Source organism: Hippoglossus hippoglossus, chromosome 9 (assembly GCF_009819705.1).
Source record: "Hippoglossus hippoglossus isolate fHipHip1 chromosome 9, fHipHip1.pri, whole genome shotgun sequence".
NCBI lineage: Eukaryota > Metazoa > Chordata > Actinopteri > Pleuronectiformes > Pleuronectidae > Hippoglossus > Hippoglossus hippoglossus.
Genome location: NC_047159.1, coordinates 21760636 through 21882531, shown reverse-complemented (window position 1 = coordinate 21882531; position 121896 = coordinate 21760636). Strand labels below are relative to the sequence as shown.

The 121896-nt window shown below is 41.2% G+C and overlaps 1 protein-coding gene across 1 annotated transcript; it reads left to right on the top strand.

Annotated features, from left to right (window-relative positions):
* Window positions 1-289: 289 nt before the first annotated feature.
* On the top strand, window positions 290-96542 carry galnt9 (polypeptide N-acetylgalactosaminyltransferase 9). Its single transcript, XM_034596332.1, has 11 exons — window positions 290-1436; window positions 14205-14385; window positions 30047-30213; window positions 37982-38156; window positions 49957-50154; window positions 59269-59386; window positions 80490-80675; window positions 84931-85068; window positions 86726-86821; window positions 95169-95336; window positions 95542-96542. The coding sequence occupies exons 1-11, from the start codon at window positions 1196-1198 to the stop codon at window positions 95686-95688; spliced, it is 1815 nt and encodes a 604-aa protein (XP_034452223.1). The 5' UTR covers window positions 290-1195; the 3' UTR covers window positions 95689-96542.
* Window positions 96543-121896: the final 25354 nt, after the last annotated feature.

Below are 121896 nucleotides of genomic sequence, written 5' to 3'. Positions count from 1 at the left end.
TTAAGTTGCCCCCGGCCGCGGCATCAGAGGTGAGGTGGAAACTGATCACCTACATGCGTTACGGATCAGATAGCAAAAAAAAAAATACATGTGGGGACACATCTCCGCTCACATTTTTCACAGTTCACTGACTGATACGGGGAGACGGCTGCTCGGGTTGAAGTATTTGCTGCCTCGCACAGTCTGCGCTGTATATCTTATCCAAGCGAGCCCAAATACGGCTCCTGAATATTCATGGTTTGTGCCTCTGAACGTCAGGACGCAGCGGCGGCTCTTCCTCCCTCGCAGAGCGCGCACAGGGGCTGGGGAGGAGGAGGAGGAGGAGGAGGAGGAGGAGGAGAGACAGCATGCCAGAGCCCGGCCACATCTTTCCCAGCGCCACCGAGCATCGGCATCGTCTGACAGCGTCCGAGGGCAAATCTGCTCTCGGCAACTCGTCCTGCTCCTCGGCGCCACCGACCAGGGCAGAGACCATGGACTGACGGAGCGCAAACAGAGAGAGACAGAGGGAGAGAAACGCCGCCTTGTTTTTGGAGCATGCACATATTTTGTGGACATACGCTCCTCTGGATCATATGTGCAAGCGCGCCATGCACGGATCGAGTGACCACAACGCCTCCGAGAAAAGGGATCCCACAGCAGAGCAGTGATAGCAGCAGGATGCTTCGGTTGTTGCAGTGCATCTCCTGTAAGATGAACGAGGCATTCTGGGGCTGATAGGATCTGGCGACTTATCACGTTGCAGAGGGGGGGGGGGGGAGGGGGGGGGGGGGGGAGAGAGATGTTTGTGCAACTGCCATAGGCTGTTCAAAGAGGATGCATGCCTCCCGTGGCGTCGTGTCTCGCTTGTAACATGTAGCTGGAGGGACGGCGGAGAGTGCGCAGCTGTTTCTCGGCCACTGAAGCCCCAGCAGACGCGTCCGCAGAGCGCATTGTGCCGCCAGCAACCTTTTCCCCACCTTGAACTTTCCTGCTCCGGAGCGTGATGCGGGAGCGCAGCCTCCTGAGCTGTCCGCGGTGCTGAACGCTTTCCCTCCACCTGCACCGGGTCTCCGCGAGTTGACCTTCCCTTCCACCGAGCCGGGGAAATCAGCCTCCTGCACCATCACGCAGCGAGGTGCCAGAAAGCAGGCCACCCCGCACATGGACAGCTGCTGGGCTTGACTGAGTCAGCCACGTCCGCCGAGTCTCTTTCATGGCTGTGGCACGCAAAATCAAAACTTTGCTGACCGTCAACATCCTGGTGTTCGTGGGGATTATCCTGTTCTCGGTGTACTGCAGGATCCAGGACCGATCCGACGAGCTCATCCAGCTGGGGCGCATCTCTGACCAGAGGCTGCGAGCCAGGAGTGGCAAAGTTTCCAACTTGGTGGACAGGCAGTCTATTCTGCAGAGGCTGGAGAGGCTGGAGGATGTGGTCTACAACCAGTTAAACGGTAGGATATGACTTGAAACAAACTATAACCTGCTGGTGATGAAGTCAGCAAATAAGTATCATAAACCCCTTACAGACACTTTGTGATAGCTTGAGAAATCCAAAAGGTGCGTACATTCAGTCAGGTCAGTTTCCCATAGACCAGTAGTATATGACTGGTTTTCTATGAACATTTATGTTTTTAAACTCTGCTTCTCTTTGCACATGGAGCACTGTGCCTCTGAAGCTCGAACCTGTCTTGTTAAGGAGCAAATGAAGCAGGGTGATGGATAACAGTGCAATACTTATATGTGCCTCGACCCTTTGTATTGATAGACTTTACTGGGCTGTTACTTTAACAGCCTATCAGACTGTGTCACCCTTAACCCATAATTGACCTGTTGTAAACTTCACATAAACTTTAAGCTTTAAGTATTGATGCGTGTGAGTTCTGCATAGGATCCCACAGAGCAAGTCTCTCTCTCTCCGTGTCCGTGTCCGTTCCTGTCATTTCTTTGAAGGCGCTGCTCCTGAAACATATCAGATTTAACAAGCCGTCTGAGTTTTGAAGGAGAGCCTAATGTAATGGCTCCATAACGGAATGACAGACTTGTATTTCATTACATGGCCATTAGTCTGTGAGGCAGATTTTTTTTTCTGTTCTCCTCAGCAGAGCAGCAATCTTTAAAATCAAGTTACATCCAGTAGGACTCCGTCTTGCTGCACGGTGGTATTCTCCTGGGGGAAATCCAACTGTCAAAGATGCAAACTGGTGTTTGTTTGGCATTGACTCAAACAGAAATACCCAATGTTTATTCACTATTAGGAATATAAAGACATTAATTCAATCAATGTCTAATTACATCAGTGATGTAAACGAACCTTTTACATCCCTAAGAATTGTAAGAATCACATCAAGCATCATTCTACCATGCATTACAATAATATTTACTGTTTACACAATACAACCATCATATCAGTGGTGACTCGAGGCTTTAAGCCATTGTTTGAATGAGAGACATTTAGGGGTGCGTGTAACGTAGGATTATTCGATTATCAATAATTCTGTTCCAGTTAGAAAGATTACCATCACCTAAATTGGAAATAAAAGCCCAAGAGGTGGTTTTCATTTCATGCTATTGGACACCAATACTCCAAAACCTAAACACATACTGTTTTTTTTAATAATATTTGAATCCTTACGTCAATGAATCAGCAAATGGTAAAGCTTATTTGTTTGAAAAAAGACCATTACTGAAAATGTCTTTTTTACATTTCGGTAGATCAACTGAATAATTATTTTTCCGTCTTGTATGTATATAAAACATTTTTAAAACAGGTCTTTACCACGTACCACTGCCTTCTACCACTACTTCATTTATGCTTATTGATGTAAGTTTAAAGGGCAAATAACATGCAACTTAAAATACTAATCTACTGTATAGCTGACAGAAGAGAACATGGAGAAGCTCTCTCTTACTCCTGCTGAGGTCATTGTTTTTATCAAAGAGGCCTTTTCTAAATTGGTCGTAGTTTGTGGACTGCACAAGAGCTGCCAGGATATTGAGGCTAAGTGGCATCATTTTCTCATACTGTCGTGACCGGCTGCTTTGGTGACAAGCTTCAAGACAATGTCAGCGGTGTTGTATGAGAATACCAGAGAAAGGCTTTACTACGTTACAGCACAAACACATCCTAATGGAGTCAAACTCCTCACCCACTGGCATTTCAATTCCAAATGGCCAACCCCTCACATCCTTCAGTTAGAGCCATAACGTCTTCTCCTCCAGCCAAATAACGAGGACTCAGCTTTGTTGCTCCGTTGTGCTCCGTGGTGAAATGTTGCCGCTTTGCAAAGTGTTGCTGATTGATTTTTAATCTATCAGTAAAGTTGGTTTCTATTTACCAGCTCACCGTTCTCTCCTGGGAAATAGTGACTTTGTCATTTGGTGTAAATTGCAGGCTTCACTAGCTCAGGATGAAGGGGGACTGTGAGGGATGGGGCAGTGGAAGAGGAGGCCATTTCTTCTGGTGTGCTGGAATTGTATGCTGGTCCTCAGTAAAGGTCTTGATCCACAGTTTAACCTCCACGCCCCAAAAAGCAGCTCCAACTTAAAAAATCACTTTAAAATCATTTTTTTTCCCAGTTGAAGCGACAGTATCTTGCTCTGACTGAGTGTAATGTGAGAAGCAAGATGATCGACAGTCCATTTGACTCTTTTCCCAGCCTTCAGTGGTGAAGGACGTTTCACAGCTTCATGGACCAAAAACTGTGCGGCTGCAGATTTCAATTTTTTCCGCCCTGCGTGCTCTTGATATTATGCCCGAGCTTCAGCAGCTATTGAGGGTCACTCTGTCACTTTGAGTTATGCTTGGCATCTGGCATCCACCCAGCAGGCATTTCCTCTCAAAAAGCACAATTCATCCTTTCAGTCACTTTTCTTTATATAGAGACAATTCAATAGAGTCAGTCAAGCCCATACAGTGGTTCTGCTGTGGGACAGAAACAGTGTGTGCGTTTGTGCAGGCTTCATATAGGAATGAAAGTACAAAGAAAGTTATTAACATGTACTTGTGAGAGCGGAAATGTCTTTGAGTTCCATCAGTTTGTCTCACGCAATGTTTGAGTGGCTGCACTTTAAAACATGCATTTGCGGAATTGTGTTGGCTAAAGTGTAACTCCTATTTGAAATGTTCCCCCTGTGTGTTGGCTGGAAGGCATGCATCTCTTTGAGGGCTAGAACAAGTCAGAACTTATTGTGTCTGTGTGTTTTTAATGATTATTAGTTTAGTCACATTGGTTATGTAAAATTGACCTGGAAAAGTGAAGAAAGAAAAAAAAATGTAAACCCTTAAAGATAAAAAATGTTGAGAAACAACATAAAGACATGTACATACACATCGATACAAAGACAAAACAAACAAATGTACATTCATATGCCCACATGTATACAAAAAACACAGGGTTCTATCAAATGTTTAGAAGTTAGACAACCAGAGATCTAACAAAATATATCTCTCGAGTATAGATGCATATCAGATCATTATTTGATATGTAATAATTAAAGGTTATTTTATGTGCTGGAAAGCCAGAAGTGCCCAAACTATAAGCGTGGTACAGCCCCCATTCCAAGTCACAGTCCTTCACCTTATCACAGAAGCTATAAGATAATCGTTCTGTAAGGCAGACGGAGAAAGTCTGCAGAAAGTCGGGAGGCTCTCACTCGACTCCTGAAGTTCAGTCCAAGTCTGCAAGCAGCTAGCAGCTTATGAGGAGAGTTTGCAAGTGGTAGACTTAAGTTAAATAATTCAGAGGGGTCACCCAAAATAAATAGACTGGAGGAGAAAGAGATATTTGTTGTTATACTGAAAACTTTATAAGTCCATGTTGCTGGGACACTACCTGGCCCCATCTCCTGCCTTCCAGTCAACACATGTGTACAAGACAACAGAAGCTTGTGGAGGAATATATCATGACAGATGTTACATTCAGTGTCATTCACAAACAGAGAATTGATATCCACCATTTACAAACAATAACCACAGGTACAAGTCTCCTTCTGTGTAATTTCGGTTACATCATTTCCTTGACTGTGGCAATGAGTGTCCAGAAGTGCACACACACACACACAGGCTGGAAACATTCGCTGGCTGTTGCAATCCCTCCATGATTTGTCTTGAGCTCTTTAATGGGATCCTTAATCATATCCTCATATCCCAGGTCACTGCCCCCTTTTTCGAAATCGCGCACGGACCACAAATTGTGTTCTATGGCCACTGGGGACAGCAATGGCGAGTGGAGGACTTGCTGCGCCAATAACTATTACCATGTCCGGCAGTGATATGAAGTAATTGCCCATTCCCTTTGTTGTTTATTGCCGACCAATGGCGAGCAACGGGAGCTAAAGTAAGGTCCAATTAGATCTGAATAACATAAAGAAGTGGGAGAATTCGTCTTTCACGGTGGTGTGATGGATGGTGACTGGGCTCCCATTGAGAAAACAACAGTGAAGCTTTATCAGTTACTCATTCGACGAAGAAATAGGCAACATGAAGGTTATCAGTGGCGCCGCTTTGCCGGGGACGCCATTGTCTCTGGGTAATCAGATGAGGGGGTTTTAAGCTTGTTAACAAGCTTATGAAGCAGCGTTTGGACCCTAAGCACTGCGTTAGATAGCAAATACCTCCTCACCTGTGCCTCACCTGCTGGAGCTTCATGAGTGACCTGCCGAAATGAACAGTCTTGCACAAATAAGATCCGCTTCCATTATCCAGGGAGAGATAGAAATGCATTTTTTTCAACATTAGAGCTTGACTCATTGGGATTTTGTAGGTCAATGCTGATATGTTCATTTTGAAATCCAACAAAATGTACTGATGTTCAGTCGGTGCAGAGAAAACACGATAAGAGAATTAGTTCACTGCCTGCTAAATCTCGACACCCTCCGTTACTGTTGCTACGTCTCTCAGGCTTTCTCTTTATGCACAGCGCAGTAATAACAGTGGCAGACTTCCCACTCGAAATTCTCAGTCATTATTGAAACAGTGGGTCCTTGATTTCAGACAGGTAGACATGAGCAGGCTTATTATTTCAGGCTGACAACCCTCGATTTTGCCGGCAGAAATGAAACCTGTCGCCCCCGGGCTTCCTTGGCACAATCAGGACTGCTCCTAAAATAATGGTCTTAAAAACAGGTATTGCTATTAGCGAGAGGATGTGCCGCTCTTCGGTTTACACCCCTCTGACCGCTGCTGGATGTGTCATTGTCGGAGATCCGCCGCTGTCCCACAGCTCACGGTCAGACCGAGGCGCTTGTCATCAGCCATGCATGTCACTCCCGGCCGTTTCCCAGTGCGTAGGTGCTGATGGGATGGCAGCCTCACAGGCCCAGCTGCGGTGCCAGATATGCTTCTTATCTGTAATGCCCAATTATGGCAAAGAATCCAACGCTGTTTATATGCTAAGCCTGCTGGGGCAGAGACTCGATGAGAAATGTCACACTCCCTCCCTCTCTCTCCTCCACAGACACTTGATGCTTAGACTGTATCTTTTAATGATACACATCGGCATGTGACTATATGCTGTTGTGCAGTGTGTAATTACGCCGGCTGCAGGGACGCCGCACCGCAGGACGGCGAGGCCTGATGAAATGAAATATATTCCGATAATGATATGCAGATGAGGCTGTTGTCCACAGACGAGTTTCAGAAAGGGATAAGAATCAATTCTGCTCAGCCTTTAGGAATGATGATAATGAATTCAGCAGCTCACCTGACAATCAGCAGTCAGCCACAGATGGAGCGAGCGCCCATCTTATTCACACCACCGGCCTGGAGTCATGCAGTGATTACAATGCCATCATTAAATGATGACATCCGATGAAGGAGGGCGTAGAGGTCAGCTTCTCAGGCTCAACCATTAATGATGTAAATGTGTTTTTTATTTTGTCTCTGGCAGTGATTGTTTATCCATATTGATTTTTACATGTTTGCAAACTGGGATATATAAGCAGATACAAACACATTGTTAAGAAATGAGCAGATGATGTACTTTTAACAGATGTAAATGGCGTTTGATATTATACAGTCAGGTTTAATCAGTTAGTCGGATCGACATAAGAAACAGAAAACAAGATCTTCCTCATTAACAGAGTTATCAGTTTCAGACTTCTGTGATATTACAGTTACAGTGAAAGAGGAACTAGTAACAGTCAATGCTGCCTAAAATTCCATGGTGCTGATGTAAATGTAAATAAATATTGGGAAATAAGTTTGTTATCTACACCTCCAATCTCCTTCACTTGAACAGTGAAGTCTGGCCCAGTATAAGTGGCTGTATCAACGCTGGAGAATGATGCATAACTTTGCATGAATGTAAAAGAACCAGCTGCAGCCACTTTAAAAGTGTATGTCAATGACTAATGCATCGCCTCAGCTGTTGTGAACAGTTTCACTAATAGTAGCAGTAGGATTTCATCTCAGTAATTTCAATCCAACTTAAGGCTACATCCACGTTTTTGTTTGATAATGGATCAACTCTGATACAGGTACACCTGGCGTCCACACATACTCATTTTTCTTGAAACCTCAAGACCGTTTTGTCTGGACGGGCAGAAAGACGTTTGGAAATGAGGATATACACTCACAACCACTTGCTGATGGGGTCTTTTCATTCATGCAAGGCCTTCACTGATACGTCAGCCTCCTATCACATGATCCCCCCTCCAGTACAAGTTTTTACACATGGGGGAGAAAAACTACTTGTCATGGCAATTCCTGTGTACACCAGCATGCGATGTGTGTTTTCAGGCGTGTTAGTATGAACAGGGATTGACACTGATTTGGAGCCAAAACACTGGTGTGGACGCAAATCTTTTGAGTTTGATATCACAGTTTTCGATGTAGCCTAAGTTTGTCCTGGCCTCTTCTATTTCCATGGATAACCTCTTTTTTAAGCTAAGCCATATGAGCAAAGAATATGAATGAAATGTGGCACATTAATTGTCAATAGCATATGACTGTTTGCTTAATTAAGGTGTGTTATTAGACTATGATGTTATATTGTGTGAACAGCTAAACATATGAAGAGTTTAAAGTGCAGTTGAAAACAGGAGGACATAGCAAAGGTGTTGATGATTCTTAATATTTGATTGCACAGATTGAATGTAGGCATGTTTTTTATTAAATTATCAAACGGAGTGAGTAGCACCCTTTGTAATTACACATATTAGACCTTAGATGCTTTCCATTCAACAATAACATTATAGACTAACCACATGCTAATGTGATTTTAATGTGGCCCTCCAGTAATGCAGTATTTAGTTAAAGAGATGAGGCTGAGTCCGGTTTCAGGAAGAAACAACAGCATGAAAAGTGTTTAGCTGTGAATCCTGAAACGTGTTAAACAGAGCTCCTTGAAAAGTCTTACTGAGACACAACAGGCTAGTTAATGTGTAAAAAAACTAAAGAATAACACTTGATAACTGGTAATAGATGAATGTCCTGCCTCTGCTCTTTTTGCACTCTGTATCTACGATGCTGTTCTTGCATTTTCAAGCAAGCTTCGACCTGTGACCTCAATTTTTCAGAAGGACAGAATCCCGGTGTTTACAGATAATTAAGGAGTCTTGTGCAACCAATTTCCAAATCAGAGCTGTTATCCTCCTGACATGCCTGCTGCCGCTCCGAGTGGTGCTCCTGGCTTTAATGCAGCTCTTCCAGCAGCTCCCCGTATTTCATAGATTTGTTTTAGCCTTTGAAGGTTCGAAGCCTCTCTAGAACGAGTAATTTTTCTCGTCTGGAACAGATCTCTCAATCCCCCAGTACTCCTCTCACCATCAATATTTAGAGCTGCGCTGCATCACTTTGGACACACATAAATCCACTCCTGCTCTTAAATCATTCATTCAAATGAGGGGAGGGGGGGGGGGTGGGGGGTGTAGGGGGTCATCTTTGAATTTGATGCTCTATCTTATAAAGGCCAAATCGGACACATTCTGAAGGTTACTGTATAATGCAGAGATGTTGCGACTTAAATGTGTCATGTCCGGGGGATTTGGACAAATGGATTGCGAGGACAGATGTATCCCTGGACACAATGAGATTTAAATTGTCGCCTGACGGTTTGAGGCTTTGCAGGGGAATGCAGCCTGAGTGGATGAAGCAGATGTTGGGCTGTAATTGCTTTGCAGTGGGATCATGTTACGGTGGTGTTCAGACGGCGAGCTCGCATCGGAAATAGCGCACGGAAGAACACTTCGCAGGGAACTCACGGAAGTTTTAAAGTTGTGTCGACAAATACAAAAGCAATGTGGGCTTTTAGTCATTGCCATCCTTCTTCTTTTTACTAGCACATAACAGCCCGTTTACTGGATGCTTTTAAACAAAGTGCCTCTCAGGATCATGTGTGCATACATTTTTAACTCACGCAGTTATAGGAACTGAGCTCTTTGTTCTTATAGAGTAATGCTCTATGCTCAGATGTACACGGTCCAATTATTCCTCTCAAGAAATGTAGTAAAAGCTTCTATTTTTGTTTGTTTGTAAAAAAGAAGCTGCTGTGTAAAAAAGCATTTGCAGATTAATTCATGCATATTCATTTTTTGGAAGTGGAAAAACATAAAATATCCGACAGAATAATTAAACCACTCAAAAGATCGACCAGGTATTGTCAAAAACAGGATTTAACAAGACCTACGTTATAATAGATCTCTGCCAAAGATCCCTAAGACGTTACATTTCAAGTGACAAACAGCATCAATGTTCTGCAGAACTGTTTTAACTCCTCAGCATTAAATCAGCTTTTTAGAATCTTTTAATGTACAAACAGCTGATTCATGACCAACTTTCAATCTTTATTCTGTGAGTGTCCTTCGTTGCTCATCCCATAATGGAATTTCAATCAGGCAGAGGAAGTGGCAGCCAGTGGTAAGCAAAAATAACAGTGACCATAACACAAAGCTGACAGCCATTGTCCTGCTTCCAAGATTCATGCAGCGACAGAGAGGCCCTCCAGACTCGAGTCTCCGGCTCTGGAGGGGGTGTGTGTGTGTGTGTGTGTGTGTGTGTGTGTGTGTGTGTGTGTGTGTGTGTGTGTGTGTGTGTGTGTGTGTGTGTGTGTGTGTGTGTGTGTGTGAGACATGGGCTGCTATGCCAGATGGTGCATCAGTGACGTGAACCCCACCCATACTTGTCAAAATGCCACCACACGGGCTGGTGTGGGCCACGGCAAATCCCACTCGCAGGAAGAAGCCAGTTTGCCACCGTTCAGCTCCAATTACAAATCTTCCGTGGCACCCGAAGATTTGAGGCCATCCAAATATGGTGATTACTCCGCAGTTCCTGGAGGGGCTGAAGCTGAGCCCTTCATCGGTGTACGCTGCTTACTTACTGTCTGTGTGTCCATCTGTTGATGCGGTGAACAGACGCAGCTTGACTCTTCTGTGCGGGCCACACTGGATGCTTGGCTCAAACGGCAATTATCTGACGTTATCCTGCAGTTTTGTGGAAGTTTAGATAGTCAAACAATAATCTAGGCTAACAGAGTCAGAGAGGGTCATTCATGTTAAATATTATATTATATTTGCTTAAGGAAGGGTCTTTAATTTAATGCTCCAATTTATATTCTATTCATTCGTTTTATTGTTAGATTTTCTGCAAAAAAAGCATCAGTAGTTTGGTTTGTTTAATGACAAAGACTTGGCTTCTGTATGGATCATTGTCTTTTTGTCAGGGCTTCCTATAGTAGCTAAAGTTAGCCGACTAATGTCTCAATAGTTTGCAGGAATTCAACATTATTCTCCCTTTTTTTAGCCAACAGTTGCCTTTTCTTCTACTCTGCATCACCACAGTAAAACCACTATACGGTTAAATGTACACTTTCATACAGATTTAACCTGTAATGTTATATAATAAGCATTTTCAGTACAACCTTACCTGTTCTACTTATTAGAAAGGCTCCCATCAGCCAAAAAGCTGCAGCCATTCTTTTATTTATTAACAGCGGTTTAAAAAAAACAGCTAAATATTTATGTAGTAGCTCTCGGTTCCAAAATAAACTGAGCTCGATAAACAAACCGCACCATTTGCTTTTAATGTGTGATTAATGATGTGTATTTTATATTTCTTGTTATTTGCTTTTAATTGCTCTTTTCTGTTGCTCTTATGTTAAGTGTCTTTTGGCATTGTTAAAACCACTATATTAATAAAATGTCCAATTGTCCAATTGGGCAATTGGACAATTGGACATTGTGCTTTTGCTAAAATTATAGTTTTACTAACATATAAAGTTTTCAATCAGGCATGGTGTGAGAAACTATTCAAATGTTTGTGTTTTTAAAGTCAAACATGAACTTATGACGTTTTCCTTTTTGACACTGCGACCCGTCTTTCTCCTTTTCTTTTTGAAGCTGGTCTCTGCCACAGACGCAAAGTGACGGACTGTGAGTCACAGTTGTGAGACTCTTTGATGAGAGCAGTGTCGTACTTTAAGTCTGACACATTACATCCTGTGTTGAATGATGAAACATGACGGGGCTGACCGGGGACCAGCTCCCATTCACCAGCAAGAACCCACATATGTGTTGACGCTGCTCTGTATAGATTCTTCATGGATTGAAGCAACCTTCATGGAACACACACTGTATGAATATCCTCTTCAGGGTCGCAGTGGTGCCACTCACTGCTTGTATGATGCCTCTATAATTAGACTTACAGAGCCCTGAGGAGCTCAGTGGGACACCTGCTGGATCCTTGATGGACTAAATGTGTCTGTAAGCATCAGTGATTCGTAAAACGACTAAATCAAATTAACTTAACTTATATGGCAGTGATGCTTTAAAGCATCTGTGACTCTCTGTCATATAAAGCTGCCAGGTCAGATTTTTTTTTTTATGCTGGAGTAGGTCAATGATAATGTTTGTTTTGTTTCTGTATTTTTTTATGAAAAATTTCAGGTAGTCTTTATTAATTTAGTTAATTTCCCTTTTTTCAGTTATTTTATTATTGTTCCACCTCTTATAAATATTTGTGTTATTATCCCAGTTAATGATAAGTAAGAAATTTGTATGGATCAGGTGTATTTATTATGGACCAGATTATAACTGTCCCAAGCATCACCTTGGTTATATCGTACAAGATAATTCTATATTTAAACAAGTAAAATATAATTGTACATGTTATTATAACTCACTCAGAATTATACGACAGATTTTATAGCTGTTTCACATAACATTACTTTAATGTGCAGTTCTGGGAAACAGTAGCTGCCATTACGTTAGTGCCTGCTGGAGCACAGTGTGGTGTGAGCTCTTCTCACACTGTTAACGACATCTTGACAGCACCATATGAAAATATAGTGCGTCAGCCTGTAAGAAAACCACAGGCTTATGGGATGTAATTCACTCATCGGCAGTGTCTATCAATGACAATATCCCACTGTCGAGGCTGAACACTGCATTTGAACATTGGTGTTCTAAACTGGTGAAACAAAATACTATTTCAAATGAGTTACCACAGGAGACCATCGAGAAAGCTCATGCTGCTAACTGTATATGTTGAAGGTGACACCTTGGGAGGAAAAGACTTGTAACAATATAACAAACACCTCCGGCACCTTGAGGTGTTTGCACCCGTAGAACCCTGTCTGTGCCTCCCCCCTCTATGATTGCAATGAAATGAATCTACTTTTTAAACCTACTGAGATCTGCTTGCTAGTTAACAACATTGTAGTTATGAGTAAAGTGTTGTCGTATCTAAGTAGTTTAGTAGATAAGTAGCATAATGTATAAAGTTAAACTCTTATATTTTCAGGATTTTTTTTGACGATGAAAGACATAATTTGATTGTTACTCCCAATAAACTCTGTAAAATTATCATAATCTACCTATTAACACCTCCATTCACAGTATAATGCATCATTAAAGGGATAGTTCACCCGAAAATGAAAATTCACTCATAAGCTACTCACCACTATGCCGATGGAGACGTGAGTGAAGTGTTTGAGTCCACAAAACACTTCAGGAGTCTCAGGGGTAGACAGTGTTGCAGCCAACTCCAATACAATTGAAGTAAATGGAACCACGTCTTCAGACGTAAAATACAACAGAAAAAAAACAACATGCCTCCATACGGCTCCTGTGGTGTGTCCAAGTGTGTGTGTGTTTGTGTGAAGAGTTGTGTAACTGTATCTGGATTCATGTGTGCATATTCAGATTTGTAAACGTGTAAAAGAAACTGAAAATGGTGCTGAGATTTGCTGATGCGTGCAGGAATCTACAAATGTGTTTTCAGTCACAACTCAGTCAGGCCTTTTGATTGGCTCTTTTTTTCTTTTATGAATTTTTTTCTTAAACTTGAGAAGATAAAAGTTTCACTGAGAGGCTCAGGGAAGAAATCTTTTCATACATGGGCGCCTTTCATAACCAGTTGTAATGATTTATTCCATTTGCCCTGTGAATAATATCAGTATGTATCTGTCTTCACATGTATGTTTGTTTCCCATTTTTGGTTTTGCCTTCTTCGAACCTGTTGGGTCTGTTTGTATGTGTTGTGCATTATCACACGCCGGCCACAGGCAGGCCTGCTGGGGGCTTTGAGGGGCTTATAACATGTGCAGGTTTCCTATTTTGTTCTAGTTAGTTTTTATTCATTAAATATAGTCATCTTACTGCATATTTGTACTCAAAAACCCAATTTTGGTTATTCATGTTACTATCGTTATCACATTTTTTGTAACGAATACACTTTTGATATCTGCAAAGTTGTTACGATTACTTTTTAAAATATATATATTATAACATTAATAAATAGGAAAAGCTAAATGCATTCAAACTCCAGGTATGATCACAATCCTAATCCACTCACAGTGGATTTTGGAGATTGTGTTTCACATCTGATCACCCACTGACTGTTTTTCAGGCCTGCTCTGCTGGACGTGACTTACAGCTGTGCACTATAAATTATCTCTGGTCTCCATTGTTGGTCTGTGTGCCACTGAGCCTCCCAGCTTCTGCTCTGCCCTGCTTATCTGTGTGACGTCTGTGTCCATGTGGGTGTTTTGCAGCGTTTCCATTGACAGACAGTGTAATGATGCCCCGTGGATGAGCCCCGCCGGCTCTCTAAGCTGCCATACACCAGTCTCCTCACACCACTTCAGAATGTCAATCAGCCTCCCCTCTGCACGACCTCTCTCCTCACCTGTCTGCCTGTTCTCTGTGTCGGCGTGTCTGCCTCCACTTATGGCCGCGTACATCTGCGTGACTTTCTCTCTCTTGTGTTATTTTCACGGCAGGTTTGGCAAAGCCCATGGGGCTGGTGGAGGGGCCCGGGGGCCTCGGCCAGGGGGGAGCTGCCGCCACTCTGGGAGAGGACAGCCACGACGCAGAGGGGAAGTACGAGGAGTACGGCTACAACGCTCAGCTCAGTGACCGCATCTCCCTGGACAGAAGCATCCCAGACTACAGGCCTAAAAAGTATGCCCACCTCCTCTTTCTCCTTCCATCTTCTCATGCACTTCTAGCTACAGCTCTGCACCTGTGTCCCCCTCTGGCAGGGTTGTATAATGTTAGACAGACTTGCTACTGCAAGGTTTGCCAGTTTAATCCCTGCAGCAGTTGATGCGCTTCATTTACATGATGGCACAAATTGTGTGGGAGGATATTTTGCCAGGAAATTGGCATTTTCATCATTTTCTTTATCCTCATCATTGTCTTCTCTTGGTTTTTACTGGCGTTTTGGTGACTCTCCAGAACGTTTTCTTTGCACAAACCAGAAGCATAGTTGTGGTGCAAGGTGTGTCACAGATGATAAGATGAGCTCTTGTTGAGGATTAGTGGAATGTACTAAAACAAATCTGCACTCAATTCAGGCCAAACATGCAGGGCGAGTTGTGCTTTTAAAGGCTTTTGCCAAACCATGAAGTCACCACCCTGTCTTAGGTTCAATGCCGTTTGACAACACAGATTTCGGAGTCTGAGCCCTGTTATGGAAGTTTTCTAGAAGCTGGTGAAAGGAGAACTCAGGCAGCAGCTGATGTCTTATGCAGTAGAGTTTAATGGAGATTGGATGCATCAAGGAGACCAGAAGGTGGAACAATATGCAAATGCCAACAGAGTAACATGAGTAATTGTCCCCCCCAAGTGTGAAGATGTCTCCCACAGCCGTCCCACAGCCGTCCCATATATCTTCCTCTACTTGCATCACCCATTCCAACAGCACAGCCATGAAAGGCAAGAATTGCTGTCACTCTCTATGTTACATGCAGGTGTTTGCTTCCTATTGGATCGTTAAGCCTAAAGCATGCATTCCTAAATCATTTTGGACAATTGTGTCCTAACGTCTTGCCACTAATGTAATACGAAACGAAGAATTAGAGTTGGTGCCTCTCTGTCTAGGGAATCTGAGTTAGATATGAATGTCCCTGAACGTAGACACTACAATGTACTGCCAGTTGGCCCTTTATCTATAACCTGACCTTGGGCATTGTGAAAGAGAAGGGGGTATCTGTGGAATTAGACAGCCACTATTCTACTAATGGTGTACAGATGTAATGTGTGGGAAATTCCTCAACAAGCCCTCTACTGAGATAGTTGCTCTGCTTACAGCAACATAAACATCGTCACACGTGTCTACTGGTTAACTTACACTTAACTGTGGTAGTAACACACTCTCTACATGGCTCTGGCAGCACGTAAGGTTAGCCTACACTTAACTAGTGTGGCTGTATTTAATGCGGAATTTTTTCCGACAGCAAATGTTTGAAAATAATTGAATGTAAAGGGAGAAACATGTCAAACTCAATGGAGCACCTGGCGACACACAGATACGTACATTTGAAAGCAGAGGGATGTTCAGTGTTTTACTGGTTGTGTGACCTCATGTCAACAGACAGGTAATGGTTAGTTTGGAGCTGAAGTATTTTGCTTTGTTAAGCACTATTACTAAGTGTTAAATTACTGTAGGTTTTATTTATAATGTGATTTTGTTATGCAAGTTTATTAAGAGTTTAACACTTTTTTACAAATGTTTATTTAAGTATATACTTTAAACTGTTAACAGTTAACATGTTACATTTCAACATCCGATTAGCAATTGCAATAAAAAAGCTGCTCTTATCGTCAACTGTTGTGTCTTTAAAGAAGAGGTATCTGTTCTGCCACCCAAATGACACCCAGCCCTAGCAGCAGTGTTGTAAATGGTTGGACATAAAAAGAGTATGGTATAGGTATGCTCCTAATGAGACGTGTTCTACAGATCTGTAGGTCTAGGTTGTCGCTGGATCTTTTAAGTACAATGCTTTCCTCATTCATTTTAATTGAAGTTGCTGCATATTTTATATGGCTTCATTTTTATTCAAGACTTCTTATGCTAAACATTGAAGCCAGTACCCAGATGATGGGACGTACAGTGTAGAACGTCACATGGATCAAACACTGCCTGACACTGGTTTCCATATGGAACACCAAAATGCAAATGTCACCCTTGTAAATTTAATGGCTGCCAGTGGTGCACATTCCTGAACACCTGGAGCTTTATGACATTCAATTTGCAGCGGCTGCCCTCAGTTTCCCAGCGGAGAGAAGTGCACGGTGAATACCTTTTGTGTCCTGCTTAATAACACATTTTAAATTAGTGCATTCATGTCATGTTTGACATTATTTTGCAATGGTTTGCTTAATTATGTAAACATTAACATTTTCAGTGACTGTGGTGGAATCTGTTTGTGACCCCACTGGTGTTCAGCGGAGCGGCTCTTGTAACCCAGCATCCCTGATGAAATGTGCATATGTGAAATATGCAAATTCGTCAATATTTTTCTGTTTCTCAGATATTGCTCCACCTCTGCGCCTCCTCATTAGGGAGACTCTCAGGGGGCCGCGAAGACCTGCGGGTAGTCGATCACGTGACCTGTGAGAAATGTTATGTTAAATTAAATGGGAAATGTTATAAATAATCCAATAGATATACTTTCGGAATTAATCATTTGATTTGGTGTTTTTATCCTTTTACTACTATCACACTAAGCCGCCCTCTTTGTTATCTCATACGTCTCCAGTTAGGAAATTCTGTAACTGTCGGCGTATCGAATATTGAGGGCATCCTTACTGTGGTTTTAAAAAATTATCAATAACTTGTTAAGGTGTGTGAAACCCTTATTTCTTGGTGGGTAGTTTTCTGTAGATACTTTGTTTTGTGGCTACTAAGGAGTTTATAGTTTGTTTTCAAATAGTCAGTTAGTGCACATAGCAGACTCCATTAAACCTGTTGTATACGTTACTTTCCAACTGCACCAATTTACACTCACAACTACCCCCTGTAACACAATGGCAGGTAAAAAAAATGTAGGTATTTTTTTGGTGATAAGTATAAAAGGGGGAGAGAGATGACATCCAGGTCAGAACCCGACCAGCGCTGCAGGAATCAATCTCAACTTAGTTTATGACACTGAGAATCATCCATCTTGTCCATCTCTGTCTCCCATGATAAAACACTATGAAAAGGAAAGAAGGCTCCACCACATCATTCAGGGGTTGCAACTCTACCACGCCCCCTCTGGTCATATTTGAGGGTGTCGGTGGGGATGTTTGAGTTGCATCTTGGGAAGAAGAGGATGATACTAAGATACTATTTACCCAAAGCAGTATCTAGTAAACAAAACTAAACAAATAACATGGCCTTACTCTTCCAGTGTGTTAAATTTGCCCTCTGTGTAGAAGTAGTGTTATGATGGTTCCCTCAACAGTCGCATCCTCACAAACATGCCCTTGTACATCCTGCTTGATACTCTTCATCTTCTTCGTCAGTCTTACAGCCTAACTCCACTTAATCCTTTCTCCTCTCCTCTGTCAACGGCCAAGAGAGGTTCCTGAAGGCTTTAGCTGGGATAACAATTCATTTCACGCAATCTGCTTTGTTCCGATGCTCCTTTTCACGCCCAGAAAAATTTGACATGATTCGGAAGGAGGAAGGCATCTTGAAAGGAGCTTGGTAATTGATAAAGTCAGTGGAGAGAGCGCCTCTGGAATGGAAGGGTTTCAGGAAATTCATTTTTTTAATAGAACACAGTCAATAAAAAATGGGACGCCAGACAAGGGAAGTGAGACTGTTTCTGGTTATTAATAGTGCCGACTATATGTTATGTTACTTACAGTGACACAGGTTGGGACTAGATACTGCCGACTACATATGTCAAACAGAGGGATTCAGCTCCTTCTTGTTGATCTGTGTCTGTGTTTGGGCATTAATCTATCCTGGGTCAATCTCTGAAAAACACAATGTTTTCTGTGTCCATACAAACAAGCACAAACATTGAGTACAAACAAAACATGTTGTGTCAAACAAGGTAAAGCTTGAATCCATGACAGATATCCAATAGGTACACAATGTGATAAAGACCATTTGTTGTGTTGCTCAATGGAAATCAATACAATGCAAAGCGCAAACATGGTTTTCTTTGCTTTCTTTCTGTTTACAGCAGCGAAGCAGCATTTTTAAGAACAGGAAAGGCATTAAAGCGCTGCTTTTAGCAAAGAGAATTGTCCACAGATAATGGATGTGTTTTACAACCAGCAGAAAGTATTTTTGTGGCACTGGTGGGGGGTTATAGGTTCTTTCAAAAACGTTGTTAGGCTCGTACGGACCCTGCTGCATTTGCCCAGTGTGCTTGTGTGGAAGCTGTTAATCAGACTCTAGCACTGACAGAAAAACTGGACCGAGAATATCCTTGTAAAAGTGTGTTTCCTTCAAAGTGAACCCCTGTGCAATCAGAACGGTTTTATGATAATAGACATGTGAATTTAGCATGTATTGAAAATGCTATATATCTATATTAAATCTGATCATCAACTGTCAAAGAAGGAATCCCATAAGCAGTCTGTATAAGCAACGTATATGTATAATAATAACATATCTATGAAAAACAACTCAGTAGCTGAGGCAACATATATGTGTCAGTGTGTGAGTGCAGGGATATGACCTGATCATGTCAGTTCCCCTTCAAAGTCTACCAAAGAACATTGTTAACCAATGCCCTCATAATATAAACTCAGTAATGACTAACAAGAGTACAAACTTCCTTTTTATCCTGTCTCTTCCTGCTCATTGTTATTCATAAACAAAGGTTTGAGTTACACTGTCTCACAATCAGTTATTTAACATAAATCAACACATACTGAATGGTGCAGTGAAGTCTGGCATCACAGTTACCAACACGATAACAGCTGTTGGATACTTTGTAAAACTCGAAGCAGATCAGAATGTCTGAATATGAAACCAAAATTAACTCTAATAAAATGAATAACAAAGACAAACTATATATAAAACTTGAAGGGCGCTCTGAGGGCACATACTGCCACCAAGGCTAATGCCCTATCTCCCTGTCAAAGCAGCCTTGACTGTGTCGTCCTGCCATATTCTAATCTTATCCTTTCACAGTTTCATAATAACCTCAACAATTGGTACTTTCGTCATTGTAACTTGGTGTTTTGCTCGGCTGCAGCATTGCAAAGCTGCGTGCAGATCTATTCGCAGCATGCTCACTAGGGCTATGGTCCATAACGTTGTTACAGTCCATGCAGACAGTCAGACCTCAGTTTCAGCTGTACTTGTCGTCTGACCGACAGGTGGCAAACAATGCAGTGATCTCTCACATGAGAATTTGTCTTTCACTCTTTAGTTTGTGTACCTGTCACTCACAACCTGTTGTGCATGAGTTTTTGTGTGTGTATGTGCACCCCCTGCTATCACCATAGCTTGAATTCATTCTGTGGGAAACGCTGGATTCATAGCAAAAGTCCTTCCACCAAGTTTCATGGTGATCTGTCCAGTCAGTATTTGGTAATCCTGCTAAGAGATAAAACGAAAACATAACCTCCTCGGTGAAGGTTAGATTATTTACCCCATCATCACCACCGCCCTGATCTTTATTGCCATATTTTGTCAGAAATGTATAAATGTAAGTAGTAAATGCAAAGTTCTCTCACTCCCTCATCATCAGGGTCTTTCTGCAGGCCTCTGTTCAGCTCTCAGGTTGATATTTGCTCACAAACCGAGTGGAGCAGGCAGCCTTACGAGGCACTTTCCAGGGTGTTGACTATGCTAATGTTGAAATCTCATGAACGTGCTCCTCCTCATGAACAGGCTGAAACAAGCCCTTTACATACGTCTGTGCGGCAAAGAGAGTTTTGTGAATCCGACTTGGACACACACGGGATAGAGGTTAAAGGATACGAAAATATTCTTGCATGAGGCCCAGTGGCAAGTGTCTATCTGCTGTGATCGGCCTCACACAGTATAAAAGACACTTACATTAATGATTTCTAATCCTGATCCTGTAATTGTGTCCTGTGGGAAAGAGGTGTGTGCAGAACTGCTGGAGTGAGGGTAAATGTAAGAAGCAGACACCTCCTGTCCAGTGGCCTTTCCACTGAGCAGGAGTCACTGAGCAGAGAGGACGCTGATGACTACAGGGCAGCAATGTCCACATAGTCTCTACTGAGCCATCAAGTCTGTCCCCTTTCTGCTGCAAAACCAATTCATAATAATCACAGCTGCAATTGTCTCTCACACAAAAAAACCTGTAATCCCCGTTCACCGCTGGCGAGTCTCTTTTTTTCCTGCCCTTCACTTCTGCAAACGACATTCTAAGCTAAGATACCGACGGACGTAAGTAGGCTCTGCAATACATTACGGTGACTCTGAGGCTGCCATCGCTGTCCTTGGGCGCCTCAGGTGCGATAACAGTTCATTGGGCTGTGGAGAGAAAAAAAACAGTAAAGGCGGACAAGCTGGTGAGATTACGGCTGCCCACAAAACAAACAGAAAAAGATTTTAAAATGCAACGGGTGTCATAAATAGAAAAAAAATGCAATTCAAGGCATCAAACCGGCTTCTTCACTCTCCACTTCTCCTCCGGCGAGGAGGATTCTTATTCAATTACCGCTAATCTCACCTCCATCACCATTGTCACTTTGCGGGAGATTTGATTTATATTTTGTCAAAATAGTTGTTAAACCCAAAACTATATTGAACGCTGTGCTTCCCGGAGGACCCTTGGTCTTGTGTTTGTCTGCCTGTGGGAGGGTGATAACCAGAGAGGGAGGCTGAAGAAACAGGCTTAGCTCATCTCCTGAGCGTCTGATATAGCAGAATGGGATCGTAAGGTCTCCGCGGTCCAGGAGCTCCTGCTGCAAATTGTTGCTCTTTTCCAGCGCTGGAGTTTATCTCCTGGACGGTCGGAGAAATGACAAGGCAAACAATTATCTTTTCTGAGAGGAGTGTGCTTGCCGACTGGAAATTTGCTTTGGTGTTGCCTGGCCTGCGCGGGTCACGTGAGGTTAATGTGAAATTTCACAGCGAGTAAGACTGGCAAGCGGGGAAAGGGGGGGAAAAGAAGTCAGAGGGAGCAACCGGGCAGCAGACTGGTGGAGGAGGGAAAAGGGGGAGGAGTGGTCGAAATATATCTTAATCTGCCGCTCTGTTTCTGTCAAAGCTTGTTCCGGGTCAAATTATGAGCACTGGCCAGTGAGCTCAGTCCCATTACAAACAGATGAGTCGATCGCTCATCCTGTTACAGCTTTACAAGGCTTCCCCGCCATGGCAGACAGGTACAAATTTAAGGTTGAGCGATGCCCTAAATTGGATCCAGTAACTAGGGCAATGGAACTACAATTCCACTTTACGATCTCGACACTGAAATCCAGACTCCCACCACATCTCAACTAGAAGTGATGAAGCTGCCTTGCCCCCTCGGACATTTTCAAGATATTACTCAGGTAGTATTCATTAAATACAGCCTCTTCACTAGTCGTATAACCCAACAAGACTGAAATATACGTTGCTTTGTTTTGCCGAGTTGCCATTTTGTGGCTGTGTCTCCTGCAAAGGAGCACAAAAAAATTCCCCTCTCAAACTCACTGCCAGATTTGTATTTATAGACCTGGCAGGGCTGATTGAGAGAGGCAATAGAGAAAGCTGTGAGAGGAAACAAAGGAGCTGCTGAGGGAGAGCATAAATGCACAAGGAAGGACCGGAATGATACAGGAGGGGTTATCAATCAAAACACTTGTGCATTTACTCTTCAGAAGAGAGTGCAGGCTTAGAGTACACTGTAGACAGATGTATGCATCTCTCTCTCTCTCTCTCTCTCTCTCTCTCTCTCTCTCTCTCTCTCTCTCTCTCTCTCTCTCTCTCTCTCTCTCTCTCTATGGTTTAGTTTGCCTTTCGTTGTCTCTGCCGTCAAATGCATGTGGGCTGTGCTAATGGAAGTGATTGATAACTGTGCATGGTATTAAGCCTCACCAGTCTAGAAGAGCAAGTACTGTCATACATGATAGTGCAACATTAAGCAGCAGAACGTCCCTCCTTTGCATGAATAGTTGCCACTATATAGTTTTAGTGCCATGTAAAAAAATGATATAAATAAAGTTGAATGCTTCTCAGTATGTTACCCGCACCTACAGTGTAGCTGCCACTTTATAATCCAGAGCTGTGTCATCACCCGAGGCTGAACTGTGTGTGCTTATTTGCGTGATGTCCACAAAGCAGAGATTCAGGAAAATCTTAAGTTTGCTGATGAAATTTTAAAAGTGAGGATGTGTAGACCTGGATCTCTAAAGACAACTGAATATTTAGACTAAATTTCTATTATTATTATTTGATATCAGCATTGACTTAAAGGAGTCTCATTATAACATAATAAATTGAGGTGGAGGCTAATTGTGGCAATCATTCATATTTTCATACTTATGATGGATCACATGACATTACTGTGATGAACCCACAGATAATCACCCTTGCATTGATTTACGTTTCCCTCTTATCCGCCAGAGCTCCTATATAGCTCCTTTCAGCTCATTGTTTTGGGCCCTAGGTTTGCAGCTGCACTGGTTCACTCTCACTGCTCTCACAGTCTCTGGCTACAGCAGGCAGCTGTGTTCAGTGAACAAAGTGCGTAAAACCCACTGGACACTGTCTGTGCAGCACCGAAAGGAAGACAGACGCAGTTAGTGACAAGCTGGTGAACATAGTGACGCATTAAGCAGCTACAGATCCCACACTCAGGACGTGGTGGAGACCAAAGACAGAGGTAGAAGGAGAGTGAATATTAGACTTACATTCCTCAGGTGGACAAGAACTCAATACCAACAATCTGAAACTGGCCCATTGTTCACTCTTTCATTTCTCAATATATAATAGATGTTTATTAATATGAATAATAATCACATTTCTCAACAGTTGAGGCTCTGGACGCTTAAGGAACGTCATCATGTTTGCCTCACCACTGCAGGTGTAATCTCACAGTGATCAGTTTCTCATTTGTAAGATGTGTAACATTGCACTGAGGGAATGTTTCCAGTTGCCATGGAATCTATTGCAGGCACTGCGTCATGCTTAATTTTTTTTACCCACCCAGAGTTAGGACACTTCAATAAAAAGGGAGAAAGTAAATATGCTGCTTGTTAAAGTTGGAGTTGCTGCAGACACAGTCCAGCTGAATGCTAGTCTCGCTCCGTGTCTGATATGCAACAAACTCTGAATACAATGAGGAAGTAAATCATGATGTGATTTTACATCATCACTGCTATTTCAACATCAACTAGATAGTAGCATGTATTAATTTACTATAGCTCTCTACTGTAGCATGAACAATTAATTTGTGTTGGTTTACTATAGGTATGGGCCCACTCCTCCACACAATAGGTTATGAATAGGACAGAGAGAGAATAGTATCGTACAGTGTGTTAAGTTTTAAATCATATTATGGCAATTTTCATTGAGCAAATAAACAATTAGCATTTTACATTTTTTTTCAATTGGTCAAGAATCCCAGCAGATTTATCAACAAGGTTCAATATACTCTGCTAACAATTCGTCATTTAGTTGTTTCTACATCAACTACGTAGTTGCACATTTTTTTATATTTTCTATTGTGTTTTACCTCGACTCTATATTTATCAACACTGGATCTTAAAGCTGTAACAACATACATTGTTTTTTTATTGACCTTATTAATTGTAAACAACCTATTTCCTCTCAGTCACACATCATATCTTTTTTCATTATCATTCTCAGATAAAGCAATTACATTAGGTTTATTATTGTCACTATAACTGGCTAACTAACCTTCTGTGAAGACATTTCAAATAAATACACTGAATATTATTGAATAATTATACTACCAATACATTTAAAAGTGAGCTAAACTGAGATTTTAGTCTGTAGAAAACAAGATCATTTTAAAATAGAAAAGTTAATTTAAACATATACAATACTTTAATTCATACAAAATAATCACAATCTAAATTACACTCTTTTTTAAAGTCAGACACATTTTAACAGTCTGGAATTAAACAGTATACGGTATTAGAAAACTTTAAAAAGAAAACTAACTAAAACTAACCAGCTCAAATTGCAAGGGATTATTTAATTCATATATTTGTTCATGTAATTGTAGTGCATGAGATGAATATGCAAAGTATAAAATAAATGGAAGGTAAAGTCTATATTTGAAAGCAGAAATCATTTTTCAACTCAAAGGTCTGCTCATGTTGTTGTGATGGGCAACGCACATAATGTATAAAGTGAAGTAAATAAGATGCCATCTGTTGTGGCGTCCAACATAATTGCTCGTCACTCTCTTGCCAATTCTCATTGTTGAAAGGTGAGAACCTGCAAACACATGCCCACTGCGCGTGCACACACACACACACACACACACACACACACACACACACACACACACACACACACACACACACACACACACACACACACACACACACACACACACACACACACACACACACACACACACACACACACACACACCAGTGGCAGTATGAGTATCAGGCGGGTTTCCAATGGGTGAAGAGAGGATGATGTAACTTTAGCACCACGCTGGGATCCATCTGCTGTGTGGCCGTCCCCCCGCGCCCTGACCCCATAGATGTTGATGACTCAAGCTGACATGGCAGTTCGCAGGGGTATCGGAGCATCAAGCACCAGTAGAGTTCAGATGGCTCACAGCAAGGGTGGGAGAGCAGCTAACATGCTGTCATTAAACTAAACATGTTGAAGGTAGCACTTGCAGACAAGCCTTTTGACTTTGATAAAAACACTGCTTATTCCTACGTCTGAAAACATGACTTTGCAGTGATGAATAAATGTAGTGATAAATCAGCTGTTTCATACCAAGCCTTTGATTTGTGAAAAGCTAAAGTTATCATTTTCTTTGCTTCGACATGCAGGCACAACACATTATGATATTAGATTCTACATTCGGTCTCTACCTCCCGTGGGCAGTGGGTGTATGCGATGCCACATTTTCATTTGGAAATGTTGGCTGCGATCTGTCAAAATAATGTCCTTTACTCACCACTATTCCTTGCTCCCCGATGGGAAATGTCATGAGGTCAAGGAAAGATGAAGTGATGGAGAATCTGTAAGGAGTTAGGAAAGGAGAACCGCGTTGCAGAGAAAATCCACCTCCACTTTGTCAACTTTATTTATAACAGACAGTACGGTACAGAGACAAACTCTGATCTATGACTACAACTCAAAAAGACTCTCACACTACCACACCTCCTAATAAAGGATGTTTTCAGATTGTACAGAGGGAACATTTGACCATTAGTAACTCATAGGGAATAAACAAAACAAAAAATATTCAAAATAAAAACAAAACAAAAATTGAGAAAAAAAACTGAAAAGTGGAAAAAGTATTATTGGGGGAATTACTTTGCATTTAGCTCTGATGATATTTATGTTTGTATTTAGTTCTGATGATGATATTGTGGACTAAAACGTTCAATGTGCTTGTTGTTCACTGGACAGATGTGACAGAGAATAAAAAAAGAGCTCATGGGAGGATTTACATCAGTTCTGGATCGTGTCATTAGAACAAAACAGCTGTTCTCTTTTTTTTATATTTGCGTTGGTCTGTCCAGGTGCAACTCCAAGGTTTTGTGGCTTTAAATTTCACTGCCATAATGAATTGTGGGACAGCATTCTCCCCAAATTATGGTCCAGTTGTTCCTATTCGAAAGGAGATTAGATAGGAACCATGGAAGCTCCTTTCTATATCTTTTAAAGAATTCAAACAGCTCTTATTAAGACAGCCACTGAAATACTTCTGGGTCATTTCACTCAGCTCGGAGCCTTCTGAAGCAAAATGGACTATTAACCTGTAGTTTTCTTCATTTTGTTGAATAGGTAAGTTTGAGGTCTTTTCTGTATCAGCCGTTATTTGTTATTCAAATTATTCTTGAATCGGATTTTCTAGACTGAATATAAGCTTCACTTGTTGACTCTGTCATGTCTAATAATCTGTGATGGCATGTGAGACTCATACATTGTGACAAATACATATATTCTCCCATCAATTAGCTCTATATCGTGAACGATATTTCCCCCAAATGCAATATGTAATTTCAGCGTCTTTACCTCCGCTCTGCCTCGATGTTCAGCAGACGTCTATAAGAGGTTCACATGATTCAGTGAAGTGAAAATTTGTTTACACTATCGCTGATTTATGTTGATTTGATATGCTAATACAGAATGAGATTACAAGTATTTCATCACAGTCAAAATCTCTTGTAAATAATTCAGCCACAACAGTTATCCTAACCACCTCATTATCCACACACATTTGACTCAGCACTGCTGAATAAGAGATGTGAAAACACGGGGAAACAAAGGCAGGAGCGAGTGAAATGTGTTTGTCAGCTGTTGCGTTCGGCTCCTAATTGGAGCAGCGTGGAAAGATTCATAAGATGCTGGATGTGTGTGTTAATGTGTGTGTGTGTGTGTGTGTGTGTGCGCTTGCAGTTGCCATAGGAATCAGCTAAGTGCGTCTGTCCAGTCGGTGCCTATTTCTCACTTAAGATGCAGAGTTCTACTGGAAGGGACAGGGTGTGAGACGATCAGCGGCAGAGATTGAGTCAAGTCGTGTGAGTGAGAATCTGCGGATGCACACAAGCGAATTTTCATTTGCATGGTGTTGATCACAGTCCACTGTAATAATTGGGTCAGTGTAAGTGGGGGAACATGAAGGAGGATTCCAGTCACAGACGTGCAAGATGGGGGTTACCATGGAGTCCATGTGTGAGGGCGAGAGAGGGAGGCAGAGACTGAGAAAGGAGGTGAGAGAGTGAACAGGTGGAAGAGATGGAGAAGGAGATGCGCGTGTGTCCTCATGTTTACATGGAACCAAGAGCAGGGGGGTTGTTCATATCCCTGTATATGATTCTAATAATAGCCAGTGTCGGTTCCTGTGTCGGTGCAGGCCTGACAGACAGACACACTGTCACACTCCTCTCCGCTCTGACTGAGGATGAACCCAGTTTGACTTGTGGCTGCCTTCTGTGTTTTACTGCTCTGCCTCCACCTGAGCATCTGTAATGGAATGAAGGGTATAACAGAACACATGCGTGACACTTGGCTTCAGTCTGTCCTCTGCAATACTGGAGTCAAGACCCTTTTCCTTTCAGCTTACTTCGATAGCTATATAACTGCAGCTGTGCATTTAACAGTCAGAGATCAGAGACCTTACAGGCCACACAATCCAGGTTCCTGCTAGAGTACAACAGCTATATACTCAGCTTTCTCACTGTTATTTTCTCTTTTAAGTATTGTTATTTTTGTTGATGTGCTCAGTCCCTCACAACATCTACCGTGCTTCTGTCCGTCCTGGGAGAGGGATCCCTAACTTGTGACTCTCCCTGAGGTTTCACAGTTTTTTCACCTCTTTAAAGGGATTTTTTTTTGGTACTCTTTTCCTCACCAGCATCAAGGGGTTAAGTACAGAGGATGTTGCACCTTGTAGAGATCGTTAAGCCCTATGAGGCCAATTGTGATTATGGGATCAACAAATCAAATTTGGTTGATTGATTGAATACCAGGATAACACTTATCTAGGTTTTTAAATGTTCCCATTTAAAGACAGCGATACTTCAGAGACTTGATTCCTGCAGGACGAGACAGGAAAGGAGGTAAAAAAGAGGGTCATACATGCTCATGAGACAGATGTGTTACAGTGTGGCTGCTTTCAGACATGTACTGATCCCCCGACACCCTTTTCCAGAGGGGCTATATGTGAGAACGCAAATATACGGATGATTTTTTACCAGGATGTTGGTCACTGGTGATCTGTTTATTTTCTGATGAGAAGATTCTCATAATTCAGGTTAAAAAAACAAATTTTTTGGCAACAGACACCGTATTAAATTGAGCAGCTGTGGCTCAGGTGGAAGAGTGGGTTGTCCAGGAAACAGAAGGTGGATTGATGCCCGGCTCATCCAGTCTGTATTCCAAAGTGTCCTTGGGCAAAATACTGATCCCCAAATTGTGAATGAAAGATGGGTGATATAAAAAGCTCTGCATGTAGAAGCACTGTATGACTGTGTGCGTGAATGGGTGAATGTAACTGTAAAGCACTTAAAGTAGTGGATAAGAATATATAAATACAGCCGCGTACAATTTATAATGTTAAGGTTATTAAATAATCTTGGTTTTGGTTATTGAAAGAGTCAGTGTATCACCACTGAATTATATAAGATGATGACAAAATACACAATAGATGCGACTGGGGGTGACTCAGTCATTAACCTGTCAAACTCCACATTCCCCCCCTGACTCTTGGAGGAATGTGCTTTTTGCTCAACAAATGGTTTCAGTAGTGCAGCTTCCCAGCAGCAGCACTGACACCAGTCACAGTTTGGTACAGAACATCCTCGTCTGAGAGCCGCTGCTTCACCATCAAATGGAACTGAACTGAAAAGAAATCTAGAAGAGTGCTATTTTTTGCCATACTGGCTTGATATGCTGAGGGGGAAAAAAAAAATCGAGGGATACGTATCTTTGTTTCATGAAAATACACTGGAAACAACACGCAGTTTTTAACAGGTAAAAGCATCTTAAACTCCACACATCCATCTGATAATCTTTTCTATGTGAATATTCAGGGTTTTTCAAAAAGGTGTAACCAATCCCTGTGATTAGCTCTGCATCCAGTTTACCGAGCCAGTCTCAGAGCTCTGCTACTGCACATGCTCAGTGGTACGCTTTAATGCGGACGGAGCCGTCGTTAATGTTATTAGCTACGCTTGTGTTTTTCCTGCGAAGATGAGTCAAAATGTCTGCAGGGAGAAAAGTTTATGCTGTTGCTGTCAAAAGTGGGTTGAGGGTGACGCAGAGGTACGTGTGGAGATATCAAAGTGCTGTTATTGAAGGGTGTCCTGGGGTCTGTTAAGGGGGTTTCAATAAATGGTGTCAGGGAGCACTGCAGCAACACTGTGAATATCTTTATTTGACTATGTTTTCAAATCTTCAGGTCTCACATCTGTCAGGGGCTCTCTTTGGCTCTACATGTTGGAAAATAGCATTATATGCTCCTTGTTGAGAGTTAGATATGAGGATCAATACAATTGTCCTTTCTGTGAGACAAGAGGGAAGCTACAGTGGTTTAGGCTATGTCGTTGTTTTACAAATTTCTTTTTTCCCCTGCTCATTAATTGTTGTTTGTATGTTTAATCATTTATGTGCTTTTACTTGATACACCTGTGTCTTCAGACTCTTTTCATTCTATTCATTTGTACTTTTGTGCCGTACATGTGCTATGTGTTTTCACATGTCCTACAATATTGTCATTGGTTTATTAATTATGTACGCATCAGTAAGTGTCAGCTCTTATCACCAAAAACTGTCTTTTCACCTTTGGGGGCTCCCTATATATGTTAAGCATCGCTTTTTCATCCTGAGTTATTTGTTTTATTTCTCATTTTTCATTTTTGTGTCTGCCATATGTTAAAAACGTCATCAACCACTGACTAAATCTGGCATATTTACATGTTGGACTTAAGCATGCCTGTTAATGCATGTAGATATAAACAGCCAAGAGAAGAGAGTAAGGCTCAGTGTTTCCTGTGGTTTCCAGTATTGTTGCAAAGCTAAGCTACTGTCTCATGACTCTACCGACAGACATGAAGGGGGTCAGAAGCAAACAGCCTTATCTAATATGTGTCAGGTATTGATCAAATGATCAAACTGTTTCTGTGTTTTCCTCATGGGATGATATGCTAATGACGAAGTCCTGGTATATTTCTGCACTGTCTGATAATCGTGCATGTATCTTGACAGGTGCAAGCAGCTGACATACGCAGAGGACCTTCCTCAGATCTCTGTAGTCTTCATCTTCGTGAACGAGGCGCTGTCGGTGATCCTGCGATCTGTCCACAGCGTGGTCAACCACACACCAGCACACATGCTCAAGGAGATCATCCTGGTGGACGACAACAGCGACAGTGGTAAGACATTTTACAGCCTTTTCATTTGAATCGGGTGAAAAATAAGAGACTCACCACTCAACCACTCTCTAACCCCTGGTCTCTTGCTGTATATGCTCTGCTGGACATGACTTTATAGTGGTGAGTAGGATCTTTCACGCCTCTGTGGAGGTTTGACCCAGTATCTGATCTCATCCTATTTCTCCCACGTTTAATTGTTTCTCTTCCCTCAGAGTAAATCTCCAAGCGAGCCTGCAGGTTATCATTGTCTAATGCTCAAAGTTTGCTTAAACAGCTCAGACAGTCTCTCCATTTATCATGTTTTCCCTCCCTGGTGGAACCTGAATGAAGGCGTCATGCATAGATGAGCGAGTGTGATGTTTTTGGACTCCTGCCACAGTCGTCCGTCTTTTTATATTATAGTTTTTGCATATTTTGTGTGTGTGTGTGTGTGTGTGCGCGCGCGCGCGCGCGTGTGTGTGTGTGTGTGTGTGTGTGTGTGTGTGTGTGTGTGTGTGTGTGTGTGTGTGTGTGTGTGTGTGTGTGTGTGTGTGTGTGCGTAGGTGTGTGTGTTTGGCTTGTGAGTAACAGCTGAAGGGATTGAGAACCCCTGAGGGTGGACTCTTGAAGACCAGGTTTTAAAATAGCTTTAACAAAGGAGGGATGAGAAGGGAGGGGATTTGTCTCATCCCTTTCTAAAACTGCTGTGTACTACGGTCTCCATGGCGATGTGGGCACACGCTTAACTTGCCTGCACACCGCGACGCCCACAGCAGCTGAAGGTGCCCGGCTCCGCATCCCAAAAGCTCCCCTGTTCGGAGAGGGAGGGACAGTGAACTAGATTTCAGACGACACTTGGCCCTCCTTTACTTGGCACTGAATAATGGGCCTGCCTCCCTCAGGCTGGCAGAGGAAGAGGGTGCATAAATAACATACTGAGAGAAGGCCGGGAAGGACTCACCACTGGCACACATTCCCTGCTGAGGCTCTAACTGCCGACCATTAGACAGGGACCTGTTAAAAGCCCGTGAGCATGCAAAAAATGAAAGACAACCCCTCCTCTCATTATGTCATTAAGTCAGTCTGCCACACACGTTTTTACTAGGGTTGTCCCTCAATAGATTTGTTAAGGGCAACCCTACTTACTATAAAGGCTGCAGTATTTTCTGAGAGTATTGTTTTAATACTTTACACCATCTTTCCCATAAAATATTATTGCGAGGATGTTTAAGCCTCTGAAACAGCGTTTAGACTGTGAGTACTTGCAACAGCTCTGAGTAAAAGTAGGTTTTAAATTTTTTTTTTTATTAACAAATAAACAGATAAGAGGTTCCTCTTCGTTAGATTTACCATCTGACTCTGCAGCTCCCCTCAGCTCTGTTGAATATTTTAGCATCTTTCAGTTTTGGTTGAGCCTGCAACTTTACAGCACTCATCAGACTTGTTGCTGTGCCATTTGAATACTGCGCTCAGAATTTGGTGGAGACCAAAACAGAGATAAAAGGAAGATGAATATTTAGCTATTTTCAGACATGCACTTAAGTCTGGATATTTTCCTGGAATGTTCCAGAAGGGCTGTATGTGAGAACGCAAAACACAGATGATTTCTGAAATTGAATTTAATACATGATGTCCTGACTCTTGACATTTTCCTGTTGTTGATCCAGACAATTTCCCGCTGTGTTATTCATATGTGAAAGGAAAAATCTGTCGGGACCCACACATATTCCGGAGCTCATTTCGTAAAACGTTTTACGATTTCCATTGATGTCGAAACACAATAAAAACTAATGTGTCTCTGTGTCTGCCAGATCAGTACATAGGCAACTGTCTTTTACCACATTCATCATATCAACTTCCAAAAGGGGATAAGGCGTCGCTGTTGTGTTTACTGTTTGAATATGTTGCCTCCAGCAGGTTACCAAAAAAGAAAAGCATAAAAAATAAATAAACTGTTCTAGAAATGTTCAGATAGTTTTGACAATGAGAAACCATCTTTATCAACCCACGACTGTCTGATATCCTGAGATTTAAATCACATACCTGGCAACCCATTCCCACTAATTAAGCCCTGGAGGTTCAGCCAATTTTTCCATAATAACACTTGAGGCGTAGAAACTCATCGTCATCAGAGTTGTTAAATCGAATAAAGTTGCCTCAGTGCAGAAAAGGCGACAAATTGAACGTGATGCAGAGGACGGGTCATGAACATAAAGCTGAACTCATGTTACAGCTCTTGGCACTTCGCTGTAAAGCGTGGCAGACCGGCAGTGAACATTAATGTGCTGGGTGCAGCTCGCTGACATCCCGGTACATGACAACTAGGTGTTGATGTTGTGTGTCCACTCGCCTTGTGCGTCTTTAATGAAAGGTCAGTTTCAGGTCACGATCTGCAGAGACACATCCGTCAGCAGCTCTTACTCCGTGTTTACCCGCAGTGATGATGATTTGTGCAGATGTGTGAGCTGTGTCTCGGCTCTGACATTAGACAATTAACATGCAGGCTGGACAGCTTGACCTTTTCTGGATGGCACATTCTGTCCCGCCTCATTTGAACAAGGCTCAGTGAGATGAGTGCAGGTACAGCCACACTCACTCCTGGCATAATGAATAACTCACAGGAAGCATGTTTGCTCTGTCACTGCCACACATTTCCTTCACCGGGACAGCTGCTGACATTTATTGGTGGCTGTGAGGTTTATTCACAGCACTGGTTCCAGAAGTCTGAACTAAATTCCCATTCCCAGCAATGAGCTTTAGATGTGCGACGACTCCGGCTCACTGTTGTTCACCATGTAAGCAGCACGGAAAAAGGTTTAATGAGCCCTACAGGATTCAATTCCAGCAAATACCGCCACCAAATTGATAACTTAATGATTCATATAATGAAAACAGGATATAAACTGAGGACCAGCTGAGTGGAGCTTGTAATATTAATTTCAAGTGGAGCTGAATCTCTTTAAACATCGCATACATTAAATCTGATTAAAGAGGGTGTGCTCAGCAGAACGGTGCAGGAAATGGGCCTGACTCACTGTGACACTTTAGCTTTATTTGTCTTCAGTTTAGCTCCGTTTTGTTGGACTTTATATTCAATCAAATGAGCTTCGTCTAGAAAATTAGGGACTTACTGTTCGATTACAAAAAACAAAAGGTAAGTACGAGTTTGTCTTAGTTACAGTACAGTTGAGACAGTCACACGTTCCCCTATAAAACTTCACACTCAGCATTCAGTCCCTGCCTGTGGCAATGGACCTTGCCACGGGGCTCTCCCACATACAGCCATAGACGGAAGTGTTCCTTCTTACCATTCTTTATTTAATCAATAAACATAAATTCAAACTACAAACATAAAGCGGACTGGCTTTGCAGCTCAGTCCTCCACTCAGTGTCTGGGAGTCTCTGGAGCCTCAGTCTTTCTGAGCTCCTTCCTGAGTTCTGAGTCCTGAGGCAGCGCCGACGCTGCCTTTTAAGCATGAGGACCAATCAGCTAACAGCTCTCACCTGCGCTGATTGATCCTCTATAGCAGGTGAGGGTGCTCTCCCAGCCCCCTCACCTCCACACTGCCGTAGACTTTTCTGGAGACATCCATGGTTTTAACATGAGTCATAACGCCACCTAGTGTTTCACAACATCAATACTTACACAGACTCAACCGTTTGGGATACATCATGACATTAACACTCTCTAATCAAAGAATCTAATTAAAGCCAAACTTACCAGAAAATGAGCACTTGAATGAACATCCGTGTGATAAGAACTATCTAAAATGACCGAAACCATCTTTGAGAAATATTTATTTGATGTGTGCTTTGACATTTTTAGTTTGGTCCATGTCCCACCCATTAACATGGAGTAGGTAAGGTTTATGACCTATACTGCAGCCAGCCACCAGACGATCAAGGCGCTTTGGCTTCACTTATTAATATCACTAAATAAGGTAATGAAATCACAGTCTATTAGAATGAATATATTAAAAGCAGTGAAGATGGGCCATGAATAGATTTTAATTCAGGTTAGAGAGTGTATCCCTGATGCTTGTTTTCATAATGTATCTTTCAGTGATTCAGAGAAAAAAGCCCGCGTGTGATGCCAGAGCAGAATTTGAAATGGAGTGGATGTAACAGTGTTAAGAGTGGGTTAAGGGTTGAGGAGCCAGAAAAACATGAACCAATTTACCATCGGGCTGTTTCCAATAAATGTGTGAGAGGTGGGTAACCCTACATATTGCCGACATGCCGCTGCACAGATTATTTCTGCAGTGCTCAGGTCCACTGCCAAACCAATGGCTTGTTATTTCTGAGAAACTGTTTTGCCAGTACGGGGGAGTATCATTTTGCATTTGGCGACAGTTTTTCTCAATATTTAATGAACATCACATTACTCATGGTGAGCCACTTTACCCGTTAGGTAACTCCTCTAGTCTGCTTGTGATTGATCAGAGCGATCAATTTCAGATCTGTTCCCGTATCAGTGTCGGAGACAGGTCTATAAATCCACTTCTAGAAGAATGCAGCCTGTGGTTTGTGAAGCAGAAGTAAAACATGTTTTCTTCCTCCAAGACAGAACAAAACACAGCTGACAGGTATTGTGATGCTGATCATCCTGACAATCCTGCAGGTTATTTTGAATACGAATATATATCCTGACAGTTGAGCTTTGTAGGTGAATTCCAAGCTTTATCAAGGTTTAAATAATTAAACCATCTGACCTTAACACAGCAAAACGTATACTCTTCCACGTCACCAGAGGAATTCATGGTGCTCGTCATATGCAGTTCACTCTGTATCCATTTTAAATTCATGGCAGTTATTTATCCTCTGCTATGTTGCACTGCCACACTTTAAATTGTATTCCCTGCTCCATAACTCTCCTCCCATGGATTAAGTCCTACATTTTATTTGCTGGGATTAGAGAGAGGCCCCTCACATTTCTACTTCCTAGCAAAGCCTAGTAATTATTACATTCTAATAGCTTTTATCATATTGTCGCTGCAGGGGAGGCTGATGATGAAGGAGTCCCAGCACACTGGTTTCAAACCTTCAACTGTGCAAATAGAACCGAGGTGCAAAGGTCTTTGGTCCCTCAAAGAAGCTCAATGCCGCTTCTAACAGTGACTGAACCAAACAGGGATTTGGTAAAAACAAACAAAAAAAACAACAACATGAACCTTGATATGTATTAATTATTTTACGTGACATTAGTGCTAAATGCTAACAGCATGCTCATTTGTACCCACTGCTCTGAAATGCTTTTAACCAAAGGGATGAAAGAGAAAAGGTCCAGCTTTGATGAGTTCAGCTCTCTGTGGACGAATAACTAACTAGCCTTTTATTAGACATTCAGTATTTTAAACTTTTTTGTTTAAGCTGTGTTAATATTTTTCTTTTGATTTGTAACTTCTTGTGGGTGGCAGAGGACACCCAACACCAGAGGTGTAAGATGAAATGCTCAGAATCATCACTTTGTATGTATAATATATACATATATATATACTCTGATAAATTCCAAATTCCAAGTGGCTTTTTATGGGGGTCCGGTCAGATCCAGAGGGTCATAAGATTAAGATGAGGTCCATGAAATTATTAATGTGGCAGGAGTGAAGAAGAAAAAAAAACATATTGGATAACTGAACCTCGCTGAAGCCGTTTGGTCTCATCCATGTGGGAAATAACTCTGTGGTGGATCTGCTAAATGATATTTGAAACACGACAACTAGGCACTGCCTTTTTATAAGACAAGATCAAATTGCAAATGTAAGCTTATTTGTTTTACAGATTTCCAGAAAAGTCATGGAATGGATTTATAGAAGTTAAAACAGAAATACAAGTACAAGTAGCATACCTAAACAAATGTACTTATCTAAGTAAAGTACCTTAGTAAATGTTCTTTCCACCATTAAAATGAACCACAGCGTGCCTTTGAAGAAGAGGAGGAAAATCACACAGGCAAGAGCAGAACATGCAAAGTGCACACAGAAATAATGTATCCAGCTGGAAAGTACATTTAAATACATGTAGTTTTAAACTTTAATTGGAAAAAACAAGTCTACAGATAGAAAAAGACTAAATCCAGGCTTCCATTCTTTAGTTAGTGTCAAAGGCTGACGTCCATTTGGATTGGGGGTCGCTGCTTCCACATGTAGCCACTTTCTCTGCAGCTTCCACCGCTGTATGTTGAGACCTGAAACAATCCTGACAATCCCTCCACTCACCGAGTCCCCTCTGTCACGTCAACGGGGGGATTCGATTGCCTTTTTTTTTTTTCACTTTCACTTCCTGATTTATGTTGCGAGCCAAAGTCAGATGTGGATGCTGTTCAATGTGCCGCAAGCATCCTTATAATTTCTCCCTCAGAAAGTGGAACGCTCAGCAGAAACCCAGAGGAGAAGCTCAAGCAGCCATCTATCCTCCAATGAAACGCACACAGCCATTTGTGCAACTAGCTGTTACAACTTTTTTTCCAGTGGTGACGAATGACATCATATGTGACAGCAGAGGAGCGATGTTACAGCTGCAATGAACACATCAGCAGAGGAGTGCATATACTCAGATGGTGACACTGCGCAGCAACCAGCTGTGCTTTAACCCTTAACTTTATCACTTCCTCGCCATACCACTTTGCAAGGAACAGTAATGTGTTGCTAATGGATGTTATAAGACCCATTTGCTTTACAGTTTGTGGGCCAGCTTGTTGGGTGTCATATGGGAGATTTGTTGGCTGGCTGACATCAGTTTGCTTCAGACTGGTCTGATATTCGTGCTTTGGCACCAAATGCACAAGTTCTACATCGCACAGGGCGAGGATATTATTAATAATGGGACTATAAGGATCCTTGGGGAGGGCATTCCTCCACCGAGGAGAATGTCCTATCCATGTCAAAGCAGAGTTTCCCATTAATTATCTAGACTTTGGTGGACTGCCATATTCTAATTTGTCCTGCCACTGTTTCATACATTTTTTACACTTCTTAGAACAACATACGGGATCGCTAACTCGTTGTATTGCTCTATTGCTGCCGTAACATTTTTAGTCTGTGTACCTGTCACTCAGAATCTGTGGTGATAGAGAGTCACCTTTGTGTGCCTTCACCCTTGCTATCGCCACAAAGTGAATTCATTCTGTGTGAAACACTGCATAGAAAGGAAAAAAGAGTCCTGGATTCGCCCTTTTATTCAGATCTGCACCTAAATTGAATGGGTTCTTCCTTCAGCCATGTCCCATTTCCCCACAACATTTCTTACAAATTAGTTCAGCAGTTTTTTCATAATCCTGCTAATAAACAAACAAACAAAATAACTTGTTGTCTCATGTAGCAGGATTGCTAACGAACTAATACAATTCAATATATTCAAAATTGTAGAGTGTGTAAACTCTGCAGCTTCAATGGGAGGAAGATACTATAGTGGACCTACTGTTGAACCAATTTTTAAGGTGGTTGCTTGTTTAATATATATTTAAATGTTCTCTATGATGTATTTAATGATTTTTTGCTTTTGCTGTTTTTATATGAAAAGCAATGAGATATTTATTATATGGCCAACACTGGTTCCCCTTTAGTCTGCAATGCTTGAATATAAAATGTGAAAGTAATCAAACAACATCAAAATGAACATTTGTTTTCATGACGATCCTGAATCACAAACTGCAAGGCCAAAACCACTCAGCACGAGCCCGGGGTTATCTTGGAAACACTCTATCATTTACTACAGCTGCCTGGTTAATGATCTCGCACAGACATTTGGAAGTTATTTAAAAGAGGGTTCTCTCTTATCTGTCCCCTTTCAGTGGAGCTGAAATTCAACTTGGACCAGTATGTGAACAAACGCTACCCGGGCCTGGTGAAGATTGTGAGGAACAGCAAGCGGGAGGGCCTGATCCGAGCCAGAATACACGGCTGGAACGCCGCCACGGCTCCTGTGGTCGGCTTCTTTGATGCCCATGTCGAGTTCAACACTGGCTGGTAAGAGAAGGTCATGCTTAACAGGGGAAGGTCTCCGCTGTTTCCCTGTCCTCTCTCCCCTTTGCCTTTGTGGTTTGCTTTTTATGTTTTCAGTACAGAGGGATGTCATGTATTATTATTATCGTGGAGATATGAAGTGTAGTCTGCCCTGAGCATTTTGATATACTGCCAGGCCAATTCTAACTACACAGCACTTCTCAGCAGTCTGACCCTCATTATTAGTCAGGCTTTGTCCTTAATAAGCTTTTTTTTTCCCCTCCTGCATTTCATTTTAAACAGTGAGTAATGAGCTTTGGTTCGAGCTGAATAAAACTAAATCCCAATTTAAATGATACTACCTGCCCAACACACACACACACTTATGACGAGAGAGAGAGAGAGAGTCAGACACTGAAAGGCAAGAGTGTAATTAAAAAAGGAGCTGAAATGTTGAGCATTTGAACATTATTTACTTGTGGGCTCAGGGCTTATTTTGCGATACGAAATTACTTGTGGGGGTCTCAGTCAAATGTCTGAGCCTGCTGTTCAAGTTTTACCAGTAAACAAGTCATTCAAATAGATGTAATTGGCACATAATTCAAGCCTTTTTCTTGCTGTCGGTGTTTGAGGATGAAGTGTATCTTTTGTTTCCTGGGCGGCGACTGAGAAGACAGGAGGGAGAGCAAGGAGGGATGAAGCAAACAGAGGAGGGATGGAGGAGAAGAGAGGAGAGAAACGTTTTGGTTTCAGATTGTTTACAGCTTCCTAGGATGCAGTTCAGCATTTATTTTGGCCCACTAGAGACTATAGGGATGTGAACAAAAATATTCTAATAATTTAGACCACATGTCTTACAAAATACTTGTACTGTGGTCGAGGGGTGGATCCAGGAGCTTGGGCATGGGCATCTTTTTTAAATTTTTTTAAATGAACTAGTCACTTACTAACAAGAAATATGACAATTTGTCAAGAGTTTTTAAAGTAAACAATGTCCTTGAACAACTGTTAGCTTTGCTCTAAGCTATAAAGCTAACAGTAAACTTAACTTAAATGTGCACCCTTCTGAATCAGGAAAGGTGCACATTTAAGTTAAGTTAAAGTTAAACCCCTCTGTTTAAATTGTGGCCCCTTAGAAAATTTGAAAAATCTCGAATCTCCCTCTGTTATGGTCGTAACTCTAGCCAATGATGTATACTTGCCAGTCTGTGTGTGTGTCATCCTTCTTAGAATGTAAAAATCATAAACACTCTCTCGTAGATGAGTCAGCGACCACACACTGTGACTTTGGCAAAGAGGTCATTGCATGTACCTTGATTGTTGCCTCCTGCCAAACAGTTTTAGAGTGTGAACAGGAACTGGAGCCTCTCCTCATGTTTCACTGCATGCTGTAAAAATAGATGCACATTTCTAAGTCACACATCCACCTCGATGCTCTGAGTCACTTCTCGTTTTAGCCCCTCACTATTGCTCCCGCTGTACCAGTCGAGGTCTTGCTGACAAATTTCCTTTTCGTTAGTTCACCTTCTGCCATTGTGCAAATTTCACACCTCTCCCTCTACTGTTCCCTCCCCCTACACATACCCGCATAAAACCTCACCCACATCCCTGCTTCCATCTCCCTCCGATAACCTGCTACCTTCGTAGATTTACTTTCGCACACGCTTTATTTCCACGAGGCAATGAGAAGAGGAGCAGAGTCCCTGTGATTCCTCCCCAAGTAGAAGCTGGGGGATACAGCGATAGAGAAGATGACAGGCACCTTCAAGAAGCTTGTTTGTCTTGCTTGGATTTCTTTGTGTGTGTGAAACAGTGCATGCATTCATTATCTACTGTAGGTGTGCAAACATTCGGAGCTGCACCTTTATTCAGATAAATTCACTTTTGGTATCTACAGTATCTATTCGTTAGAGTAGAAGCAGCTCCCCATCTATCATAATATGATTATTCAGCGTGCCACATACAGTGATAAGTGAGATGGATGCTTCCTGTAGATGTTGTGGTGAGTCTCCCTCACTGACCTTGTACACACCGCCTGCCTGTGCATACTGAAGCAGAGACAATGCTGCCAGCCGTCAGCTGCAGAGCGGCCCTGTTTCACTGTCATGGCGCCCCCCCAGGGGCCCTGTACATTTGCAGCTGAAACGTATTGCTGGTTCGCATTACTGTTAAAGCATAGATAATTGTATCGTACTGTACAGTGCACCTGACAGCTATCCCCCCCTCCCTTCACACCATGTTGGCTTACGAGGAGTTAAGAAGCGAGCGGTTTCCACCGGAGGAGTAGCGGAATCTGATTTCCACAGCTTAGCTTTTCTTTAATATGAGTATATGAAATTGTTGCCTATCATTAATGTGGTATTGCATCAGCCAAATGTGAGCAATCCATCTCCTCTAAGGCTTTATATCCATCCATCCATCCCTGAGACAGAGGATGTCCATTCAGCCCGGACCCGTTTCCGTCTACATGCTCCGTAAATAAACAGGATTAATGGCAGGAACTGGGAGCGTGTTGTAATTAGGACCCGCTCTACGCCTGGCTTCAGCCACGCGGCTGCAGAAGGGAGGCGCTGGGAAATTGATATTTATTTGTTTTTTGAAGCCCCTACACAGTTGCAATCTCAGGTTCTAATAACGATTAATGATTAGCCGTGTAGCGGCCGCTCCCTGCTGAGTGTGTGCAGGAGATAAGATTGTCATTGCTGGGAGGCTGTAATGAAATGCATGCCTCCGAAAGCAACACTCTGATATGTTGAACGCAATGTGACCTGGTGAGTTAATCTCCGAATAAGACAAACTGTGGGAATTATACAAGTTATAAACAGATAAAACCAACCTCCGCCCCCTGTCATAATGAAATATGCAATATTTGTCACATTTATATTTGATATCAGTTCCTTGGTTAATATCACGGAGCTCTCTCTGCTCGTTACGCCTCGCAGGTGCAGTGGTTTTATATTGCATTCACTTTTAGCGTTATTGAAGCTGGAGGAGATATTTTCCTTCAACAAAAGTAAATGTTGTCTTGTAATGTTGCTCACTGTGTCTGGCTGTGGTTTTGGCTGCAGCCACACTGACGGTTTCACAGTGCACAGTTCAGGCAGATCCCTGAAACCACAGAGAGAAGACAGAGATTAATGCAGCCTCTACATTTGCAGCACATCAACCAAGTCCTGAGCAGTGCATGTAGAAATAGTGTTAGATCTATCATTTTCCAGTTCATGCCTCTGCATCACTTTCTACTTAAAAAAAAAAGAAGCCCTGACACCATAATGAATATTCAACATTAATATGTCCACACACACGCACACACACACATGTTGGAGCTGCTCTGCTGAGCAGCCAGGCAGGAGGACTGTGGACGACCTCACAGTCAGAGATTTAATCTGCTTAATGGTTGGAGGCAGTGCCGGCTTAGATTCTGCTTCATGCACACAGAGCAAACACAAATTAACACTATCACAGTTCATTGTAACACTTTGCTGTCTAAATGGATTAAAACCCACAGTGTTATTTGAGCTCTTTTGGAAACATTGTTATTGAATTAACACTTTATGAGGCTGAACTATTGACTTCTCTGTGTGGTAAAAGCTCAACACTAACCAGTAAAAGCTGTTCTCACCACAAGAATGCATTGTTATAAGTTCCCTTACTGTATCACCCCCACGGACACAAGTAAAGGGTCTCTTGAAAGGCGCAATATAAATTCAGCTATTATTATTATTGATATTATTATATAATCACTATTATTACTATTATCTATACATATGCAACCCCCATATCAAGACTGAATACTGTCAATATGATCACTTACACATATCTGAAAAAATCACATCCACTACAACAATCTATACTTTTTGCTTGACAAGACATTTTATTAAAACATAAACCACAAAAAATAAAACATGTAACATTGGTTATCATGGTTACATCTGTACTGGCTTCATAACCCCCCATTCATACCTTATTTAACTTTAATAGTCACTATCGTGAGTAACATTCATTGTTACACAGAAGTATCAGACATTGTAATGCAGTAGAAAACAGCCACAGAAAAAAAGAATAATGAAACAGGTAATCAAGATGTTTTCTTAGCCTAAAGTCAAACCTCTTGTTTCTACTGAAGTTCTGAAGAAGCCTAAGAGAGTCCAGAGTGTTAAGTGAGCCTTCATATTTTATGGTAACTCATTCAAAAGATTTATAGATGAACTTGTGCTGTCATATTACCAAATGTAGAGTTAAGAAATATCCAGTTTTACAGAGTTAGAGGAGGAACTGTATGAAAGGACAGCAGATGCTAGCTTTAAATGGCTCCAAGCAAGATTTGCAATAATGGTTGAAAGAAAAATGAAACATAAAGACAGATTTTTAATCTTTAGTTAAACAATTAAAAGGGAACCTGTTAACAGGTCTTGGGAGTGCTGCAGAATGTGTGTACAGCCATTTAAGCTACAAAAGACTGTGTCAAGTGATGTCTCGAGTCAGCTTCTGTTGGGTCTGAAGACTGGGGATGTTGCATTAGATGTGAGTTTATCCGACCATTGCTGCTTGAGGCGAGGAGCTCAAGGATATATTCATGGATTCTATCCTAACACACCTAACTCTGGGGGAAACGCAGGCCCCATGTTTTTACATGGAAGAAAAATGAAAAGATGATATCTCTGATTCTGCTCATTTCATTCCACCAAAAATGTTGCTCTACCCAATGTGCTTCTCTGTGCCTTTGTTTTTCTCACATTTTACATGTAAATCATTGGTGAATGCCACAGTACCAGATTTACATTTTGTCCCTCGCACGTTCTGCTGCTTTAAGTCTAATGCAGAATTAAAGCAGGTCTTATTTTTGGCGCCGAGGGCCCTGATGCCCTTGGGGCATAACTCTGAGTGCCATTAAATCCCATTATCTGATATTTCTCTGCTTCAGAATCATTCACAATTCTAGATCCATTAATCTGGGATTTTTAAATACAAAAAATGTAATCTCAAAGAAGAGAGCTGCAGGGTTTTATATCTACGTGTGAAACGTTGCTATGTTGTGAAGTTGATATAAACTGAGATAGTACAGTGATTCTTATCCTGGATTGTGGTAGCCTTTTCTTTTTATATAATTCTGTGAAATGTGCTCACAGGCTAATATGAAACTAGACAAAGGTGCTCGATGTTATAAAAGACAGTGAATAAATCAAACGAGCACCTGCTTCAGTTTGAGACGCTACAAGAAATGAGGCAGTGGAGCCAACAGCAATTGAGGTTGTCAACATGTATTCACAATATTGGATGAGTCATCACTGGAAAGGGGAAAAATCCTATTGTAGTATGGAACCGAGTATGATTTGGATTGATGTGGATGAATAACCCTCTCAGTGTTATGCAGATGAAGTGGTAGGTATATGAAGAGGAATGACACAGAGAGACAGTCGAGACCAGATGTGTCCTAATTTCCAGAGCGTCTCTGTCATATCAGCCTCATGAATCCCTGAGGTGCCGGAGCTGCTGGCTGGCTCAGGGGTGTCACTGGGATCCCAAGGGTGCAGGGAAATGGATGGAGGATGTGCAGGGGTGGAGGCAGAGAAACCTTCTCAAGGTTAGCTATAGTGCAGAGGGAGATTCAGAGACAGCACAACCTCAGCTAACCACGTCGAACTAACCATGCTGGGAACACCGCTACAATAACAACCATGTGGAAGGTTAAAGCAAAGTCTTTATTCCAGCACAGAGAGTATGGATGATTTGATTTTTACAGTCACACATCTCCCACTCCAAACAGATGAAGGTACTCAGTGAATGTGGAAGTTATCCACTCTCATAACCGTAGTGTGGAATTTGTCACAGGCTTTCGGTAAAGGAGGGATGTGAAAGAGCTGTGTAAACACAGATGTATTAGCAGAGCTGCATAAAGCCCCACCATTCGGGCCGTATACTCTATTGGTCACTCATTGTACTGCAGCAAAAAAAGTGTACGTAAAGATGGATGACTCATCTCCACTTCTTTGAACCCAGGATATAAACGCTGCCATCTTGCACATTTTTAGCCAGAGTTTGCACCGGAGCGTTCTGGAGATAAGACCCTTTCCATTAATACACTCGGCAAATCATTGGTCGGTCTCAACTGTCAATCAAGACATTTCACCCATGTTTTTCTGGAAAATAACCAGCAACATTCATTGTTATTTATTGTTCCTTGTCCCACCCGTTTACATGGAGGAAGCAGGTTTTACCTATACTATAGACAGCCACATGGGGGTGATCAAGACGCTTTAATTTCACTTTTGGGGAGCTGTAAGGTTTTAAACAGTAAGACGCAGTAGCCACACAGGTGCTAAGCTAACCAGGAAGTGGAAACACTTTTAGGCCTATGCACTCTGCAAGCACTATTGATTGAAATGAAAGGGTGCATATTTTGATATCAGACTCTTGTAATATTTTAGTTGGTGTCCAAGTCTCTTTCAAGGCTCTTCACAGAATAAGGTTGAGACCTGACAATTTTATCAAGAACCCAACTTCGACAATGAGCAAACACTTATCCACAGCAGAGGGAAACATCTTTTGTCTCACAGGAAGAAACCTCCTGAATTGGAGTCAGGTTGGGCGGGCGTCTGTTGTTATAGGCTGGGTTTAAAGGAGAATAGGGGAGAGAAGAGAGACACTTTTATAACCGTTGTAGTTGAGCACAGTTTTAATGACAGACCCATAGGTGTAATAACAGCAGCATGATAACAGCACCAATTATTAATACTAGTAATAATAATCCTACGCAGAATGAGGACAGAGAGGAAAAGTACAGGAGGGAAAGGACACAAAGTTTGATAGAGGACCTGTAGTGTGATATAAATACACAGAGAACGAGAGACAGAAGAGCATCATCACTAGGAAGCCTGCATTCTGAGAGTGAAGTGATGTTTACAGGAGAGACCTATATGTTACCATGGAGCTCGGCCTTTAAGAGCTTTATATACGTAAGGAGCGGGATTTTGCAGGATCTCATCGGCGCAGAAGAGTTAATGTGGTAGAAATATAAACTCTTTTTCTAGTTCCTGTCACTACTGGCGCTGTAGTATTTTGGGTATTTGGGACATACTGACAATAAAGAATTACAGCAGTCCAGACTAGAGGTAACAAATGCATGGACTCGATTTTTAGCTTCCCTTTGAGACAGGATGTTTCTAATTCTTATAATATTGCACAGGTGGCCTGTATGGAAAACTTTGTTGTGGTGGTTGCTTTCAACATGAATATGAATGTTCACCAGCTATAAAGACTTTTCCCGTGTGACCGTATAGGCATCATTACTCACCAGCTTATGATTATAAACTACCACGTTTGCTTTTCAGGTTTTTTTCCCAGCGCAATTAAGTAATTTAATTAAAATCTTAAACACATAATTAATTCAGGAACATGCAGTGGGAACCAAACACAGCCAGCATGAGACCAGATGCACACTTCAAGCTGCTTTTTCATCTGTAGTGATCCCTGGTTGTTTCAATTTTGCAGGTGAAGACATTTAGCCAATACCAATGGAAATTTGATTATTATACACTCAGTGGTGACTTTATTAGGTACAGCTCCACACTCTAAGGCAATCCTATATATATGTTCTACCATAAAGTCTAGTTTTATGACATTTGCAATATGGTGTTCAAGGTTAACACAGTTACAGACAGTATTTCAAACATATTTTACTTCAATCAATCGATCAATCAATTCAGCTTTATTTACATATCAGCCTTCAAACAAATCAATTGAAGGTACTTCACAGGTGATTAGCAAAGAATAGGACATTGAAAATGTATTGAAAATGAAAATAAAAGACAACAATGAAAGAAAGTAAGGATAATAAAATATGTGTAATCAACACTTAAAGTTTAGTGAAACAAATTAAGATAAGATGAATAACAATGCCAGTGGTGTTGCACTGAACTGTATTATATTCAAAAGTCTTTCTAATATTCTTCAATCATGTATGTAGATAGGAAACATAATGATACAAAAACCTTCTTATTATAATATAGTCCAACATTAACCTCAACAATTTTCAAAACCTATACATATATATGTATAGAGAGAGAGAGAGAGAGAGAGAGAGAGAGAGAGAGAGAGAGAGAGAGAGAGAGAGAGAGAGAGACAGAGAGGTGGCTGGCTGGCATAAATCCCACCTCACTTATATTAGTGGATGGGACATGGACCAAACTAAAAAGTTAAAGAACACAACATCTTTGTTCAAGTGCTCATATTCCAGTAAGTTTGGTTTTAATTAGTTATTTGATGCTAAAATCGAGGTGAAACGTCATGATTGACAGCTGAGACTGACCGACAATTGCTCGAGCATGTGTATGGGTGGGACCTCACTGCTGTGGCTCCACCCCCTGAGACTCTATCTCCAAATGTTCAAGATGGCACCGCTTGTACCCGGGAAATTTAGCTTAATTTCTGGAAAGTGGGAGGAGTGGAAACATGTTGGCCATCTTTATTTATATGATATGAGGTGTTTGCATGGTTTTAACTGGAGGTTATATTTACCCACTTTTTTCATCCACAGCTTCCATCAACAATGTCACAAATTAAAGAAGAAAACGCTCAAAATAGTTTCTTCAACAGTAACTATGGCTTTGGAGTAAAGAGGGAAAGCACTCGCTGCCTGCGTCTCAGAATTGCAGCTTTAGTTCTTTATAGTACTTTAAGCAGCCACTCTCATGTTATAAATTATGCCTTTTTTAGGTACTACCTCATATTTTAGTGACATCATCCCATATAGTTCCATTTGTATCAGTTTCCTCTATACTCTCTGTTCCCCACCTTCATGTGATAAGTAGTAATTTTGCTTTTGGAAGATAAATGGGTTCACTTCATCACGAGAAGTAGATGGGGAGGAAAGAGGGGGAGGGAGAACGAGGAAGGAATCAGGCGTGAGCGAGAAAGTCAGTGGGTCGGGCGATAGAGAGAAAGTTGTGAGAGTGTGGGAGTATTCTGCAGAGATACATTTATCATTTTATAATTGCAGCCTCCTTTTTAAATTTAGAAGTATATCATGTGAAGAATTGAACACGTTGAGGTTCGCTTTGAAGATATGTTGGAGATCATCTCTCAGCATGATGAAGTTTATACAAATGTAGCCAGAGCCTGCAGTGCTTCAGCTCTGTGCTCTACCATATGGACCGTAGCACCATGTCTCCAAGGCTTCGAATAGCAGAGGGAGCTCCCAGTATGTGGCATCGCCAGGGAACCACTCCAGTAACAAAAAGACACTAGAACCAAAAACCTGGAGTGTTTAATCTTATCAGTAATACGATGCTCCTTGGCGCTGTAGCGTGTGCCTCTTCCGACATAGTAAGAAAACTGCTGAGAGCAGCTGATACTGTAAGAAATGAGAGAAAGGGCTGGTGGATACTTCACATTATGATTGGTGTTGGGGTTTGGCATTGGTTGTGGAAAAGGTGCACGGCGGAAAACATTTATCGACCTTGCATGTTTTATGAAAAAGGGAAATTCAGTTTGTTGTAGTTGTGTGGATTTAAGGTGAGAGGACGGAATGAAGCTCTGCTGGAACAGAACATGTTTCACACTGCTCATACTGTGCTGTTGATCCCATTGGCAATATAGAGACACAGCAGTAGTTTTTTCCATTTAGTGCATCGTTTTCGTTGCTTGGTTACAGGATGAGCATGATGCTCCAAATTTTGGGAATTTCAACAAACCTCATAAAAAGGTCTCTCTGTAATTTGCAACTTAACTCAACTCGAATCATTAAAAAATGAGTCACAAATTTTCACCATCTTATGCTGGGTTTACAGTAGCACAGTACAGTCGCTCCCATGTTCATTGTAAAAAAGGGACAAGTCGCCGTTGCAATAATGTAGCTCACTGATGTGTTTTTAATAGTTGTAGCTCCATGACTCAGATAAATAATATATCAGGTTTTAGCTGCCCAAGCTGAGGTTTATGTTTCTGAAGGGTCATGGTCATTGTTGCGTGTAGGGAAAATTAGTCTACATATTATTTAAAGCTTAAAGATTAAGTTTGGATAAGAAATTTGGTTTTCTGCTTCATATAAATTATAAACTCAGTCAGGTTTAGCATCTTTTAACTGTTCAATACAAATTTTCTATCTGTGCAATTCAATGTCTAGAAATCCTGTTACATTATATTCTAATTAAAATGTACATTTTCTTAATTTCATTTTTTTCCTATAATTTCTGTTTATGTTGTATATTTATCTGTTAATTAGTTTTACTGATTTAATTTTGTACTATCCCCTTTCCTGCTCTAACACAGCCAATTAGCCTGCAGTGGGACTGATAAAGGATTATCGTATTGTATCGTATCTTCTTATACACATCAGAAACTGAATGACCCACTTAATTCATGTCTTTAGGTTTGAAGCCAGACACACTGACTGAGACTCTGTGGCAGGAAGTAACTTCCTATAAAACCACATTGTTTTCCTTTTACATTTCTGTGTGTGCATGGTTTTAAATCAACAAGATGCAATAAGCACACCTCCCAAAATGTTGAACTATTTGTTTGAAATAAATCAGTGTTGACAGTTGAAAGGAGACTGGAAATCAACTGCATCCACTGCTGTCAACATATTTATCATCATCCACAATGCTACCTTGTTTATAGCCGGAGTAAATCTATAGGAAATGAACCGCTGGGCTGTGAAGTAAGCGTACTGTCTGAAGCAAAGTCAAATTCTCTCTAACAGCCAGAACACCGCACACTCATCAACACGCTCAAACGGGTTTTAGACATTTATTTAAAAAGGTTAATGCCTTTTAATCTTTTGACACCACTGACCTGGTTAATAGATTGACCGCTCTCAGTAATTAGAGATGATCCTTCTCAACTACCCCCAGAGCTGGTGCTAAATGATTCCTGTACTCAGGCTAAAAAACAAGTTTCATTCAAATATAACTGTTTTGCTAATTCATTCTAAAGGTGTTTATTCTCACCAGACAGGGCCTGTTCGTCGCCACGCTTTGCCCCAGGATGTTTTGTGAATATGGCCCCTGCTCTCGATTTGATGCGCTCTAAAAGAATATGTGCTGGCCAAGCAGCCCCTGAGCAGAAGCCATGAGATAATGTCTGTGCAGAGGAAGGCTGTTTCACAAACTAACATGCAACCTTTCACACAGAGGATGGAAAAAAGAGAGAGAGAGCGTGGATAAAGAACGCTTCTCTCGGCACCTGATGTGTTTTGCTTTATCAGGTTTTACCTGTTATCACGTCTCTCGGCTGGAAAAGTGTCACATTTTGACATTTCGTTTTCATGAGTAGGAGAGATAAAATATGATACGATGTTATTTGTTGTTGCAGGAAAAATTCATTTTCGCAAAAAGGGATCGGATCCTGCTGGCAATCGTTTTCAGCGTTGAATAAATGCTGATTTGACAGACTGCTTCATGGCGGGAAAACCTGTGTAAATGTTGCAGCAGAGTAAAACTCGAGAAATGTTATGCAGTCATCCAGAGCTGCTCTTGGCATCGTGGAATCGGGATCAACAGTGAATGCCTTTCTTTTTAATGTCTTTTATTTTATTTTTTCCAAGGTGGATTTCCTGCACCATACTTTTTGTTAAAGCACTTTCACAGTTTTCTTTTATTTTACGTTTATACTCAGTTACAATACCTCTTGAGTCACTCATGACCAAATTGTTCTTGTTGCAATATCAGTATTTCAAACCTCAGAGTTAAAATATTCGCAGCTTTATTCTCCTCTCTCGTTCCTGTTTCACCTTTTGCAGCTTTGCTTTGCAGCTCCTGCGCACTTAAGTTGAAGAGTCTGCACTTAACTTCTCTTAACTTCTTTCTCTTTTCTAAATCCATAGGGCCGAACCTATTCTGACCCGGATGAAGGAGGATCACACCCGCATCATCCTGCCCGCCATAGACAACATCAAGTACAACACGTTTGAGGTGCAGCAGTACGCCAACGCCGCCCACGGCTACAACTGGGGACTGTGGTGCATGTACATCATCCCGCCGCAGGAGTGGCTGGACAAGGGCGATGAGACAGCCCCTATCAGGTGAGGGCCTCGGCTGGTGAACAGTGTTCATTATGGATGAGGATGTTTGATGAAATATGGATAGGCCCCCGGGATATGACTTATTCATGTGTGGAGCCATCAAACTAAGGTGCTCTGTAGTCCAGGGTGCCACCCAAACACACAAATAAAGCCTCCCCACAGAGCGCTGTCTAATTACCATGACTGTGATGACTATCTTCATTTTGATGCAGGATCACGAGGCCACAGTCATGCGTGTGTAATTGTGTGTCGAATATGAGCAGAGCGTTCCATTACACCACTGCTGTTGGGTGGAGAGCTCGGGCTTGTATCATGTTTCCGTATAATTATTGAATTGGTTTTGTCCTTGGTAAAATCATATTGGATTTTAATAGTGTGAGAAGAGCAGGGGAGTAAATGTGCTGCATGGAAATTGTCCTCTATTCCAATCTGTCTGGTCAGGATAAGCCACTGAACTAACTACAGAATCCATGTAGTGAGGTTTAAAGTATTATCTGCGATCATTAAACTCACTGTTAAAGCATTTCCCTTCACCTCTAACTGTTCTCCTGTGACTGAAACCAATAGATCCACTCTGGAAATTGGGTTAGACCCTCTGGTTACTGTTTATCTGCAATAACATATCTACCTACATGACACTGACTAGATAGATACAAAGAATATTATATAGGAAAAATACTTTCGGTCCTCAAAACTCTAAAAACCAAAACCTTTAAACCTAAACTTTTTAAGCAGTATACTTTTTTAAGCAGAAATACTTTTCTCTCATTCTTCCGTTAATTCCCATCACTACTACTTTTTAAGTCACTGCTAAGCCACGTGAGGTTTCATATCAAAACCCGTCCAGAAAGTGGAGAAGGGATTATTTCCTCTGAGCCCCTGGAGTTTTTTTAAAATATGTGCAGAAGGGTTTGAGTCCTTTGACAGAAGCTTAACAGTGTAAAAAACTGAGTGGACATCATTTATACTGAATTTATGAAGACAACAACAGATTTAACAGTCAATTAAAACATTCAAGAGAAAAGAAGGGATATAGAAGAGAGAGAGAGACCAGGAACATTTGTGCAACCGTCAGCTGTCAGACTGGTTGTTATGATGGAAATAATAATAGTGTTATTAATGAAAGCAGCACCAGTTAATAGCAGTGGTATTATTGTCATAATCATGATAGGTAGTTATAATAATTATAACACTAATAATAACAGTCAAGCAGTGTCAGAGAGAGAGAGAAAGAGAGACCACCCACTATTTCCTTCTAAAATAATGAATAGATAATTCCCTGCAATAGCTGCACCTTTCAGACTTTTGCTTTGTCCAACTTTTCTAATCAGTGTGAATAGTACAAGTCTGGGAGCTACATTTTCAACATGTGGTACATTAAGGGATCTTGAGGCGTGCTGCCCCCCCCCCCCCCCGGGATCTCCTCTTTGAATGCTCAAATCAGAAACGGTCGGTCCTGCCATAACAATAGGAAAAATCTTAAGTCATTTGACAGAGAAGATTACAATGATTTTGTTGCCAAGGCAGCCAGGCCGAGCCTGCCCGAACATGAAGGAGAGACACAAAGAGAAAACCGTAACTGGAAAATGTCTAAAGAAAAATTAGTAAGAGACGGGTAGCTGCAAAAATGGGTGTGCTGTCTTTTATTGATATTCTTCCACATTCAATATCTTTGTCTGGGCTGCAGTCTGGAATAAATAACAGTCAAAGATAAGTTTCAGTGTATGCACATAGCAAATGTGGCCATGCCTATCAAAATGTCCTTCAGCAACACATTGGAGCCGTCTGCCAGGTGCAGGGTTAACTCTGTGAGCTGTCCCTGAGCTCTGATCCCTCTGATGAGATGCATTAATGCATCCGTCTCAGTGGGACGTGCCAGGAAACAAACAGCACTGGGAAAATGTATAAGCAGTGGTGACTGACCTGTGTTGTGGTACGGGCATTTAGAAACTTTTGAAGGACAACGATCAAACATTTCATATATTTCTTTGGATGGAGGAAGTGTATCTGTAGCTGTACGTTTTAATGCTGCAAAGTCAAGGCCAGTGCAGGAGCCAAGAGTTTGAGGTCAAGCAAGAGACAGCATGAAGTAGTTCAACTATTGGTTTTCATCTTTTCCATATTCATGGTGCTACTGGATTACAAATGCAGCTGTGTGCTTTGCCACTGCAATTCAAATGGTATAAAATCTTTAGACCTGAAGATGAAACATCCTTGCTAACTTTTTCTTGCTAGAATATTTTTGCAATTCTAAAAGAAATTATAACCCAACCTAAACTTTTTTACTTGGCCATACAGAGGCTGGATGATGGCCCAAAGATGGCCGGCAGCCCATAGGGAGCTTAAGTGTCAGGACCCGGAGGCCGTTCAGCGTGTGTCTAGGACTCATGGCTAATAAAAAAAATATTACTAAACATTATCAGTCCAGAGGGGTCAGAGGTCAACGACAGCATGGACATATATCAGTGGAGCAGCTGAGATGTGTAGTGACCATGACTTATCTATCTAATAACTCCACAAATCTCTGTCTGTCTGTATGTGGAACGCATATCTGAGGAACCTTATCGGATTCTCACCTGCTATAGGTATTGTAAAGGTCCCAAGAAAGTGCAATGTTGAATTTGGTGCGATTTGGAAATGTGATATGTTTAATTATTAATAAACCTTAGTGCTATAGAGGGCGCTGGGACTCATAAACACGTGACGTTTCCCGAGAACAGCTCGTTCTGGGATCTGCCTTGCAGAGTTGAGTTTCACCAAACTTTGGATAAACAGCTCTTTGTACAGCAGTGGTGGTGCAGCTCGAGGGTTCCGTGGACTGAGCCCTAACCCGAATTACCACAGGCCAAACCACACAGTCCATTTCCTACAGGCAGGTTTAGAGCAGACACTGCACCGGACTAGTAAAAGGAAAGACTGTCTATCTGCTATGCTAGACGTGGTTAAGTTAGGGAAGCATACGTTTTGAGATAAATGAGACTTGAAACTTGCCAACAGAGCTGCATCTCACTATCAGCCGAAGGTCTCTGAAATGTTTCAGAGCTTTAAATAAAAAGCAACTTGATAAACTCAAAACAAGGGCAGAAAACAAACAACAACATCAAGGACAAAGCATAAAAAATAAATAAACATAAAGCTAAAATAGAGTCAAAGTGAGAGTGATCACATTCATGAAGTAGCCAGTGTCGCTCCTCTGACGGTGGATCTGCAGCTGAAAGCCCGATCGCTTTGGGAGCGTCTGCCTGAGGAGCTGCGGCTGAACACCGGCTGATGGGTGTTCAAAAGCTCTGCAGTAATTTCAAGTTGAATCTTTGGAATAGGTAGGAAACTCTGTCTGTTAGTCCTAACCCCACTGGCGAAACTGAACAGATGCTGCAGTCAGAATAGGGTAGATTTGTTTCACTTAAAGCCTCGGCTGATGCATTGTTGCCAAGCTGCAGACACGAAACATACTGACGCTTACTGCTAGAATGTCTTGTAATATTCCAAACCACTATAAGCTAAAACATTCACGCATACCGCTGTGTTTTGGCCGAGGGCAACAACAAATACTGAATTCCAAAGCCCAGTTTCATTAACTTGCTTGGTCCTGCATAACAACGCTTTCATTTCATACAGGACGTCTCATACAGAACAATATTGTGGTGACAGTTTATATTATGGAACTAAATACCCCAGGAAATTGATGTATTATTGATCATCAACGGCTCGACTTGAGATAAAAGACCAGAGAAGAGCCTCCGACACGGCACAACTGCTTTGTGTTTCCCTGTTGACAGTTTGCTGCAAATGGACAGATCGCCTCAAGGGCCAGCTGAAGTGTGTCGGCTGTGCGGATTTCTACTGGAAATCATTCTCCCACTTATTTCCTCAAGCTTGCTGTGCATCAACCGCAGAAGCTCTGTGGCCTGTCGGTGTCTCAGTCTTAAAGCCTCTTCTGGCTGCTTGCACATATTCCACTACAAAGGCGGTGAAAGGGCACAAGGCTGCACAAAGCTCACATTCTGACACTGCAGAGCATTGCTGCCATTTTAGAGATTGGACAAAAAAAAGGAGGTTTTCTAGACCAGCTGCAGAGATTATGGGAGGGACAGAACAGGAAGCCTGAAATTTCCAAACAAAATGACCCAATTCTTACTAGGAAATGGGTGATATAGATGGCTCAAATTCAAAATCGATTTGATCTGTTAATGGCTTAAATGATGGCGATTAAATCACCTTTAGACAAATCTGAGCATCAGATATGAATCTTTTTGTGCAGTACTCTATTCAGTTATTGTTGGGTGTCCTTGAGGGAAATACTTCAATGTAAACATCTTTCCTTGGCAGATACTTGAAGATGTCCCAATTGAGACTGCATTTGAGAACAGATCATGGTGCAAGGAGACCATAAATGAGTGTAATATTCCCCCTCAGAGAAAAAGACATTGAGAAATCTAACACAACTAAAGGTTTTTACCGCACTTTAAATTACAGCTGATGATGCTGGGAGAATAAATCAATAGTTTCATTTGATAATCCACCCACAAGATATTGTGGAATTAGTCAAATGCCTTAAAGAATAAATTCTTACACCAAAAATGTCATTTATATGTCTGAAACTTTCTCTCCTACCAACATCTGGGCTGTCGCACAGTTTTAAATGAGAGGTCACAGAAAAACCAGATGTGTGTTTCAAAGTTTCTACAGCGGTGTCCTCATCTGGGAGAGAAATAAGCAAAGCTAAATGAAAGTCTTAATCTTGCCAAATTGCATCCATGTATCAGATGTTCATACTGCATACTGAAAGTAAATGATCCTGCTGGGGCAAAGTTAAAGGGTGCAACCATCTGTACACTAAAAATAACTAAACCTACTGGCATCAGAGGACAAATCCACTGGAAGATTTCCAGCATCAGTCTGCGATATCTAATGCAAGCCAGACGTTATTTTGTGACAAACGGTTATAATTTCCTCTTGTTGTTTGGGTTGTGTGATGTTTTGTGCACAAAAGGCCAGAACGACGGTGCAGGTGAGGAGAGAGAAGTGACGGAGAGAGAACAATGGATCAGTTTGTCATTTCCACTTACAAAATATTACAAAGAAGCCTCTGGAGACTGTGTCATGTTCCACCCACAACTGATGGCAGGGTCACACAGAGTAGGAAATGAGCTGCACTGCATCAAAATCTACTGAAAGTTCCTGTTTGGGAAATTGGTATGTCTGTCTCTTCTTATTTCTCTCTGTACATAGTTGAACATCGCTGGGATACATCAAATCAGGAATGAAATCATTGCTATTTGATGATTGAAACCAAAAGTAGACCTGTGTCGTATTTAGCGTCTCTATTTTCTGAATTCTTGGAGGAACATCTGGCTGCAATTATTCATGTAATTGGCCTCAGTTAATTGGCTCCAGTGGGGTAATTGCTTTTTCATGCCTTAGTGCCGCAATTGACTTTTTCCCTCCACCAAACATCACCAATACATAACCCATTTAAACGCTATTGCTACCCCTGATGTGACGATGTTACTTCTGCAGCATAATAGCTCATCTTGTGTTGAAAAGCATTGTTACATAATTCAATGTGGTCAGCCAAAGGTTTTTATCTTCATCATCACATGCATCTGTCTTGAGGCGCTGAGTCTGTGCTTCAGTGTTTATGTTGCCAGGAAGCTTTTTTTCTTTCTTTCTTCTTACCAAAGGGAACGTTCAGAAAGGGCTGCGCAAAGTTTGCAGACGAGCGAGGTAGGTCACTTGTCAAGAGAGGAGAAAGGATGGGGTGAGCGGGGCTGAGTATGTGCTGTGTCCGTCTTTTTTATCTGCACAGCCAGTGCAAATAATGGTACTTGAAAGGCTCCCTGACAACAGCTTATAATTTAAACAAGACTGTTTGAGGTTACGTCAGGTAGGACGAGTGTATAAGAGAGCAAGCACGGATAAATGTAAGATACTTTCAGTGTGGAACAGAAGCGATAGAGTAATTAACTACAACACTACAAATTGTTGGACGTCAGAGAAATGAGAACGAGAGAGCACTACACGATTACCTCGAGGAGTGTTAGCATTCAAGATTCAATTGAATTATGATTATTTGACACAATATTGTACAGCAAGAGTATGCTGCTGATGGTCGATGTGTCTGCGACAGATGGTCAGTGTGTTTGTGTTAGAGAGAGAGGAAGAGAGAGAGAGAGAGAGAGGCATAGAGGGCGGTCTGTCCTCCTGCCTTTTTGATGCCATTACGTTTCAACTTTTAAAAGTAGCAAATCTGGCAGTTTAGTTATCAACAATAACTATAGGAGGCTCGCCTGCTCACACACATTCTCTACCTGGGCCATCTTGTAGAATGACAGTTCATCAGGTGTTTTGGGTATTTTGGTTTCAAGGGGACAGCTTCCCCCCCTCATCCCCCTACTAATTGCCTGCTGGTTAAGCTATAACATTGAATCAGTTATCACCAGAAAGCCAAAAGGTCACACAAGCGTTCTCACTGTTTCTTTAAAATGTCCTGACATTATTTTTGACATGACTGGTTGAAGTGGGTTCACGTCACCCTGCATCTCTATTAGTTTGGTAGAGATCCAGGATTTTCAATAACAACTCTCAGGGTTTTTAATGGGTTCTTAACCTAAAAAGCACTTTTCTTGTTGTTTCACACCCTGCATGGCTCAGTGCACCCTTTTAGTACAGTCAATGGATCATAATGCAGCTCCCACTAAAGTGCTTCCCACTGCCTTGTCTCTCAAACTGAAGTGGAAGATGCACATGTGCCTCTCCTGTGTGTGTGTGTGTGTGTGTGTGTGTGTGTGTGTGTGTGTGTGTGTGTGTGTGTGTGTGTGTGTGTGTGTGTGTGTGTGTGTGTGTGTGTGTGTGTAATAGTATATGGTGAAGTTACCCTGAGTGTCCTTCTAGAAGGAAGAATAAAACCACTCATTAGTCACTTTAAAGAAAAAAAACTACAGAGCTAAGTCCTCTGTATGGATGTAATGCTTTTTGAGGGGCTTTGTCCCAGAGCACTTAGGACCTGACAGATAATAGAACTGAGATGCAGCCCTGGGGAGACAGCAGCTAAAGTGGGACCATTTCTTTTAGTAAAGGTGGAAAGTAAGCACTGGCTTTTGTCAAAAAAAGAAAACAACATACTCTCTTGCTCCATCAGATTGACTTGTTTGTATGTTTTAGGTGTTTTTGCTAAAACATTGGGTAAGAAATCTGACATTTACAGAAGCTGAACTAATACAAAAGGTGACGCTCATAATGATGAACACACAAAGAATCGCTGTATCCTTCACCCCTGCAGTTCCCCTCAGTGATATGGAGTATTTTAGCTTCTTGCAGCAAATTGTTTTGGTTTTGTTACCCAAAACTTGACTTTACTTTGTTGTGTTTCACTTCAAATCTCCAGCAGCTGTTTTCAGCAAAAACAAAAGCTCTGATAAACCAACTTTACACTACATGAACTGCACCATACAGTAGGCAGATGATTAGATAACGAACATACTACAACATAGGGACAGTGTTTTGTTATAAAGGCATAGAGGTAATGATGTCTGATCTACTGAGCGGGACACATGGCTTTCATAGTGTTGCCGTACAAGCCAGCAGCCAGTCAGATTTACCTTTAGCCTCAGTGTATCCTCAGGTTCAGCCTGTATCGGTGATCACAAGGCCAAAACACTTGATGACACTAAGGTGCACAACTGAAGTTATGTCCCTAACGTCCGCTGGTGGCCGCTAACACCTGCTTACATCTACTGGTAGTTGGTAACTTAAGTTGAGCAGAAGACCTTCAAACGTACAAGGGACATTCACCATCTTGTCCTATATTTTAAAATTATGCTAATATTGATCCATTACTGCTGGATGGGTAAGTAATTGACTGTCTGCTGAAACCTTTGAAACAAATTCCGAACACAGTTTTCAAGCAGCAGACCTGCGTACATGACATATTTGATGTGTGGTGGATGAGGCAGTCACAGACTACAGGATGCAGTGCAGTTTCAGACACTTCATTTACAAACCTGATAATTACACGTAATTACAGCATAACAAATGATTTACCAGTTAAAAGTTTCAGTTTTAGTCGGTCTGTCTGCACGAGTGATCACCCACTCGTGCATCGTTTATCTCTCGCTGCCTCTCTTATGTCTTTTATGTGTGTTAGTTAAATGGCATTTAATTGTGCAAGTAATTTAATTAATTTCCATTCCTGCAGGAAGCAACGCGAGAGGGTTGCCCTATCTGCTTAGAGAAAAAGATCATGAAGGAGGGTTAGTTGACCCATACAGATACTGTAGATCCCCAACATGAATTAAACATGCATCGGTGCACCAGTCTGGCTGGGTTATAAGGCAGGAATATGCTACTTTATCGCTGAGCTACAACTTGACATCCTGTAATGGAAGCAGGAGATAGATACATAGAAATCCAGTTCCTCCTGGTGCATTGTCTTTGAATAAAAGGCAGTTCTGTCTCAATTACAGTGGCTGCATTTTAAATTAAACTGGGCTGATGACAACGTCAGATTGTTTTCATTCATGCATCCTTCTAACATTTCAACATTTGTCACTCACAGTGTAGCCACTCTGCTCTCAATAGAAAGCATAAAAGAATATTAAGAAGTTAATAACAACGGCACAGTGTTTCCTCATCATCTCTCCAGCATAGCAGCTCTATCTGAACCTTGTATATACTGTACAGGCCATTCTAAAACAACTGAAACAGACTAGTCCCTCTACGTTGCACATCAACCACAGTTTCAGCCAAATCAAATTGTATCTCCATTACATGAGATTTCCAGTCTTGATAAGTGGTTAAAAGATGCTTTAAAAAAAACAAAACATATAACAACTCGGTGCATGGATAAACCCTTGGAACTTTTTATATTAAAACAGCAGCATATCTGGATATTTATATTAAGTTGATGGAACTGATAAATCGTAAGACTGTGCTGTGACACATGAAAGGCTGCAACTAATCCTTGATGTGTTTTCTCATTCTGATTCAGAGAAAACTCATAAAACCCGAGATGCTTTGATTGCATCTGTTTTTTTAGCGTTCTCTGAGGGTTTATACATGTTTAGTGGCTGAATAATAATATTCAAAAGATACTTTCTCTCTCTGCTCCTGCAGAACTCCAGCTATGATTGGCTGCTCCTTCGTGGTGGATCGGGAGTACTTTGGTGAGATCGGTCTGCTGGATCCGGGAATGGAGGTCTACGGAGGAGAGAACATCGAGCTGGGCATGCGGGTAAGGACCACAGAAAGGATTTAAACCAGAAGGGGATTTTGATAGATATCCTGCAATGTTTCTCTCCTTTTTAAAACCTGAATTAAAACTCACAATGGTGGAATTGCTCAGAGAATTGCTGTCAGAAAAAGTTTTTTAATGAGGCATTCTTTCAAAGCTGGAAGGTTCTGTGTTGCTGTTGTACACCAGGAAGGCCACACATAAAAAACCCGTAATTACAAGTCCCATATTTCAGGGAGTAACATTTAGATGAACAGTCCTGGTTGGGATGATTTGTGAAATCTGTAATCAGACTTTGGAACAGCTTATGATGGAATGTTCTTGTGTTTCCCAGCTGGAGGGCAACAGCTTAACAGACAAAACCCAGGGGCGTAAACAGAAGCCATGATTAAACTTTGCAAAATTTCATAGATGGGATTTGGGGAGAGAAAAATAAAAATCTCCTTAATGCAAAATCTTCTGCAAACCCAAAGGCTCTAAAGCCTGTATACAGAAAATGTAAATCTCTTTTGCTGCTGCTTTGAGTTGAATTTAACGCTTCATGTGAGCGAAGGGGCTTGCTGCAGTACTGGTTAGCGTTTAAATTCAGAAAATGTTTCTCTCTAGCCGAGTGGAACCATTGTGAATCTAAACGCACTCCTTGGGCTTATTGGAATGAGAAATGCTTGAGAGATCCCACTCCTTCATTTAACGACATCCCCCACATCCATTCCAGAATCTCGAGATGGTTTCAACGACACCTCTGAAGTGTCGGCCGCCTTTGAAAAAGCCACTTGAGCGAAGGCCGGAGAAATGGATCTTAGTTTACAGATGGCTGCGGTGCTTTATTGAAGCCAGAGACATTTATAGTTGTTGATGACCATTTCAGAGCCTCCTATTATTCCACATGGAGTGGCTGCTTCCCCTGCACCAATAACATGGGCTTTTCTTGTGCAATCAATAATAATAATGACACTCATAGTGTAGAGTCTCATGTTTTTATCTGATGCTTGTTTTGCCATTATCAAAGAGTCATAACTCAGCATTATGTGTTTTGTGCCAGCCCCCAGTGGCCTCCCCCAAGGTTACAGTGCTTTGTCATTCAGTAGAACTGCTTATATATAGCTAACAAACCATGCAACTGAGTTAGACGAGGTTCGTGGGAGGAGACCAATTCAGCTGCAGCAGCTAAATAAAGTTGGAACAACTCTATTGAGCTATGTGAAATAGCGTAACAGCGAACTTGTTTTGGTTCCCAATCAAACGTGCTCCTCATCGACGCTTGTGAATATTTACTGTAGCTTTTTGATCCATGAAGTGAAGAGAATCTGCCTCTCCGTCTGCGAACACAATGCCGTCACAAACACAATTACCTCTCCTCCTGTTCGACCTGTCTGTGTGGAAATGAAACACATGCCATGGAGAGGGGGCCATTCAGCACATGCACAAGCTTGAATAGGTCCGCAGTCAACAACCAGCTTCCACCATTCATATAGCGCGGCCGCTAATGGAATGGAGATGGGTTGCTGGTGAGTGGACGAAAATTAGTCCTCTAAGGCTACCGTGGCTCAGGCAGCTCATTGTGGTGCCGGCTGAGGAGTTGCCATTTGGGATAAGCTTGATTGACAAGAACATGTTTAACAATTAGCCGGGGCTGCTCACAATAGCTGAGCCTGCCCGCTACCATCTGACTGCAGGGGGCTGATGAAAGGCTGGGTTCACACAGAAAGGTTATGGCATATTTATTATTTACTAAGAGATGTGGCTTCTATAGCGCTCTCTGGTTAGAAAGGCGGCTGGGATACAAAGAACTGGCCTCTTTTTACGAGCAGAAAGAAGGCTCGGATGTGCAGGGCTGATTATTCGGTGCAGAGGGCTGCGTGTGGTGTTGTTTCCGAGAGGAAAGGAACAGAATGAAACCAGGGGAAGGGAAAATAAATCATAGAACTCGCCGCAGTTTCCTGTTTGTTCAGGTGTGAAATGATTTACAAGGTAGGACTTGTAAATGAAAAGAAATGAACAGATAGGGGATAAAGCTGTGGAGACAAAGACAATGGATATGTAAAAGATGCTCCCAGTGTCATGCAGTGAAGGGTAGATGACTCATGGATTCTTGGTTTGACATCTGCATTGAGTGTGAACATCAATACCATTGCAAGATAAAATACACCTAAGTGGATGTGTTCTCACTCTTATTGCATCTCCTCTTGCCACACGCAGGAACAGAATCATTTGTAATATCCTCACCATGGTAAATGATTGTAAATGTCATATCTGAGCAAGAACGTCTGGCTTACATGCACACTCCGTGTGCAAACATCGAAAAATGGTTGGAGACAGAAATGATAAATTCTGCTAGAAGTGTCAATATGAGTTTACCTCGTAATGTGTCTCCAACCCCTCCTGCTTTGCTGAGTCTTTGCTGATATAGCATCTCAGGAGGCCGAGACATTAGCTTTCATTCCAATGTTCCTGTGGGCACTGGTATTATACTGTGAAGACTCACTCCGCAAATATAATACTACATCAAATCTATCAGGGGTCATCCCTGCAGCTGCTGCTCTTCCCACTGAGACCTGATGGGGAGAGAGGCCTTTCTGTACATAAAATACAATACTGTTAAAACTTGATCACTCTGTATAGAGCAGGGTAAAATCATTTGAATCTCTGATGTCTGTGCATTGGTGTGTAATTATAAACTGGTTCGACTGATTGTACTTTTACAATATATTATACTATATATTTTTCTTGAGGTTGTCAAAGGCTATTTTTATATTATACATATATTGTTTGCCTATGCAGGGCGAAATGCCAGAAAAACATTAATGATCATTGATTTGAACCATTTTATTTACGTAATTAAATATGAAGTAAATACAAATATTGTTCCAGATTTAAATTAGTTATACTATGCAACTAACAAACTCGTCCTTTCAATTCTTTCATCAGAAAACTGATAATTAATTAAACAATCTTGTGTCTTACTTGAATGTTTTACTTCAGCGTGATAATTGTGTTGATTCCCGGTATGCTCTCTTTTTCCAGTAGGTAAACAAAAATCGACCCACTCATTTGTATGTTGCATCATGACTGTGGCGGAAATAAAACATTAATTGGACCAGATTAAAGTATTCAAATTAATATTCAAAACCAGTATTAATTCTGACACGCTCTATAAGTAACCTATCAACACACTGCAGCATGTGGTCTGGCCAAACTGTGCAGCTGCGGTTGTAGTACTCAACGGCCTCGGGGGCAGTGAGCCCACGAGGGAAAAACATATATCAGTCAGTCAGCACCTGCACCATTAGAGCAAGCTTAACGTCTTCACACAGTCGTGGGGCGAGTTTGTAACGCTGTTTAAAGTTGGGATGTTTCCGTTCTGAGGTGGAGGATGGCGAGAGCCTTTGTCTGTGGCAGAGTCAGAGCGGGAGGCTATGATTCTTCCCTGGAAGCACATATAGAGTACAGACCTGGTAAATCATGCACTCAGAAAGGTATAAAAGATGTTTGTGCCACTGCAGCAACAGATTTTTTATAAAGGCCTGAAGATGTTTATCTCACCCTTTATCCACAAAAAGCCTAATAACCTACAGTCGATAATCACAGATAAAAACATGAATCATGACATTAAGTCCTGTCTGTTCCCTTTAATCCTACTTTAGTACGTATTTTACTTTGGCACAACTTTCAGTGATGTGCACTGATTCAGGTTAATAAACATTGATGTGAGCCAAAACACGATGGGAACCTCATTTCTGCTGAGAAAGAAAACATCTAATCTGAGTCTACATGGTTTCACCCACACACTATGTGCTCACTTAAGCATCAGGAAATTATCCAAACTGCTTTATGAAACCTGTCTCATTGCCATAACACTTCAATCACTCAGTCAGAGAAACTCTGTGATCTCACAGGGTGGCCGGCTTGTCTCGATGACATTTATTAAACTCACTCAGAACTCCCGTCACAAGTAATGAATCAAATAATGATTCTCTTATTTATTTCCCTTTGAAGTCGTGTCTCAATAACCACCTGGGTTTGGCCGCGAGGCATCTGGTCGTGATCTCTCTGTACTGAGGAGAATTGAGCTAATTAAACTCCAGCAATACCAGCAGCGAGACAGGAGTGGGACATAATTACACTTCCCCTTTGTATTCCAAGCAGAGTTATTGTGGTATAATGGCATTTTACAGCACAACGGTTCAGTATATCTACAGTTTCGGGTAAAAATTATACGTGAGGGAAAGATGAAGCGTCAGGTGAAAGGGGCAGAAGCGCTGTTGTTATTTTAAATGTCCTTTCTAAATAGTGTCTATAAAACTGCTTTGAAGTCATTGAAAGAAATAAACGTGTTAATCCAGAACCTGCCTGAGAAACATCATGGTTTTAAGTTTTTTTCAGTATCAAGCAAATCCAGTGGTATTATCTGTACATCCATGGGGACATTGGAAATATAACTTAATAGAAAAGAAAAAACTTAATCGGCTTCGTTCTAATGGTGCCAATATTCCAAAATTAAACAACTATCGGCTAACTAAACCAGAGGAGATGATTTTTTGACCCCAAGTGTCCTCCCTAGTGGTCATCCATGACCAGACCATCGAACAGGTGGGCTCCTGCTGATATTTGCTCCAGGGTGCAGCAGCAGAGGCTCAGAACCTTTGGTGTGTACCGAGAAGTGCAGCTTCTATCCCATCATGCAGTGCATGGTAGCCTCCTGCTACAGTCTGGTTAACTTGACTGTACAGTCAAAGGCTCAGATCAGCCTACTAACACCAAGCCATGAAAATCCTGGGAGTCTGTCAACATCCAAACCTTCACGCTATTTTCTACTACAATCAGAGAGGGCCCAAATATTCTTCTCAGACACCACCCAGGTCCTCCATCCTTAGGGTGGAGATAAGTAGAGAGCTGTAGTGCGTGAGTCAAAAGCCTTTATAACCACTTAGGCTGAACTATGTGTACGTTCAATCTTTTGAAGTTGTTTTGGTTTGGTTTTATCTGGACATCAGAAGGTATTGTGATGTCCAGGGCAAATTTACCACATCTACATCCCCAAATCCATTGCAATCCCTACTCTAGTACAGTATGTAATTTGGTAACAAAGCACATTTATTTATGGTCAGATACTGTAGATTAGTGTTTACTGTAACTACCTTTGTTGGCTAAGATGCATCAGTTACCAGTCAAGCAGACAATAAACCCAGTCTGCTGCTTGCCTCATCCACTACTTCCACTTTTTTCCAGATGGTAACTTTGCTTCATGAAAAAAAAAAAGCCTCATCTCAGAGATGAGTCAGTGAGCTTTATTTCAGGAAGCACAATAACAGGTGCTGCTTCAAAGCAGCTGGTAGAAAGAGTCTGATGTTTCTTTGTCTGATGTTTCCCAGTTTGTTCTGGGAACAGCTGCCCCACTGATACAAACTTGGACACTTTTAACACAACTGTTTAACCACACAAGCCAATTTGGATTTGTACTATTAGAATATTTCTAACACAGCTATTATAGTCAATTTATACAATATGAGAAATAAGAAAAAGATTTTGTGCTGAAATGAAAATGTTCCTTCAAGTCGAATGAAAGTTCAAGTGCACTCTCTGAAAGTGTGGTCTGTAATTATAGGAATTATTCACCTTCATTCAAGGTTGTGTTTAGATTTTTTGATGACCTGTGCGTAATGACAGTGACTCAGCTGCAGGGAAATGCAAACCCTGAAATAAATATAAATATTAACCAAGAAAAAAGTGTGTTTGGTTATGTTGCGAGCACAAGGTTGTTAGATTCTTCAGATTGCAGCTTCGTGAAAGGAAGCAGAATCCTGACAGTACAGCAGGGCTCCACTCTGTCTCTTCCACAGGATCATACAGGGTATAGTTTTGGGGGAGGGGTTGTCTAATGTATTCACCATACAGGAGCAGTCAGATCATGTTCAGTTTTACAGACATTCAACCAATCACGACGAGCGACCGAACCTCAGAACCTCCTACCCGCAGCCCTTCCGCTGTGAGAGCAGTCACCTTGAAAAGGGCAGGGACGTCATTATGTGGCGGCATTAAGCCCCAGCCATCTGTGGGCACCAGCCATTCTGGCAGCTTCAGAATCAGCAGCGTGCCCATGTCCATCAAGCAGCAAATGACAGTGGGCGCTCACCATATGTGAGTCCTCTCCTACAAGCTGAGTCATTCCAAAGATGAGAACTAATCTTAGGCCTCAGAGGAACTCTGATATTACACTTTTTAGCAAATGGAGACAGATAAGCAGAGAGAATTGTTGGTTAAATGCCACAATAAGGAATGCTGTTGCAGTCCAAGGACCAGGCACCATTCACATAACCACAATACAACAATAGCATGGTTTAGAGTTATTTATTGACTTTTGCATAAATAACCACTTTGGAAATGTAATCTTTTAGAGAGCTGTACTCCTGCAGGGGTCATATTTTTTTCAAGCCTGCAGCTGCAAAACGGACCTGTTACCTGCAATTGTCTCCAAGTCAAATCCGGACCTGCCCAGATCCGTTAACATATGACCTGCGACGTGACCCATCACGCTCATCTAATAGGTCATGTCCTGCATGCCTTCTTGTTTTGGTGATCGAGTTGTGCTCTCGGAAAAGTATCTACATTTTTGCAGCAGCTGTGCTCCTGCAACCCTCATCGTTTCCTCAGCAAGCATGTGCCTAGCTTGCGGCTTTTAACAAGCAGCACAGTTACTGAGAAAGTATTTACCACTGGCTATTTTTGTCTTCATGTGATCCAATTTAATGTTCTAGCAAGTTCGCTGTCGGTAATGACATTTATCTGAGCGGAAGTGAAGGGGTCAAAGGTGTGTCGCAGGCTTTCACAACACAATTTATTCTTGCAGCTGACTAGGCCTCATATGAGCTGACATTAAATATACTGCACAATCATTTCAATTGCTAATTTTCCAGAAAGAAAGGGACTTTGGTGCCCACCCACTGCCCACCCACGTTTATACAATTTTACCCAAGTTTATATCAGTATATTTTTAAGACCCAGGACTCTATTAGTTGTAGAGAGCTGAGTCTTGGCTCAATGTAAATGTGATTTCAACATGTTTTCAAAATAAGGAACACAAATTAAAAGCTGCTGGGTAAATTCTGGTTCCAGTTTGTTCTCGGGGGAGGATTCTTTGGCAATCTAGGTCCTGACTTGATTCAGAGCTTCATTGATCCCAGTCTTACTTTTCTCTTAACTGCACTTGCTCTCCTAACGTAGACTTAACTACAGCTTCAATCTGTTTGCTCTACCCATCCCCAGTGCATGATTTATTCATCCTCTCACAACACTGTCAAGCTCCAGCATGGGAGGAACCCCCTGCTCTTCATCACTGGAGCAGGCGTAAGGGTTACAGTGGCATTGGATATTGATTGGGCATTTGTCTTTTTCAATGCCTGCATTATTTAGCAGCTGAATCAATCCGTTGAGGCTTAATGGACTCAGGTTTAGTTACTCCATAGTTCATTACTGTACATTCCGGCCTGCATCCGTCTCGGGGAGGAGAGACAAGTGAGAACAGATGCAGCTGTAAAATGTTCTGTGTACACGACTCAGGTATTGTTTCAGACGAATTACTGCAGCGACTGAAGGACTTACAGCTGACATATGGTGCGGTGGAGCAGCTCTCCATATGCTGCGTGTTGTTGTGGAATTGGTATTCAATCAGCTGACATTATAAAACATGTTAATGGTTTTGCATTTATGCATCAGAGCGTTCTACTCATATATAATCCAAGACCTACCGTGTCTTGTTGTTAGCTGAGGTCCTGTTAAAACGGGCTATGTCTGTAATTTACACCTCCACAGATGCACTTTTGGAAAGCGTGTTTTATATATATATATACTCTGTTTAACGATGACATGCTACATAGACGATGACACAACTTCCTGAGCATCCATGTATCTGAGAGAGACGCTGTTTGAGTGTTGCGGGCCAGAGGGATGAGTCATTAGACAGACCTTGTCAGCTTGCCTAGTATCCATGTGAATCATAAAATTCATCATAAACCTCTTTCAGGAGTGACTGCAGATACTCCCACCTTCATCGGAGCACATTTTGACAAGGTAATTAAGAGCACTTCAGATGCGCATTTCACATCCTTCTGCCATTCAACACGAATGCATTCTATGGATAAGCATCAAAAGCTGTCTGTGGGCAGAGTCATCACCAGGAAATACAGTAACAAGCACACATCACACCCATCAGCCCCACGCCCATCCATTATGTGACAGTAGTTAATCTGTTCACGTAATTGCATCTGCCTCGCGTCTCACGGCTGAAAACTTGAGATGATCTGACAAGGCCAGAGCATTTGAAGAGTACTAGCACGCGCTGACTCGGCCGCACCAGCAAATCAGCAGGCATATCAAAGGCGAAGGGCAGCAACTTCATGGAATTAGCTTTTGACAGGCGAGCTTAAAAGGGCCTCTGCATCTATCTATCTCTCCATCAGCGTCCTCCATTTTATGGTTGTATGTGGAGGAGAGGCAGGAAAATAAGGCATGAAATGAAACGATGGGCCGCGGGGAGTGGCTCATATGCAGCCTCTCAATGGTGGAGAGTTCCCAACGCTTTGAATCATCACTAATCATCACACAAGACTTGAGAGGACGGGAGGGGAGGAGACTAGCACGTTTCTGTCCTGTGTGAGATTTCAACCAAATGGGAAAAATGTAGCTCCTGTTTTAAAATGCAGATGTCAATGGAGAGTCACAAATATGGAAGAGTTTGCAGCAAGAGTGGAAAGAAAATTTGCTAATTTGGAAAAATATGCTTATTCTCTTTTTTATTATTATTATTGTTTGGGATTTTTTCTCAGTGGAGGAGTAGTTTTGTATTGTCTCAGCGATAACACCCATTGTTTAGGTGGAGACTGTATAGAATACAATAAAAGGGAAAGACGCTGTTGGCGTGCGCAATGGGCAATGTTATAAGCCCCCCCGCAGGTTGATAACATCACCTTGTTGTGTCATTGGGGTTGTCTTATCATTTCATGATAATCAAAGTTACTTTCTGGACATATGAAATGGATAAATTATGGAGCTTTTTTCCTATCTTTATTCAAGAGCGTGGTCTTTCAGTTTGAGAACATGACTTGTTGAATTTATGTTCAGGTTGTGTATTACTTTTAATCCAAACCCTGCCCTTGCACTCAAATAGCCCCTGTTTCCACTTAAATTTGCTTCTTCTGTGTGCTTGCACTCAGATATATTGTTGCTCGCACAGATTTCCTGTGCTCTAGCTTCAGTTCTTCTCCGCACTCGGGCTGCTTTCTGTGTGCTCGTGAATCGTCTGCTCACAAAAAAATCCAAGAGCGGAGGAGAAATCTGAGAGCAGACGAATCACGAGCGCAGAGAAAGCAGCCCGAGTGCGGAGAAGGGCTAAAGCTGGAGCTCAGGAAATCCGTAAATAATTATCATATTATTCAGTAAAGAGGTATTTGAAAGTGGATTACAGCCGTTAAAAAGGCTAACACGGGCTCATTCAGTCAAGTGCATTGAATAAGAGTTGAGGGTCATGCTCTGTGTCTCCTAACACAATGACTCAGTGAGCAAGGTTATATCCTGCTCCTGCTTAATGCTGTGTCCCAATTAGTTGGCTAGCTTCTGCCTTTATAAAAATGTGAATTCATTATTTATGTCAATTAAAGGCCACGGTAAACTGTGGCAGAAACCTGTCAATGCGGCATTTCCTCCTTTGCTGATGGAGGTCAATAAATCATAAATTACTAAATGTGCATTAAACTCTTCACACACCAGTGTGGATCGGAAGCTCCACCTCGGGAAAAGGATCTGAGATCCTCTTAGAATTCATGAGAAAAAACCAACTGCACCTGAATTAGTGTTTGGAAATTGTCTGATGTCACAGTGGTGTAGTGGAGAGAATTGTGTGAGTGTTTGTCCTACTCATTATAACATTGCCTCTGTTTCTCTGTTGATACACTCACCCCCAACAGCTTGAAAAAATGACTTGCTACCAAGTGATATTCACAGCTTTCAGATCTGGAAATTAGTGTTAGTGTGAATAAACATTGCATAGTGACACGAGAGATGAATCTAAATAAGGGGAAAAAAAGGGCCGTGTCCATGCTTGTTTTAATAGATGCTGTCTTCTCTTTGTTTAATAACAGTTTTGTCAGCACAGGACCATTCAACACATCGCAGACACTTCACACTGTGTTCACTGTGCCCCACAAAATCACTTGATACTTGTTTTTAAATTCGTCACGTCTTTCTCTCCATAACAGTAAAAAAAAGAATAAAAGGAGACATAAATACACAGGGTGGTGTGCCTGCACCCTTAATCAGCATTTCCTTGCATTTCTTTGAAATGGGTTGAACTTCTGGGACAGTATCCTGCAGAAACACATCCCTTGGGTAAAGAAATTGCAGAGCAGAGAACATTTCAATTAAAAACATAGACGTGTGCAAGTCCCCAGTTGCAACTAACCTCACTAGACTCATTATCTCTAGAGGATACAGGGAGTGTGTGGATGGCTCCCTTCCAAGTTAACTGTGCGCATTTCAGTGTGAGGTCACGTGACTGGATGTGGCTCAGCCTAACTTTACTCTGAATACTTGAAGTGTTGGTCTTTACAGTCTACTGCCTCTGGAGCCTGGTGACAACACTTCTTCATTAGTTTTTCTTTTGAACATAAAGCTTAGATCAGTCTGTTTATGCTAAGAAAGTATCTCATGTGAAATGTTAAATAGGTCACTTGTGGTAACAAATCGTGGCGAAGTGTGAAGGAAATCTGAAGTTTCTTCCATTTAAGCATGTTTCAGCTCATTGTTTTGGTTCACGCCCTGTACTCACTAATGCAAAACAGTTTTCTCCTCTGTGTTTGTGCCTCTCGTTCACACGCAAACTGCATTTTAAGTCACTAAAACAGAGATCTTCACAAAGGCCTTCCAAAGTGCTGTTTTCCATCATACTGTTAGTGTTTGGGAAACAATGGCGTCACAAATCACCTTGTGCATGACCACTGTCGATTTGTGTACCGAGCAGGCACTACAAACAACAACAACAATGGCTATATACCAGTTGCGCTATGTTTTGTTGCACTGCTAGGTCTAATTACAACTGTGCCACATCAGTGCATTCACAGGCGTTTGCCTCCCCAGTATTACTGGGATTACAATGTCCAGTCTGGTACTTGACGGATCATTGATGTAGACTTTATCGCCACCTGCTGTTCCAGCATACTTCTTTGAGCTTATTTAGTTATTTTTGTAAAAAGATGGTGTCGACCCTGTAGTGGAGGGGAAATCATCCGTTCTATAAGTATCCTCAGTAGACAAGGCCTCAGTCTCACGGCTTGAATCAGTGTCATTTTCAGATGCAGCCAAAAACCAATGTTCAACCTACTGTTCACTATGTGCTCAGGACCAAACAGAAGATAAATCAAAGTTAGCAAGTATAGTGAACATAGTTTAGCGTTCAGCAGCTAAAGAGCCAGATATTTCTCTCTGGAGTCAGTTGAGAGCAGAGTGAATGTTGGACGCTCATACATGTGGTGAACAGAAACATAACTTCACAGGAATGCTAATATGGCAGCTGTTTACAGACACGTTTCACCATATTAACTTCATAAGATTATAATATGTCAGGGTTGTGTTTACAGATTATTGCACTGCCCCTCAAGTGGCCTGAATGTTGATGAATGCAGATTTAATGTTTTATCATGTGTCATCGGTAGAGAAGGCGCGTGATGTAAGATAATGTAATTGACCTACAGAGGCAACAATATCCATTTCCTTTCACAGTCAGGACATGCAGTCATAGTTTAGTCATAGTTCTGATGTTTGCAATTCAGGTTCAGAATCAATTCTGAATGCAGCAGTCACACTGCGGGATGATCGTCTGCCCTGGTTTTGAAACATCCCAGCCTGTTATTGAATATTTAAATAAGAAGTCATAAGTTGATATACTTATAGCTGCAGTACTTATAATGTTTTTTTAATAGAAAGAAACAGTTGCCTGAAATTTCCATAATCACAAGCTGAAAGGAATACTAAATAAAAGTAGCTGTTAAAAGTAAAGTGTGGATTTATATAAAGTTAATTCCACCAACAGACTAACTAATTATCTTATTCTCCATATGGAGAGAAATAAATGAGAGGAGGAATTTAATGGATTTTTATGATGTTCTGTGAAGAAACTTCTAACAACCTGGTTGAGTGGTATTCAATTGAATGCCGGAGAGGCTGCAACATTTCACTTTGCCTTACAGTATAAGACCTGATATAAGAGCATTGACCTTTTGTTAAAGTGTGAATAGCTTTTAAATGTTTTTTGGGCCATAATTAGTAAAGTACAGATCAATTTATTAAATATTTAGCATTTTTAAAAAGAAGAAAGCGTCATTGGCCACTATGACTGAAATATGCATGTTACAAATGCAGTCATAAGTACAGGACACACATCAGTGTTGCTAGATGTTAAGTAAATGAAGTGATGCTTCTATAGTTCTACAACAAAGACACTGGCATTGATGTCTCATGTGTCTCCAAGACCATGACTCCAAAAAATTTCAATTATTGGATGTGTGATTGTGGAAAGTGAGAAACTGTTACCTAAAGCATTGTTTTTAGAGCAGAACGGCAGATGTCACATACTGTGCATGCAGGTGTGCGAATACAGGACAAGAGAATACAGGAATAATGACATAGTTACAAAGAGCACAACCGAAAATTACATTGTTTTTAGTCACTCAAGAAAAATATATGATACTGTTGATACACTTAAATTACTATGAAAGCTTTAAGGTAGAAGATTAAAAACGCAGAAACAATCGGACACCGTTTTGTGAAACTGAAAGTGTCAGAAAGCATTCATCTATAAACCCTCTAAATCAATCAGTCCTTCAGTGCACGGTAAAAAAGCTGCAGAAAATCTTTCTTTCAGTTATGTTTAAATTAGATCCAGAATGCATCTTCACACCTCATCTGTTTCTGGCCGAGCTGTGAAAAGTGGAGATGAACTCTGGTTGACTCTGGACTATTGCTGCGCTTGTTTTTTGGAAAAACCTGGGGCTCTTGTTTGTTGCTGCAGGATCATTTTCCTCCCTGTCTAACAAATGCATCAGGCTGTCGAGCAAGATGAGGCATAATGTGAAGTCTGCATGACCTCAGCACACCCTCTCATCATTTCATCTGGGTTTTAGTTGCTCACTGACCCTTTTCCCATTTTGACCACTGATGAGAAAAATACTTATTGATACTATTTGTCTTTCAGTTTCACTTTGCACTGGTGGCGTTGAAAATGAGGGTTAATTTCCGAGGCCTAAAGTTTTTACTGTAATCCAACAAAAGTGATTTTTAGAAGTTCGAACTGCATCGTAACCAAAAATCCAACCAACAATCTGACATTCACTTCCTGTTGCGTTGGCCAGCTGTTCAGAGGTGAAAGAGTAAGCAGGGTTTGAACTTGTCTCACACACTCCTTGTTTTCATTCCTCACACAGTATCTTTTTCTGTCACTGTTTATTTGTGTGCTTTGATAAATGACCAACTGGAATCGCTAGTAAAAGGCGCAGAATTCTGAGCAGTGTTTTCAAAAGGCATCACTATATTCATTTAAAGTAGTAATAATAATAATAATAATAATAATAACAATGCATTGCATGGCGCTTCGCGCCATGCAATGCATTGCGCCTAGTGGTGCCACCACTAGGCACCCATAATAACTTTATTTGTACAGCACTTATCTAAACGAGGTAACAAAGTGCTTGTAGACCATTATTATCTACACAGGACCGCTCACACTTCCATTACCTTTGCTGCGTTTCCAGTCAACAGAAGGAAACACTTGACAATAGTCAGAATAGACTGTAAACATGGACGACATGACTGCTCCCAAAAAATGATGGTGGCTGGCTGCATTATAGGTCACAAATGTAAACCTTCTCCATGTTAGTTGTCGGGACATGGGCCAAATTAAGAAGTCAAAATACACATTTAAAATAGTTTTCTTCTCAAAAATAATTTCTTAGGTAGTTCTTGTCATATCATTTTCCTGGAAAGTTAGTTTTATATTAGTTATTTAATGCTTTAAAAACAGGGAGTAGGGTCATGATTGACAGCTGAGACTGACTCATGATTGGTCGAGTGTGTGCATTGGCTGAAACGCCTTCCATCCCCCGATCACTACTGCTCAGAGTGTACCTCCACATGTGAAAGGTCGCAGCGTTCTGTGATGGAGATCTGAAAATACAAGAGGCTGGAACACCAGAGAGTCACAGGGATCTCAGAGTGATGATGGAGAACAGTCAAATGCAAGGATCTTATATAGGAGAACTAAGGCTGTTTGTCTGAGCCAGTTCAGACTGGTTCTGTACTGTAGGTGCAGTTCGAGAGAGGAATCAAAACACAGAAAACTGATTTACATATGTTTCCTTTGGAGATAAAGCAGACATAAATTCAGTTCTTTGGAGAGTAAATAAGTAATAAAAGGTCATAAAGGTTTCAGGTCATAAAAGTTCAGATCATAAACAGTTCAGGTCATAAAGGTATTTAGACAGGTCTGCAAAAACTTACTTTTCAACTACAAAATAGGTTTCAACCACACTTAGTTATTTTTCCACTACAGTTCATATCTGGGATTTTTTTGGCTTCATTGCTGGATGGTGGGAGGAAGTAGAGAGTGTGCGGTCTGAACAACTACTGAGAATCATGTGAGGCTGAAGACAGACAGCAGCAGGGAGTGGTTTAGGTGTTGTCTATAATGGAGGAGCACTGGACTCTACTTTAAATGTCACTGTTTAATTAACAGTTCTGACTGGTTAAATAACGTTTCAGTTACCTTAAAAGTAATTGCCTCTGTACGTGCATGCAATTTCATTTCATTCTAATGGGGGCACATTGATGAGGCCTGATTATTATTGTTTAATTATTAATCAGGGTTTTTCTCACCCCATGGTAAAGAAAGAATGTTTATTTTTAATCATGTGAAATTAGCAAATATCATACATCCAAAGCCTCTGAGTGTCCCCATCATAAGCTTCTCCATGCTGCATTTTCCCACCTCATTGATTGTATTGTGTAAAAGGCGTTTATGGAAACCTGTTTAGTGCCGTTAATAGCTTTTATGCTTTTTATGGCTGATGTTTTCTGCAGCCCCGTGGAGCTTCTTACACAAATGGTCAGGCTGCAATTAACTAACTGCATGTACAGAGACAATTAAATTAAATCAGCAATTACATTACCACTACATCACAGTGCTCTGTGTTAAGTGCCTCCTCTTAATGATGCAGGCTCAGATTTTATGAAGGGTCAGTGCCAAATGGACGTCGTCAAAATACAGTCCTGAGTATGCGTGGGTGGGTTTTCACAAGAGGTGGGCATCTTATTTGGTATTTAGATTTGATCATATTTTCATAATAATTGAATTTTTAAAGGCACAACCAGTAGCCACCTCTTTTTGTAGCTCTCCATCCTCTGCACCTATTTTGCTTTCAGTCGTCTTTTAATGATTTTTTTAAATTGAAACATTTTTCAAAGATTCATTTTCCATCCAATCCAGGAAGACAAATGTTTATTTTCTCTGCGTGTGCACCGGCTTTTGTTGGATGCTCTTTTGTGTAAATAAATAATGAAGTCATCTTTTCAGTAAGTCAGTAGTAGCAGATAATCATTTGTCCCGTATGGAACACTGCAGGTTCATTGGTGTGATTGATTTTGTTTTTTTAAGGGTAAAAATCTGATGTTTGGTCTTATGTAGTTCGCTAAGGCTTTGACTGAATTCCTAGTTATGAAGATGAAGACTATAGGATAGGGTCAGGAGCAGTATGTAACACACACACACACACACACACACACACACACACACACACACACACACACACACACACACACACACACACACACACACACACCTGTTTCTGCTTCAAACCATCAGCTTCTCATGTGTTGAAGAAGGTCACATCAGCTGAACCTCAAAGACAGAGCTGACTCTGCAGATGTCTTCCCACAGGTTGTTTGCTGTTACATTAATGGAAGACAGTATTCTGCCATATAGTTTGTTGTTTGTGATTAGATTTCACGACACATCTGCATTTAAATTCATTTATTAATTTGAATTATTTATTGTCTTAGCCTGGATGTTTACACTGGAAGACCTTTACTTTTACCATCAACAATAGAAAATATAATAAAGTTTGACAGTGTCTCAGCCAGGTTCATAAAAATAACCAGGTAAAATATCATCTGCAAAGAGGAAGTTTTTTTAAAATTTATTATTATTTTTAATAAGTGCTTTAGCTATTGATAACGCTTCATACAATTGCATAAAGGGTTATTCAACTTGGGATTTTTAGGTTATATTAAATCCATCAATACTGCCCGTTTAGTTTTTTCTATCTCTGGATTATTTTAGGTGTGAATGGTTCCCTACAAAATAACAGTTGGATCTTGTAGCTTCCAGCCCTTAAATGAAAGAACTTGTTCATGATTGTGAAAGATGTGGTCAAGGGAATCTGAAAAGGACTTTTCAGTTCTGTGGTGTTCATGCTGTGTTCATGCTTGTTCCCATGTTTCAACACTCCTGTGAACTGATGTTGTTATTGGTGTCTGTCAGAGGAGAAATCTTAATAGACTATACAATACTGTCAACACATCAATTCATCATTACATTTGACCATGTCCCTGCCATCTCAGACGTGATGACTGAGGTTCTAGTTCTACACATGTGAGGTCCTGCAGGCTGCGACAGTCGAATTGCTTCCTATTTATCCACTTTCTTTGATGTGATGTAATCTTAGCATTACACATTGTCCAAACACACAGAATCAGTCACACTGTACTGGACAGATATTGACAAACCAGACAAACTGCTTTAGATAAAACACATTTCGATTTCAGACCGTCATACCGATTCAGAGCTTAGACTGTGTGCAAGGAGCTGCAGGAGCTGCAGGAGCTGCAGGAGCTCAGTTCAGTCAGTCATGCTATCTTTTTTTGTCCTGTGCTGTAGCACCCACAAGAACCAGAACTGATGGATGATATAGCAATAAATCTCTGTTGGAGATTGCCCTTAATTGTTTCTTGCAGTTTACTTAGCATATGATTTACAGCACACCATGTTGGGATAAATGATCAAAACAAAATTATGCTTATTGAGATGATTGCAGCCCCATCGACTGCCACTGGTAACAGCTGGTTCAGTGGTGACAATGAAATCTGTCACCGTTACCATATAATAATTAAAAAAATGAACACATGATCTAACTACTGTATAGCCTGATTGTGTATTTTTAACAATGCATGGACATGCACTGATCAGCCACAAAAACAATTGGCTGGGTAATGGTAATGGTAATGGTTACTGGTTTTGTTGTTGTGACTGATGAGAAATAATATGTCTTTCTTTCATTACTGACAAAACGCTTGTTTAGCTTCTGCCACTGCATGGAGCCTGATGTGGTGCAGAGAAACAGCAGCCTGTTTCACAAGCTTAGTTAGCTATTAGGTTTCTGACCTTCTGGAAATGGTGGTTTAGGAAATATTGATCTTTAATTTGCTTTTAGTGCCGGGCTAACTGCTAACTGCAATTACACACATACACGTTTTCAATTATCCATGAGTGCTCTGTGCACATATCCACAAGCACTTAACTCACATAGATATAGATACACACACACACACACACACACACACACACACACACACACACACACACACACACCTACCTACACACAGTCATGTCACCATTATTTAAGAGGATATTACATTGATGTGTTCATTTCCTGGAGACTCCAACCTTAACCATAACTACAACATGTGTTTAACACTTACACTGATATTTAAAGCTTTATGGTATGGAGAATAAAAGGAATAACCCCGCACACACACAACCAACAATGACGAAATAAGTACTTTCGGTATTTTACCCACACCCACATAAAAGCCACAACTATAGCACCTATTGTCAAAAAGCAGAATGAGTCACGAGGAGCAGTAAAGCAGGTAAAGCCTACTCCAAAGTAGTTATGGATTTTTTTTTTAGGCCAAGGTCACTGTGGATCATGAGCAGAGAAGATGAGGGGTCAGGCAGTCAGCGGAGGTATTTAAGTTCAGGTCAGGCCCTGGTCAACTACTCCATCACTGACATAGATGAGATAGTAAAGGGTTTTCAGAGAAAGAGAAAATAACAGGGGACTGACGCCGCAAATGCCTTTTTTATTGTACAATTTAAAAACTAATTTCCCTACACCTGTGAGCATGTAGTTTCTGTAATTGTAATAAATAGGACTTGTGTTTGATACTGTTTTATTTCCATGAACAATGCACACTTGGCCATGTAGCTCAAGGTTTATTGATTCAAACATCTTTCTTAAACACAGGAGCCCAATTAATTCAGCTTAGATTTTTTTTTTTGCAATCTTACCAAATGCCCAGTCTGCCTGACCACAGAACAGAGCAAGCCTGAATCAACGCTAGTCTAATATTATTGCAACAAATATTAGTCTAGTTTAATAATAATATGCATTTCATTAATTTTAGTGCAATCCAAAAAAGAATTTCAGAACATAAAACAATACACTCAGTTTTCAGACATGAACTCCTGAGGATGTCCGCACAATTGGGACATTCTGGCTTCAGTTTACAACCTCACGTCTGCATCGTCATTTTCACATCTCTAAAAAGTTTGCAGGCATGGGTCAGAGTTAGCATACAAGTGTGCACATTCTACCGTCAAGTTTGTTTTTATAAATCCCAGTGTTTGGGTGAGTAGTGGCGTACGCATCTTTCAGGCCATGTTTTGTGCGTACGCAACAGTTATAAAGGAGGACCCAGAGATTTATAAATAGTTCTGAAACAGACTTTGAATGGAAAGAATGTAGTTTGCTCGTATATATAAGTTGAGTGTTGTTGGTGTTTAGGTGTCTTATTCTTCTGTGCTACAAAGCTGCATTACTGTCCAAAATAAACACATCAACCCTGTGTCCCTGGGTGACTGCTCCATCATTACGATCAGCATGGGCACTCTGATTTATTTTGAGCCAATCCCACATACACCGTGCTCTCATTCACACTCACTCCAGTCCAAAATGCGTACTAAGTCTTTTTTAACACTTCTCAGCTGATTTACATCCTCAGTCTGGAGTAAGAGCAACTGAAAGTGTTATTAAGTCAGTTTGTTTTGGTCGTGGGATTTGTTCACTGTTACTAAAATAGAGAATATCACAGATCGGGATTAATCTGTTGAAGCTGAACAATTCATTCACTTCTAATGACTTTAATATGATAGTGTAAATACACTTTTATCATCTCACAAAACATAGAAAAGCTTGTAGTGAGTATCTATTAGTTTAACAAAGAAATAATTTATCAGAGGATATAGAAGGAGACGTGTTCAACTTGGTCCCCAGACTGACTGATAGTACACTGACCGCCCCGACAGCTACAGAGCACTGGTCGCCTGTTAATTCCATTTTTCTCTCTAAGGCCATTAACAAGACACATGCCATACAAGCATTAAGACAAAATGAACAGTTTGCGAGATATGCGATACAGACAGACGTTTGTGGATTATGCAGACGTCATTAAATATGCATAGTCAGCTCAGAACAGGCTTCCCCTCTGCTCTGGAACATACAGTAATTGAGAGAATGCTTTTGCAGCAGCCTGGTCCTTTTACACTGTGCAGGGGGCACCATTTTGAGTTCAGAGAGAAGTTACTCGATCAGAACATCTGTTAGGCATCGTGGCAATCATCATTAAGAGACCGTGGGTGGTGGAGGCTCCGCAGTTTGCACCTCTGGAAGGACTTTACCATATGCTGTGGCATTCTGAGGTGTATGTAGCTGCTGAGCCCCTCTCCCACAGCATGTCATAGATTTGCTGCATGTCAGCGGAGGATGTCATTTCAGAGTTTTTACAATTCAAAGCTGAGAAATGATAGTTTTACTACCATGTGACTGCCTGCCACAATTTTTCTTTACCTTGAGTATTTTAGCTGGGTGTCACAACATCCCTCAGCCGACAATCAATCGATGCGTGATGCTTTTCAAGATGACATGTATTTACTGCCTGGCTTTATATATCATTCATCGTGCCATATGTGCGACACTCATGGTATCAGAGATTTCTGGTTGTCAACTCTCCGAGGACTTTCTTTGTATTTATTGGTCATAGGCTCACAGAGAAAATGATGAACTCTTTCTCTTTCTTCAGTAGGAAACAATGGATGGTAACGACTGCATCATTAAGCCTTGGGTCATGTTAAAGACTCACTATTTAGGAGAAGTTGTTGGGGTTAAATTGTGTAAAAGTGTGTGTATAGTTGCAGCGTATGTGTCCATGCAAACATCTTATATTTCTAAGCCTTAAGCAACTGTTAATACACATTAATAACAACACACAATCTACATTTTCTCCCAGTAGTGGCAAGGTATGAATATGTGTGTATGCATTCTGCTCCTTAAACCCCTGGACTTGTAAAATATCAGGTTTATTCACTTGATCGCTATTTAATACAAGATTTGATATTGTTGAAATAAAAATGAATAGAGTACTATTTGGTGTTAGATAGGAATTACTATTTTAAAGCAGAGCAAAACTGTGAAATGTAAATAAATGAGAATTACCTTCAAATATTCAGGCGTGTTTCTCCTCAAGTGAATGGAGACTGTGTTCAATTGACTTCAAATCAAATGCAAGTTTTCATTAAGGAAGAAAAAGTCTCAATATGTCCAGAGAAACGCATTAAGCCAAGCCTGCAGAGTAATCAGTGATGTGTTGTAAAGCTTCATATGTTTTGCTAAAATATGATGTTTTTGTTTTTTGCCGATGGACACACAAAGACGACTGCCTCAGGAGTAAGAAAATAAGGCTTTTCGAAGGCAGCGTTTTTTATATTGAACCTGGGGAGGATTCATTTTCACTCAAAAAATAAAAAAAGCGTGGCTGAAGATTTGTGAAGACTCTTTTGTTTGATGATGTTAAAGGTCCCATTCTTTTAGTAAACAATAACGAAACAGTGGAAATCGAGCATCTTCCAGCATTCCTTTTATATTTGTCTGTAATAAAGAAAAGGCTCGGTGATCAACCTCCTGTACAAATTCACATTTAACTGAATCTGTTTCTTGCTGCTGTCTAGGTGTGGCAGTGCGGAGGGAGTATGGAGGTCCTGCCATGTGCCAGAGTGGCCCACATCGAGCGCACCAAGAAGCCCTACAACAATGACATCGATTACTACGCCAAGCGCAATGCCCTGCGCGCGGCTGAGGTGTGGATGGATGAATACAAATCCCATGTCTACATGGCCTGGAACATTCCCATGAATGTAAGTTTTCCTCAATCTCAGGTCGCGTCCTCTCTCAGTCCTCGAGCTCCCTTTGCCCCCTCTCTCCTCCTGTCTTACTTTCTCATTCAGACAAGCAGCACAGGTCTCCGGAGACACTGGTCAATAGAAATTCCTTGACCTTCACACTGGCGGCGGAGCAAAGGCAGAGTGAGGAAGCGGTGCAGTCTCACTCCCAACAGATGAGAGAGGTTGCGCCAACTGAGGGATAGGAGCCTCATGTCTAATTAGTCTGATTTCATACACATCAGTTAAGCGTAATTGCTTTCAAGGGCCTTTTGAGTTGGGCTGCAAAATAATACAGCTACTTTCACTAATAAATAGTTTAATGTTGATTCCTAATTGCCTCTTCAGCCATGCAGAATGAGATGATTGTCAGTGAAGGACGTCAGTAGAGACCTCACAGCACTGTCCAAAACAACGTGCTGCTGCTCATACCAAACTGCTAATCAGCTGTGCAGCAGTCACACACTGATTTGAAATGCTGCTGCTGCTGCTGCCTGCGTGTTGTCAAAGTTGGCACAAACATCATTACATCAACCCACTAAGTGCATGTCGAAGGTGCCAACTGAGGAAGGTCTCTTTGTGTGTGTGTGTGTGTGTGTGTGTGTGTGTGTGTGTGTGTGTGTGTGTGCGTGCGTGCGTGCGTGCGTGCGTGCGTGTGTGCGTGTGTGTACGTGTGAGTTGAGGTTGCGGGGGGCCATGACAAACTGGCCAATCTAGCCACATCCCTTCCCCTGTGTAATTACAAACACAGTAGCATGGCATGTTATTACCCGAGCTGTCCGGCAGTGCAGAGTTATTTTGTGCACACAGTACCAAGATGTAGCGCCACGATGATTCTATCTAGCTCCCGCTTCCTTCCCCCTCCCTCCCCTGCCCTCCCCTCCCTATCCGCCCATGCACACAATCACGGATTCTTGTTATTGAAGTACCCGCAGAGCGCACAATTACGTTGTTGGGGGAGGCTTGATGATGCACCACATTGGCCGGCACCGAGTCCAAATGCTTAACAACATCTCACACGAAAAATTGAATGCATCTGTTAGCGGTGCTTTGTGGCTGAACGGCTGAACAATTTTCAAGATTTAGTCAAAGTCTTATGTTAAATCTGTTTTCAACACTGAATTAAAAGTGGAAACTCATTCTTCTGACCATTTTATTTCTAACTTAATCCTGGTTATTTGTTTTTCAATGTTTCATATCGACATATCTGACAAATCTGACGTCTAATGATGCAGCATTAGAGCGATGAAACGAGGCTTGCTTGGTTTGAGCTGCCATTTTGAAGGCTCCAGTTTGGCTTTTTTCTCCAGGGCCATCTTGTATTTTTGATATCAGAAGTAACCATATTAGTTGTAGTCTGACTTAGAGAGCTCAAAGATACTATACATCCACCTATACCTGCGACCTCGGTGGCATTATCTGTCTATCTATCATTTACTGTATATGGAACCATAATTTACTAGATGAACATCACGCTGTTTTGAAGAAGACTTGTAACAAAAGATGTGACAAAAAAAGTATAATTTTAAAATATTTTTGTTTTACTTTTATAAAGAAGGTAGATGATACAGAAGGATACAGAAGGGGTGGAGGAGGGGGGAGGGCAGGTGAGAGAAGGGGAGGAGAGGGGAGTGGGGGGAGTTGCGATGGGGGGATCTAGGAGGTGTTGGCTTATGAGTGAGGGATTCGGGGGAATCTCCTTCTTTTCCTTATGTTTCTATTTCATTTCTTTCCGCTCCTTCTTCAGACTCTTGATTATTTCTGTCTCATCCTTTGCTTTCTTTTCCTCCTTTTTTTTTATCCTTGCCTTTACAGAGATGACATGTCTCAGGGTTTTTCTCTTTCAAAGTCCAACAAGTTTTTATTCAAATCCAACTGAGCTGATGTGACGTAAACGAAGGCCTCTTGATGTCCTCGTTGAGCTGCTTTGGGCGCCACTTCTCCTCTGTGACCTCCATCAGTCTGTCCAGCTCTTTTATTTTCTCCAAGCTGGCCTCCTCCTCTACTCACATCTCAGACTGTCCTCCAGAGCGTTGACCTTCATCTACCAGTCGCTCTCTCTCTGGGGGACCTCTGTCTGGATGGATTCCAATTTTGCCACAAGCTCCTGCATGGTTTGTATTTGCCAGCGCCATATTTTTAGCTGTGACACTGCTGATCGTCCATCCTTGAAAAGGTGATGTGCTTTGACTTGTGCTTGAATAAAAGCTCCATCTCCGTCACATGGTCACACCTTTTGCCTCAGTTCCTTCTTGAGCCCCTGGGTCGCACTCTGCTTGTTTTGGAGTCGAGCAGTCAAGGATTTCATTTCTTGCTCCTTTGCTCTGAACATCTTTCTTAGCTTGCAAGGAGTCAATCACCTCTTGCATCTTTTTCTTCTCCTTGTTCCAGATGCTTTCTTTGCTGGCCTTCAGAACCGTTTTCTGTTGAGTCAGCATATTCTTAAAACTGAAAGACAAAAATATACAACAGGTAAACACAATTCCATCCTGACTTTGGATAGACACAAGAAGACAGATCTTTCTCCTTCATACTGATTCACACTGCTCATTTAACTCCCTTTTACATATACGTCTGATTTTAAAGAGGTCTGTCAAACTACTTTTGATTTATTATGAAACTTTAACAATTAAATCCCATTTAGTGTTCATTTAAATATGGTTTCTGCATTTCTCTTAAATACACTCTCTCAATACGAAAGTCCCCTAAACAGCAGCTGTGTAAAATCCACAAACCCCTCATGTCATGCAAACTATTGTAACGTTCAGACACCAAATGTCACTTCAGTCTGAATGTCAGACGACTCTAGACAATTATTTAGTTGAAGTTTTAGACAAAAGATGACAAAATTAAAAAAATTAATGAGTGTAACACTGTATCTTACCTCCCCTCGTGAGTTTTCCATATAGGCTGAGTACAGGTACTTAGCAGTGTGTGGGTTGTAGAGACTGTGGGTTCTCTAGTGAAGTCTGTCAGCTGCTGTCAAGTCACACTCTCAGGTTCAATAAGCTTGTCTTATGGAGTTTAGTTTAGTGATGACTGTGAGTTGTTCGACATTCATTTCACCCCCCCCCCCCCCCCTCAGAGATTCAGATACATTAAAAATTAATAGCTTTTTTTTTGTTATCCCACTGATGCAGTTATCCCTTGATCTATGTTATTATTTCCTTTTTTTGTAAGTGTTTCTAGGTTTCCTGCCCGTGGGTGTGGGTCTATATTTTACAGTTTCATGTTGTTTTATGTGGGTTATTGTTAAAGGCTGCATCTATGTTCAAGAGGCATGGATCATGCATCCACGATCAACACTAACAATCCTCTTTGGGAACAGTAATGTCTACCTATCTATGTGTTTGTTCATGCTTTCACATGAAAGGTTAAAGTCTTTTATACATCCCACAATACAAATCTGAAAAAAATGTGTTTATGAATGAGGCAAACGTGTGACCATGATGTAAACCTAAAAACGCTCCGTGAAATGTGCTTCAGTGTTGTTTGGACAGTGGAAATGAAAGTAAACTCATTTTGATAGAAATTACTTTAGTATCCTCATTGTTGTGAATTAGGGATTCATTATTTATTAAGTAGGCTAATTAATTATTATTTTGAATCCATTTGAATTAGAAATGATCACTGACACCATCTCCCCCTGTCCACTGTCTGTGTAAACTACCGAACACAGGTTTCAGCTTTCAATTACAAGCCCACACTCCACTTTACTGCATCAGTAAAACTGTGCTGAGACTCTACAGCAGAGATGAATTTAGATTTGACAGAGCAGTGCTGTCCAGCTAGTGATCATGTGTGAAGTTTGTACGTGCATGTGCATATGCCTTTGCATCAATTTCTATGGGACCGCCATTGTCCTTTCACAATTTGGTTAGACATGTATGTGTGCATGAGGATCAGCCCTCTGTGCAGCTATTAGACATTCCCCCAATCAATCTAAGAAGCCACCTCCGTAATGCAGACAGGGCCGTGAGGGCTCATAATTAAGCAGCTGATTAGAATTTGTTCAGCACAGATCACGTCTAATGAAAGAACAACGAGGGTCCCACACGACAGGCTCATCCATCCATCTCTTAACTAAATGCTTGTTGCATTCTCTCAGCACCTCAACACTGTTGCGTCCTCCATTCCTCCACTAGGACTCTCACTTGCTTCTTAAGTAAATTACCAGCTGGCTAACTCTTTAGATTTGATTTGCCTTTGTTTCCCCATGACTCGCTAACAGAACCCGGGGGTGGATTTCGGAGACGTGTCAGAGCGCTTGGCCTTAAGGAAGAGGCTGCAGTGTCGGAGTTTCCGCTGGTACCTTGAGCACGTCTACCCAGAGATGCGCATCTATAACAACACCATCACATATGGAGAGGTGAGGAAGATACTTTATAACAGGATTATTGGCGATACTCTGCATGTTCATTTTCCTATGTTCTTATCTGTAATTCTATTACAGAGCTGTGATAGAGAGGATGCATCCAGTGAGAGAGCTAATTTGATTCCATAGATGATAAATGCAGAAAATGAGTTGGTGATAACTTATTAATTTGTGAGCTGTGAGTTATCAGGGTGTTTCTGTGACTTGTGTCTTTATTGATAAATGTTTGTCTTTGACACAAATGTCAGCAGCTTGTTGTCTATTTTATTTTGCACTAAACTCTCTGCATCGAGCACAGAGTCACACAGGCTCACACGCTCCACATAAGAAAAAAACATGAATTCAGTGTAAACACTCTCATCGTTATGGCGATGCAGCATCATCACAGGGTTAAACACAATTTCCTCAGAATGAGCTTTCATTAAAAACACTTATTAGTTTTCCTTTCCAACTTGATTGCTTTGGGCTTGGCTCCGCTCTCAACACAGTGGGGGGGGGGCGACAGGAGGACTACGACACTTTGCAGACCTGAACAAACCCAGAATCAGATACTGTTTTCAATCCAAAACAGAGGAAAATCAATATGATCTGCAAGTGCAATGTCAGAATACATCAAAATTAACCTCTACATTCATCAAAGCATTCACATTCACCATTTGTTTCACCTGCTGTCGGCTTTGGCTCTCGAAGTCAGCTAATGGGTTCCTTGCAGCGGCAGCCACTTAAGTGGCACTATTTCAGGCCTGTCGACAGGCAGGGAAACACTTACCTTGTGTTGCCGCAGCAGAAGTGAGTCTCATCCGTCACTGAGCATCAGCGCCGCGCTAGGCCATGCTGACCAGAGCAGCCGAGTAGAACCCTCCCTGACAACGGCGCATGATAGATATATCTCTACCTGGAAATGAAGCCGTAAGCATTCAAATCACACAGAGCCGAAAGCTCATGCTCAATGCACACCACCATCTGGACGCCTGGAGGAGAGGGAGGGATAGAACTGGGACTGGTCACTGCATAATAATATCCAATCATGGCCCAACCGTCGCACTGAGATGATTTAAGACTCCTCTGCGTGAACAGGGCACAATAAAACCAGCATTGACAGGACACAGGACAGGAGCGGGGTGTAACATGCACATGCACACAGGAATAAAATGGTGAGATTGTAAGGACTAGAAAAGCTACAAAAAGCAATTGGCCATTGATTTGGTTTCATTTTGAATTCTGTGGCAAGCAGCCACTAACAAGGAAGAACTTCAAGTAGAGGTAGAAAACTGTTCCAACTAAATGTTTATCTACACAAAGGTTCGACTGACACAAGCTTACATTTCTAAGTTGAAGTAAATCAGCCCAGTACAGGATGCTTTGGTTTGACAACTTTCATGTCGAAATACTGTAATTGCACAAATTCAGATCTTTCCCCAGAGTTTTCTCTGATTGGATTCATCATTGAAGGAATTATCTTTCTTTTAAAAGCCATGCCAACTAATTGTTTCATGTGGTGAAGTCACTCTTTGATCAAGTAATTGACATTGAAATTAAAGTGCCTCTTTTGATAGCAACCTTTCGCAACATCCTCATGGCCGTGCACAGATCTCTGCAGTGTTTGTGTCTTTCACATTTCTAGTGACAGTATCTGTGTGTTGTCTTTCAGGTGAGGAACAGCAAGGCCAGTGGATACTGCCTGGACCAGGGCTCTGAGGACGACGACAAAGCTATCCTCTACCCCTGCCACGGCATGTCCTCCCAGGTCAGACCACACCCATAGACTGTGTGTTCATGTTCAGTGTTCGTCACACTCACACACAAATTATTTAAGTCAATCAATCAAGTGGAGTTGATTCTTTCAAAATAACATCACAAGTTTCCTTCCAATGCCCTCATTGCAAATGTATTTATGAATCAACTCATTCTGCACTTTAACATTTGATGACTTCTCAAGTGATCAGACTTAAATACTCCGTTTTCTAAGCCCCACGGACGTTATACACCAGCCGAGGTATTTCCTTGTGGAGTTTGCATGTTTCCACCATTTTTGCCCAAGAATCAATCAAGAAACAGTATGATGCTGAAAAGGACCTGTGAAGAAGTTCTTAATTGTGAACATTGTGAAGTTTTATTCTTATATAACTGTATATCTTCAGGAGCTATATAAATGAAACGTGTGTGTGGATTCACTGAGGATGCATATTAAGGAGCTCAATATCCAGAGAAGTACATCAATATAATCATGGATGATGAAAGGGTCTAATGTCAGACTTAAGGCAGCCTTACACATTCAAAGGTGTCCCATCCATCCATCCATCCATCCATCCATCCATCCATCCATCCATCCATCCATTCATGGACATACAGTATGTTATACTTTGTCTGTAACTCCTATCATCAGCCAACAATCAGCAGACCACATGTCAAGCTAACTAGCATGTTGCTATCAATGGCAATATGCTGCTCAGCTCACCAACAACTATACAGTAGTTTAGTTAATTAGCTTGCTAACAGTAACAAATTAAACAAATATAAAACAGGTCATTCAGGTGCATAATAACCAAACCTTAACTTAACACACTTCAGCAGGATACATCCTCTAAACCTGTGTGTGGGTCCTGTACTAGATTTATGAATAAAAAATAAATGAAGGAAAGAAATAGATATAAACAGATATATTCCGTATAACATCAGCAATCAATGTGCATCAAAATGTAAGGGGACTCAGAGAACCTGAACATATGGTCAAAGTCATCTTTATTGTCAATTCTGCCATATGTAGAGGATGTGAATGTTTCTCTGATCCCTAGTGTAAACATCCCTGGAGTAGGTAGACAGAACATACAAGTGCCCAACATGTTAAGTACTCAGAAACCCAACATTGTATGCAGTCAAAAGGCACACGGTGAGGTGAGTAGTGCAAACTGGAATGGATTGAGAAGTGCAAAATACTTCATGGAAAGTAATGTACACCCACAAGATGAGTAAAATAGCAGTTAAAAATAGCAGCAGATCTAGTATGATAGCATACTCAAAGATCATTTCGGGGTCTAGGTTTTGAAATTAGAAAAAAATATATTTTTTCATTCAGAGAGAACGACAGAGCTGCCCCTTAATTGCCTCTGTACTGTCTCATTTAATAAGCACTTAATCCTCCTGGAGTCACTAAACATTCAAACCAGATTCAGGGTTTTACAGCTGGAGAATATGAGATCAGATCGTTAATGCACAGTGATAATACATTAGCACTTGTTTAAAGATGTGACGCATCATTCAACGTGCTCATTTAACAAATACTCATATCAACATTTCAAAGTTGAATGAACAAAGCTTTAGACTATAGAACTTCTGTCAAGATAAGATGGGATCATTTTATACTATTACAGTAGCCCAAGTACAGATAAACACAGGTAAAAAGAAGCAGAAATGATTGTGAATTGATTTCACAACAGGTGCAATTGAGAGGCAAAAGCAAAAAGGGAATGGTTATAGATGTGGTAGCCACAGACAGCTGCTCTCTCCTTATCCTTCCTGACTGATGCTTCTCTAGTTTTGTGTTCTGCTAGTGTCCTTGTCACCACTGGTAGCATGAGGTGGTACCTGCAGCCCAATCAGGTTGCATAGGTAGTCCAGGTCCTCCAGGATGGCACATCCATACGTGCAGTTGCAAGAAGGTTTGCTGTGTCTCCCAGCACAATCTCAAGAGCATGGAGGAGATACCAGGAGACCGGCAGTTACAAGAGGAGAGCTGGACAGGTCCGTAGACGGGCATCAACCCAGCAGCAGGACTGGTATCTGCTCCTTTGTGCGAGGAGAAACAGGAGGAGCACTGCCAGAGCCAAACAAAATGACCTCCAGCAGGCTACATGTGTGCATGTTTCTGACCAAACTGTCAGAAATTTTAATTTTAATTTTTTACTTTGATTTTCGGTGTGGTTTTGAATCCAGCCCTCAATGGGTTTTTATAATTTAATCAGTGTACATCAGTAAAGATTTTCAACTTGAATAATTCGTTCATCAAGTTCTGATTTGTGATTTGATTTGATCTGTAAGTGCTCCCTTACTTTTTTTGAGCAGTGTATATAGGAACAATTCAACACCAAAAACAATGACACCGATAATTACAGCTGCATAAAAATGGTTCAGTCAGTTCATCCACTAGCACTGTGCTTGAGCTAGTTGTGTAAACCATCTCTAAGTGATACAATACATTTCTCAATGGATCATATAAACAGGTGTGAATATATTTGGCAAAAACTGATTTAAAATCCTCTTTGATTTTCCAAAGCCTGGCTTTATATGATTGAATTGACTGTGATACCAACTATTAAGTTTGACGACTGTTGTTAATATGCACTCGTTAAACTGCAGATGGATGTTAAAACCTGTCACTAAATATTAGATCAACTAACCACATTGTTTTGCGTGGTTTCACTGACAATGATGTAATGCTTCAAGTCAACTAAAATGTGCAGATTCATGAAAACTTGAGTTGATGACAACACATTGATTCTGGCAGAAAAAAAAACAAAAAAACTTTTGATATGATTGTGAAAGTATCCTCACTTCTCATGCTGCTACATGGTGTGGGCTTGATGTTTTCCACAACGACACTGACATAATTGATCTTGGCGGTTCGGTATAACAATGAAACATCTTCCCACTGCTTCCTGTTTAGCTTTCATTTCAAAAGCATTTAAATGTTTTCACTTGCTTAATAAAAATACTAATAATAACATTCAGCCGCTCAAACAGGGGAAAACTGGGGCGCTCCCAGGTGAGAGAACGTAATTATGTGAATACAGAGCTCGATGATGCTGGAAAAAAAAGACTGTGCACTCAGTATAACCTTTACTTGAATAGATACCAGGACAAAAGGCTTTGTGGGCGGGAGCTTGATGTCCTGTTTTTGTTCTTATTCTCCTTTTTGTGCGGTGAAACAAAAGTCAATCCTGAAGACGACTCATGCAAAAACTGTTCATGCCTCATTATTTTCTTACATTAGTCACCTTTCCTCACTGCTTCTCCTGCTGGTGAGTGTGCTCTTCACTCATCTGTCATATGAAGGAGTATTTTGAGGACGCCAGTGGTTCCCCAGCCTCTCCTCCGTTCTCCTCCAGTGAAAGTCTATGGGGGTCCAGCTTCACCAACTCCTTTAGTCCTCATCCGCAGGAAAAATAACCAAATGGAGATGAATTTTGTGCCCTTGTATCATTAGATTACAATGATGACCGGCATTACTGTGAGCAGGACAAATTCAATTTCATGGGGCATTGTGATTTTGCATTCCTCTTTACCAATGCTCTTTTTACTTATCGAGAATTATAATTGGCCAGAATAAATCTTCATTGTGCCTTTGAGGAATGAGGCTCTTTCTGCCGGCAGTAGAAATCCAAATCACGGCTAATGTCTCACCTTTGTTCAATAGTATAATGCAGTGAAGGCATGGTTTGGTGTAGCAGCTACAAAGTCTGGATTAATGCTCTGCTTACATACACATGCACACTAAGCAGCTGGCTTTTAGAATGAATGATGCGTCTTCTTTGTTGGTTCATGTATGTGCAGCAGTGCAATGTGCAGTGTTCTCTTTATTGAGTCCGCTCCTTGCTATGTGTGCTGTACTCAGGTGTGCATGATGCTGATGGACAGCTTCTGCACCACTTATGCTAAGGGGCCTCTTAAAGGTATAATATGTAATTACAATACTGCATTTAATTTTCAGTCCTAGAAAAATGCATAATTTTTATCAAGGCTCATTTCATTTGGTTGCAGTGGCGTCATTGTCACAGCGCTGTGTTTTTGAAGTGGTCCAAACGGAATTTATCCAGTTTTACGCCACTTGTTTACAATACATTTTAGATCTGTGTGGATTCTAATAACCCTCTGGGGTATAAGCTGTGTGTAAAAATCTATATTTATAAATCTTTATTAATATCTCAGCGATAATACAACCCACGAACGCAGCTGTCTCAGCTGTCATTTGCATCTTTCTGAAAGATCTTGCGTCACTCAGAACAGGAGTTACGAGCCTATGAGGAAAGAGTGGCACATGCGTCATCTGTTGCTACCTTCGCACAATTAGGGGATTGGTTTGTCCACCTGTCTTTGTGCTAAACCAACCAATCAACACTCAGGAAATACCCATCGCCATGAAAACACTGTCTGTTGTCATTGGATTGACAGAATGTGAGAAAAAAAGAAAATAAGAGATTGGCGAAGATTAGAGTTCCCATGAAGCTTGATATGTAGTATTAAGTCATTATTCAGTCATCTTCATCCCAGTCCCTCTAACACTTAGTGAATGTATGGTGGCAGGCAACTTCTTTACAGCATTTTTGACAATTATTTCCCATTCATTTATTATTTCATACATATATTCCACTACTTTTGTGGACCTAGGACTTTGGTGAACCAATTTCAGGCATCAAAACAAATCATCCATATCAATAACAATTTATTTCACAAGAGATTTAAAGAATTTCTAAAAACACATTTCAAAGTTTTAGCTTCAAAGCCAAATTCTCTAGGTCACATTTTATCCCCAGTATAGACAAAGACATTTATCTATCTTGATATGATATAATAATATATATATTTTCTGAAAAAAATTATATAAAACACATGTGTATCATAATGCCACATTTTTTTGCCTGTAAAAGGCAAATTTATGCACCAAGACACCAGAGGGTTTTTATATTTTATCCGAAAGGAATTTAGTCATTGGACATCTTAGTCATAAGAGACTCTAGCTGAGCAAACACTTGTGCAGATGTTCTGACTCCTGGTGAAAATCCTCCTGAATGTGCGGATCACAAGTTATCAGAGAAACAAGCAGGGCAAACATTAGCAGCAGCTCAGTCAGAAGCCCCTCCAGGATCAGTTTCAATGTGAAACTGCTTTATTCAGTGTTATTACCAGGTTTAATCACCTGATCTGTTTGTTTTGGAGAGGAGGACACCTTTGTGGATAATTTGGCTCCTGGTAAAAACCTCCTGAATGATTAACACTGAAGGGATTTCTTACTGGGAGAAGCTGGACTGCAGTGACAGAAGAGGTGGAGAAGGGAAAAACTTCCCTGATTCAACACCGTCTTGATTTAGTGAGAGACCCCTAGAGGCAAAATCTCCGCTTTTTAAGATTATGAACGTGTTAGAACCCCAATGCAATGTACAACGACTCCATCTTATATTGTCACAGCGTTGCACCATTAATGAGCTAATTAAGAAACTTGTGATTAGCTTGACCTCCAAAGTGGCTTTTACGATAACTTTTACGACGGCAGGAAATCAATGGAGCGTCTAATGGCACAGGTTAATTGGCTTGGCAGAATCATTTCCTCGCCGTAATTATTTGTTTTGGTCCCATTTTAAATGTTTTAGCGTATAAAGGGGCTGCCTGACTGAAATGTAAACAGGATTTATGGGGATTATATGGGGTTTCCTTGTGTCCAGTTTAGTTTAGCCATAGTTTACTCCATGGATAAATCACAGTTCCTTATTCTATGAGGCCCTTTAGGCCTCCATCTTGTGAAAAATAGAATATCACAATGGTCTGTCTTGCATTAGCTTGAGATTTTGAACTATGTTCAGATAAATCTTTGCCATTCCTTAGTTTAAAGATATATTCTTACCAGCATCTCCATGCGCAGCCCGACCAGCTCCAGTGAACCTTGAGTGACGCACAAAGTGGCGCATCATTGGTTTCTTATTTGTTCAGAGTGGTTTTCTCGAGCAAAACATTGGATTATAACTCCCAGCATGAATTCTCTGTTCTCACAAAGAGCAACACCCACACAGTTTTTCTATACATGCCTCAAAAACCTTTGTTATGTTTGATTTATAAACTTGAACACAAACTGTTAGTACAAAAGTAAACCACAATAATATGTTTTCACAGTATTGCAGGTGAAATCTTAATTTACAGGTTTGTAGACATGATCGTCACAAGGGCCTTCTTTTTTAGTGGGGTTGAAAATGTCCTTGTATTCGTCATTTTCTTTTTCAAACCCTCAAAAAGTCTGTTTGTCGAGACTGAAGAGCAATCAGACAGAAGATGTTACAACATATTTCCACATCAATAAGCACTGGAAGACACATTGTTCGCTCTGTGACATTGATTCCTCCAGGACTGTGTGTGTGTGTGTGTGTGTGTGTGTGTGTGTGTGTGTGTGTGTGTGTGTGTGTGTGTGTGTGCGTGTGCTCCCCCTCAAAGCAGCTGCTGTCATATTGTCTCTATCTGTCTTTATCTTTGGCCTCTCGTTTTTCAGAGAGGATCACGTCCATAAATATTAAATGTTATCTCTACCGTATCCTTACGTAATAGATCCGTATCGTTGCAGAGCCTTTATGTGCAGGATTAAACAGTGAGGGATCGAGTTTTGGTTTGGGGAAATGTTGTGGCATTAATGAGATCTACACTGTGGTTCCCATGCAGAGCCGGCCCTCACCAGTTTGGAGCCCTAGGCAAGATTTTAGCTGATGCACCTTCCACCATAGACACTTACCTTTGTACACCAATCCTGTCAGACTGTCTCGCGGAATCTAATTTACTTAATGTCTTATAATACATCCACAAAATAAAAACAGTAAGAAAAAAATGACATAAAACTAAATATAAAAAGAATGTTAGTCGGGTGTTGCACAAAATACAATACCAAAGAAACCAGTGTAGACAAAAAAACATTTTCCAATATAATACGAATGTGAACATTGCATAAAAAAGTATCGCTGAACCACAATGTAGATGACAGTTGTGAGACCACTTGATTAACACTCATGATGTTAAGTCTCAGATGTTCTTTATCCATAGCAGATCTCAGTTAGGTTCTAATGAGTTAAAGCTTAGAGAAGCTCCTTTCATCAGCAGCCACTTTGATGGCACTACGTGAGCAATTCTAATTAAACATTAATCTAGTGGGATCATGCAGGAAACCCACAAAAAAGGGCCTATAATAGCTTATGTGGTTATGTTGTTGTGGGGGTTTTCTGCTAGTTTTAGACATATATGTAAAATAGTAAACGTGAATCATTTCGATTTATTTTCCTCCCTTCTTTTCTGGTGTCCTTTTGGATGGATGGAGTCCGAAGCATTTGCCTCTACCTCCCATATAACCATACAACTGCTGCTCTGCACTGGACTATTCTACAAATTGCAAACATTGAAGTTTTCCTAAATCTGACTTTTTGGCATCTCCTTTATTGTATAAAAATATGTTTGTATGCCATAGAAATGCATAATATCTGTAATAAAACAGCAGTTCACATTTAAAAGCCAAACTGCAGTAACTGGTATGATTAATCTGAGGCCTCTGTTGAGAGAAACATTCAGCTGAAGCAAACTTGTCAAGTTAAAGATAGCTACAACTAGCCTGGGCTACAACTGAATTATCTTATTGGTTTTCCTTTCTCGTACATTTTTAATGGACTGGTGTCCTATGGATGATTAGATAACTCGTTGCTATAAGTAACCTGTTTAGCTTGTTTAGCAGATCAGTTGCTGCAGTCTTAACTTTTGACTTTCATTGAAATTATTCAATATTCTCCAACTAATCCACCATAAAAATATAGATTAAAATGTATTATAAATAATGTTTCACATGGATTTCATTGTAAGTGACGTATAGAAGATGAAGACAACGGCTGTAAATTATCAAACTAAACTAATTTCAATGGTCAGTGAAGCTGAAAGAAGACATTTTGATGATACAAGTAGATACAGCATTTTCCACTTCGTCTAAAGTGCAGTATCTGCACTTTCTTTGTATTATCCTATAGATCCAATGTCAATTACTTTTTTGTTTAAAATAATTAGCTTAAACAGGTTGTATAACAGCATTAAACTTTTCTGTCTGTTTTGCAGTTTTCAAATCAGCCTAAAAACTTTTTTACTCTGCTTCTTAAGTTGTATGTGTCCGTGAGGCAGAGCAGCTGAGCGTCATTACTGTGCAGCACATTCAGTTTTCACACTGAGGCACATTTACAGCTCGTGTTTCCCACAGATATTGGGGGGCTCTTGAAAGAAAAAGTCATGTACGTGTTTTGGAAGCTGTGATTTCTGCTGCAGTGCTTGAGTCCAACAGTGGAAACACTTTGGTTATCTCTGTGTTGCAGCTGGCCCGCTACTCGACTGAGGGGCTCCTCCAGCTTGGACCCCTGGGGTCCACCACCTTCTTGCCTGACACGAAATGCCTGGTTGATGACGGCAGGGGACGCTCTCCCAGTCTGAAAAAATGTGATGTTGTTTCAAGAGCTTCCCAGAGGCTGTGGGACTTCACACAGGTAAAGAAGCAAATACACACCTTTTCTCTTTGGTCATAAATACTGCAACACCAAATGTGGCACATGTTAGTGAATGTCTGTTTACTGCCATAAGTGCTAGAGCAACACACATTACAATATTGGAGTTAAACTCTGAATGTGCCATCTGTTTGTTCTCAAGGTTTTTGGGCAAATTTGGCCATATTTTTATGTTTTCTTGTTTCAGAATGGGCCAATCATCAGCAGGGACACTGGTCGGTGCTTGGAGGTAGAAATGTCCAAAGATGCCAACTTTGGCCTTCGCCTGGTGGTCCAGAGATGCTCTGGTCAGAAGTGGATGATACGAAACTGGATCAAGCATCCCAGGCACTGAAGCCAGAGAAGAACCTCTGAGACAGCTTGGGCACTGTTTCAAGTTGCATTTGGAGCTCAAACTGTGGACGGAGAGGAGAGGAGCAGGGACTGCCGGTGCCAGTCTGTGGTATTTCACACCACAGACTGCACCGCACACACTGAGCTTCCCTCAGGCCACGGAAAGAAGAATATGATCAATTCTTGTGTTCCACGAAAAGCTGTGTGTTCTCAGAGACCTTACAGCGAGCTGCACTGTTCGAGACGGCCCAGGATCCTGACATTCAGCCACATGTATAGAACAGAGTAAGGAAACACCTGAGTGCCGCCCCTGAAGGTGGTTCAAAGTCCTCGTGATACTTTTGTTTTTAACTGTAAAACTTCTGATGGGAGAGGGAGTGCGCGTGTATGTGTGTGTGTGTCTTCTTTTCTGAGTGCATCTGAGCAAATCAAAAGATGTAATTGCCGTCCATCGCCACATCACAGTGATTATTTTGGGCTGTGATTTGGAAAATTGCTTTGGACATATTGTGCTGCCTTGGCAAGTCATGTAACAAGCTTCAGAGGGGCTGCCCATCACCTGATCTGGAGGCGTTTCACCGTCACTCACACAAACCACGACAGTTCTTTGTTTCTTTGGACTGTGTTGCTCACTGCGGACCGGAGCAATCATGTGCCTTTTTCCTAATTTTTCTGCTTCATCTGACCAGGGAATGTCAGTCCCCAAAAAAGCATGTACAAAATTATTTGAAAGTTATTAATATATAAAACATAATGTATAAAACAGTCTAATGACAGTAATATATTGTAAAAAGTGAAATATTGATATCCGTCCTCTGATAACAATTAGGGTAATAAAATCATTTTTATGATGAACCACCTGTCTACGTCTTTTACTTCAGTCATCAATTCAAAGAATTCAATTCTATTTTTTGTCTCTGAATAGACTTGGCTGTGTTACATAAAAGCTTTTTAGCCAGTTGCTAACAACACCAGTACAATTGCCTGTCTTTTGTTCTGCAGACACTTGCAGGCCCTGTGCACTGTAATTGCTCCAAACGCCCACTTGATAACTGGTGTTCAGAAAGCTTTCCACTTATTACACTCACAAAGAAACTTTTTTAACTTTTACGTCTTTTAGTTCGGTTTTTAGTTTCACTCAGTTTTTCTCATGTCCATTCAAAAATGTGACGGTTCTGGAAGAATGATTGAGCTCTTGATGTTGTTAACTTTAATAGCGAAACACGTTAAAGAGACACGCACAGTCTTTTGTAAGTCATGGATGTTTGATAAGCAGCCCAATAAAAAATGACCGTCTTAAAGGATTTTAGTTTTTTTAAGTACTATTAAATGAACATCAGAACGTGAGCCAGAGATGGTGTTTTCAAACATGTCGTGGAGCTTATGGATGAAGATATTTATTTCTTGAAAAGGATTCCAGCCAAAAATTATTAAATGTGTTTAGAGAGAGTTTATAGCTTGAGAAGCACAACAACAATATTGTTAAAGATGTCTCAGTTCCATCATTGTCCCAGTAAAGCATGACAGTGAACCAGTGTGCACGACAACAGGGTCCTGGGACAAGCTCACTGAAATGGAATGCTGTCATTTTTAATATTATCAACACCAAAACACCCACTTTGAAACACGTGTAATAGCAACTGCAGATTTCCTCAGTAGTTGTGAGAACAAAATATGAAAATGACTTTTCATAGACATCAGACTGAAGCAGGACAGAGGATAAAAGTGCTGCCTATCCTGAAAGCACTGAACCCGTTTGTTGTGTTCACAGGCGGTTTCCCTGTGTCCAATCTATTTCCCCACCATCCTCAGGTCCAGATATACTGTGCATTTTAGGATGCAATGGAAATTGAAAAGTCCTTTTCGTGACTGGGGTTAGCCATGCTGTCCGACCTGCATGTTCCAAAGGCCCATTTTAATTTGGTTTCCAGCTGGTTTACCCGGAGAGATTGCCTGCTCTCGCCACCGCGTCATGCTCCTTTGCCTCTAATCATTTCATATAAGCAATGCATCATCTGTATCCTCCAAACGAAGACCTCTCCAGCCCTCCCAAAGTAATATCTTATTCTGGTCTCCTACAAGGTTGACAAACACAGTGCCAGGCAGAGTGCGATGTCTCACGGCCCCGTGTCAGGAAATAGGCTGAACTGGGAAATTATCATTGTAGCAATATGGGTTTCCTCGGACTTAACACCTGCAGAATAATGTTACCCCCGCCTGATAGAATGAATGGATTCAGTGGGCTGCAGCTCTGTGCCGCGGAGCCTCACCTGCTGAGTCGGTTTACAGCGGCCTCCAGGGAAGTGTGGTGCAGACAGAGAGCTACAGCATGTACTGTATGTGCTTTAACTGAATTTACATTGAGTGGTTTCTATGAATGCATGACTTAAAATTGTAGAGTAGTTGTATTTAACCTAAAATCTAATTTTTAAGTCTGAAAGAAAATCACTTTGTAGATTTATAATGAAGTATTTTCCAATTGAACATTGTAGATGCTGTTATCACATGGGAGTCGAAGTCATTCTTCAAATCTAAGCCTGCATTCTGTGTGAAGACGCACAACATGAGTATAAACCAAATACATTTTGGGTGGATTATCATTTGAAGGTACGGCTGTGAATTAGCACCAAGAGATTAAGGATAGTGTGTGTTGCACTGTGTTGGTGCTACACCTGCATGTGCACAGAATGGGAGCATGTGTGAATTAGCACTGGATGCCTGAGCGTCAGACAATCGCCACTGAGCTCATCGCCTGAGGTGAAAGGGAAGGTTAACCAGCATTAGAGGGTTTTTTTCCCCCTCAGAGTGGATGACAGGGTGACACTGAGTGATGGGAGGCTGGCGGTAAGGTGTGTGTCACATGGGGAAGGCGGGGGGGGGAGGCGGCTTTGGAGGTTGGAGGTGTGAGATGGACAAGGACACCGCATCTGTCTCCCAAGCAGGGACCCCTCTTTCTTTCTCATTGTGATGCTGACAATACTGTTTTTACGCCTGGGCCACGGCCAAGAGGGAGAGGTGACTTCATTATTCAGACAGCTGCGGGCAGAGGGGCTGGGGCTGTGGAGGAGATTGTGGGGTGGGGTGGGGGGTGGGGGGAGTGGGTTGCTTTCAACAGCATCTCATAGAATTGTTGCAAAAGGCAGCATTTCCATTTGGAGACCAAACCAATGCTAATTCCCCAGACCGCCACAGACGGATACTGTTTGCACATATTCATAACTGTGAGGGAGCCAGGAGAGCAATCGCAGGTTTATTTATCTGCAGAGAAGCTGACAGCAATTACTGTTGAAAGCACAGAGATCTGAACAGGTAGGCAGCTCAATAAGGGAAAAAGTTCACACGTTTTAATGAGCAAAGTTTGAAGCACACACACACAATGTATAGAAATCCAATTCACCGTAAAGAAAACTGTATGGGAAAGTGATCTTCAGAGGTTTGGGTCCAACAATATACATGAAAAACTGGTTCTTTACTTTGCTTGATGAAAAGGAGAAATACCTTCTTTTTTTGCTTTAACAAAATCAGAATAACCCTTTGCTAATAGGGATCATATAAGGATTTTTAAAAACACATATTTTCCTGTGGTCTGGATGACAGCCAGCCTTTATGGGGACTGACTGGGTCACTCCTGCACAGATTAATATCACACACTTTATGAGCCCTTCTTGAGATAAAGTGATCATTTCTCCAGACAATATTTCACCTCTTTAATATTGTCCCCATCTGAGGTGGCCAGTGTTCGCTCACATTACAGGAAATTAGTTTAACAGTGAGCCATTTGTAAAGACACAAAATATTAAAGAGCACTCAAATAAACTTGAGTATGTGAGCAAAGTATAAAAGCTCCATCCACAGAGGCTTAAAACAGGGAACCGTTGGGTACTGGGACAAAGGGGTCTCAGATTTGGTCTCTACAGAAGTGCTCTTGAGCAAGATACTGAATCTATTTCCTTATCACTAACCAGCCTGTGATGAAATCATATATATGATATGGCTTTACACTGAAAAGCCTAAACCCCATATGATCCTTAATATCACAGTTTGGATATGAATTAAAACCTGAGACAACTTAGGAGGTACTAGTAAATCTGTTTTTGAACTTTAGAGAGGGGGGTCATATGCATGTTCTCCTCGTGCTTCCAGCCACTTCAGCTTCCTTCCACAGTCCAAACACAAGGTTAATTGGCAACACTAAAGCCATTTTCAGACATGGACTTGAAAATATGTGGATAATTGGGTCTGGACATTCTCTGGACTTTGCCGTTTACACATGAAGAACGCAGCTGCCGCCCTTATCACAAAAAGCTCTTGTCTTCCCAAGTTCACATCTTTGCCGGCGGCTTCTACGTGTATCGCACATTTTTTCATCCTGAGATCTTTGTATTCTTCTTTGTTTTTTGCTGTTTCACATCCATTGTGTGTTTCCAACATCATCACCATGACGGCCCTGTGGATGATTTCAGGAAAATGTCAAGGGTGCATTTCTGAAAGCAGCATAAATTGCACTTAGGTCTGAGTGAGCATGAATGGTTGTTTGGTGCTCTGTGTTAGATAGACTGGCAACCTGTCCTGGTCGTCTGTCAGCTTCAGCTCCTGTGTGGTTCAATAATACAGCTAATGAAATGGAAGAAAAGCAAAACTTTAAAGAGAGTGAAACTGTCCTGTTTTGAAGCATCATCCATTCACCCTGGTGTTTTCTTATTAGACCTCTTCTGTGGATAATGTGGGCTTGGACAGTTTGTTCGCCTATCATCATTCTTACTGGTAATTGCATTTTTTAAACCTCATTTATTTCTCACGTAGTTCCTTCCATTATCAACCTGAGCATGTCTAATCCACCAGAATCAATTTGTTCACTCTGCAAGTTTGTGAGAAGTTGTACATGCCTGGGTCGGCGGGTGCAGAACAAGAAGCAGCCGAGTACGTCCACAAATGATTAAAAGAAATCTAACTTCTGAAGATGCTGAACTGGTGGATGGAAAGGAGAATACCGAGGGCACCCGAGCTAAATGCTCTGGCCACATGTGCTGTCAGATGGACAAAACTTTCCTAAGACTTTGAAATGCTCTCATGGCTCGGATCAGACGCGTTAACTAGACACCCACTATTGACAGCTAGTGGTGAGATCAAACACCTCGCTGAGCAGTTTATCTCTTTGTCTCTGTGCGTCTCTCTCTTTAGGTGCACAGTGCATGTTCCTAATCAACAATAATTGCTTTATTCTGTCAATACTGCACAGGGGCAGTATGAGATTTTCGACAGTTATGCCGTACAAGCTGATGGGATGAGAGAGTGAGGAGAAACGGGTACGTGCCTGAACAGCTTGTGGATCTTATAATGAGATCTCCAGAGATGAGCAGCACAGTAGCTCCAAGACACAATTAGGCCCAACGTTCCTCTGCCTCCAAGATAGAGGTATATAGGCAGCACAGGGATGTGTGCATGTGGGAGGAAGTGTGTGTGCACGTGTGTGTGTGTGCACATATGGCATGTTTGAGAATTTTAGCAAAGTGATAAATAGCTGACCATTTTTCACGGCTGAACTGCAGCATCCACACACAATTACCTGTTTCCTCTGAAAGGACCATATTAAGTGATTTCCTTGTTTTTCAAATTTTTGCATTTGTGTAGTTACAAATTTATATATCGATATCTGTGCTTTCTGTAGCTAATCAGATCTCTTCGCTCTCTTCAGACAGTGTTCCAGGCTGGTTTGGAAAAGTCTCCCTGTTGGTTTGGACTGCAGCTGTCCGTGATGCTCAAACAAGCCAGACTGAGAAATAGCTCCAGGGTTCAAAATAACTGCTGTAAACCAAAAAGTTCTGAAGATGCCCTCAGGCCTTGATTTGGCAAGCGAATAGAAAACAGGTTTGACCTGTTTAGTGGGCTTCATTTATTATGATAGACAGTAAAAGTGGAGGAGCTCGTAGAATAGCTGTTATTAAGAAGTGTTCCAGCTTTTTATAGGATCATAAAGACAGCATAAGTTGCATTCACTGGCATCAGACCCCCGTTAAATAATCTATAACCTACAGTGTATAAGACCAGAAGATACATCATCACTGATAGAGCTTATCTATAGGTCCCTGTCATGCAAGTCTGATACGTGAGGAGTTTTTATTCAAGATGCAAAGTCGAAAGCATCTGGCCAAATAAATATTAAGTCTCTGCTGTAATGATGGGCAACTCTTCTCTGATTCCAACATCAACACAAATATACCCACAGCTTTAAACATTTACGAGCAAGCCATCCCCAAAATCCTCACCGCTGTTGGATGGTGTAAAGCGGCTACATAAATCATGAGAATACACTGTTCACAAGATGGCAAAGTTTTCAAAGAATGGCAGCAGTTATCCTAAGCTGTTAATGAAACTATCAGACATGCACTGAACTCCCACACATAATCCCCTGAAATCATCCTGAGGGGCCGCGTGTGAGAAAGCAAATGTCCAAACAGGATTCACCACGAGCGAGTGGGCGCACTGACGATTCTTCCACAATGCGACAGACACAAAGCTAAAAAACAAAAAGAATAAAAATAGCTCTAGGATTAAAAAGGGGAGCCATGCACACAGAAGACAAAGATGTGAACAAGGAAAGATGGCGAAATTCCAGAGCTTTTGTTGATGAGGGGCGACGTCGGTGTCGATGTGCTGTAAACAAAAACATGTGAATTCTGACATGGACGATCTCCTGCTGTGTTCTTAGAAAACCTTAGATAAATAATAAACTGAAATAAATAGTTTTTGTGAAACGAATGGATCATCCTTTAAAATAAATTGAGACTTTGATGAATAAAGTCATAATTGAAAAGAAGCTATTGCCAACTACCAAACATTTCCTCCTCCACAAAAGTGGCAGTTTTCACCCAATCCCAGTGGTTCTTTCCTCAGAATACATGTAGTTTCTTGCACAATCTTTTCAAAGTACTGGTACTTATGATAATCTAGTGCTGATGAGCCACACGATTACGTATTATGTTATATGTGAGACCTAGACCATATATTCCCCCTGCAACATAACAAGTAGCCTGTTCTGGTAAAATTGCATTTTTTTTCTTTAAAATTTACGACTTTATTCTTGAAAGCTACGGTTTCTTTTCTTCAATGTGGCCCTAATACTCATACTCGTACATCATTCTTACAAGTTATGGATGAATACTATCACCAGACTGTAGTTCCCCTCAGCCTGGGCCCTGCAGATATTTTACTGTCTTATAGGTCACTGTTGTTTTTCTTTTTTATTCCTGCACTTGGTTCCCGTGGTTTTCCAGCTGCAGCAGCAAGCGTAGAACTTCGCACCAAGCTAGTGAACATACAGAGTCTTGTAGCAGCTAAAGAGACGGATGTGTTTTTCTCTGCAGTTGGTAAAATGAAAGCCTAAAAAAATTTCATTCTGGAAATGAATATTTACTAGTTTTGCAATCAATGCAGCTTTAAATTTACAAATCAATTTCTTTGCCTTGAAATGTGATTAACGAAACCCAACAGATTTTGAAATAGTATGTTTTACTTGAATTGTTTCTATCCAATATTTTTAAATAAGAAATGAAAATTTGATTCATATCAAAATCATTTTGTCATTAGATATATACATAAGTTGTTACTCTACAGCTCCGAACAGTCGATACAGTCAGCAGTGAACATGACAGCACTGCAGCCTAATCCTCTCTTTATTCTTTAGGTTTGTATAATACAAGGTTAAGGGAAACAGCTTGCAGAGCTGACTGCATTAAACAACCACCCAGTGAGGGGCCCAAAGGGCTGCTGTATGCTAATAAGCTCCATCAAGGTCAGCCAGTCTTTTCACTGCTCCCACATCCCTGTGTTCTTTCCACGTCCTAGACAGTGATGACTTTAATGGTGCTGTTTCCCAAAACAGCACAGTGACTTGAGGGGGAATGCATTACCCCACAGCAGCATTTGAGGTTATTTGCCACAGCAAGGTTTCCTCATGCGCTGAACTGTTTCTGCAGTTTCATCCCACCAGAGTTCTCCCCCAGTGTGTTTCCTGCTCTGGTTTCTCACATTACAGATCTTATTTATTAAAGCTAGGGTTAGTAATCCTGGAAAAGACAGCAACAGCAGGCCAGAAAATTCGACCCCCTGCAATCAGCCCTCACGTTGAAGCTACGCCCCCAAAACATATAAACGCTCACCACCTGACAATTGCTAGAAGCCGACTTTCCCGTGACTCTCTAACATTCTCACTATCGTCTCTGCTTCCACGGCTGAAGACTCCGGTCATGTGCAGTGAGAGGACGGGCAGGGTGCGGGCCGACAGGCAGGTCAGTGAGTGACAGACAGGTACGCCAACCAATGATTTCAGTCCAAATTAAATGATTGATTGTGTTTGTTACAGTCCTGCGAGGAACACACTGGCTATTTTCTTTTTTTTTCAGATGACTTTATTTAGCCTATCGATGGCTGGACGTGAAGAGAATTTTAACAAATAAGATTAATATTTTTTCAGATATAAATCAACTTATATAACAATCTTACCTTAACATAGTCGCAACGCAAAAATGTCTGGGTGCATTATGATGCTCATTGATGAAATACAGATGTTTTATCATTTTACAGTATAGGGAAAGAGCTCATGCTACTATTGTTCTAAATTCTACAACCAGAAAGTGAGTTAAAGTTAAAGTCAGCTGAAGAGTGATGAGAGTCGAAACCCTGTTCATGGCTCAGACAAGATAAGGAGAGTTTTAAGTTTCATAGTGTGCAATAAGTTCTTGTTGAGGGTAGGATCCACTGATGTGGGAGGAGACGCACAGCTAGAGTCAGTACTGATCAACAAACGCCGACTGATTTCAGTGCCGAGGATTATTGGGGTTGGTGTTTATGTCACTTGCCTAAAACCTTGTCAAAGGCCCATGGTGCGAAGCAGTGAGGTGTGAGCGCGGCTCTGTGGTATTTCTGTGGTTTCACTAAGCAGTGTGCACATGAACAGATCCCAGGGCTTAGCGAACCACGCTGTGAAAGTTGTCCGGTTTGACTTTGATATAATTCCCTCAAGCAGAGAAGAGTGAGAGCCCACGTGTCAGTCTACAGTATAAGCACGTGACTGTTTATGTGGGTGTGTGAGGCAGCCATATCTTATACGAGAGACCTGCTCCCCCCCTGTAGGAAAACTGTCCCCATCGTTCACTTGTTTGACTTCAATATCACTGAAGTCACTACCCGGCGAGATCATCTCCTGCCAAGCTAATTTCATGCTGCCATATTAACTCCTGTTGGTTCTACACTTCAAACCCATCCACTTCCTTCAGGGTAAAGCTTTTGTATCAGATCCACTAAACACGTCTAAACGAGCTGTGTGCTTATATAATGGACATGTGAGGAAACTGAAAGAATTATGAACCATCAGTGTTTTGTAAGCAGGTGACATTAAAGAGCTTGTGTTTGTCCAATCACAGGTTTATAGTTTAAAAGACTGGTTTGTTCAGACAGTTACTGTATTTATCTTTATGCCAAAGTATGTATGGTGAATGTAAACTGTGTTCACGTTTGCACTTACTCTTTTATCAGATACGTGTCCATGATACTCAGATGAACGGCAGTGAGAACTGTTGTTAAGCAGTTTAAAACATTAAACACCCAGTAGACCAGTGATAAGCAACTAAAAGTGCCGTGTACTGTACTTGAGAAAACTTTTTTTGCTGCTGTTGTTGTATTGACTTAAATTTTTCAACTGGTAGATCAATATGGATCTATGAAACATTTTCTTATGTACTATCAGACATTTATGTATAAATACTTTAAACATTGACCCACCTTTCCATTATGCTAAAAACTGTTTCTTCTAATCAATGTTGTAAATATTTTAATTTTGTTGACGTGTTCACTTACACACGTCATCTATTGCACTTCTGTCCGTCCTGGGAGAGGGATCCCTCACATGTGATTGCTACGCTTTTTCCCACTGTTAATAGTTTTGTTTCGGTAGTTTTTCCTCACTCTTGTTGAGGGTTAAGGGCAGAGGATGACGCACCTTGTTAAGCCCTATGAGAACAATTGTGATTTGTGAATATGGGCTATACGAATAAAATGTGATTGATGATTGATTGAATATCAGCAACAAAAATATTCTTTGTATTTTATGTAAATGGGGCAGTTGGTGAATAATTACCATTACATATTCAACAATCGCAGAGAATTAAACACATTCGACATTTTGAGATTTAAATTAGTTAAACGTAAGCAGTTCACAGCACTGACAAATGTTTGGTTTGCTCATGTTGTAGGGACCCCAAACTGTTAACCAGAAAGTCGGCGGCTCGAATCCCAGCCTATGCCGAAGTGTTCTTGGGCAAGATGCTGACCCCTAAAAATGGCCCCTCATGCAGCAGATGTTGAATGCACTAAATGTAATTGTATGTTGCTTTGGATAAAAGTGTCAACTAAAAAGACATGTAATGGAATGTAAATTGGTTTCACATAAATATGATAAGTGACAGAGTAAATGTGGGTTAATGCACTGTATGTGCATTCATGAGACAAGGTCAGTCCGCCCACCTGAACACAGCATGCAGTAAACTGCTCAGTATCCAGCAGAAATGAGCTCACTAATCTTGTAACGCACAAATCCAGAAATAAAATTACAGGTTATGAGCAAAGCGCTGCAGCTGCAAGAAAAATGATTATATTCACTGATGGCTCACCAGTCATTTTGGAGAGAATAGCGGCGAGAGCTGTAATTTGAATGTGCTTTTGTGCATTGTGAAATGGAGCCATCGCTGATTGTCTCCAGTGAGTACACTGAAACCATCTCTGAGCCGCAAATAGCAGCAGAGGCCCCCTCCGCCCATCCCCTTAACTCAGAAGCCCTTTCCAGCCAATCAGCATGTTGCTTGCATTCACGGCACAAGTCACGGATGCCGTTGCTTTACATAGGTTGACCGTCAGCAAAAACTACTGATGCAGGTCGTGTGGAGGTGGTGCAAAGATGGAGGCAGCTAATTGAATTGTCACCGTGCCTCTGCTGTGGCCCATACTGTACTGCCTCGTCATTGGCCGCCCTCCAGGCCTCTAATAACACGGATGAATGGAATCAATCTCACAGCACAGTGTAGTGATAATGGGACATTCAGACATTCATGCATCTGGGTGTGCGATAGGCTGAGAGGAGTTAAAAGCCGGCCAATGAAGCTGAGGCAGGTGATCAGGTGATCTGTCAGATAATGCATTACTTCCTGAATGGAGAAGCTTCAGTTCTCTGAACTCTGTATTCTCGCCCCGCACTCACTCAGTTCTTCTGTAGATCTCTGTTGAAGCACTCCCTGGACAAACTCAAGTTTGCATATCAGCCCACACACACAAAGATGAATCCATGATAACCTGTACGACACCTTTCCACAGGCTGTTCCTTCCATCAGGAGAGGCTTGGAGACATGGTGGAAAATCGTGTTTTCTTATTTCTCCCGTGCTTGTCAGAGAAATAAAAAGCTCCACCTCGTCAAAGCAGTGCTCTGTGCCAGATTCAGTGCAGGTTCATACCCCCTCATGCTCTCTGATGACTCTCCTGTTGTGGGATGCACAAGGGAACGTAAAGAGGGGGTGTATATGATGCAAACATTTGCTTGTGCAGATCTGAAAATTTTGAGGAGACACACATTCTCTTTTCCGCTAGGTATTTTCTCATATTCATGTGCATATTTTGGAGGACATTCTGTTGTGCCTGTTGTTTTTTTTGTTTTGTGTTTTCTTAATTGTGTCGCACACGTCAAAAAAGGGTTACCTCAGCCAAGGGGGTTGTGTTTTCATTGCAGTTTATCAGTTTTCTGTCTGTTTGTCTGTTTGTTAGCAGGATTACGAAAAACTACTGAACAGATATATTGAAAATTGGTGGAACGTGGGACATGAGTCAAGAAAGAACCCATTAACTTTTGGATCAGATTCGATTAAAGGTTCAGTGTGTAGAATTTAGTGACAACTAGTGGTGAAGTTGCATGTTGCAGCTGAACACCCCTCAAACTCCCCGTCCAAACATGAAAGAGAACCTCTGGTAGCCTTCAGTTGTCATAAAAACTCAAAAGATGTATAGTTTGTCCATTTTGGGCTACTGTAAAAAACATGGCGTCCTCTGTAGAGAGGACCCGCTCCTTATGTAAATATACAGTATTTAAATATAAAGGACCCATTCTCGGGTAAAGAACACAACGATTTGTACAATTTAGATGAAACAAACTAGTGAGAACATCACTAGGATTATTATTATTTTCTGCCAATAGATCCTTTTCATCAAAATCTTACACACTGAACCTTTATGGGGGTGAATCCAGAAACTTCTATATCACTTTTGTTTGACATTGCTACATAAGGCGTTTTTCAACATTTTATGGAATTTCTTAAAAAGTAATGCTGAGATCTTGAGATCCTCATTTATTGAACTGATATATATGAGTGGGTGAAATTTGGTGCAGCTTTTTTGAATTGAAGGGGACTGTTGGGCCTTTGTGGACGTGTGAGCTCTACTGAGTGCCACTCTAGTTTTTGTTTATATTAACAGGGAAAAGACTTACCTTAGCCATAACAAATTACCTGAGTAAATTGACAGTTAGTAATTGTATTGGAGTGTGTTTAGAGTGCACATATTTGCGCCCTATATGCATCAATGCTTCTGGTTTTCACTCACAACTTCAATACTTTAGTTCAGTCTCACAGCTCTCATCAGTGCTGTTCCCATCAGCAACACAAAGTTAGAAGAAAATCCACTGTATTCTACTTGCCAAGCACTAAACAGCAAACAGACACAGTGAGAAATTAGCTGGTGATCACAGTGGAGCATTTAGGAGCTAAAAAGCCAAGTATTGCTTACCTGAGACCTATATATTGGACAAAAATGTAACTCCAAATAATTTTGCTCCATGTCTGCTGGATGAGTAGAAAGGTGTTCATTTGTTTTGTGAGGTGGTGATAAGTAAATTGTTGCATCAGTGTGCCCTGGTAAATCTTTTGAAAAGGGTTAATTTCATAAGATAATGTGTGAAGATCAGTTATTTTTGGGGAGTTTTACGTGATCTTTAACGTCTGGACTCTAATTATTTTTGAAATTTCTTACTTTGTTTCTCGGTTGTTTGTCTTCCCGTCTCTGTCTAGTTTCCAGGGGAACGTTCAATTTCACATCGTTTTGCTACAGTTTGCGGGTTGAATGACATATTTGCTCCAAACGGTTTGCAACAGCCTTCAAGGTACGTTTTCTCCCGTTTGATGTGGGGTGTCAGGGGAGTTGCCGTATCAAAAGTGACGTCTATATAAACCCCACCATATTAAAAAGGCAGTGCACACAATGGACTCTAAAGTCCCCTTGAAATGCAGCAGCTGCTGCTTGGTGTTCACATGAGTTGAAGATGTATAAGAAGCTGCTTTTCCAGACGGCAAAAGCAGAGACTGATGCATCAAGTGTATTTGTAATTAATAATCACATATTTAAATACATCCCAGATTTCTTCCACAAGAACGCTAAGAATGACCTTCTCAGCTGCCGGTAGTTCAATGCTTGTGTATCACAACAGTCTCCAATGTACCACTGTTTACGTTCGAAAAAACATCTTGCTTGGTTTTGTGTGTTTAGTCGTCTTTGTCCCAGTGGTTTTACCTTGAGCTTCTGTTTATCTTCCGGGTGTGACGTTGTGTTTCTGCTCAGTTCCTTTGTGTTTGTTGGGTATGGACTTTGTTTGCCTGCCCATCTGACAACTGGAGTGTCTGTAAGTGTCTGTATGTTCAACATTAAATATTATTCACTGCACTTATCTGCCTTGGTCCTGAAACCTTACATTATGGGCCACAAATAGGTCAGTCAATAGGTCAATAGGTCAAGTTTTTACAGACAGAGAACTAAACCCAAGGTACTTCATGTTTTGTCATTATCAAGTTTGTTCCCTCATTGTCAACTGTCTTTGTTTACAGACAAGCTACTTTGGGAGAAAACATTGATTTTAAAATGCTGCAGAAAGCGCTACATGGAGCTTTTTAGGACTTTAGAATTGAATGTAATTCATGGCTAATTGAATGTCAATGAATTAAAGTTACTACACCAAAATGAACTCTTAGGTCTTGTTATTGATCTTTGTTGTCCCTGAATAAACATAGTAACCACGTCCTAATTGTTATGGTCTTCCTGGATTGTACATTTGATGATTACTTATTATGGATTTTTTCAATTTCAAACTCTTCTGTACGCCAGCTTCTCTTTTTTGTGAAGCTTTAGCACATTTTATTAAGTATTATCTTGTCGGTCTTGTTTGCTTCTATTTCTGTTAAGCATCCATTTTGTTGAATTATTATCACAGGAAGTAGTACATGTGACAGTAGAAGTTGTTGTAGTTGTAGACATTTTCTGCAGGAAAATCGAAGAGGAAGAGATTTGTGAGTCACTTGTGTTGTTAATATTACATAGCAGACAATATGCAAAATATTCCACCAGCTGAGACTCCCAGCTGAACCTGGAGGCCAAGCTTGTGTCAATATGAGCATGTATTGGGTCCAGGTATTGAAAGCATCAATATCAAAAAGCAAACAGACACACAACATGACACACATTCCATAGTCTATACAGGGAATTGAACCCTGTTCAAATTGTATTACTGCTCTCTTTTTCATTTTATGAAAAAAGGCAAGAAGTGGTGCTAGGAATGGTTTATCAATTCAAATATGCAAGAGGAGCGGGGAAGAAGAAAATAGCAACGTAAATGTCAATCCTCTCCAGGATACTTGAAGCTTTGTTTAAATGCCAATCAGAGATTGGCTGAGGAGGAAATGGAAATGAAAGCCCAGAGACTAATTCTCAACAGATGTGACTCATCTCAGATGTGAATTTAGAATATTTATTCAAATATTCCTCCTTCCAGATTCCCTTTTGAATCATTTTGTCCTTTTATAAGGAAGTGCAAGATAGATGGGTTAAGTGATGGGTTGGTGTTTTTTTGTGTGTGTTCTGCAAACTGTTCATTGTGGTCCTTCGCGGCATTGTTGAGGGGATAAGTGTTATGAAAGATAGCAGTGGCCTTGGTTTGGCACTTTACAGTATTATCCTAGACAAGGTATTGATTTGACCTGTGGGCAGCTTTCATTTGCAAGTTTCGGTCCTGCCCGAGTGCAATGTACTCACTTCTCTCTCTGCACATCCCTGAATACAAATGAGCCTCCTTTTTATCTGTCTAAATAATCAGCTGTATCTGTTCAAATGTAGGCAGCCGCTGATGCCCTTGCTGTACTTCCTAAAGGGGACATTTGCACAAAAAACCTACGTGACAATGCTAGTCCTTACCTGGGCAGAGAAGGGCATTCAATATGCAGTCCCTATAAAAACAAACTTCAGACTATCCAGAGAAATTTCAATGAGTCGTCTAGCAAATGGGGGGGCAATCTGTCCAAGGTCGCTCTCAGAACAAAGGAGAGCTTTGATTCTACTCACTTGATAATCTTTCCAATCAGTCTGTGAATGGTTGTAATCGGGAACAGTGAGGTAAAATGCATCACTTGCTACCTCTTGCGATTGAAAATAAAAAATGAATCACCATTGCCATGCTCTGCCACGTATGATTATCATCAGTGGGAAGTGTATCGTCATGTAAACATCAAAACTCTCCTCTGGGGAAAATGTGCCAAATTCATAAATCTAAAATGCTAATATATTTTTTTGATTCTATTCTAGAAAGGACAATGCAATTATTTGATTTGCAATTTTCTTTCTTTCCAAACCCAACCAAGAGAAAACCAACCAAGCCCAAGCTGAATCCGACAGGCATTCAGTTTTTTTCTCCAAAACAGATGGGCTTGGATGGGCTTGATAGCCCAAGTATAACTTCAAAATATTTGTGCAGGTCCACACTATACAGTCAACCAGTACAGGAACCATCCAGCATGGCATTGTAGTGTGTTGGGGGTAGATGGGCAGAGCCTCCCAGCATGTTGTGAAAATAATAGACACAAGTTCAGTTATGTTCTAAGACACAATGTTACTTGGCATGTACTTATAGGATTCATACCACGAGTCAAGCTATGGTCATGGTTAGTAAGCTCCCAGAATAAGTGTTTGGAGAGTGTGTATGTGTGCTGGTTAACCGATATGCAATGTCAACCTTAAAGTAAAATGTCTTACTTTAGGATCCTCAGAGAAGACATAGAAAGCAAAGCTCGAGCTGCCGATTGGAACATTTTAATAATTAAACACATTTAAAAGTTCAAAATTGTTTTGATTGTAGAATTTATTTTTCTTATTGTCATTGGCTGAAGAAGCAAATTTGTTAAAATAATCTATAATTCTGTCAATGAATCCTTATTTGTTGTTCTTACTCTTTATCTAGGGCAGTTTCCTACATTCTGAAGCACAAGTGAAACTAACGAGAAGATATAAATTAAACACAACTTAAAACTAGATAGATTTACTTTTGTCAAGGCAATTGGTTTCCTAGACATTTTAAAGTACTATCAACTTGTTCGATTTCACAGTGCAGTAAGGCTTATTTATAAATGTTTTTAAATCTGGCGAGTAATAACTTAACGGCTGAATATGATAGAAAACAACCACATTCTTGGCATTTACATTCCAAAGCTTTACTTACTTTCATATTCACCTCACTAATAGGAATCTTTGTTTTCTTGTACCAGCTGCGGTGAAGCCAGCGCCGGCCACACTGTCCAATCAGTAGTGATTTATGGTTTGTTTGTTTCATGAGAGAGAAAAGGGTAGCCTTTGATACACACAAACAATTGTGGCGCCCGGTGCTTTTTGCTTCAAATTGATTCTCATCTGTATCTGCTTTGGAAAATGCACTCGCTCAACCTCAAAGATCAATTGCTTTTCAGTCGTGTTGTCTTCAAACAGAAATGGCAAGAAAATAAAGCTTATGGATGAAATAAATAATGATGGCCACCACAGAGTGCTTCTGAATCATGTATCCAATGTATTGGCCTTTTCCATATCTTTCTTATCAGTGCAACACAATGTTGGACTTTTGCAAACAAAATCTGTGCAACATGACAGAGAGGTTTAAAACAATCATTCCTGTGGTTATAACATGTCGTTTAACCTCTGATTGGTGCTTTGGAATAGCTCAATTTCCCCCCATGCATACACACTAACACACAGATGACAGCATCAGTGCAGCACTGACTGACTCACTGTTCATTTAACACAGTCATTTCAACCTTTTCCAAACATGAACATATTTGTTTCAGCAAAGGTGAAACACATGTCACAAGTCATGGATCGCTGGCAGGGTAAGACGCACACTGAACCAACTCTTGCTGATTCAACTATTTGTGAAACCTGCTATGATTTAAACCTTTGCCTCTTGGCAGCGCTGACATTTAGAAATGCCCAGTTCATTTAGCACTGAAGACAGAGATTTGAAAAGTATGAGTGGTCTGATTTTCACAACGTTTATTTTTGGGAGCAACCTAAGGACAATGTCAGCGCACAGTGGTTCTGGACAATTATTTAAACATGGCAATAGATTGCTAATGACAGTCATGAGGAGCATGTTAGAGAGTACACGATGGCTCATGCTTTTCCCCTTTTTCCAGATCATACACACCACAAGACACACGGCTGTATACAGTCAAGAGTAGTTTCATGAGTAATGTAGGATGGGTCCACTGTTCAGTACACAACGTGTAGTACTTAAAACCACAACAACAACACAAACAGTCCAGCTTGTGTTTTACCATGATTTGGGAAAGTTTCAACTAGCACTTGCTGTTTCCAAGCCAGCATCTCTGCTGGGTGTATGTCAGTGTGGGGGAAAGTATTGCGTTCATTTTGTCTCAAAATTAGAGCATGTGAAAAGCACTCATTACATTATTACATTACATTTCATTTAGCTGACGCTTTTATCCAAAGCGACTTACAATAAGTGCATTCAACCATGAGGGTACAAACCCAGAACAACAAGAATCAAGAAAGTACAATTTCTTCAAAAAAGCAAAACTACAAAGTGCTATAAGTAAGTGCCATTTAAGTGCTACTAAATTGTTAGTTTAAAAATGTTATTCAAGGTATAGTCGGAAGAGGTGTGTTTTTAGTTTGCGGCAGAAGATGTGTAAACTTTCTGATGTCCGGATGTCAATGGGGAGCTCATTCCACCATTTAGGAGCCAGGACAGCAAACAGTCGTGATTTTGTTGAGTGTTTAGCTCGCAGTGAGGGAGCAACAAGCCGATTGGCCGAAGCAGAGCGGAGTGAACAGGCTGGGGGGTAACGTTTGACCATGTCCTGGATGTAGACTGGACCCGATCCATTCGCAGCACGGTATGCAAGTACTAATGTTTTGAAACGGATGCGGGCAGCCACTGGTAACCAGTGAAGGGAGCAGAGGAGCAGAGTAGTGTGAGTGAATTTAGGTTAAAAACCAGTCGAGCTGCTGCATTCTGAATGAGCTGCAGAGGTCGGATGGCACTAGCAGGTAGACCTGCCAGGAGGGAGTTACAATAGTCTAGGCGTGAGATGACCGGAGCCTGGACCAGAACCTGCACCGCCTTCTGAGTGAGAAGGGGACGTATTCTCCTGATGTTGTACAGCATGTATCGACAGGAACGTGTTGTTACAGTAATGTTGGCAGTAAGGGAGAGTTGGCTGTCGAGTGTCACACCCAGGTTCCTAGCAGTCTGAGTGGGGGTTAACACGGAGTTGTCAAAGTTAATAGTCAGGTCTTGGGTGGGAGAGTCTTTCCCTGGAAGGAAAAGTAGTTCAGTCTTGTCAAGGTTAATTTTCAGGTGGTGTGCAAACATCCACTGAGAGATGTCAGTCAGACAGGCAGAGATTTGTGCTGCTACCTGTGTTTCAGATTGGGGAAAAGAGAGGATTAGTTGGGTGTCATCAGCATAGCTATGGTAGGAAAAGCCATTCGATGCAAGCACACAGAAAAGTGTCTGTTGGTAATAGGTTGGTAAGAGGTAGGATACACATGCTGGTCTTTGGTACCAAGGTCAGATACCGAAGCACAATTTACTACTTCTGGATATTACCTCAAGCTTTTTAAAGCTGTTTGAAAAGATGACTGTTGTTTTTCAAATTATGAAGTATAGTTTTTAAGAGAATTGCACTAATTCCACATTTATTGTGGCAAATGCTGCAAAACCTACCTGCAGGCGGCCCTGTTTCCCTCCTCAGATGATAAAGAAATCCTACGAAAAGGTAAAGCAAGATTTAGTGTGAGTCTCTAAGATCTAACTCTGATCTCAGCCTACATGTTGGCTCCGTGCCCACATATAGCTTCCCTTCCCACTCACCAAAGTCCTCTGAATGTTGTTCGCCGTCCTGTATTGACAGCCTTTAGATTGCTTTCCATGCTTGATTGATGAGGAGGTGAAACAAGCACGCTCTATCCTCTTCTTTAGCGAGCTCTATCTCTTGTGTGAGACACACCATAATTTATTCATGTTGCTCTAAAGATACTGTGCTGTCCTATAAGTCCTCATGACTTGAATGGCTACAGTACTGTCCTTGTTGCATGCTTCAATGTATTTTCTCCCGCTAGGTGCCGTTCTACCTCCAAAATATCTAAACAAATTCCTATTTTCCACATTTCAGTTTGAAGATTATGTAACAGAGCCAGCAGTTCTCTGGATTCCATGATCTCTTGAACTGCCTCTTCCCCACCAATCAGGACATTGGTTAATAGTGAATATTATTAACGGAAGCCATTATGTTTTTGCACATGTACAGTAATCCCAATGTTCCTGAAAACAATTGTATGCAGGCTGGGAATTAATTATCTCTTGTCAGGATGATATGTAAAGTGCTGCTATATTAATGTGGGGTCCTGTGGAACACTCATTAATCTTTCTGAGATGCTGCTCCGTGCCCTGGGCCATGTTGTTTTCTGTTTATTCTTTCCTGTATCGCTCTGCGTTGTTGTCATGCTTTGTCTCCACAGCTTCATGTTTTTGCTCTTTGATTTCAAGAAATTATGTGCAAGTAACACTCTCCCGACCGCTGTGAGCATGTCGGGACATGAAATGTGTTGTTTTGTAACAAGTCTCCCTCGCTCAGTGCTGTTCGTGCATGGTCAGTAAGTAGGACACATTCCTAAACACGCTGCCATGCAAGGAAAACACACGAAACTGCTGAGTGAACAGGTCAAAGCAAAGTGCCTTTTTGTCCCTGTATCCAGCTGGTAAACTGTGGCGCTGCCTCTCACTCTGCTCTTCCCCCTATGATGAGAGGGGTTTTGACAGCCCTGTGCTAAATGTTTGATCCGTGAGGTTCCAAGAGAAGGAGCTCAGGCCCCAGGGTTTGTCAGCAACGGTGCTGCGGTGCCCAAGGGACCGAGCATCAGCCACTGCTCTCAAATGTGAACTGAGCATTTTCACCTTCCAACAGGGGGAAACATTCCCCAGACCTACAAGCCAACAAACACAACGTGCAGGGCTGCATGCGCTGTCAGGGAGGAACAAGAGCATTTCGCTGCACTTCCCGTGTGGCCTTGATTCATTCTAACCGTTCAAGACAAGGCCAAGGCTCTCAGGCTCTGTCGTGTTCTCCTCCTGCAGTTGTTTCGTTGGAAATGAAGATTTACTTTGGGTTTTATTCACTTTTTCTGTTCTAGTTGTCAGTGTTTGCTTGGTACAATAATTTCCGTAAAGCACATCCTGTGAGCATGAAATCAAAGTTTTATTGATGCTAAATAAACATTATTATTGTTATAAACATTATTTGGCTGTTTAAAATGTTACAACACAGAAAAATAATAAGGTATAATTCAAACGATAACTCCACCATTGAATACTGATGTGCAGTTTAAGAGGATGTTCCTTGACAAAAAAAATACTTTTAAATTATTTGTGCCAAATTTTCACTAGTGAATTGGTTTAATTTTTGGCCATGGTAAAGATGGCTTCAGTAATATCCTCATCAATCTGTTCCCACTTTGGTCCTGATTGACTCAAATATCTCAATAACTGTTAGATAGGTTTTCCCTGAGGATGAAACCTTGTCCCAGAAGGTCAATTTCAGTCATCCAGTTAAGTATCACAATATCTATAAAACAGATTGGCAGTTAACCAGTTCGGTACAAGCTCTCATGGTTCCCAGATGATGTGTCTCAGCAACTACTGATTTCTCAACCTTTACTTTGGTTCCACCAGTTAGATCAGCTGGCGTCTTTTGATTAAACTTAGATTTCCCCCTTAAAACACCCTGGTGTTTACGACCAATCTACAAAACCAATGTGCTTCAGCTGTTTTTCCCTAAAAGGTCAAGTCCACTCCTGAAACATCAACCCCAGCCTGCAGCTTTCCCCAGACAACACCTCCACCACCACCCTTCATCACACTGCAATATTATTAAAATCGCAAATAAAAAAACATTTGAACTTTTACTTAGTCTTTGATTCGTATTCTGCCCTTTGTTAAAATGTCCTAAAATTGTTCTGTTTAAAACTGTTATATGTATTCCTTCTCCCTCATTGTGAAATGAGGCTATTAATATGTTAATATTTTGTTATAGTTTAATTGCTGGTTGTGTCCTACTTGACTGAAATGTTCATTCTCAGTGTCTGTGTGCACTTGAGGCCTCAATGTTCCATCTCACTTGTGTAAGTTGTATATTGAATTCAATCGTTTCCCAATCATCGTGATGTCACATATGCTTTTATGTGCATGTTTGAGATTGAAGGTGAGGACAGAGACGTTTCACTGTTCAGCAGATGAATATGGAAACAGAGGTTTGCCGTCACTCTCTGCACATACATCATTCTGAACAGCGAAACTCAAACATCCAAGTGACAGAATAATATCGCAGCCGCATTTCTGAGTGAAGTCAAGCTTTTCTTCCGCTTTTACTGCCGAATAATTGTGCCGCAGCGTTCTCGTCAGTAGGTACTGCCATAGCACTGGCCTGTCATATTGTAATCCAGGTGTCTGAAAGGTTGTTTGTTGCCGTCCATTTGTCCTGTCCAGATGTGAAAACACCAGCCTTCCATATGGCACTCCTTACTTATTAATAGGAGCTTTCACAGCACTGTAGTAATTCAGTAATAATTCAAAAAACATTTAACTCGCATAAAAAATGATTTCATCACGGCTGTGCACATAACAGATGGAGGAAATAATATAAAACAATGCACATTTCACAGAGATACTACGAATCCTTATCGTTACTAATAATAAAATTGATGTTTAGACTAGTAAAAACAATAAAAAACAATGAAAATTACCATATACACAGTCATTGTCTTGCCATCACAAATCCAGTCTCTACAGCTCCAGAGGCAGAAATATGTGCTACATGCAACTGAAAAGTAAATTCTACAACAGTTTACAAGCTGGAACTAGGGCTGACTTCAAGTGTCTGATCTTGAATGGAGGAAGATAAAAAAACAGGGGGTTGGGCCAGCATTGCAAAGAGGAGCAGTCTTTGATGCTCACAGTGCAGTTTGTCCTTCTTCTTGGTTTCACAGGTCGAATACAGTTGGCATGAGAAAATCCTCTTCAGAGCCAGAGAATAGCAGACTCCACTTACTGTTTAATTAGCACAAACAGAATGAGCTCATCGGCTTTGCTTTGTGGAGGTGAAAAACTGCAAAAACGTTTAACTGAAGGAGATAAAACAAGTCCTGCAGATACAAGATCTACCAACAGCAAGGCCGAATATTGGTTCTGAAATAATAAAATAGATGTGAATTGTGACATTTTTAAATAACTGATTAATTTTTCCTCTTCAATGTGGAATTAGGCCTATTCATCCAACGAGTGCTGCTTGAAGATGTATTTGATTTGTTGTGTTTTAGCTGTCCAGCAGTTCAAATTAGTGGTGTGGATGAAACAGGGATACAAAGCTGATTAGTCCAGTCAGTAATTGTGCAATGCATTAGTGGAAACAGATAATCATTAAAGTCGGTTGTAGGCAAAAACACTTAATAAACCTTTTGGAGATTAAAGTTGTGGAACATTGATAATCAACATTCAGCTTCTCCTATCAGCTTTAGAATAACTGATGGGTATAGCTGCACCCAGAGCCATGTGAGATAGGGAGTTAATTAATAGAGATGAGGGTTGTCAGAGAGGAGGTGTTATTTATTAAGGACAGCAGGACCTATATTCAGCTGTATGTTTATTTACAGTGGACAGAGGAGGTCAAATCTTGAGTCATTTGTTCAAAACAGAGCTTGGAATCCTTGATTCTTTTTTTCCTCACTGTTACAGTGTCCAGAAATTTTTAAATGTAACACTGATGATTTTTGCTTTGCACAGTAACAGATAATTACAAGGTTGGAAAACATTTCCAGCATCAGCCAGTTTTTATGTTTCCCTCACTATCACACTGTAGCTTTTCCTCTCATGCTCATGTATGTAAATTGAACAATACCTGATGATGGCCATGACTAAGCTTTATGGTTGTTACGTGCACAGCCTGTTGGTGTAACTGTAAACTAATTGGTTCTTAAAAGACGATGTTGTATGAGGGAGTGAACACTCATTGCTTAGAAGGAGAGAGGGTAACATGCTGCTGCTTGGAGAAGAACCGCCCGAGGAGAGGAAAGCATGTGCCATTTCCACATACCGTCCCATCTTTCAGATTCATTAAACCCAGATCATCTTCTGACTCTGGTGGCATGAGCATGAATGTGATACGTCAGATACACAACAGTGCTTTTCTGACACACAGAGCACCATCAGATATTTGCAGGCAACTATCTTCTGTAAAAAAGCAACAACAATCCCACTGCTCACTGCACAGCACCGAACAGGAGACAGAATACATTTGAAAGTGGCAGGTGAACATAGTGAAGCCTTCAGCAGCCACAGACACAAATTCTGTACTTTCATCATGATTTCTGGAACCAGTTGGTTAGTCCTCTTCGTCCCTTGAGGGGTATTGACGACCTGCTTCCATCTGGGTCTGTCCCGGGCTGCGTGTTCAGCCTCTCCCTATGTCAGACCCATCTCTTTCAGCTCAGCAGTCACATTTCTCCACCATGTTGTTTTGGGCCTGCCTTGTTTGTGTTTTCCAGGTGGTGTCCATCTTTGACATGTGGATCTAGTCCATTCTTTGGACATGCTCAAGCCATTGTAAGCTCTGGCATCTGAGCTTCAGCGCCACACTCTGGCTCTCAGTCTTCTTGTAAATTTCTTCTCGTAAAGTTCCTCATTTGTTCTTCTTTTCCAGTTGGTGGAGAACAAAACAGAGCTAAAAGGAGAGTGAAGACTCATCGTCGTTGGTCAGGTGGTCAAAAAAATCTGAACCAGAACCAGTTAACGCAGGGTTAAACTGTAATTAAACTTCGGTGCATGGATGCACAAGATTTACTTCCTGGTGCTTGTCTTAAAAAATGTATGTAAGTTTTACTCTTCATACAAGATTATTTGACACATAATTATTAATTTATATGCCCTTCAGCTAAAACCACATTGGGCTTTATTCCACAGTCCTTGAGTCCACTGGCCTTAGTGCTGTGAAATAAACTATATTTAGAGTTACTGACTTCTTACTCCTATATTTCCCCTTGAGTACTCTTTTAGGTTTGTTCTCTGCAGGCCAGCATTCCTCAGAAAATCCTTCTCTCAGCTGTCAAGGTAGCACAAACATCTTATGTTTCTGTAGCTGCAGTATTTATACTTGTTTAACTCAAAGGAGGGATGGATATTATGAAAAATGGCCAAGGGGAGAACAATTTATTTCCTTACTTATGGAGTTTTATTATTTAATGATGTAAGGAATTAAATGGTGCACTGTTCCATGAGTGCTGTATAATAAATAAATCGAGTGTTTGAGACAAAGATGAATAATTAAATACATATAAAATACAATTCTGTCTTTTAGTATCCCAGAATCTCACTAATATGGTACATCTAGTTGAGTTGGTTTAATGGTGAAACTTTCTTTTACAAAGTACATTCTGCGTAAGCAGCTCAGCACCTCTGCTGTTAAAGAAAGTCCTTGGTGGTTTTGGCTTGATGATGTGCTCCAGACGGCTGAGTGGTGAAGTGGCCTTGGATCGCCTTGTAATTCTAGTGCTGCTCCCAAATGGCGTTTGTGTGTGGAATTATGCAGCTGGCATTCACGTATTTGTCTAGTGAGCTACTTCAAATTCATAACTAGTTTGAAGTATCACTTGTAGGATTGAGCTAATGAAGAAACTGCATTAAATGTATCTTTACTGTGGCAACCTTGGCTCTCCCATCTACAGCACAAAGCAGAACAATTTAATCGTCAACCAAAATATTTCTTAAATGCCCTCCGAGGGGGACCAAAACAATAAATTAAGTGTTTGGCATTGCAGTGGGAGTGGTACACATTCCTACAATAACTCCTCCCATGGACTGTATACTCCCCCCCAATCCCTGTCACTAAGCAACAAGAGAGAGAGGGGGGGATCAAGAGTCCTAATCCACTTCTCACTGATTTTAGACAAGATACATGATTACAAGTACGTGGTGACCTTTTTGATAGCTGAGAGACCTTTTGAGAGCATAATCGCTGTGTAAATTTAGTTCTTTAGGGCAGAGGAGCTGGCCAAAGATCATGAACGTTTGAAAATAAGTCACTGTTGAGACTAACAAAAGAATCACATATCGCTATTTGGTCCGAAGATGTTGCAACAGAGGCTACCAGCAACCACATCTTGCAGATAAAGTTGCAACTAATTCATCTTTTACAAAATTAGATTACTTCACCATTGCCAGTAGAGTGACATGAAGCGACTCTTGGTATGTTATTACAGTACAGGGCCAGTAGAGGGCTCCCATACTAGTTGCATAGCCGGGGATTAGATAGAGTAGTAGGCTGTGTTTATGACCATAGCCAGGAGAGGACCATAAGTTGGTCATGTTGTAATGTTATATTGTGGTTCCTGCAATACAACCTGTTCAATAGAAGTTGTAGTCTCTGCATCTGATCATTGATATGCCAGTGTTGCTAGTTGCACAATATGACGAAAACATTGATGTTGCACATTGTTCCAAGATGTACACAAAAGATGTAAACAATCGATCACACATATGTACGCACCTAAGTTTAATACGTTATAACGTTGTGCCGGGGAAAAGTGCAGCATCAGCCAAAATAAAGAAGAAGAAGAAGAAGAAATTAGCAGGTTTTCCCTGGTCTCACTTTTCAATTGAGTCAATTGACTGGGGATTGAAAGCAGATCCCATTCATTCCCATTGCAGACAAATGCCAGATGTCAGTGGGTTTTAGTGGGTTTTTTACCAGTGGAAACAGGGCTTAGTGATTGTGCAGCACCTGGAGGTTTACAGCA

What these genes read in the sequence shown, in the direction of transcription:
- galnt9 (XM_034596332.1), top strand. Translation starts at nt 1,196, where the DNA reads ATGGCTGTGGCACGCAAAATCAAAACTTTGCTGACCGTCAACATCCTG. An exon ending in CCAGACTACAGGCCTAAAAA is followed by an intron (nt 14,386 to 30,046) that starts GTATGCCCACCT and finishes GTATCTTGACAG; the next exon opens with GTGCAAGCAGCTGACATACG. An exon ending in GTCGAGTTCAACACTGGCTG is followed by an intron (nt 38,157 to 49,956) that starts GTAAGAGAAGGT and finishes CTAAATCCATAG; the next exon opens with GGCCGAACCTATTCTGACCC.